Source organism: Anopheles cruzii, chromosome 3 (assembly GCF_943734635.1).
Source record: "Anopheles cruzii chromosome 3, idAnoCruzAS_RS32_06, whole genome shotgun sequence".
Taxonomy (NCBI): domain Eukaryota; kingdom Metazoa; phylum Arthropoda; class Insecta; order Diptera; family Culicidae; genus Anopheles; species Anopheles cruzii.
Genome location: NC_069145.1, coordinates 87018424 through 87160278, shown reverse-complemented (window position 1 = coordinate 87160278; position 141855 = coordinate 87018424). Strand labels below are relative to the sequence as shown.

The 141855-nt window shown below is 46.9% G+C and overlaps 11 protein-coding genes across 13 annotated transcripts in view; 5 read left to right on the top strand and 6 right to left on the bottom strand.

The window, feature by feature from the left end:
• Positions 1-88030: 88030 nt before the first annotated feature.
• Positions 88031-96307, bottom strand: LOC128274378 (ATP-dependent RNA helicase me31b). The gene is made up of 6 exons (XM_053012559.1): positions 96221-96307; positions 93472-94780; positions 93332-93410; positions 92881-93259; positions 92017-92664; positions 88031-91843 (listed from the first exon to the last, which is right to left on the bottom strand). The coding sequence occupies exons 2-6, from the start codon at positions 93516-93518 to the stop codon at positions 91674-91676; spliced, it is 1323 nt and encodes a 440-aa protein (XP_052868519.1). The 5' UTR covers positions 93519-94780; positions 96221-96307; the 3' UTR covers positions 88031-91673.
• Positions 96308-96646: 339 nt separating this feature from the next.
• LOC128274379 (ER membrane protein complex subunit 5) lies at positions 96647-97272 on the top strand. Its single transcript, XM_053012560.1, has 3 exons — positions 96647-96797; positions 96860-96912; positions 96986-97272. Exons 1-3 carry the CDS (start codon positions 96722-96724, stop codon positions 97223-97225), a joined length of 369 nt encoding a protein of 122 aa, XP_052868520.1. The 5' UTR covers positions 96647-96721; the 3' UTR covers positions 97226-97272.
• LOC128274377 (T-cell activation inhibitor, mitochondrial) lies at positions 96876-99314 on the bottom strand. Its single transcript, XM_053012558.1, has 4 exons — positions 99218-99314; positions 98555-99127; positions 98170-98482; positions 96876-98103 (listed from the first exon to the last, which is right to left on the bottom strand). Exons 1-4 carry the CDS (start codon positions 99238-99240, stop codon positions 97492-97494), a joined length of 1521 nt encoding a protein of 506 aa, XP_052868518.1. The 5' UTR covers positions 99241-99314; the 3' UTR covers positions 96876-97491.
• Positions 99315-99555: 241 nt separating this feature from the next.
• LOC128272956 (plasmolipin) lies at positions 99556-101899 on the bottom strand. The gene is made up of 3 exons (XM_053010845.1): positions 101535-101899; positions 100394-100864; positions 99556-100311 (listed from the first exon to the last, which is right to left on the bottom strand). Exons 2-3 carry the CDS (start codon positions 100778-100780, stop codon positions 100168-100170), a joined length of 531 nt encoding a protein of 176 aa, XP_052866805.1. The 5' UTR covers positions 100781-100864; positions 101535-101899; the 3' UTR covers positions 99556-100167.
• Positions 101900-102222: 323 nt separating this feature from the next.
• Positions 102223-105102, bottom strand: LOC128273228 (uncharacterized). Its single transcript, XM_053011162.1, has 3 exons — positions 104972-105102; positions 104748-104905; positions 102223-104353 (listed from the first exon to the last, which is right to left on the bottom strand). Exons 1-3 carry the CDS (start codon positions 105081-105083, stop codon positions 102320-102322), a joined length of 2304 nt encoding a protein of 767 aa, XP_052867122.1. The 5' UTR covers positions 105084-105102; the 3' UTR covers positions 102223-102319.
• Positions 105103-105810: 708 nt separating this feature from the next.
• On the top strand, positions 105811-112802 carry LOC128275171 (protein phosphatase 1 regulatory subunit 14B). 3 transcript variants are annotated; one of them, XM_053013582.1, is made up of 5 exons: positions 105811-105851; positions 110364-110640; positions 110709-110783; positions 110868-110909; positions 110991-112802. In XM_053013582.1, the coding sequence occupies exons 2-5, from the start codon at positions 110428-110430 to the stop codon at positions 111030-111032; spliced, it is 372 nt and encodes a 123-aa protein (XP_052869542.1). In that variant the 5' UTR covers positions 105811-105851; positions 110364-110427; the 3' UTR covers positions 111033-112802. The 3 variants fall into 3 exon arrangements, with proteins under 3 accessions (XP_052869542.1, XP_052869541.1, XP_052869544.1); XM_053013581.1 differs by lacking the exon at positions 105811-105851 and adding an exon at positions 108228-108379; XM_053013584.1 differs by lacking the exon at positions 105811-105851 and adding an exon at positions 108427-108523.
• Positions 112803-113440: 638 nt separating this feature from the next.
• LOC128275170 (ER membrane protein complex subunit 3) lies at positions 113441-114676 on the bottom strand. Its single transcript, XM_053013580.1, has 2 exons — positions 114054-114676; positions 113441-113985 (listed from the first exon to the last, which is right to left on the bottom strand). The coding sequence occupies exons 1-2, from the start codon at positions 114610-114612 to the stop codon at positions 113729-113731; spliced, it is 816 nt and encodes a 271-aa protein (XP_052869540.1). The 5' UTR covers positions 114613-114676; the 3' UTR covers positions 113441-113728.
• A 2583-nt stretch (positions 114677-117259) lies between these two features.
• On the top strand, positions 117260-118523 carry LOC128271244 (oocyte zinc finger protein XlCOF19-like). The gene is made up of 3 exons (XM_053008689.1): positions 117260-117411; positions 117476-117646; positions 117723-118523. The coding sequence occupies exons 2-3, from the start codon at positions 117545-117547 to the stop codon at positions 118521-118523; spliced, it is 903 nt and encodes a 300-aa protein (XP_052864649.1). The 5' UTR covers positions 117260-117411; positions 117476-117544.
• Positions 118524-118728: 205 nt separating this feature from the next.
• LOC128272780 (ribosome maturation protein SBDS) lies at positions 118729-119640 on the top strand. The gene has a single exon (XM_053010653.1). It carries the CDS (start codon positions 118748-118750, stop codon positions 119507-119509), a length of 762 nt encoding a protein of 253 aa, XP_052866613.1. The 5' UTR covers positions 118729-118747; the 3' UTR covers positions 119510-119640.
• A 188-nt stretch (positions 119641-119828) lies between these two features.
• LOC128273389 (inactive hydroxysteroid dehydrogenase-like protein 1) lies at positions 119829-121182 on the bottom strand. The gene is made up of 4 exons (XM_053011336.1): positions 120864-121182; positions 120574-120807; positions 120044-120504; positions 119829-119957 (listed from the first exon to the last, which is right to left on the bottom strand). The coding sequence occupies exons 1-4, from the start codon at positions 121009-121011 to the stop codon at positions 119868-119870; spliced, it is 933 nt and encodes a 310-aa protein (XP_052867296.1). The 5' UTR covers positions 121012-121182; the 3' UTR covers positions 119829-119867.
• Positions 121183-138139: 16957 nt separating this feature from the next.
• Positions 138140-141855, top strand: part of LOC128271243 (zinc finger protein 808-like) — a 10521-nt gene continuing 6805 nt past the window's right edge. The window contains exons 1-2 of the mRNA XM_053008688.1: positions 138140-138147; positions 138249-138579. Of these exons, the coding sequence (XP_052864648.1) occupies positions 138140-138147; positions 138249-138579 (339 nt within the window). The remainder of the gene's footprint in view (positions 138148-138248; positions 138580-141855) is intronic.

Sequence of the window (141855 nt, the reverse complement as noted above, 5' to 3'; positions counted from 1 at the left end):
ACCGTATACTAGGGTGATCATTAAGTTTTGACGTTCGATACCAGAGGGCGCTGCTACGAGTCTAATTTTTTTTTGTCATATTGGTACACTCTTCAAATGAACGTATGTGAAGTTTCATTTTAATCGGACGCTTAGTTTTTTTTTACAAGCCATTTAGTATCGACATGTCACATTACTGTTTTACAGCTGTTATGACGTCATCATTTGATGAAAAACGTTTTCCGGGCACGATTTTTTTTTGGTTTGAAAACAGGTGGATGTCGCTAAGGGCCAAATCTAGTGAATTGGGTGGATACTCCAACAATTCGAATCTTAATTCATGGATTTTTGCCATTTTCGAAATGCTCTTCTGACAGGGTGCGTTGCCCTGATGACAGACGATGTTTTTCTTTTGCAAACCGAGTCTTTTTTCACGAATTTTCGCTTTCAGTTGCTCTAAAATGATACAAAAATAATCAAAATTTATTGTTTTACCAGTTTGCAAGCAATCGGGTAGCAAAATTTAATTCGCATCCTGAAAAACTGATGCGAACACCTTTTTGGGCGATTTCTGGACACGAACTCGTTTCGAAGCTGAAGAACCTGGTTCACAACACTCTTTAGCCACTTGTTTTGATTCAGGATCATAGTGAGAGACCCAAGCCTCATCCACAGTGATGATTCAATGCACAAAATCTACTTTATCCTATCGAAAACGCTTTAAATGTTGTCAAGAAAGATGCATTCGAATGCGTTTGTAGCAAATGCGGCACCCATGTTGCAAACAGCTTTCTGAAACCCAAAACTCCAGTCAAAATATTGGTTATATTGCTCAATAAGATGGCTAGGTCTTGTACTTAATTTCTATCAGTGATTGGACGGTTTTCGAAATCGATATCCTGTATTTTTTTATGATTTCAGGCGTTGTGTCTGTTTTTTGACGTTTTTGACATGGATCGTCTTGAAGGCTACTACGACCATGTTTAAACTCAGAAAACCCCGTTTTAACCACCTAATTAAAGGTAAAGAGTCCTTATACACTTTCAGTATTGGTTCATAATTTTCCTTTGCTTTAAAACCTTTTAAAAATAAAAATGAAATTACTGCACGATACTTGATTTTTTTCATTGTAAAAAATACTGTGACACGTCGATACTAAATGGCTTGTAAAAAAAAAACTAAGTGCCCGATTGAAATGAAACTTCACATACGTTCATTTGAAGAGTGTACCAATATGACAAAAAAAAATTAGACTCGTAGCAGCGCCCTCTGGTATCGAACGTCAAAACTTAATGATCACCCTAGTACGTTACGAAAGGTCTAGATTTAAATCTGTTCACACACCCGGATTGTGCGGACCATATATCTCTGAATCCATCCTCTATCGGTCTTTTGGAGCCGTTAAAAGAGCGAGGGTGCCAAACCAAAAACGGCCAGCCAGGCTGGAGTGAAATTATTATTGAAAAATTGTTTCCGAATCGCTACTTACGCCTGGCGCAAAATAGTTGGGTGTATCGATTTGAAAAATGGAGAACCACATTCCTGCTTTTAGAGTGTGCGCCTCGAGCACAGCTCCAAGCCTTCGGTACTCGGCGTAATAAATAAGATTCCTTCCAACAGTTTGATTTCCTTCCAGCTCGCCAAAGGATGCCATCGGAATTGGAGGACGTGTTTGACCGTACCCGTCTGGACCGTGAGCAGCAAAACACGGAATCGTTTGTAGCGATACAAATTGACCTCTCGGCTCCAACGCTAGCGAAAGCGATTCGTTTGCGAAATTCTTATGAGCGATCCCGCAACCGGCTGCACTGTTCGATGCTCGATTGGAAATGAATTGCATCAGCCGTACGTACGTGCTGGAATGTAGATAAAAATATTTCCCGACGTTCTCTTGGGTGCTTCGCATGTGCCGTGCAAGATAGTAGAACCTTGTACCAGCAGCGAGAGTCCGTTGCTTTGAGCTGATCATATTGGCAGAATTTCTTCATCAACTCGCCCTGCGTCCTGCAGCAACAGTTTCGAGGTGGTTGCGGCGCTGCTAGTCCGCGCTGAATCGTTCAGCTCAGATTGAAAATGAAGAGATAAAAGCTGCAGGCAGAATTAGAAATCACAGCCTTAAGTTCCCTTTACTGAAGCGAGACTGCGGAACGCGAAAGGGTGAACATTTACGATTTGATTACAGCTATCTAGCTTTCTCTTTTTTATCTTTGCCTTATAAGTACTTCAATAGAAACGATCCGGGTGTCAGACAAGTATGTGAAGCCAGATAAAGCACAAAAATATCTATTAAACGAAAATTCAATAAAACATCTTTCTTGCTACAGCACAAGCAATAAACTAGCGCAACCCTTGGTTCCGTGCAAAGCTTCCCGAGGGCAGGATCCAATATCCCTGTTGTCTTAATGGTGACACAGATTGTCGTCGCTTTTATTAGCCTCGTCCTGCGTCTCTTGCCCACCAGACAAAAAATCGACAATACTGCCGCCAGGCACCGCATCAATCAACCAAGGGACGGCGACACAAGAACCGTACCATCCATCAAGAAGCTGAACGATAGCTTAATCCGCGTCTTGCGATCCTAACTTGGACCCGTCAGAGCAACGTCAGCGTTCACCGTGCACCGGAAAGTGTTTCAAAATGTTGCGCGGCTTCAATCGGTCTGCGTCGCTGACGGACCCCCAATGAAACGCTCGACTAGAAGGTTTTCTAGACCACCGCAATAGCTTCTTAAGAAGCCAAAATATCCCGTCTCACTCTCTCTTCCTCTCTCCGTGTGTTTCTTTTTAACTGTGTCACCCACCTGCCTGCGCGAAGGAACTATCCGACGGCAATAAAAGTGAAATATTTGTGTCAATAAAGAACGTCGTCGAGGAATTATTTCGTTTTTATAGCTGTCACACGTCATAAAAATAGATCTCGTGTGGTTTATCTCCGTCTTAACAAGCGACAACACCGTCCGTCGGGCGTCTTCATCGGGCCGTTCCAACCTGCTCCGAGAAACGGATCTTTTCGTCAAGTATTCTCGTCGGTCGGGAGACGGACATTCTCGTCGTGTGATTTCCGTAGGAAAAGCGCTTGATCCTACCGTTAAGCCAGATCGTAAATTGAAAAGTAAATTACCATTAAATCAAGGAGGTCAGCAGTTGGAAGTTGGTTGAAAAATTGTTAATTCGACCTCTATTGGTGGCCACAGATGGACGGATGAGTTAAGTCGGTAAACGTGAAACTGAATGCATCGTGTGCAGGAAAAATACCGAATCAAATCCATTTGAATCGACAGCGTAATGCATCTTTCATACGAGAGGCTCGTGTACATATTTGCGAAACCGGTTCGTACTTTTACTAGAACGACGGAAATCCATTATTTTAATTAAATCCTCTTACGGATGGGCACGCTACTCCTATCAACCACGTTGGTTGAGGAGTTTGCAAAAACCACGTTCTACATTTGTTTCTCAGGCAGTAGCGAAAAACTTATCACTGAAGTGGAAGCCAATGGCCATTGAGCTGACCATGATGATGGTGTGGCGTGCATAGTTTGTGTGTGCCAAACTTTTCAACCCGAGTTGCCATCTCGGCACGGCCATTACTCGATGCTTAACTAATACTTGACCCGCTCGGAGGAGTGCATTAGTTGAGCGCCTAAGTGGCCCAATAAATTTTCTGCCCTTGCAAAATGACGATAGCCCGCAGGACTAAAGTTCGTTTCATCAGCCTCTTCAGCCCGTTACTAGTCGGCCTAAGGGGGCCAGCGGGCCTTGGACGTAACACAAAAGCACTCTCCACACTCGCATCGGAATGTGTGGAATGGTGGAGATAATTTATAAATCCATCCACATCGATCTTACGCCTTCTATGTGCCGACTTCTATCGTTTTCTCTGTATATGCATCTCACACTCTCTCTTACTCTCTCTCTCTCTCTGTCGCTCTTTGTCTTCCATCGTATTGAACTGAACCACCCTGTAATCAGAGGCCACTTGGACTGCCGGTAGATATGCGGCAGAAAAACACGGAATGAGTAAAGACCCAAACGACGCTCTCCCAGATACTGTACCGCCGATAGCTGACCATGATGATCGCTCGGATTTCGATAATCGAATTGCTTATCAGGGTTTCCCTTTCGGTGACTTCTGAGCCCCGAACGATCAGCCGTACCGCCCTCGGCGAACGATAATTAGCTCGATTATAAATCTAGTTTGCAATTACGTCCATCACACGATTCAATTAATTCGCCCGATACCCCGACGGACCACCGGCTTGCTTTCTTTTGCCTCACCACCAAAACGGGCCGTTCCTAAGATGGCCACTTAATAACACGCCTTCTTGGGCTTCTCTGCTTGAACGCGTCGCCCGTGCATCTTCGTTCTGCTTGTCTCGCAGCGGATCGATCTGCAGGTGACAGAATGGACAGTTCGAATTGAATTATTGACCCACTCTTGGTCATAATGATATGAAGTTCGTACATGAAACAGAGTGGCATAAAACTGGAACCGTTTTGGAGAAGGTTAAGAATCAAGAAACGAAACTAAAGTAAACTGTAAAAGGTGTACAAATTAAGCCCTCCCAACGTGGTCACTTGGCCAATAAATAATGTCAAAGCTTGTCCAATGTGTGCAAGAAATGTGAGCTCTTGGGCCAAGACACCTCTTCAACCCGCTAAGGGAACAGAAAAACAAGGAAGAACATTGAGCGCTCCAATGCGAAAGGCCAGTGTGCAAAAGTATTCCGATAAATCATTTAACGACAGCCAGACTTCCACGCCACGCCAATTTGAGAGGCAACGGTTGTGTTCCACTCCGGGGGCCGGCTGGGCATGAATTTTCCATTTTTGGAACATGGCCAACAGCGAGAGGAGCACCCAAACGGTACGGTACTACAAAAGTGTAACATTCTTTTTGCTCCGCATTTGACCATTCCAAACACACCGCATCGCAATCGACCTGGCCAGCCAGCCCGGACCCTCGGTGCAGGGGCAAAAAAAATTAAATCACTTCGACTTTGGAAAACACTCCCATTGCGGGAAAAACGGCACTTGACTTCGGTTCGGGGAATTATTGTTCACGTGCCGTCCCTGGTGGCAAAATCTGATTTTGTTTCCGCGGCTAAGCCGACCACAAAAATCTTATCGTTTCCGTCCCCAAAGACTTCCGGCCGCAGGAAGGAAGCCGGCATCAGATATTTCGGCAAATATCTACCTCCCAGAACCCGAGCCGGGCTGGGGGGCTTAGGTAATATCGGTGGGTGCTTACGGCTTGAAGTCTGAAGATGGCACCCAAGATGATGAAATGCCACGACGCGCGGCGCTGCGGCCGACGCGTATTGTAGCAAACCCCGGATCTAGGACCGGAGCTCTAGTTTCTCGGAACCGAGCGCAGCCATCCGTTTGCTTTTTGTGTATCCTCCCACGCGTTGCCACAGGGATTTCTTGGGTTAAAAAAGGGAGCAGCGGGTCCGGTAAAAAACGGTCGCCATATATTTCCAGCCTAGTAAGTGTCGGGAGCAGATCCGCGAGCAAAAAGCAAACACACTTTCCAAGCTCGGCCGAACATGAAAAATTGCAAACCGTACAGCGAAAGTAAGTGTGAACGGAGAGAAGGAACGAAGTTGAAAATGGACCCCAAAACATGGTTCCCATGTGTTGGAAAAAAGCTGCATATCTTGGGCACCAGCGGAAACGTGGAAACAGCCGGCAAAGATACCGTTTCCCAAGACGTCCGCTTGTCTAGTTCATCCCGGTAGTTTTCGGATCGTCAAGCAAGCAAAATGGAAATTCAATAACACGGAAAAGGAGTGTCGATCGGCGCGAGTTCTGCGAAAAACTAGCGAGCAAAAATGGAATGCTGGAAAACGGACGACGGTTTGGAATCGCTTCTCGGTTGACTATAACTATTTTGATGTAATATTATTAGTTTAAATTAAAATGGCAGACTGGAAACCGTGCTCCTTCCTGCCTGCCGATGGACACACGGGGCAAATCAATCCGCAATCGAAAGGCGTCATCTATCAGTTCCATCCATGTGTTGGTTGGTTTTTCCTCGAAAATGCTTTTAGCACTCCAGCACAAGAGGTGCACTCTATCTTAGAGTGCAGCTTAGGACGCCGTCCGACGGCCGTTAAGCGCCGTGAAGTTTTCGTAAAATTGCTCCCGATTGCACCCGGCGCAGAAAACCCGATCATTAACAACCCGGGCGGTTCGTTATCGCCATATTGCAAGGCTCAATAGCAAACCGCACCAACCGGCCACCCGCCGCCCGCCATCGCTAGGACCGTACGCATCCGACGTGCTAGCCGGGCAGCACTCTGTACTCGAGCGAACCGTGACCACAGGGCGCAGTAATTTCTTCCTTTCAATTTCCCATCCGGCAGCAGCGCAAGGCGCAACATGATCCGCCAGTGGGAGGTCTTCGGGTTGGGCAGTGGCAGCGCGCACATCTTCTGCAACATTTCGCCAATGAAAAACTATTTTAATTAAAATCTTCAACTTAGCTGCAGCCCGGGCGTCACGTCGGCGTTGTTGTGCCAGGCTGGACGCCCCGTCTAGTGAGAGAATTAGGTGCTGCATTGCTTTGCACCGAATAGCCACCGTCCGGTCCGCTCGACGACGACGCTATCGCTTGGCGGTTTCGCCTTAACCTTCCGACACTAATTGGTATCCTAATGCGCCGGGAGCGCCGGGACAAGCGGCTCATAAAAGCGGCAACGACTGTGCATTAATATCATCATTTACTCTCGATTGCCACATTTTCTGAACCATTGCGCGGCGCACACACACACAAACACACTGTGGCCACATAAGTTTTCAGCCGCTTCGCAACCCGGTTCAGTTTTCCCCGCCCGTTCCAGAGGGAACTTTGCGCCGGGAACGAAAACTTTGCCTTTCACGGCCTGCCACGATGATACGGGGGGCCGTCGACAGCGGTACTCTGCGTACATCGGGACGGAATGTAATATTGATTGACTTTCCGTATCCGAAGGATTACCATTAGCACCAGAGAGTGCGCTCCGAAGATTCGATTTTCCAAAGCAGCTTTCCTGGCATTGACTTTTGTTTGTTCAAATAATTGGCTGGCTTTCATTTGAACGTGTTTCTTTCGGTATTATGAAATAATAGTGACGCTATCAATCCGGTACAAGAATCTCTGTATTTTTAGCCTGTTCCCGGCCTGTTGTTGCGATACGCTGTTTCCACCGAGCACTTGAACCGGTGAAACCGCGTGGACTGCACCCGACGATTATTATTATGATTATCAGGTCATCAAAACATGCCCCACACGGCCACCGTCCTAGCTTAATCGTTCCCGAGCGTGGCCATGCTCCGGTGCTGGAAGCACGTTATGACACACACCTTCAGCGAGTTTCTGCAGTGCCAAATCCTGGCGCCCTGGCGCTAGAAAAGGACGACAACGTTTTTTTTTCGATTCCTGCAACACGCAATCTTTCACCACGCTACGGCTTTGGCTTGGCACGGGTCGAACTCTCAGGTGGCCTCGCACTGCAACCGACGGCATTTGTCAGGGCCAAACCACGGACCACGATAATCACCGGAGTGCAGCAGTACGGCCTCACATAGACCCACACACGCATATGCAGCGCGTTTTCAGGATATAATGTTGCGCCTATCACACGCAGCAGCTCCGGCTGCAGCACGTATGCGTTGGGGGCCTGGTGCACTCGGCAGCGTAAATGGAGTTAGGCCACGCGGCACGACACGATGAGGACGCAAACGGCAACGCAAACGATTCGCACAATAATAAAAGCCTGACCTAGATCTTGCATCGCGACATAAGTGAACCATTAATAGTGTCCCGCTGTCCGTCCGTCGCGCCTCAAGAAGCGTGGTGGCATGCTCGGGCTCGGGTCTTCCTTTTTCAAAAATACAGAAGCACGGGCGGCTAATGTGCCGCCGGCAATGGAAAACTTTCCATAATTCAGTTGAACGTACCCCGGAGTACGCACATACCACCCGTGGCGCACACACACAATGGCGTGGAGCAGGGACTCGCGCCGACAAAGTCCTCTCCTTGGCCGTCAACGACAGCGTTGGCATTTCCGTTTGCTTTTGTTGTGTCCCGAGAGAGAGCCCGAGAGGCTTTAGAGGGTCGGATTAGAACAATGCACATTCTAGCGTGTTTGCGCCGCGCCCTGTGCCGTCCCGCAAACGGCCCGGTTTAGAAGGGCAAGGGCGGATCGATTAATTTTGCTTCCACCCGTCAGTGGCAGGTTCGTGCCATTAATTATCTTTGCCGCTAGAGCGATCTCTCTAAATTGTCGCGAATCAATCCTTGCCCTGGTCTCGTCCGTTTGTGGGGCAACCGAATCGCGTTTCGAGTCAACAACGTCGTCAGTTTGACCTCTTGGCTGATTCCATAATGTAGCCGTGTCGTATCGGAAATTCGAGCATAAAACTGCCCCATAATGCATCCATGGACTTTGACCTTTCCGTTCGTTCTATTCTATGGGGTCTTAGCATCAACACTGGGCCTCCTAGAAGGACGCCCAGCAACAAAAATAATCGGGCCCAACGTCTTGTTCCGTTGTCTATCCTGGTGCGATGAAAGGTGAACAAAACTACATAACGGTCGAAGGATGGATCACGGGAATAGTTCTAGGGATTGTTTTGATTTAATTACGGTGTACAGGCGTTAGTCAGGCACGCGCTAGCGGCAGCCGTCAGGCGTTAAAACTATTCACCGTCAGGTTTATGAAGGCAGAGGAAGGATGTACATAGTTTCACTTACCGGGATGGTATCAGGCGTGGTACAGTGATCAATTTCCATTAAAACCACGAAACGAGAAGAAGGCTGACGGTGGGCTGTTTTACATTGATTTGCCATCGGAAATTTCGACCGTAGCACCAAACGCAGCTAGAATTTAATAACCTCCGCTCCGCCGGCCTGAACCGCAAAGTCATTCTCTCCTCGAGTTTTCCCCACCGCGACGAGCATTTAAGCCATTACTGCTGGAGTGACACGGAATTTCACACGCCACTAACCGGTGACCGATGACCAACCGAGCACCACCTCCGGCTACAGTCTGTGCCACGGGAAGCCCGGGTTCCTGACCGGTAGAGGATCAAAATTTGTCCCCACCCGGAATGCGCGTACTATATTGTCCTCGAGTTTGGGAACAAACCATTAAACCACGATAATCTAGGCGTAATTAACTATGAAGTATACATTCATTATCTCTCGCCCCGGATGTCATTTCAAGAAGAAGCCCTGGGCTGCGGAAGCTCCGGAAGCGGAATCTGACCGAACGGTAAGCGCAGCTTATTCGCCGTGGCTTCCGGTGGCGGGCCGTGGCGGAGACCAAAACCCCTCAAACCGCTGTCATCAGCTCACCGGAATCGATCGGTCGAGCGAAGCGGATAGGGTTCCGACTGGCCGCTACCGTTTGGTTTCACCCTGTTCAATTACAATTACTTGGAGCGCTCAACCGAGAGAGCGAGAAGAGCTCTGTATCGCGCTTTGGAAACGAAATATAACCGAAGAACAGTGCCATGCGTAGGATTTAGCGCAATACGAACGACCGCACACGTGACCACCGTGGTTTACCATTCCGATGCAGTGAACAATGGCAATCTGTTAATGTGCTGCTGCAACTGACACTAAGAAGCGGCTCAAAATTATTGAAACCATAAAATCCGGGCACCACGCCACCATGGCGGAATGACCTCTTACGAGCGAAAAAAAATCAACACTCGTCCCCGGATTTCATTTTATGAAAACTCAAGAGCGTGTGAAAATACTATTGTCCTCGGTCGCCTCCGAATGAAACCGAATGCGCCTTCTGATGCGAACAAATTCTGCCCAGAACGCGCCCAGAAAGTCCAGACCCTCGAGTGCGGAAATTCCGGATAATTTATGGCAACCGAGCAACCGGTCACACGCCAACCATTGCAGCCAGCCGAGCCAGCGACACTACCAATGGGTCAACACTGTAAGACTTTCGGAGGTGCAGAAAATGGGTTCGACGAAGCTTCTCAATGGTCCCGGAGTCATTGCACATCGCACTTGATAGGCAAATTTCCCGAAAAGGACGAAAAAACCGCACACACACACACACACACGGGACAATGGTGGCGGTTTCCGGAAGATGGGAAAATATGTTTCATTTCGTGTACCCTTGCTGACGCCAAATGCGATGCCGACCGGACAGTATCCGCTGGGCTGTGCGAAGGAGCAGAGAGTCATCGTCACTGCTAAAAGGAGGCTCAAAGCTGGAACGGCGCTTCTCGTCCTATGGGGCTTTTGCGGTAACGCAATGCGGTTTTTTAAGATGCGCTCTAAGCACCATCATCAGTACCGGATGCAGTTATGGCCTCTGGCATTAGAATGTCACCGACTGCACCGGCACCCCGTTGGGCACCACAAATGGATTCAAGTTAAATACGCCTATTCGTTTCGTAAACCAAATGCATTTCATCGCTATTTTTGTGTCATTTCTAAACTAAACTACTAAATAACGTTGATTCGTGTAAAAAAATCATTGCGAAATTTTGCGAACATGTTAGGAATACTGAGAGCAAACCGCACGCTAACCTACCAGCCTCTCACGATCGAAGGAACATGAACGCTGATGCTACCGTTTCATCCTGCCGTTAACCGCAAAACTGTGAACTGAGGCTACTCAACGGCACCGCAAGCAGTTTCTGGACCTCAACCCAACCTCAGTTCCCAAAGCAGGAGAGCCCGATGTGCAAATGAGTTTGTGTGGTTTGCACCAGTGCTAAGGGGTTAACGGTGGCGCGTAAATTATCGTAATGAAGATGTACGAATCCGTGAAAGATGAGTGTGAAAACTATTAAGATGATTTATAAGAACATTCGCCTGGCGTCGTTGCACTTTCCCAGCTTCCTTTTCACCGCAACTGTAAGGCGCTTTCGATAGTGCTTTCGTTCGTTGCCTGGTGGTAAACGATGGTCTGCGTTTCAACGACGGGAATCAAGTAATGAGTTCTAAGGGCTCCCCAAATGAGTTGCACCATCATTACGATCATTTTGCAACCTGCTACAACAGCTGTAAAGTCTGCAGCAGGTTAAACGTGTTTGCACTTTTGAACGATCATGCTTCTTGGTGAAATATTTCAACCGTTTATAAATCCAACGTCATCGACTGAAGTTAGTTGAAGTAAGCCTTGACGCTTAAAGAGTAGAAGATGGAACCTTGTTGAGCTTGTCAAATATTTGTGTAACGTGCAAACTGCTGCTATTTTTCCATAGAATCGCATTAACAGAAATGTGGTGCAATTTTCAAATCGTGTGTGTCGTAAGTTTAGACAGCGACCTGTAAAATAATTCCTCGTAGTGTCTTTGATCGATTCATTCATAGCCTCCAGGTTCCAGGTTGCTATGTTCGCAAAACGAAAGGAAAACACGGGAAACCGAAAACGGAAATTTTCGCAAGATTAATTATAGCACCTTGGCCTCCCGTTCCTAAAAGTTATCAGTCTGCACACTTTCCTCCGTAATGATACCAAAGATTACACAGATCATAACAATTATTAACTCCAAATGTATTTGCAAAAAAACGGTGCACTAAATTATTATACGACCATCTCCCCCAGGCAGGGTCTACGGAGAACCTGCAGCCCCCTAGAGATGAATTTTCATCTTTTTCGCGGTTATCCTTTGCACGCAAACCCTCGTAACTGCAAGATAAATTGCCACCCCCAGAAAGTGTGTTACTACGGGCTTACTTATTATGGCCACAGCTTTCCATTGAAGATGGTACCAGAAAAGCGGAAACGGCTCAAGCTCAGGAAGGTGACTAGAACTGAAAACCCAGGGGTGCAAAGAAGAAAACAAGCGAGCAGACAGAAAGAGTGGAACGTACGTACTCATAGAGTGGGATGAAGAAAGAATAAAAATCACCGCTTTGCCCCACCAATTATTGCTTAATTTCATTTTAATGTCTTCCAAAATTAGAGAAAATTACACCAGATAAATGCGCAGCAGAGGACTAATGCGCAGAGGTAGCAAAAAACCATCTATACAGAAAACAAAGTAACAAAGACCAAATTTTTCGCTTCTCATCCAACACAATCAGTGCACCGAATTGGTAAATTTCGTCTCAAAAAATCTTCCTTCGATGGTAGCCCCAGCGAAGCATGAGTTGTTTGCACTTGATAAAACTACGATTTACAAAAGGCTCGTTCCACAAAGCACCAAGAGGTTGCCGCCACCGAGTTATCAATCGCCTACGTAAAGGACGTTCACAAAAACAAACACAGCTGAGTAAGAACCAAGCATTAATAAAAAAGCAACGCTTATAGACCCTTCCGAAGGGTTTCGTGTGGAAATTGTTACCACCCTAGCTAAATGGTGCGCCGGCACGTCATTGCATCATTTAGCGCTACATAATTTTCTATTGCACTTCGATGGTTCCATTCCGACACCGGCCGGGGAGGGGTTATGATCACTTTCTGTATTGCCGCACACACACACACACACACACACACCGCACTCCTGTGGGTCTCGAGGGACTGAGCGCAAAGGGTTACGAGCCGGTGGCGTATTGTTAAATGTGGTGCAATTTGCTTGCCCGGCTACCGTTCAATTTCCCGCGACAACTTGAAAGCTGCAACGATGTTGTTCGGTCCCCCAGAGTCCAGTGCAGTGCTGAGGGGTTTGATGGTCCACCGTGTTCAATCGCAGCGTGAGTAATAGGCACACAGTTCGTTTGATGGGACAGGTGTACGTTTCAACCGATATGTGCGTTATTAGAGAAAGCTATAATTTGTATATTTGAAAGAAAAAGGCAAAATTCGCGTAACTTGTTAACCATTTGATTTTGGTTGACGAATTTCATAACGTTCAAAGCTAATGGTAACTAATTCATGTTATTCAGTAAAGTTTGGAGCGTCTTCTCTCTTCAAGAATTATGATTAGCAACGTTTTATACTTCGATTGATGTCTACGTCGTCCCTTTTCGATATCGCCATCAACAAAATATAAACGGGTAATACTTTTTGGTGGAAGCCCGTCATTCATGCGCACAATTGGCGACGGTCTTTCCGAACAACGTTAAAGGAACCCGTAAAGCTTATGATTTTATGCTTTCTCTATCTTATCAATCGCCCATTTTAGTGGGAATCCGCTGAAGCATCTGTAGAGCAGTGGAAACAGAGAGGACGAATATATAGACACAACATTCCGATCGCATTGCAATTATTGACAAGCGCATCCGTGCACATTTTAAAAAGCTCGCACAACGCTTCACATCGCCCGTGCCCAAGCTACGCAACGATCTCCACTCGACTCCGTTGACAGTTCGACCGGGGGCAATCAGTTGCAGGTCCCTGCCGTACCTCGGCACTTGACCCTTGTGACTTCTGTGCGGTACTTTCGGAAATCATGCTAGGTACAAAAACCAGGAGACCAGATGCCCGGATAATTGAATCGAGTAAATCCGATTACGGATGCAAATGTATCCCTCAGCGGCAGCGCCCGTGTTTGAAGTTTGTTGTGTCGTGCGGTGCACGGCGGAGGAATCAGGTGGAAGGTGTGCTTCATCTGCGCTGCCAGCGGTATCAACGATCGATTCCAAACGATATTTACTTTCGACTACAGATACCCGTCCATCCAGCGCTCTAAGAGCATCGACCACCAGTTGCCAGCGGTGTGCAGGACCATCGTGTTCCCACGAACCAGTCCCTCCCAGGGGCTGGTCGATCGGTCAGGCTGTCACTCAACGTAAACGATGGTGAATAATTAGATTATGGATTGGCTTCCATTTGAAGTGCAGCTTGCGCTCGCAAAACGCTAATGATTGATGGGATGAAGAACGGAAAGATCCTACGGTTGGTACGGTCTTTGCGCACGACGTACACACGACGGGTTCTTCCGGGAAAAGAGTTGCATTACGGTGGGCTAACGTTGTACGCTCGAGCGATCTGACCAAATTCCGATCCGTCCAGCAATAGCATCCAAATGCTGGTGCAGCCTGCAAGGAAGGAAGCAGACAGCGAACATTAGTCTTCTCTGGCAGGCCAGCCTCGTTTGATATGCGGCCGTACCAAATGGGTACGGCTTATCCAGCGGAATACTTACCCGTCGCTAATGCAATCGATCCCCTCTGCAACCATCGGTTTCAAGATATCTCCTTAATGGTAATACCTGAAAGCTCAAATCCTTTGAGGGCTCAATTTCCGGAGGCGAATCGATCGAAAACCGGTTCGACCGGCGAGCCTGGTGGCAACGGAAGAAGAGAAAAATTTAAAAAATTGATAACAACAGAAAACGGTCGATGCAAAGGCCCGTCTCTCGCGGAGAAAGCATAACGATTTTTACGATCAAAAATCACAGCGTAACGCAAAAATCCCGTTCCATCACAGCACCATTATAATTTAACATTCCGAAACGGATGACTGTGGGAATTTCGGCTCAAAATGGCCACCGAAAACTAATGAACCCCGGAGCGCCGGCCAACTAACCGGAGCCCATTAAAGGCACGGAATAAAACCAACGCCACCGTGCGCGTGCATAGGCTCAATTTAAAATAGATTTCTCGGTTCCTTGGCTCGGTTAACGAGTTTCGCTCGCCGGCGAGTCGTAAAAACCGCTAAGTATCGCTCATCATCCAGTAGTAGCGCCGCCGTCGTCGCCGTCGCGAAGATGACTAATTGGCCAAATGAAGGGCCGTTCAGCGTCTTTAATTAATTTATGTTCCGAAAAGGCGAAAGCCAAGACACAGCACGCTGCCCAGAACGCTGTGTGGCTTCGCACTTTCGGCTTTAACAGGAATCGAAGCCGGGTTGACGTTGATGAACAGAGAGTGCTCAGCAGTAGTGGCCTTGAGGAGGGCAGCGGTAGGGGTATCAGTTATAGCCTGGAAATGGCTAATGGCCAGAAATGTTACGATAGCGATCCGAGCATCGGTCAAAGCAAAGGCGCCTGCTTTATGTGCTCTAGAGAATACCAGAGAATGCTTTCCTGTCTTCCCTGACTCTGTTGAGTGTAAGGCACGCGAAGGCAGGACAGCCTTTCGGTGAAACATTTTATCTCTAGCCATCGATCGCACCTCTAATTCCGTATTCTTACGTGAAAACAACCTCCCGTTGCGGGGCTTAATAAGATCGCGTGCCTGTGGCATTGGAACATTGTCACCTCAAGACCATGCCACGAGATCCGCCACTTTGCATGGCTCGTAGAAACGAAACGACCTCTCTGGTACTGACGCCAGCGCACTAACGGCAGTGGCATTCGTTCGACGAACTTTTATTTATTTGAGTTCGATTTTATTTTTACTACCAAGGGAAAACTATCAAATGCAATGGCAATGGGTAATCGCACTGGATGAGGTGTTAGGCACGACAAATTAACACGCCTTTTACAGAATAACCTGCCCTGTTTCGAAACATTGCGTCGATTTTCTACCTCTTTACGTTAAATTGTTGTTCATGCTTCTTATATCAATAAAAAGAAAAGAAATCAGTTCCCCGTTATTGCGATGTTAGAGGTTTTCCCATGGAACGGGTAAAGCTACTTCTTCCCACAGTTACAAGTGGTCGTTAAATATTTCATCTCAAAAACACAGCTTACCTATCATCGGCGCACTGACTAGCTTCGGTATTACCAGACCTTGGCTTACCATGGCTTTATCCCTCCGTAGAGGTAACCAATCGGTCCCAAAACAGTTGAAAGAATCTGATTCCCAATGCAAGGGCGCCATACCCGAGCAAGACACGGAAAACCGGAACGGATAGTGAATCTTTAATCATTCAAATAACGAGAAGAAACAATGTTTTGATGTGATGAAAGTGTGCTCCTTTCGTGCTATGACCGAGGGCAAATACCCAAACGACGGAAGAGATCAGAGTCACCACGAGTCACGTTGCCAGGAGCAAACCCGCCTACTCGGAAAATAGCAATATCACTCTGGCAACCCTACATCGAATCGCCCGCCGTTTGAAAGTTGCACCAGGAAAGATATCTTTCCTGGGAATAGAATAATGCATCGGAATTGGGCGCGCAGCGTGTCAGGAATTCCAACGGCTGTTATGCTCTCTGTAGGACACACGACAGGGGAAACATTGGCATTCCGGATTTTCTGCAACAATGTCATTCATAGCACATTATCATACAACGTATGAAATGCAAAATTGGACTGAAGTAACAAATTATCATAATCATTAAATGCCTGTACTCGAAATATTTGAAGATATATTCAACTTTTACTTCGAGTTTGAAAATTAAGAAAAAGAAATTTCACAGAAATAAACAAATCATATCGTAGAAGCGTCAGACTATCGATCATTGTATTAAACATCGGAACAGGAAATGCATTCCGCTTCTTTCGTGACTTCACACCGTGTCGGTTCTCTTCCTAGCTGTACGGTGTTACTGCAATCGCTTAGCATCGGTATTGAATTTTAAGTGATTGTCAATGATTGAACGATGCAAACAAGCTTTCCCCCTGCATTGCATTCTTCGTCGTCGCTGCATAGAAAGGCAGACCCAACGCTGGCGGCAGTACGCCGGAAGTGACAAAAAGAAAAAGAAACCAATTTTCAACGAGACCGGCAGATTGATCGGTGCACAGCAATCGTACATCAACGAGCAATTGTTTGGTCTTGGAAAAGGGACGGAAGTTTCTCTTGTAAAGATAATTTGCCACCAACCATTAAATCTACCGGATGCATCTACCGGGGAGCAAAGCTAAGCAGGAAACGAGTTAATGAAAGCGCAAGCATAAAGCACAGCAGTTGTACCAGCCCGCCTGAGGTCTTGCGGCGATAATTAAATGGTCATCAGATAATCTCGCTCTCCTGACAGATCGAGAAATAATTAACAACCGCTTTTTTACACTTTTATTGTTTTGTGTGAGGATTGCAGGGTGATTTTCTTGCAGCATAGCTCCTATGAAAAGCAACGAGTGGTGGCCGTGAACTAATTATGTTTTCATTCGGACTGTTCGCTGAACGTCCGTTTTTTTTGTTGAGTCAACGAGGTATGATGTATGTGCTTGCTGGTACTTTTTTGTTTATTTTTTTGTATACATTGAATTTGAATTGCGCCTCAGGAGCTTTAAAGTGCGCCTTACAGATGAAAGTGTAGCATAAAGCACGTATCAATGTGAAATTGGTTTGCAACGAAACCAATATCGCTGCACTAAAAACCCAAACCTATAGTGCCCCTCGACTGGCCTCAACGTTGCCGTCGTTGGTTGCCAAAAGCGTGCGCCCAACGGAAACCCATTAATTAAGCGAACAATCAAAAGCTCCCCCACGGATAGAAGCATATGTCACGAAGCATTTTCGACGCAGGGTGCTCCTTTGGTGCAACACATTGATCGTTTATTATTTACAAACCACCACCCACACCGGTCGGGCGATAGCAATGGGTTTCGGCTACGACCTGCGACCCTCGCATCACTCTCCACAATTGCCAAAGTGAAGGGAACAACGAAACAGACCCAGACCGTTGGTCCATCCCTGGATAAATATGATGCTTTTTTGTACTTCACAGCGGATGCAAGAGCTCAATCAACGAAAAATGCTCGTCAGACCGAGGTCTAGCAGCACACGCAAATAAACAGCCCCGTCATTTTTGCCTACCATCATGCGTTGGCACGGAAAGAGAAGAATCTTCAACGCGCACTGTTTGTCATCGAACCAATAGAATGCAAAGTGTTCGCGGTCACAAATCGAAACGAAAGATTGATGAGATCGACGCTGATGACAATGAATCAGACACACGCTACCGAGCATCAATTTTAATCTTTTCCCGAAACCCGTGTTTCTGCTTTAGATTCGCGTTTTACATGCGAAAAATATTAATTATTGCGTTTGCGAGCGACGTTTTTTGTGCTTGTGTTAATTTTCAATTTACGCCACACGGGTACGCTATTGTTTGTTGATTTATCGATCGATGGCACTGATTGGTCCTCGTGCCACACACACACATTGGCTGATAGTTTCGGTATCATTCGTTTGTTTGCTTTGACCGGCACGTGGTAGGCTTAATATTTGGTCTTCTTCATTCCGGAATGATTACATTAGTTCCATCTATTATGTGATCGATCAGATCAATTCATTTTCATGCGCTCCACCACCTGTAGAAAATATGATTTCACAACTATCAATGTAAAAAGGTGAAAAACAAAACACTAAATTGAATGATAAATTGCTGCAGGTGAGCTTTTCAACCCCATCAATCACAATAAAATGCTTCAATTGTTTATATTGGCTCAGCAGCAATCGCTGGCAAATCTTTCCAATGAAAGGTGCTACCTTCAGAAACGACGGTAATCGATTTGTTTCAATTCCGCATCGCCAAACGTCCTTTTTGTGCAGTAACTCTAATAATAGGATGCCTTTCTGACATAACTCCAAGCTCCAAATTACAAGCAACGCATTTGTAAAGTATTCATACCAAAGTTGGCCACGAACCGCAACCAGAAACAAAGTGAAGTGTCAAAATGTAACGATACGTCCACGACACTTGGGTGGAACGACTGTACACCCTGTTTCCAAAATGTCAAAACAAGCATAGCGTAATTTATTTTACTAGCGTCCCCCTGTTTCCGGAGCGGGAACGGGGAAACCTGTAGCTACTGCAAAGGTGAACCCCGGGAGTGCTGAAAGCTGGTACCGTTAATAAAAAACCCAAACCTCCCACATCATCGGCGAAGAATCAAAGCGAAAAACCAACGAACGAAAACGAAAACAACTTTTCTATGCTCGCGATAGGACGAAAGCACAAAGTAAAGAATATGTTCTTTCCCACGGACTTTGAAGAATTTCAAGAAATTCGCATTCAGGAGAGAAAATAGAACCGTGTACCATGCGCTCCTGTGTACAAGGCACAAAAAGGCACAAAAATGTACCGTACAAAAGCTAAACACTGCAAATCGCCAACTCACGGAAGGATAATGATGGTGACACAGAAATAACACGAAAAAACGTAATCCCCAGACCCACACACACACACCACACCGGCAAAAGTATGAATGGCCCACCGTACCGTGGCACGACGGTGAGGGACATTGTTTTCGGAACTTCATTTTGTTGCACCCCTACTACAGGGTGTACTGCTTTCGACTCCTTTTATCACTTCCCCCGGATTTGGAGAGGAAATATTGCATCGTAAATCATAAACTAGTGTCTGTAGAACTTGCCATTTTCGAAATAAACGGCAACCACGGTGGCTGGTTGTTCCGAAGAATTGGATTTCAATACTCATCACTCGAGGGATGCTTTCAGCAACCCACCGGACAGCCTCTAGCTGCGACCCACGAAGAAGTGCCAGAACTAAAGTCTTCACAAAAAGAACAAAAGCATTTAAATTCATGGTAATCTATAAACGAGCTACAAGACCGGGAACACCATGTGCCGGTGGCAACACCGTGTGTGGTGGACAAACGTTGTTGCAAACGCTATTTGTACAAATTTTAACAAATTATAAACTTAAACCCCCCTCACGGTAGCGACACGAACGACAAAAGCTAGGCTACCGTCCGCAGCCCTAAATCTAGGCGCACAAATGGAGATCCGCGATGTGTGGAGGTCGCCGGTCGGTTCCGACAAAGACTACAACTGTCCTTCGGCCACACGTTATGGGAAGGATCTCACGTTTATCGCCTAGGCCATCGTACAACATATTTCTACAACTTCGTTGCACCCTACACTAGCCCCCGCCAAGAGCGAGGGTAAGTTGGGCAAAACATGTTGGCTGACCGACGACAACGTGGGCCCCCGGAACCGGAATGCCAAACGAGGAGACAAACGGAAGCCAACCGACGGAAGGGAAAAAACTTGGACATAACGGGTGAGGATGAGAAGGGAACCAAACAAATGGCAGCGAGGGTCAGAGAACACACTACAAAGGACTTGAGGGCCCCCCGTGAGGTTGATATGAACCAAAGGCTTCCACAGGGAACCGCCGGAGGTCTGGCCCGTTATCTGCGAGAGAAAAATAATTGCACCTCAGGTGTTTGCAATTAACTTTGATACTTGTTTACCATTTGCTCGGGAAGCACGGAACGGCCGGGTGAGCTTTTCACATTAGTCCGTTTCTCACGGACTCACGGACGGTCCATGTCGGTCCGTGCGGACCGTGCCAGACACCGGACTCTGTCCCAACGGAGGTAGCCCAACAAACAGCGCGTTTGCATCCACCGGGTGGTGCGCCCGGTCGCGACCCCCGCGTCCGTGGTAGATGCAACAGAAAATCTGATTGGAATCTGTCGTTCCCTCATCGATGGCCCGGAACACGCGACCGACCGGCGGGGTGTGTAATTTATATCCGTTCCCACGCTCAATCCTTTACTCTTTGGATCCTTGAGATGAGGGCGGCCTTGCGAACCAACCGACAAACAAACCGAACGGACAAGCGCACACACATTAACCTTTCGCCTATCGATTTATTATGCCGTGCGCTGCCGCTGCATTCCGAAGGCTAACGTTGCTCAATTTTTCACCCAACCAGGGGCACTGGCCACAGGAGAAGACGTTTGGAAAAGGCGTCGACAGGGCCGTAGGGGCGGAACGCCTCGGACCGTGGCGCCTGAAGCGTCGACCACCCTTCGAGCGGACGGGGATTGACCCCCCGGAGTTGGTCGGAGCCACAAAAACAACTCGTTTACATACACGGAAAACATGCGCCGGACCGGAATCGGAAAACAACAAAATCAAAGCCCGGCCTCGACTGACACCACGAAGGCCTCACCGAGTTCCTGCCGGTGAGGAATGGGGGGAGGTTTGAGAAAAACCATCACCTGCCACTACAAACGTCACGAAATTACTTTTCCCCTTGCGCCAGGCCCGTGTAAGCCTGGCTCCTACTTGCTGGGCTTGTTTTTCCCGCTCCCGAGTATTGGCCGCCACGCAGGGCACGGTTCCAGTTTGTACCTGTTTGCAGCCGCCTGGTTGACGACTTTGTTTTTGCCATGCGAGACGAATATTCTATTCGACTTTCGATCATTCGACCACTGCGCGCCACCGAGCAGACAGTTAGTCGGAAGGGCCCCCGGTGGTGGTCGATTTGATTTGGTATGAGCACATTTGTCAACCGAAAACAAGTGCAACCCTTGCCGCGAACAGCAGCAATCGCAGCCATATTTTATTAATGACTTCTTTAAACGTAGAATGCTGAAGGTAGTGGAGACAATCTGTCCTCGCGAGGGGCCTGGTGTGTTGCATGTCGTTGAAAATGTATTGTTTAGCTAAATGAACATCGACCGTTTGTTTGCCCATACGTGTCCACCAACAAGGGCCTATGGCTTTAACTCAAAATGCAACAGTATTAGCGAAGCATCATGCCGTTGGGGGCCAGTAATCTCTCTCGGAGGGTAAGGCGCGGGGTTCCAGTATCGCAAAACCCAAATCCGTATCCGCCATCTAACTCCGTCGTCGTTTCTGGGCAAAATTCCTTCCTCTCATGTGTAGTACATATTTTTCATTGTAATAATTTGAAGTAAGCCCCTTGAAATTTTGTCTAAAAATGCCCTAAGCCGGTGGCACAAATGCCACTAAAAACTTTTCGCAACCCTGCCACGCCAGTCTGCCTGGCGACAGACTGCGGCGGTGGCCTTCCGCGTAAATTGGCACGAGAAGTGCATCGAGGCCGCGGTTTTGAGCTCACCGGCAGTTAACCCACCTTTGCGGAAGTTGGATAGTTATGCCGCATCTCCGCTCGGCAAACTCGGCCACGGGTCGAGCAGCTGGAGGAAGTCACCAGAGCCGACGTAACTGGCCAGAGTGCGGAAGCCAAAGTGCCGACCGCATAGTTGGCATTTTTGACTTCCGACCAACCGGCGGTTCCAAGCACCGATTGGTTTTAAGGACTCCCTGCTGCTGACCTGCCGCGGGCATGGTGGGCTTGCTAACAAGCAAGTAACTCGTGCACCACAGAAATGGATTATACTTTAATTCCTGTGACCGTCGCGCGCTCGGCGTTGGAGAGCAGTATATGGTAAGCTAAACGAAAGACGCGAAGCTTGTCTTTACGAAGGATACAATTGCGTTACGAGCCAGGAACCTATCGGCCCAGGAACACGCTAGGTATCTGCCTGGCGCGAAGGCAAACAGTTTGCCCGTAGTTTGCTGCTCGCGAAACGAATCTCGATTCGGAAGGAAAAGCTTCCGTACTTCATGCAAATGCACGCCATTTTCTCTTTGATGGCCCGCTGTGTTCCCCGTTTATCTCGTTGAATGGTTTATCTTTGCTGGTTGGATTGAAGTGAAATGATGTTTTAAAGCGTGTTTGCGCAAACATAAAATTGCAATTCCGATCGTACCAGGCGCCGTCGGAGATTGTGTTCCATTTTCGAACTAAACAAGAAGCGATCGTCGTCCTCGTCCGGTCGCTTCCAGAACCTGAGATAAGGCTACAAAAACGCAGCCCAACACCAACCCACTCAGACCGAGTGCGAGACGGGGGTACGGACGGTCCTTTTTCGGAACAAGCGAAGCCACTATGACGTCTAATGCTGTCAAGGACTCCTTGGATCGGGGCTCGTTTTTCGCGAATCGCCTGTTTGTTCATTTATTTGTTTGTGCGCCGCTCGAACCGTACGTCGCCCCGTTCGGGATTCGATCTCGCTTTCAAATCCTTTGATTGTTTGTTTGTTTGCTTGCTCGTTTGCTTATCTGCTCGCGTCCGATGTGTATTTGTGCAGGCATTTTCTAGCGGCAGTGCCACACCGTTCGTAGATTTCCAGCAAAACACCAAACACATCAAAAGCCTAATAGTGTCCACCACGGGACACCTTGTGCAAGAAACGCGCTAGTCGGCCATGGAAAGGTGAGACGGATTTATGGAAGTAAGAACCACTTAAGAGTGTCAGCTGAAACCGTAAAACACGGGTTATACCTTTCTTTACCATCCATTTAGCCTTCGCGCGTTCGTGCTCGGTGCGTTTTGATTTTATTTGCAGGAAATATTTCTTCAGGCCATAAACATTTATTTCCCGCACAACTAGTTTACGCTTACGCCGAGCAATTGCGCCGGTTTGATGTCGTCTCAGGCGGCACCAAGCTCCCGACCGTTTGTCGCTCCCGGCTCGGAAATTTGTTCCGATCCGAAACCACCACCACAGCTGACGATAAAACGGTACTTTGGGATGGAAATTTATTACGACCAATGAGAAGCAATCGTTCTTGCTGTGGGACATTTTACGACGGATAAGCAGAGCGCACAGTTCCTATCCCGTTGAACTCTATTCATCCCCGAAGAGCATGTCATAGGTGTGCGACCGGCGCATAGGTAACGGTCTGCGTAGAAGCGGGGACAAAAAAGAAAACTAGCGCACGAAGCAACCAGACAAGCAATAGATCTTCATAACTGTCCCTTGACGTACGTGAACGATTATTGCCACCATCATGGCGCGCGCGCGCACATTTCGTCGATGGCTTGTTCTTCGCGTCGTTCGCGGCCTAGGAGCGTTTGGCGCCAACTCCGGTGCACCATCTTGCGCTACGCTCACGGCGAGGTCCCACTGCGAATGTGCCAATTTTGAAGCATCACCAGGCAAATTGTAGTAATTTTTCTTTCCCACATTCCCTCCGTACACTCGCTCCGCCCGGACAGCCACCTCCAGTGTGTGCCGCAACTGAAAATATGTGCTAATGGGATGTAATCCGTAAGCCCCGGTAACGATTTGTCAAAGTTTAAAACCGGGCACACAGAGACGCTGGTAAATCGAATCATAGCGCCTCTTGCGACCCACAAAACATCAGCACCTCGTCGCATCCGCGCAGATCGAGAATCTCAACCGCGCGCCCGGGTTGCAAATTGTCGTGCAAAAACTCTTCCTTCTGCCGCGAAGACTTCCAACGACAGATGACAGCCGGCTCTCGGCAAGCAGCAAGAGCAAATCAGCAAAATGATTGAAGAGGCATTAGCTTTGGAGATGAAAAATGTAAACGACAAGATTCCTTGCAGCCGTCTCTCGCACCGGGCACCGGGCACCGGTAACCTACGGAAGCAGACGACAGGCGAGCGACAGAGAGCATGATGTTGATCCCAGATGCCGTTGTCATCGTGGAACACAGACCATAGGGTCACCAATATGCACGCCATTAAGGACAAAAAAGGAAAATATATAACACATCAAAAGTCTTTGTGCTCCATTTGATTATTTGTCCCTCGCTAGGTAAAATCAGATTAAAACTACGAACATCAATCGTTCACTTATCAATGTATTTTATTAAGTTACACAAAATGCCTTGAACCCGTTGCCCGTTACAAGATCCGTTGAAGATGCGGGCATTGCGAGGAAATTTGCCGATGAGCTTATGAGAACGAAATAAGAAGAATGCTTAAAAAATTCCACTTCCGTCTCTTTATGTAACATGTGCCCGGTGGTCGCTTCTGAACGAAAATTCGGTATGCCATTCGCAATCGCGGTATGCCGGTGGTGACTTTTATGAGAAAACATCAATAAATCAAGTAAAAAATCCCAACTTTTTCTCGTAATCCATTTCCAGAAGCAATACGGAGAAACCAAAACAAATCATCAAGATTATGGCACCAGATTATTGCGGCACGGTGAAGGACGTTAAAGTTAAAGGACTACAGCTGTGTCAGATTGTTCCATGCCTGCGCACAAAGGGCGTCGTTTGACAATCGCCCGCGTATTTGTCCATAACATGTCCTGATGGCAATGCTTTGGACGCGAATTGGGAAATACTTCTCCTTTTTAAAGTCATATGACAGCAAATCACACATCCAAAGGGAGCGAAAGAGAGAAAAGCCTATGGTTTGGGACCAAACTCACGGCCACGGCCGAATTATTTGATGGATTCTGCTTTATTATTGTTATTTTCAATTTTTCTTCTCCGGGGCATCAATATTTGCTCGGTTCTCCTCCGCTCCGCCCGTTTGGGCGCTCGGTTTGTGGTAATAATGTTATTTCAGCCACAGCCACCGGAGGACCGTGTCTCCTTCGTCTCTGCCGGGCTGGGATCCCTGAGTGTTTCTGGGGCTGTGATTTCCCCCTGCGATTGAAAGCCGGAATCCTTGGGATAACAGCGTCGCCCGCTGGTGGATTCTGGGAACCAAAATCGTGCATCGGGCATAAATGGCACTGGAGAGGAATGATCAGTACTCGGGCGGGCCAGCAAGGAAGAGCGGGCCAAAAAAGACGATGGTGTCGATTAAATGTTGACATAACGCGAGCGCGAAACGCACGCAACACAACGCTCACGTACGCGCTCGGTTTCTGCTTGGTTTTTGGAGGAAATGTTTCACCAACCGAAAAAACAGAAACCTTCACACGAGTGCCCCTCGAGACGAAATGCTTACCAGTAGTCGTTCGGAGTTCTCCACATTTTATGACTCTTCTATTTCGACCGGAGAGGGCACAACAAAAAAAGGGGGCGCAGAATACAATCGAAGGAACATGTGCTTCACGTATCCTGGCATAGGGCCCGCACTTGGCCCGCGGTCGCCACACATCGGTGGCATCGAGCCAAACGAGCAACAAACGAACGAACGACACGCCGGCCGGGACCAGCACCGGGCGACAGAGCAAGAGAGCATCATCGACAAACGATCGATGTTCGCTCGAGTACTGAAATGTGATTTATGATTTATTGGAGCGCGATAAAACGAGCTCCGAGCAGGGCACCCGCTGCCAACCTGCGACTCCAAAAAATCACACAGACGGAGGGCTGTGTGCGGGGGGGACTGGAGGGGCGGCAGAAACCACCGTGTGACCCCGCCCTTCGATATGCAGCGGAGTAGCAATTGCCATGGCGCGCGCCATTCGCGCGGGACTTTGGGATCAATTCAACCGAAAACCCGTTCCCGACCGGCTGCGCTTCTGTGGCCACCGCCGAAAATAGATGATGTGTCGTAATAAATTTACATATTTATGAAAATCAACGCTAGCTTTCAAATGTAAATACATAATACCGGCGTGATTAATCCACCCGGCAGCGGGCTGTCAACCAGATTGTTCCGCCACGTCCTGGCGGAAGACCTCGGAACCAGCGGGAGCCGCGCTTTAACGGTCATAATTTGTTGGTTTTTATACATTCTCGCTCGTTGCCTGCCCCCGGTTGACGGTATGTAATTTTTGTTTCCGTCCGCATTGCACACTCCAACGCGTCTGCCGGGCGCTCTCGCTGTCCGGCTTACTGTCCGCAATTTATCCGCAAATTAGTTTGCTTAAGGATGACGTTCCGATCATCAGTTCGCAGCCCGCGCGCGCGTTGATGCATTAAATCGTGGCGGGAAATGGACCGAGGGCCTGGCCTTGGATGACCTGGCCGGAGGCGGGCACCGGTGCCGCCGTCTATCAGCATCAGCGGAATTTGCATTTGCGGTCAATATTGACTCTAAAGTGGTTCTAAATTTAAACTATGGCCCCCGCGAGAGGGGAGGCATGTGCTGGAAAGGTAAGTAGCGGAAAGGAGCTGAACCCGTGGTTACCTAACTAGAAAATCCTGGCAATTGTTTGCCGTCCGAAAGTGTCCGCCGGCAATCGTCAATTTCGTAATAAAGCAACTACGTCACAGGCTGTGCCAAAAACCATCCACCGCCTGAGCTTTGAGGCCGAGGGCAAAGTAAGCAATCAGCAATATCCTAATGAAATTGCCCACCAGTGCAAGAAAAATGCCATCGATGGCGGTCTTCTGTCTTACGCCTGGCCCAGGCGACAGGCGACAGGCGACTGTTTGTAATCAATCAGGAAAAAACGGTCCGGACCGACCGAAAACACACAGCCAACACAACACCGCGGGCCATCGCCCGGGAAAGCGGAAGGTCGGCCCGGGACATCCGGGACAATCAAGCAAAATTGGACGGAACAACAACACCGCACGCGCGCGGCCACGAGCGCGCGCTTGTCCGCGCGCCATAGATCCCGTTCTGGTTGCTTGAACCTTCGGAAGGATGTCCTCGAACGCCAGATCCTAGAGAACCTAGCCCGAACGCATGTGGTGATAAGCTCGGTCCATCCTGTCCATTGTGTCGTATCGGGGGATAAATAAGCCCGTGAATCGGGACGGCGTCATCACACCTGTCCACGTGGGGGCAAAGAAAGCGGTAATTCGATTTCCGGCTCAGCAGCGAATCTGCTAACTAACTGGCGAAGGGACCACCAAATTCGTCCCGAAGCACCTGAACGTCCCCTAGAACAACAGCGACCGCCAGACCGACCCTGCCCCGTCTGTGAGTGAAATATGAGCTGCCAGGTGAAGGACCCGCAGCGCCCCAAGCTCACACAAATCCAAGGACGAAGCCAGCCAACCACCGGCCAGCCAACCCCTTGCCCTGTGCCGGGGTCCTGTCCAGATTTCCATCCGCACGGCGCACCAAATCCCGCACCAGTAATCACACACAGCAAATTCCTAATAAAATATAAATCGCATTATGATTAATCGATGTTTGCTTGTTGTTCAACCTGTCAAACAAACCGAACCGTAAACATAAACTACCGGGGCGGCCCACCAACCCGCGGTTCCTAGGACTCAGGGCGCATCATCATCATCATCATCATAGTTGCGCCAACACCCCGCACACACAACAGCACCAGCATTTCAGCTTCGGCAACATGGTGTGGCGGAATTCGTTCGATGGAATGACGAACCGAAAGCTATTTGCTGAATAGCCCACGGCACCAAACACCAGCCATCGCGGTGGTCGCGGCGCGTAACGAGCGCGAGCATTAACATGTACCGTACGCAGGAGGGTGCAAAAAAGGTGCCAACTTGCGTTGGACTGCGAGCGAAGCCCTGGAAATGTTTTCATTCTGAAGGATCATTCAAATGGTGCAACGTTGGCTCAACAGGCCCGTCACGGAACACGGAACACCTTATTATTGACCTTCGCGTAACTGCTCATCGCTTAATTATGGCGAATACATGCGAACAAGACAGAGAAGGCGAGTTACAGCAATACTTTCCACTCGAAAAGGAATTCTGTTTTCTCTTTTTTCGTGCATAGGCTGTTTCAATCAAATACGCGTCAAATATGTTTGATAGAATTAGTAGACGAAGAACAGAATGCCCTGATACTGTTATAAAAAGGGCAACAGTGTGCCATTTAATCAATTCTAATGTCTAATATCTTTCATTTTTCCGTCGATCGGTCCAGATAGCGCACGAACAGAAGCTGGGATCAGCTTGTCGGTTCAATCAACGAAATGTGGCCTTTCCAATGAATCTAGTAACCTGTGGGTCAGAAAGCACAGAGAGCTTACCCCCTTGAGTAAAGGGCCGTTTACACGTTGCGATATATCGCTGCAATGCCTTGTATGAAACCAATTGCAACGATATATCGCTACGTGTAGACAGCAAAAAAGGAACAAATTGCTTGTATACGACCAGATTGGCAGATCAAAAAAATTGAATGCGCTGAGCATCAATTTCGGTCCAATCTCCATACATGTGTGCGTGTGCTGACGGTGGATAGACATGTGTGCGTGTGTTGATGGCGGTTTGGCATGTTGTTTTGAATGTTTTTTAAGCAAAAGTTTAACGTGAGAATAATTGCCTCGCTTTAAAAGCCATTCCCTCGACCACCGTGACCGATTAGTACTCTTGGTACGTTCTATTTTTTGCTTTGTAACCGAAACGCACAATCCAAAGGCAGACAAGCACAGTGTTTCTTCCATGGCTGTTTCCATGACACCGAGATCTGCGATTGCAAATCGCAACGGTACATCGTGGCGTGTAGACGCTCCACCTTGGCTGCGATATATCGCTGCGATTAATCGATACAAGGCATTGCAGCGATATATCGCAACGTGTAAACGGCCCTTAAGACTTCAAACACAAAAACAAATTTATTTGCTCGTGCGTCTCCTGCCTGGGTTCAATTCAATCTCAACAGATCACAGGACGTTGTTTGTAGCTGGTGTACCTACGGACTCTGACAACATTCCCACTAAACCAGCTAATGACTGGCCACTTCCGTAGTGCCCCTCGCTTTCTTTTCCGGCATCAGCCCGGAACTCCAAGGCAGGTGTGTGATCTGATGCATCTGAAATATTAGTATTGATTATTAATTAATCATTGGTGGTGGCGTTAGCTGGGGTTGCACAAAACATCACACCATTGAAAACCTGAACCACCTTCGATAGAGTAGGCGGAATATTTATGCTATGATACGAAGCTCGTTCGCAGCAGGCGAGCAAACGGTTCTTCATGCCGCGAGAGCTTCCCGTAGCCTCTCGATGGTTCTTTTTTGTATCATCGGCCTGCTACGAATCGCAATTTATAACCTTGCGTGAAAGTGTGACGGATTAGTGTACATCGGCGTCGGAGCACTACACAGCCATTGGCATGCATGGTACACCTCTTCCGAGGTGATTTAGACAGATGTGTGGCCAGTCCGAAGCAAACCGAAGGCTTGTTAATTTATTTGCCCTTGATTAATGTGCTTGAGGCCACATCTATTTGCTACCTTCCCCTCGATGCAATAAAATTTTAACGACCATGCAACGGCGCAGTGCAGTCGGTTGGATTTTTCTGTTACTTTTTGCTCTCTCGCCAGGCGCACGTCGGTTATGTTGGGAGCCCGCTGGTGACCTTTGTTTTTCGGAGCCAGGGGGCGGGCGCGGTCATGTTTATGTTTCAATCATTAATTCAACTCAATCGCCGGAGCGATGCTAAATCATTCAGCGCAAATGGCATTACACTGCCCGGGTCCCATTAGTCGGTAATTTGAAAAAATCGTGAAATGGGGAATCTGGTCGGTCGCTTGGGGTACAGCATATTTTCCATTGTTTGTTGTTTATTTTAACTTGTACGCACCACACACACACATACACACGCCGCACAATTGGTTGTTGATTTTTCTTCCTTCCTGTGCATTTTAAATCAAAGCATTTTTATGTTGGAGAGGCACGTAAAAGATTCATTCCGGACAAACGTCACAATCACGCGCCGGATAATATTCGAAAACCAGAACTGATTCCTCGAAGCAAGGCCTTTCACATTGGTTATCTATATTTCAATGAGCAGGATTAAAGCGCAAATCAACTAATTGATACACTGCAGCTGCAGTAGTCAAACGGTTGGCGTTCGGTCAGTTCGGTTTCGGAGTTGTGGTTTAACCATTTTAAGCATAGGGGCTTTCACCTGTTTAATACACAATGAATGAGAAATGTTTTATTCAAATACACATTCACGAACATTTATAAAGGGCGCCTAAATGATGAAAAGTGGTTGGTAATTAAATTGGTAAAGGTGAGCTGAACAAAAGCAGCAACTCCATTTGGAACGAATTACAGTTCGTTTCTCATAGCAGCTGTTTGATATCACAGTCTTTTATTTACTCACAATCTGAACGTTATGACGTGCCACCTTTAATCTAGCCAACTTTCGAAAGAAGCGGCAACAAAACAACCAATAAATTGTTTTCAAAGGCCCATCAGTGAGAAAAAAGTCTACCGTCTGGCAAAGTTAATGATAATCTCCCTAAAACGAAGAGAAATCACATCAAATTTCAATTTCACTAACTTTTCCGTTGCTGATGATTTTCTAAGAAAACGCACCATCTAGCGCCGTTTCCTATTGGATGACCACAACCCACAGGTTGGCTTCTCTGGGCTTTTCCCACGAAAAAGAATGAAGCAAAAAGGACCACGTCTTCTTACGAATTGCCACGGTTTCAACGGCCCTTGCAAACCCATTCTCGAGCACACTTTTTGCCATGCACCGGGCAGCTCTGAGCGCTGGCAATGGATGGGTAGAGAAGTATCGTCTGTTTAAATGCAGGCGAGCCATGAAACCTGAGTATGGCAGGAACGGGAGCGACTTTCTCAATCCTTGGCCGAATGCATCAGCTCGGCGTTTTTGTGCTGAAGTGGGAGCCACACCCGTCCAACGTCCATTTCATTGTCCAGCCCTAAACGGGTCGTGTAATGTCCGGGAAGTGTTGCGTTAAATTCGCTCATAATCTGCATCGTTTCATTAACGAAAGCTGATTATTTTCTCGAAAAAGCATTCCCCAGTGGAGAAACAAGAAAGTACAAACCCCAGATAGCGATTCGGGCTTTGGGTTTCCATCAACTTTTTAACATTTGTGGCATCCTCGCTGGTGGTGATCATCGTTTCAGTTCAAACGAAACACTAATGGCTTCACAGACTCTTCTCTTATGTTCTTCATTTCGCAAAAGCTTTTATGGGGACACGTTTGCCGTTTGTTGCATTTTCTCGAGCGCATGGAAAAGATCATCCATCGAAGGTCAGGTGGTCTTCATCGTAAGCCGACCGACGTTGCTCTCATTTCGGTTGGGGTGTCTCGCCGGTCTCCTTTGAACAACATGTTTTGGTAAGGCCGGCGGTAAAACAGGCCAAACCATACATCCCTTCACAACCATTTGATATTCAGCAAGTTCTGGGTTCTGTCACTGTTTAGTGTGCTGGGCCATCTCATAAGAAAAGGACACCAGCGCGTGAAGGAGAGTATTATTTTTAAAAAGGAAACCCAAGGTTCACCTCGGGTGCAGACGATCCGAGAGCTGGCTTCCGGTCGGATCCTGGGGTTCTGGCTCGGAGCTCGCTTCGGCTCACGGCCGGAAGCTCTGCTCTCGGGTGGTACCAACAGCCCAGGTCATGTGTGTGTGTATGTGTTCAAAACCAGGACAAGCAGCGTACAAACTTTACCAGCGTGCGGAAGCAAATATTGAACTTTGCTAGCCTAATAAGGAAGTTTACCCTTTCTCGTTTTTGCTTTTCTTACGGTTCCACTTTCTTCGTCGCTCCATTACAACGCCACGGCCAAGCGACCTCTCTGAGCTGACCGATTCTTGCGTAATCCACCGACGGCAAGGGGCGACAAGAGGACCGGCGGAACCGGATTCTTTTATGCGGCACACCACACACTCTTGGTCCGACACCCTTCCGGAGCTACACCGGCTGGCAGCGAAGGATAATCTCGTCGTGTTATCCTTCCTGGTACCCTGGAAGTCGACCAGGACGCGTGCCAGGTTATTTCCCGCAGACGTTGGCCGCGGGCAGTACTTTGATGGTGTTAAGAAGAAGGATACCGCAGGAAACGGGGCAATGGCAACACACGCACCCTGCCCGAGAAAGGGGGAGCATTATTTAGTGGCCTCTATCTTGATTTTTTAATGATGCAGCACTATTTTTTGCCACGCGCGCACCAGGGACGCCAAATTTAGGTCCTGGATAAATATTTGATGCCCTGTGTCGGATGGCGTACGGAACGAGAAAACGGTAGTTCGAAAGCGATGTGCAAAAATTGTTATCTCTCACATCAAGGTAAATATTTACGTTCACAGAACCCTCTTTATTATTGCGCGTTTTCGTCTATGGGTATTTCGTTCAGACCTGGCAAATTATTACGCCAAACCTCTTTGGCCAGCAGCTCTAGCGCAGTAGGATGATGGAACAAGATAAAGCGTGGGGAAAGCGAAACGGAAAGTCATTCATCCAGATTAGATTTCGACAGTTTTCACGGTAACTGAAGCGAATGCTGTTTAAAGTTTTTGAACTAAAGAAACCTGGTAAAGCGTTTCTTAAGACCTTTGCGATCTACTTAGAAGGCTCCAATTTCAACATGTCGTCTGTTGTGCTTTGCGGGCCAAATATTTCCGATTTCTTACAAAATAATCCTCTTTCTGATAACTAACGCTCCACTATCGCAAGAGCGCGATAATGGCCCTAATGCGAAGCAAGAGCGGCGAAGCCTCTAGAGTGTGTCCCGCCGGCTGGGGGCCTGATGATAAATGACAATCTGCAAAGCAGTTAGGGACACAAATGGTACGAAATCCGCCCGTGCACAGCGCCAGCATTGCGAACCACGCAGCGGAGCGCAAAAGAATGTTCATGAGCGCGCCAACGCAGCGCGCGCCACACGGTCCCTCGCAACAGCCAGCCAGATCCTCTGTAAATCAAAGCTTAATTGCCGTCTTAATCGTTTGCACATAATGAAGCAACTCCGGGTTTTCGTCACCCCGAAATGCTAAGCGCCACCATCGCCCCAGCATACGGTTCCGAAGGCGGTGCCGTTTTCTCCGCCTCATCACCCACACCCGGGGCCATTACCGAAGGCCACACGCCACACACTTGTATGTCCTTCCGTCTTCCGTCGCGACCGAGTGCCAAAAAGTAGAGTACAACAATCCTCGTCCTTCGCACGGGGTGACACACACTCGAGAACTTTGTCGACCTCCGCTAATGCTTAATCGTTACGAGCTATTCTTAGCTGCGACGGCGGAGTTGTACGCGATGAAAGATGCGCGATGTGTGGTGCTTGTTTGTTTGTAAATTATCAAGCGCTGTGTCACTGTCGTTGAAGCGACACGCATCGTTGCGCTCATGTGCGCCATTTCTTTTCCTTTAAATACACTTATGGCAACCGATTAACATAACCGTGTGGGGGGCAATACTAATAAAATTCTCGAAACGACTTCATAAACACCGGTTTCTCACCATTAAACCGGATAGTACGCAGTTATGAGGATTGGACCAAGCGGCACCACCAGACCTGAACTCGAATTGCCTTTGCCATTCCAAACGAAATTTCATGCCATTCTGTCTCCGATAGACACGCACACTTCATCTTTTGGCAATTTTGCTCCGTTAATGACAGTTTCGGGTGAACTACGAGTATGTATCCAATGCCTACTTTGCAGGACTAAAAATTGAAAATACCATCGATCATCGAGTAAACGAATGGTGTTTTGAAGAAAAAAATCGGTGAAAGCAAAATCGTTCACGGCGAAACGAATGAGTGCCCCAGAAAACCAGAAACTTCTTCAAACTCCATCCGTAGGCATCCTCGGCTTCAGCTCTAAAGCGTGCGCGCCCTGCGTACGTACAAGATGCCGACAGGAAGACGCAGATAGCAGCGCAAAGGTGAAACACTACGGCCCGACACTGCCTAGAACCGGACCAAAAAAAATGTTCATCCACCCCCAAGAACCAGGGCAAAAAACACAATATCATTACTAGGCGGAATGGGCGATAAGCGGTGGCGAGAGACCAGGTGACGAGCGGCACCCCGCATCCAACCACCCCCCAAACACATACGGTGAACCGGGGGCTCTATATGGGCGGCACATTGTTTGCCGTTGTGCTCATGCGAGAATGATTTATAGGTCCCGAATCGTAAATGTCGCACAACGTGATTAAGCCATAGGGAAAATGAGCATTATTTATGGACACGTTGGACACGTTGCAGGTTGTCGGGAAGTGATCGCCTGGGATGGCACAGCTCAGCCCGGCACCCTGCTGCTGCTGCTGCTGGCCTCTCCAACGTCCAATGCTGGCGCCGCCGAAAGAGGATAACACTAATACACATATGTGAACCCTAAGCCGAAGGTGGGGCGCGCCACGGAAAGCAGATAAGAAAGGAGGCAAAACATAAGACATAAACAGATACTCGCTGACGACGGCCACGTGAGAGGACTGGAAGACCGGAGAAAAATGAAAACTCTCGTGCTCGTGTGCCGGAAGTACGTTAGACCGGGAGTAGAAAAGATGGTATCTAGCACAGCAGCAGCCACAGCACGGTGTTCCCGTCGGTGGGAGGCGAACCGCGAAGAAAAATGCGTACCTTGGGAAGGATGCCTCGCCGCCGTGGGTCGCAGAGACATAAGGCGTCGTCGGCACTGAAAGATGGTGGTAGAAGGAAAAAAAACCGCTCCTCATCGGCCAATGCGCCTTGCGTGGGAAACGAGCAACATTATTGGACGCACAGAAGATGGGCCTGAACGCGCGGGGGTCACATCGACCGATCCGGCCCGACCGCTTGTCACGACGCTGCCGACGAACGACAATGCGGTGCACTAGACAACAGGTAAAATTATGTACGCCATCAATTTGTTCCAATCAACGCATACCGTCGCGTCAAGGGACTTTCTCGTGCGACTCGTGCCACCGAGTGACAACAGGGTGAAAATGGCGTCCCCGGCCCCCAGGTTTCATCGAAAAGTCCCACCAATGTTGTCAAGCCCTTTAAGCACCATTTAATAAGTCCAAAAACTAAATTTAACTGCTCTTCGTTCGTGTTCGCACGGAACCCACGATTACACGCGTGCAAACGTTGTTGTTGCCATAGCGACGATGCCACCGCGAGGAGCGCAGTGGGCGTCCTTTAGGAATAAGCTGAAATTCGAGTTTGGTAATGGGTCACACGGGAACGGAAACTCGGGGGGTAGATTACCTGTCGAGTGCGAGTGGTCACAATTGCGCGTAAGATTAATACCGCCATAACTCTCTTCAGCAAATCATCACCCACCCAACGTTTGGCTCTCCCTTTGACCCCGACCCCACCGCCCTTTGATGGCCATTGTCAAACGGTGTCAACGGAAAGAAGTTACCGAACCGCCGCCGCTCACACAGCAAGCCGGATGTTCCGATTCCGGGGTCCCTCCATCATCGCGCGAGAATAATGGAATAATTAATTGCCGGCTATCATCAGCGACGACGGCGAGGGCGGCGTAGACCATTGTAATTTTGCCACTCATGCGCCATTCGCTGACACATCCTGGCTAATCATCACCGTTCCGGAGCGTCGTTACATCTTGTTTTTTTCTGGTGCCCGCCACCCGAACGAACCGAATGCTCACCAGCCAGCCGAGCACAGACCAAGTAATGCACGAAATTGTATCATAAAGTAATTTATCTCCTTCAGTCACCCGACTGCCGGGAAGAGGACGCACCTCGTTACTGGAAAAGCGAGCGAAACAATCCCTCTGTGCTGATCGACTGCCTCGAAATCCTTGCCAGAGGTCGGTGCTGTAAAATGGCGAACTCTTAATTACAATCCCTTCTCCGACCAGGATCCATTCCCGGGGCTCTCTAGCCATGGGGCTCTGACACCTAGAACATTCTCTCTCTCACACACACACTTTCTCTCTCGCCCTCTAGCTGTCTGACGAAGCAAGATTTCCCTTCAAAATGACGTGAACTGAGACCTCAATGACATGATGGAGCATGACACCTCCGGGATTGCCGATGAGAGATGCGGCTATTGTAAACCCAGTACACGCCATGGTGTATCATTATTTTCGATCGATTCTCGATGTCAAAGGAAAAGCCCCGCTTGCTCCACGTTCCGCAGCCCCGCACCGAACCGAAGTTTAATTAATTATCCACAACATGGCGGAACGATGGCGCGGTTGACTTTGTGGTGCCTTCTCGAAAGTGACGTCCAGCCTCACGAAGGGACGGGGGACGAAAAAGAGAAAATTCATGATTTTTCATCAATCGCTGTCAGATGGCCAAACTTCTTGAAAGCACTTTTGCGTATTTAAATGTCGGGCATTGTACTTGTAGGACAAACATTTCAGCAAGCAGTGGCCCGCTCTTCTTCAACATGACCCCATCATCCCCTGGGGGGCCTTGCCGTGGTAAAGTGGAATTACTTGATTGAACCACTCGACGACCCATTTGCAAAAGCCACTTCACGTTCCACGTTCTTAAGGGCTTGCCTTCAGTGGACGTCCGGCATCCGACGTCAATACGCTTAACGGCGGCCAGCGGCGTGCACCGTCAACGGCAGCCGGCTGCCACTTCGGAACGTGGGACAGCGCACCACCGGCTCACCTTTAATTTGCCACGCTAAGACAGATTTCAACACCGCGATGCGCGATGTTGAAGTTCTGAAATTTAAATTAATCCCATCGAATAGCCCCAAGAGCGCAATGCTGAGCTTGACACATCCGCATCCGGGCGCAAGCTTTGAAGTGTGAGCGGCAGGCCAAGGCGGGGGGACCGCGCCTACCTGTCACCGCCCCGGTGCCGGGGGACGGTATGTTTACCATAATCTTCGCATGGCAGGCGCACCAGCTTTCCGGCGAGCTTAAAATAACTTTCCAGCCGACACACAGGGGGGCGCAGAAGTGGACATGGCGGTCTTCAATTGAAGTGTGTTTGGGTTGGCGGTGGCGTTATCATGTCACGGAGGTGCTTGTTCGCTTCAAAGATTTGGCATAATTGTTTCAGAGATTAGCATAACAACGTGACCGCCCGGTGATCGGTATCGTATCGTGTTGATGTTGACCGCCGCCCGGCGCGGTCGCGCCCTTCCGCCGTGCCCACCAACGCTCCCACCAACCGGAAGCAAGGTTATGTAAGGCGTCTAGTAGAACTGGTTAGCGCCTTACTTACTTCCGGCTTCCCACGCATTCGGCGACCTGTGAGTTACCTAAACCCAGCACGGAGCACGTTTTGAGTTATAATAAACTGAACAGACACATACACGCACGCACGCGGAACGGCAACAAAGCGCAAACAAACGCTAAGGAGTTTTAAGCCACCAAACAAACTCTGGAGGACGACAAATTGTGACACCGGGTGTACACAGCTGTTATTGTGTGTTATCGTTGGCCAATCGAAGGAGAAAAACGCCAACGCGGTTGCAACGCGATCAGGAACAACGGCGCGCGTTCCGGGCCGGAGATTATGGCTGTAACAATGCCAACTAATCCTATTTAGTTGGATTTTTTTCGGTTGGCTGGTCGGTTAGTTGGCCACACTGCACCATCGTGTGGCCCAGCTGTTGGGTGCTTTTGGTTTGTATTTGCTTTCATCATCCCACGAAACAGTGCCACGGAGCTTTTCGCGAGCTCCAGCAAAGGTGTTTTCATTTTGTGCTCTGCCAACGACGTGCCACGGTCTTCGGGGTGAGAACAAAAATACCTGACCTACGCCTGGTGCCTGGTTCCAGCACCGCACAACAGGGAACCGGAAAGTGGAAACACTCCTAATGATGGTCTTACGTTCCCGATGCATCCTTGCATAATGTCATAATAACACTGGCAGCGCACCGGCTAATGGCCGGTCTCCCGCCGGTCGTCGTCCGGTGCAGTGGACACGAGTGCACACAATAACCGGCCACGATACCGGCCAGCTCGCCCACCCCATTAGTGACGGATTATTTTAGAGTACCTGTCTTGCGCAACGTCGGGATATTCTTCGCTTGTCTTCTTCGGAAATAAAAGAAGCGAACCGAGAACGAAAAAATCTCTGCTCTTCGTAAACGCATCTCAAGGACTCGAACCGAATGTAATTTTATTTTACTCCAAATTAAGTTACAGTGCGTCACAGGACACACAGATGCTCAGATTGATTTTTGGCCTCCGCGTAAAATCAACCTTCGGTGGGTACACCATTTTTCCGGTGGCCAAAACCGACGCCATCACGGGCCCATCAAACTATCGTAAAAATACTCCAAAATACCGTTTTCTCAGTCCCCCCCAGCATCGGCCTATTTTCAACGCCGCCCAACTCAGAACGAGCCGCGTTTGACGGGCAGCAGGACATGATAGATGAAAACCGCAAACCGGCCGTCCATCGAACGGCCGTCCGGAACACCGGAGGCTGACACGCTCTCTTCGGACTGGGTCTCGAAAGATAACGAAGAGTGTGCTCCGCTCCGGAACCCCGGTGTAAAAAGTGTAACAATTCCGAGCCGGGGCTGTGTGTTGATGAAATTGAAAAAGAGGACGCTGGTCGGAATATATTTTACACATTTCCGGGTATCCCAGTTTGTGATTATTCCCCCGCCCCGAGGTTATCTGGACCATCGATCTCTTTGGCCCAGGACTTTTTTGACCAGGACCCATTTTCCGCGGTCCCCCCGGTGACGAAATTATTCCAATCACAATCACACCACAAACCGCACCAATCCCGCGACCGGAGAAAGTTCTCGGGAGGGTGGAAAACCAACGGCAACGGCCCCAATGTCCGAAGGCGAAACCGGAAAGCAGAACACGCTTCAAAAACACTGACAGGCGTATATTTTCTTTCGAGTGGCATTTTATTATTTGTTTTCCCTTTTTGTCCCTACCTTTGTCGGGTCCAATGTGTTTGTGTTCGATATGGCATTCTTACCTCAATGCCTTTTTGGCCACATTTTATGGCGACGGGGGTCCCGAGAACCCCATTTCAACACCTTTCGGTCAGCGGGGCACGGAAGGCGTCTCTTCTGTGACAGGGGGCCGGACATTCTGCGGGTTGAGGTGGAAGGGTTGCGAAGTGCCAGTGCTTCGAAATACCCCAAATACGATTTCGACACCGGAAGAGGGGAACCCGTTGATGCAGATCCCATTGACGTTCGTTTTTCTTTCGGTTGACAAGATTCTCGTGATAGGTACCGCCACCAAGTGTTTTCAACAAAATGGCCACGATTCTTCAAACACACCGACTAGACCGCTGGAATTGCGCACCGTTTTGTGGTAAACGGCCAATACACTTCACGTTCTATAAACAACCAACTACACTGCAGCCCTCATTTTCCGAGGCACTCGACAAAACGGCAGCTTCGGCAGCCAACACTTTGAAGGGCTTTATCATTCTGCTCGCATAACTGTTCTATTGCATTACTGTTCTACTCCAAGGACCTCTCCCAAACACAGTGCATCTGACTTCGGTCCGGGGGGAACCAGTTTTTTGTAAAAAAAAAAACAATGGACAGATTTTGTTGCACTTCTTCACACTCCACATCAGAGTGTGCCTCTGCTGTCGGATTCGCAGCGGTCCTTCGAGGGTCATCCGCTAGATGTAGACCTCCCAGTGGCACTGTTTAGTGCCACAATTACAGTGCGCCGCGCTTAGAGAGTACAACCACACGGTGCGAGACGAGAGGATCGTTGACAGAATTTCTGAGTTGCCAAAAAATGAAACGAACGAACTCGGTCAAACTTCCGTCGAAGCGAATCCTCGTGGCCGTGGGTTTTTTTTTGACAGTACTCTCAGTCTTTCTCTCTCTCTCCCTACCCCTTGGTGGACACATTTTACAGTCGCAGTCCCTTTTTATGATGTCACCCCATGTTTCTCGTGTCGCACTTGGCGGACCGCCGCCGGTCTCTCGCTGAAACTGATGTTTATTGTCGTCAGTGATTAAATTTTATTGTCGTCTAGTTAGAGCCAGTTAGAGGGCCACGGTGCAGCAGCACCAGGGCGCACTGGCTAACACTATCATATGGCCACCACTAACCAGCAGCCAGCAGTGTGCGCATTTTCGTCAACAAGAATCCGCGTGAGCACACGATGCACGATTCTCGCTGCACCGTGGCCACCGACGGACTGACCTTTGGGCGGATGGAAATTGGAGCAAATTTTTCATTCATTTGATGTGACTTTTTGTGCCCTCTCCGCCGTACCATTTGTCTGTTTATTTTATGGTTGAACTGGTGCCCACCTAAAGACTCGATCTTTTGGGAGGACCTTTGGCCCCTCTGCTGTGTCGCGGACTCGCGGACTTTTGAGTTGACAAATTGGTAATAAGAGCACCGTAATGCCGTTAAATTTTACGGTAAGCGTTTACAGTCCGGCCTTTTTATTTATGCAACGCTCATTAAGTGACTCTCGCCCAAAAAATAAAAAAAATTGAAGCCACTGTTAGCTGCTAAAATGGCTATGTTTAATTAATTTTCCAATTTTACTTTAGCTCGCAGCTCACGTGGCGACAGTTCTTTGAATGAGGAGAAAAGGAGAGAAACCGAAAACGCCTACTTTGGTATTTGCCTAAATTATCTGTCCATAAAAAACAGGAATGGACCGAACCGACCGAAAGGCATACCAGAGATTCTTCGTTTTTGTGGTCGTTTTTGTCGGACCACTCTTTTTATCGCTACGAAAGGGTACGCGTCCGCCGGGAATGGCGGTATAAAAATATGTTTACCGATAGTAACTTCACGCCGTAATTGGCCGATTCGAAGCGACGTCTACTTCATAAAATTCGGATGCAATGAAACGTAGTTTAAATTCCATTACCACACCATGGCGGATCCATTCCAAGCGAATAAAGTGAACGCTCTTCATGAAGGAAACGCATTAATTCGATATCACGACAGCATCGGCCGACCACCGTTACATTCCATCTCGTTCCGGGAGTGGGCTATATAAAAATATGCAACGGACAATCCCACGTAATCACGTTGCTACGAGCGGCCAGGGGGCATGGCGCCGCTGGAAGGTGTAATTATTTTCTCGCGATAAAAACTGTAAACGCTTCTCATCGAGTGCGACTAGTGCCACCCAGTTTTATTGCCTTTCGTTCGGTAAGTTTAATTTTCCCTATCTTCATTTGCCCGGGATCGGCCCCCGGACCGACGGACCCGGACCGCGGTCGGGGCACAAAAATACGCACTCCTCGCCCGAACCAAAGCCAGTGAAGAAGAAAAAAATAGCCAACACACCAGAGCACGGAAAATGACCCTTATCTTCGCTTATTGATAAATAAATTTTCTCATTTACGCAATTTATAGCTTTATTTAAAACATTATTTCTTTGCCTATCGCGCAAATGGCCCGACCCCGCAAAACGGGGCCATTTTTGTGTGAATCTTAGGCATCGTAGTAGGCGCCCTTCTTTTGTCACATCATTATTATGGTGTCTCTCTCTCCCGCGGCGCGCTTTTTCTTTGCCTCTCTGTCTCTCTCTCCATTACGGCTAAGAAAGGCCTCTGGCGCTTTTCGGCAAGAAAGGACAAATAAAGAATAGTAAGAAGAAAAAGATCGGATGGCCACTCTCAAAAGTCAGCCACCGCAAGCCCGCGCACCGCATTCGTTGTGTCTCATTTTGGTGGAGTGGTTTTCGCGATCTGGCGGCCAACGTCCGCCCGGCCTGCTTCTGCCGTTGGCGGTGACGTACTGCTTCGATGGCTTCTTAAGGGCGTGGTAACACACCGCCTCCAGTTCGGGCCGCGTGATCCCGCGCGCACGCTGAGAGCTTTATTTTTATATCGGATATTACTTATTTGTTGTGCTGTCGTTTATTTTTTGCTGCCAGAAACTCACATCGACGATGTCAGTAATCGCGGCTAACGGTGTCCTTTTTTCCCTGCGGCTCCTTATTGACCGACAGCTCGGCGGTGAAGCCGGAGAGCGGATGGTTATAATTTTATTTCGGTTTTTTCCTCGCCGCTCCAGAAGCGGTCGTATTTAATGTATTTTTATAATTTACGATTATAATGCTTGCGGTAGAATAAATTTAGCGACTCTCCGGTTGGGATATTTTCTACCGCTACGATATGGGCTCATCGATCGTGTTTCGATTTTTCCCTCGGGGGTCTGTAGTGAACATTTTATGCGCTGCTGTTTGCAGCCAAACAACGGATTCGCCTCTCACATTGCCGTTTGTTTACATTGCGCATGCAGGTGTTTTCGTTTGCTAAATTGATCCCAATTTACCGCCATCGGTACTTGTTTTTCTTGCCGGCTAAGGGGTGGTAATGCTTTGGGGGGGAATTTACAGCAAAACTGTTGATTTTGTAAGTCAAAGCTGGATCTGAAAGTTTCGCGTGCCGTAAAAACGAGTATGATTGGATGAATTGTGTATCGCAAGGCACTCTGAATTGCTCAAATTAAATCCAAACATAACGAGTAACACATTGTTAACCAAAACATTTGGCCAAGCAGTCGATTGAACGATCAATAAATAATAATCATCTTTGCGCCTACGATCTCGTTAAACGAGGGCAGTTGTGGCCAGTGGAGAACCAGAGCCACCAAGCCAAAACCCTGGTACTCATTTTCGCTCTCATTGTCGGCCTATTCCGAACAGGCCCGGGGAGCTTACGACACTAACGGCATAATTGCTCCAGGAGATAACCTTATCGGACCAGCAGTTACGAGAACTATAATAACGCTAATCGGAGGCCAGCAATTTGAGAACTTTCAGCTTTCCCAAAGCCACACACAGGTTGGGTCGTTTCGCTCCACACCTTGAATTTTGGATCTCATACGTGTACACTCGGCTTGGCTCTTATCTTAAAGGTGTCTGAGTAGATAACCATAAAACAAACACGCATCCTTCAGGCAGGCGGCAGCGGTTGCGTCACCTTAATGACCCGAACCGAACCAGTAACCGAAACGGTCCTTTAAATATACCTAATCTCGATCGACCAGCACCACACCAGAGATCCCTGGGTGGGACGGCCAGTGTGAGCGTCCGTAGATTGGAGCTGTAATTTTCGGGTAACCCGGTGATTAAACGCAAAACTACAATGTAAAACCGAACAAAAACCGAGCCCCGAGGATACAGGATTGACAAGGGCACGGTGGTAGGTTTTGGGTAAGACTTTGATTTCGTCATTAGGCACCTAATGGTTCGGGGGATGATATTGTCTAATAGGGCGAATATTATCCCAAAGTGCGGTGGTCCTTTAGAAAATCGACGTGTGTGTGCGTGCAAGCAAGGTGTCGTTATGGCAACGCTCCTCTACAGCACCTCACCGCCAGCGGGCCCCAGCGGCATCTTGCGCACCAACGCCAACTTTGTTCAGCGATAAATTGGCTGCAACTTTCGGTTTTACGATAATCATCCACTGCTCTAAACCGCAACTGTGTACACAATTGCATTCAACAATTCACGCCACATTATCCTCCGTGTATGGGGGTGTCAGCCAATGAGTCAGCCAATGTACCGTACCCCGACACACACCCCGACCGACATGCATGCGAAAAACTCCCGAAAGTAATTGAAGTCGTCGGCTGCAACACTTGAAACCTGAAAAGCACTTATGTGCACCAAATGACAATAGCTAATGGTTCTGAGGTAAAAGAGACCCCTGGAAAGCAACAAAAAAGCCGGCAATTCGACCTCTCCCTGTGACGGTGCTTCATTTCTCATTCAGCTCACACACATACACACCTCACGTGGCAGTCCCCCCCCCATTACAGGGAGGTCCACCGAGTGTGCCAAGCTCTTATGAAATTAAGTCTTTTGCCAATGTTCCCTCCCTGTCGCCTTCACGGAGGGCTCCGAAAGTGTCAGCCACCGCAAAAATTCTCCCAATACCACAAAGCCCACCCAACCAACCAACACCGAGACGGCAGAGGAGGTCTCCCAAAGTCTGCAAGCCAGAGAGAAACCGGGGCCCATTTTACATAATCGAACCACCTGTGCTGAGGTTGGCCCCACCGCCCGCCTGCTGAGAGATAAAGCTGTATAATAATTTTACAACTTTACAATAAAATGAACCTCAGAAACAAATGGGAGCAGAGAATAAAACAATTCCCCACGACACCGCACTTCACCGGCAATGGCCCTGCTGCCGGGGTGTGTGCTCTGAATGCGCTGAATGTAACAAAAATTCAATGGCACCCTCAGACACACCGTCGGAAGGTGACAAGGATCGGCGGGGGGTGATGGTGGTGTGGTTCCCAAAAGCTCGTCCACAGCACACTGTGGTTTGCGGTGCCCGGCACGCAAGCCCCACTTGGCGCGCTTCTCGGACAAGTTCGGGCGCGCCCCCCCTTGAGCGTAGCCGGCGCAAAAAAAAGGATTATGAGCGAGCAAAATGGAAATCTTTTTACAACGTGGCACTAAGAAGGAAGGGGGAAGGGCGCAAAAAGCGGAACAAACCGGGCCAGAAATGGAGATGAAAACTGTTCCAACACAAAAACTCGGCGGGCTCTTTGCTGAATGATACGCCATAATCATTGCGCGATGATAGTGATTGCGCTCATTCATACTCACAGCATCGCCCACTGGTCTTTGGTCGACGGTAGCAGTGGAACGGATCACAATTCCCGGTTTTTTGAGGGACCCTCTCCCGGGGGGGACAGAATCCTTTTTCTGTCGGCGTCGGCCAGCCGCGCCTGCACGCGACTATAGTCCGACGCTTTCGGAGGTTGTTATTTTTGTGCTCATTACAAACCTCACCGGTCCAAAGGCTAGTGTCTCTCTAGTGCTTTTTTCGCTCCTTCTTCGCGCGAACCGCGTAATCAAACCCGCATTGTGCCTAACCGAAGCGCTTCCGACACGCAAAGTGCCCTTCTAGTGGTGGCCCCGATTTGGAGAGTTCCTTGTGCACGGTGTGAGTATATTTCACACCGCGCGGGATATGTGCGCCCTAATTTCTTCATCGCATTTCGCACTCACAATGATTATGGGCGCAAATTAAAGCATCTCGCAAGCGCAAATGCTGGGGTGCCCAGTTTTCACTTACAATTTTGTGCTCCATTGAGTTTCGCATCGTGAACCGGTAGGTAAAGCAACAAATGCACCGTAACCGACGCGACCTCTTAATAGAGCTTCCTTCACCGCAGACTCCAGCACGGGCCGGCGGCGGACCGTGCCCCGGCGACGGAAGTGCTTTAGGTGAAGCCACTTCCAGAAACCCACGGAACCGTGGTTTCCCCCTGCCCGATAGCCTGCCATCCGTGTCCACGCGGCGACATGCGCTTCTCGGGCTGGCCGGCCGGCGAGCCTGGAACGCCCTTCGATACGAACGAATTAAAGTAGTTAGCTGCTGCTGCTGCTGCGGAACCCGGCGGCGACTCTTCTCAGTGTCAGTGTTATCATTATTGCTGCTCAGAAACCGTTTAGTGCAACAACACTATTTTGGGGTTTCCGCCGAGGGCCGAGGGCCTAGGACGGTCCCTGTGCTCGTGCACGGCGCGCGCGCACGCAGGTGGCACAGCGATCCCCTTAAAAGCTTTATTTAATTAAAACCTATTAGCCCGACACACACACACACCCAGCAAACGGTAACAGAAGGCCAAGGGACACTCAGGCCGAAGATGCTGCCACGTGCATTAGGATAATAGGATTTCGGTGGCACGGCTACGTAAAAAGAAGTTTCGCCCGGGTGAAAACATTTTTCAAAATGTAACTTACCAGCGTGAGAACGTTAGCATAACGAATAAATAAATTGTTGGGAGAAATCAAAATTAGCGATACGCAAGATTCGCGGGGCATTTCGCGATCAACCGCGCAGATTATTACTTTACCGACGACCGCACAGCACAGCGCGCTGGCCGCGTAGTAAATTCGCAAGTAAACAAACATTTGCGGCCGTGGGTGGCGTGGCCACCGGCGGCGAACGCACCGAAAATATGCGTCCCACGCTTACGCCGCATCGTTTCTATAAATTTCACCTGTTCATTACACTCCATAAGCATCCATTTGCCGTGCCGGTGGCGGCAAGGTGCAAGTGACATTCTAACCATTAGCCTCCGCCACCGCCACCTCTTTTACTCTCACTCTCTCTCCCAATCGGAAAAATAGACCCCAAGCCACGTTTGCGAAGCAGGATCGGTGGCGCCGCCACGTAGCGTCGTGCAGATACCGGGCCCTGACGAGGACAAATATTAAACTCTAGTTTGTTTGCGGATTGCCAGCTGCAGCTGGCACTCACCATTTTGGGGTCGCATCTCTGGCCGGGCCACCCCCCCCCCCCCCCCCGGGGCGGGGGGAAGCGTGGGCCGCCGGGTTGCCAAATGCAAAACAATAAACAGTAACAGTTTACCGCAATGGGTGGTTTTAGAAATTTATGGCCACGCGGAAAGGCGGCAGCCGCGTGCTCTTTGGCAGCGGAGCGGCCGCATGCAATGTAATGAAACTTTTATTTTGAAACCATCGGCGTAATAATTTCGGGCACGACCGCCCGCCCGCCCGCTCGCCCAGCGGGTGCAGCGTAGATAACGATATCATTCCGGGCAAATTGGTTCCGTGAGCGTGACAGCGAAAAGATCGGAACCGGCAATTGAATTAGCATTTCTGTGCGCCCCTACCAAATCAACAAGGAAGCGCGCGCCCGGCCGTAAAGCAATTAAACGGTTTAAAAATTCACAATCTAACGAGGGCTCTCGGTTGTCGTAAAAAGCTCGTTCGAAAGGCCGCGGCCGCCAGCCAGCCAAATGCTAACAAAAACCGAAAACCAATTACAAGCAGTGCACGACGACGATGCGGCGCAATTAAAAACCAGCGGCACAACCATTAACTTGCGGCAGATGCGTGCGGCATCATCAAATATTTGGATCCGGCGCAGTGCCCATTGTCTTCCGCCGCCGCCGCCGTGGCGGCATTCCCGCGCGCGTTGTGCTAAACAAATCAACTCGAGGTGCAAAAATAATGTGTTGTGGGATATAAAAATCCCTTCCTGGCGAGACAATTTGAAGCGTCCCCGCCGAAAGCCGCTAAATACATTGCTGGCCGTGTTTATGAAATAACGAGCAAATATTTCATGGGCGCACCACACAACGCAAAACGATTATCATGCGCGGTACGACGTGTAAACACATCCACCATAATGTGCATATTAATGATGAATGTACCGTGCAGAGAGCGTGGCGGGGCCACCGGATCGGGAGGTTTGGCCGGATTGCGAGGCCTTTGGCCCGCCGACCGCGCTCTGTTGCATATTTATATTGTGTGCTTCATGTGCCTCTCCCCGCACCCCACGGACGATCGGCGTTATCTTTCCGACGGCATCAACGATGCCGAACGATGAACGATGGAGAACGGTCGCCGTAATAAATTCGTAATTAGCTGCGTTAACTGGCCTGGCCATCAAACCAACCATCGCCCCCCCCTCCTCGCCCGGGTCACGAACCCGTCTCGTTCGATTTTCTCACGCCCCAACAGGGTCACAGTGTTAAATCCTTCGGCCAGAATATTTCCATTATCCGGCCGCTTTCACTTACGTGCACGACGCGGCGCAGCATCATCATCATTTACGGCACAGAGCCGCCTACAGTCCGTTTCGAGGTTCCAAAGTTGTTGCGCCTGGCGCACTGGCGCCGGCTCAGTTGCGACCACCAGGCGCCTCCATTTGGCCGAGGCAACGCAAAATAAATTCCCGCGAAAGCGAGTTATAAATAATACGGTACACTACAAACAGCAACGGCGACAGCGGCACCATCAGGCAACTGCTCGTGAAAATGTCCTTTTCGTCCGGACGACCAGCCGCACCCAGGCCGCCGGGCAGCACTCCCCCTTCGGACGGATGTCCTTGGAACACACGCTTGAGCACGAGCTCACCTTGTCGAGGTCAGGACGGCAACATTCTGGCGTTCTGATCCCGGCATCCAAATAAGCGTCTAATTTCTGGATTTAAACGAGTCATCCGCCTCCAGTCACTGGTCAGCAAGAATTCGAGAGCCACTCGACGGCGGGATGCTGCTGGTCGTCCGGGTACGGTCCGGTCGGCCGCGGCTCATTCAGGCCGTGGAACGACTAGACGACGCAATTATCATTATAATAAATAAAATTATAAACCACGCTTCCTAAAACGGACCCTCGGCGGTGGACCCTCGGCGGCGTTTGTCGGGACGAAATCATTAAATCTGCGTGGCGAACAACGCGCGAGAAATAGAGCGCACTTTTATGAAGGCTATTAAACCGCTCACGGTGCGCCATTAGTGACGCAGTGAGCAAAAAAGGCATCCAAGGGCCTTCAAAAATTCACTCCTCGAACTAGCAAAAAAGACCCTTCTGAGAAATAGCCCTGATTGTGGCCGCGAAATACGGCAAATATCATTATTGAAACAAACATTTTACATTATGATTATGGGTGTGAAAGAGACCTTTAGCATGTCGTAAAGAATCTCGATGCGATCCGCCCTTGATGGTGCCGCCATTCCGATCCTCAAAGTCACAATTTCGCAACAACTTTTGCAAATTTAGTAAAACAAAAATCTTCAAGCAAGTGCGCCACGTCGCTGTTCGAATTGGCAGTCACTTTGGTTACGGCCGTGGTGGCAGCAGGAAGTCCGAATCGGATTGGCAAACTATCGTCGGCGCCCATCAGATAACGCAGGCCGGCGACCGGGTCGGCTAGAAAATTAATTAAATGATTAGCCTGGTGTAATTTCCGGCCGCCGATAGTATCTCCGAGGCAGCGGAATTTTCGAGTCCCCTTTTTCGCAGATTGCTCCCGCGGCTCATTGCCAAAAATACGGTACCGAAGAAATGAGGCCAACCATAACAATCCGGCGGCGGATCGTCTTCCGGGTCTCCCCGACCGGTTTTCTTGCCTTGCTGGCCCCCGACGGCCAGAAACTATTCCCACCGCACACGGCAATATCAATTGAACTTCTCGCTATCTTATCGGATCTCAATCCGATCCGTTTTATGGGCATTGAGAGCAAACGGAAGCGAATTTTTCCAAATGGCCACTCGTGAATGGGACACTGCCGGGTTTTTTTTTAAGACGCACTAGACTCCATTAAAATGTGAGAAATCCGATTTTAACTGCAAACTTCCATAAATCTCGCCGTATAGACGTTCGTTCTGCGAACGATTTATTGGATTTGATTTAATTATGTCCTCTTAAGAGGTGACACGCCATTGCAATGATCGCCCGCAACAGCACTGGCCAAATCTGCTACCTAACCGGTAAGGCCATTCCGCTAAATCAGGGAAATTATTATTACTATTTTACCTTTGTCGACAGAAACCCCATTTTGCTGGCAAGCGAGACGATAATACTGGTCACGATAAAAGCCCCCAACCAGGATTCTACAAAACCCCAAACAATGGTTATTTCTATTCGACATGCGATCTATCGTAATGTGATATCATTTCGAAGATACCATTTTATTGTAAGGCTTCGCTCCTCCAACCATCCAACGTCCCGGACGTTGTGCGGTGCACAGAACTCTGGATTCTCGCAATAAAACCCCCGACTGACCAGCGCACGCCATAGCCGAGGGCAACGCTGCACCTTGGTAAGACGAAACCTGGAGGCTGCTGTCCAATTCTTCGAAATCAACAACATTCGGTCTGGATACGAAGAAAAGACTTTGCTTCTTGCTCCGGCAATGCAACTGCCTTCTCTGCGTTGACCAAAAAATACTGGACGACAAACAACCGAAGGCGATGAAAACGATCCACAAGCAAAAAGAGGTTGTTGAAGAAACTTGAAGGCAGTATTCCGTTTGCGTCCGGCACGGTAACGGTAAATGTTACGCTTTCCGCACGATAACAAAAATCTCAACCACCGTATCGACATCCACGTCGTCGCCGTTGTAGTCGTCAACAACACATATCCCAGAATGCAACCGATTCTGTGTCGTCTTCGTCCGTACAGCCATTGTCTGGCTCCGGGGCTCTTCTCGGACCGCCACGTTGCCAACACCACCGCGAATCACATCTGAAATGGCAACGGTAACAACGAATGGACGAACGAGAGCTAAATTGTCCATTTGGTTAATACTAAATGGAGCGGATAGCGCTTGCAGATTGCCAAAGAGAGACAGTAAACGAGGAATGCAGGTAATGCACTTTGCGGATGCATATCTGGCAACGGCCTGACCTGGCCGCCGCTCGGCTGTCAGAAGAAAAGTAGCCCCGTTGGTTACCGTGACCAATGATCAATGATTCGAACGGCTGTGCTTTGGTTCCTCTCTGCCTTTTTCTCTGGCATCCATTTTTCAAGCTCCAATTTTCGTATCTCTGGAATCTCAGGAAGAAGGACGTTCCCGTCGGTGAGTGCACATTATTTATCTTCCTTGGCCCGCACACGTGAATGCGCTGGCCGATTGAGCTCGAAATTGCACGCCATTCTTTAGCGCCACGAATGTAGTTATATGTTCAAGCCCACTCGCTTATGTATAAAACCTAGATAACGCGTATCAATCATTTCGCAAAACCACTCACACATTCATTGCCTTGTCAAGAGGCACTTGGCGAAAAGAACGAGAGTCAGAGAGAGATAGGAAAGAATGTTAATAAATGCAGTGCCACATGACACACCGATTTTCCATTCTCCAGATTAATTACAACTTTACACAAACGTCCTTGTTGGGCGCAAACTTTGGCAATTCGATTTCATATCCAGATGTTCTCTCTCACTTTCTCATGCGCTCTCTGCCAATTGCGCTTTCTCTCTTTCTTTCTTTATTTCTCTCTTTCTCTTTCTCTCTATCAATCTGTCTCTTTAGCACCTTAGCAGCCACATCTAAATGACAAAACTATAACCTCATTAATTACGGACAAAAACGGAAACCGAAGGCTCGCCGGGAAAACTATTCACCTAACTCAATGCCATCATTGCCATCTGCCGTCGAAGAACTTAATATGGACGGGCCGTGGGCTCCGGCCTAGCAAGATGGCCGTCCAACGACGTCCGCTTTCGATGGGTGAAGCAAACTTTTCCCATTAGAAATGGCTTCAAACGGCGCTGCAAGAGCCGGGCTACGTTTGTTTAAACTTTTTGCAGTCAGTTGTGTGGCCGCAAGCTGAATGGCAATTGGACACGATTATTCCTCAACCAGTGCGTTACACGAACGTAACGCAAACGGTGACCGAACAGGTTTTTATAGCGAATGCGATTTTGTGCACAATTCAGCACAATTTTGCGACTTGTTCAATAAAATATAGTCCCATAAATAATAATATTTATAAGAAAATCTATTCGAGACATTACTCGCCTTTCTTAACTTAAATAAAATATGGATTAAATAAGTCTTGGTGTGTTTTGCAAACTTCCTTGGTGTTACACTGCTGGGGCCACTCTCACAAACAAATGGGGCACTTCACAGAATTCGCGTTGTTTCCCTCGTGGCTAAATTTAACGGGCAAAACAAGAATGAACCTAAACAACGCCGAAAAAGAACGACAAATACAGCTTAAAAAAGCGACGTCGAAAACACGCGGCCAAAAATAAAAACAAATGAAGAATCTGGGAAAGGAAAAAACGAGTTTAAAAATTTAATTCGAACTTATTTCACTTCCTACACCACCAGAACCGGCATCAATGCGCCATGGCAGTAACGGAACGGGGAGAAAAGAAGCTGGAAAGTTAACCGTTTTCCCTGCGGCAAAGTTAGCTAGCGACGAATCTTATCAAGCCCGGTGTGCAGCGCGATATAATGCAGTTAACACCGAAACACAGCCCGCCACAGCGCGGCCGGCCAGTTTGCATTCTTGCTGCAGCACTCGTCACAGCTGAGGAAGTGCAGTTTCGACGACAACGACGAAGTTGTTGTACGCCCCATGCGACTGCGGTGCCGATTTGGCCGGGAAACAAAAATTAAAGTACGAAACTTTTGCAACACTTCCGCGAAAAATGAGCAATTTACTCTTCCGACAAGTTCAGAGTTTTCGGCATTCTTGAAAATTGATTAATTTATCTGTTTGAAAAGGATTCCAAAAGGAACCCTTGCGCAACGTTCGTAGACCAAGATGGTGGTTTCAATCTATTTCTAATAAAAGAAATTAACCGATAATAAAATTACATTATACACAAAGTACAAAACGCCCGAAAAAACAATATTAAACTACCATAATACATTTTTTTGGAGAATTTTATTATTTATTTATTTTTCACTTTGAGTGACTTCTGACGAACAGAGGCCTACTGCGTTCTTTGGTACGTTCTACATGTGAAAGGCTTTGACAGACAGTCATGCCGAAGAAACAATGGCATGCAACCCGCAGCACTTCAAAGCGTAGCAAATCGAGGGATGATGGCGTGCATATTAGTGCGACAATATACAATGAATCGAGCAATTGCCATGCGGAGCATCAGTGAACATCTTTATGAAAACCGTTCTTTTTGCCTCACACATCAACTGAATCCTCAAGGGGAACTGGATGACTTCCAATGTTGTACCGCGACTTCTCTCCGCAGACCGATCCCGTTGATTACTTTTAACTTTTCGAGGTTATCAAAGTTTCCCCATTCGCCGGAAAGGAAGGAAGCAACCGAAAAATGAACGCCCGACGCCACAAAGTTGATGATTGCCAACATGTTGTGCGAGTGAGAGCATTTGCGAGGCTTCGAGGCGATGTGCGCGATAAGAAGATCTTGGTACTGCACGAGAAAGGCCCAACTTGTACGACAAAGCATCGAACCACCGCCACCACCACCCCACCACCAAAACTATCTGCACAACCATCAACATGTGTTGCGGATCGGTCGTGTTTTTTTTACGAAAGCATACGCGTCGCGAGATCGCGCACAATAATGTGCAAAAGTGGCGTCGCCCCAAAAGTTATGCTACGCGCACGGAGCGCGCAGGACATAGATTGAAACTTTGCCAACGTCAAAAACCGCCATCGAAAAAGGTGCCACACACGGGGGATGCATTAGCGCACCGAACCTGCGTATTAAGACCCTCGTGCCTCCCGCACATACACACACACGTAAACACAAACGGAAGTAAACCGATACCCGGGACCCACGGCCACGGGAAGGGCAAAGTTTCGTCAGCTGCAGTACGACTTTGCACGGAGCAGCACCAGGTCTAAGGTCTGAGTTGCATCAGCTGCACACAGCCGGGGCAAAAGTTAAGATTATTGTTTTCAAAATATGAAATGCGCCAAACTTTCTTCGTTCCTTAGTGCTTTTTTTGCCTGGCGTCTAGGCGTGGGAAAGCTGGGCCCGTGTGTGTGAGTGGGTGCCGCTCCGAAAGTGGATCGTGGTTTTGTGCAGCTCTGGCAAGTCCCTACTGCAACTTGCCACTTCACCTTAATAACTGCAGCCAGCGCGGCGACCAAAGGGCAGATTAGTTTACCGTGGCCCCGTTCGGCAAGAATACCAGATCAAGAGGACCATAAATACCGAACCCGCTCATTTCGTGATCACCAAAGCATCGACAAAGTTACAGGCACAGGGTGCAAGTTGCAGAATTAGCCTGAAACTTTTCACCACCTCAAATCCAGCAGAAGCTGAGCATTGAGAGGGCCGCACTACGTTGGGTCTCAACGCACCAGCAACGGAAAATTCCAGTCAAGATTGAGATTGTTGCCGCAGTCGTAGTAAAAAATAAGTTCAACAAGTTTAGCATCTAAATCCGATCCGATCCGAAAACGAAACATTGAATCATCAAAATCAATCGCCCCCTTCGGCCAGCCCTCGTGTGCCGAACGTTCGATTCCTCCCTTCGGCTCTGGTGCGAATATCTCAATCAATGCTTCTCCTTTTTTACTTTCAGATTAGTTTCTCCCAAGCAATTTAGAGCGCCGGTGTGTGTGATCCGTCCGATCCGCTTCTTTCTCGGCTCCGTTTGGTTGCTTTCCATTTTTCGTGTATTTTCCGCCCCGATACATCTGATGCCTCATTTCGTTATCTTCCAGCGGCGTGCAGTGCGCGCATCTTTACCTTCCCGTTTTTTTGCTAGTTCGGTCTAACAAGTTCCTACTCTCGCTCGAAATAAATGCGGTTAAGCTTCATCTACAATTTACTCCTCCTGTCTCGGTCGCCTCGGCGAGACGAGATTGAATCCGGGCCGAAATTATGTTAAAACTTCTTATAGAAAAATTCAATTTAACTTTACGAAAATAACATGCTCGTCATCGTCTGCCCTCGGTCGGAGGGCGTGAGTAAACAAACCTGGTGAGCTTCCCCGGCGAACTGGCGGACTGGCCGCCAGTTCACGAAAATATCCTCATCTGAAAGGGCGCCCGCGGCGCTCCGACTCATGACAAAAGTGAACTTTCGGAAGACAACTAGAAGAAAAAAACGAAGTGGGAACTCCGACAATGCGATGCGGCGGCGAAGGTCGCTTGCATAAAAACCGGGGAAAACAGAAATCTTGCTCGCAGTTTGCTCGTCGTTGACAAATTTAGGAACCGACCGAAAAGACGCCATAACAACAACAGCCACTCCGCTCTGCAGAATGATATGTGTTAAGCCAACTCAATCAGTGATAGAAGAGTTTTCGCCAAAACAATAAAGTAAATGTCGTACAATGCCGCCATGCTGCGGCATTCTCTCGCAGCAAACGGAGCAGGTTCCACGACCACGACCCATAATGAGAAGGATGAAACGGTGCACCAATTTGTTCGTATCTTGTTGATTGTTTTTGCGCACAATTTTCCACTCCGCGCCGTCGCGCGCAAGGATATTTGATTGTTTGCCGAAGAATCTGATTCCCGAATGGTTCACTTTTCCTACTCCCAGGGCCTAAACACCATTCCACAATTACAGCAAGAGGGTTGCTAACCGGCTCTGCTCGGAATCAGCTTGTGGCTAAAACAATCGATGTAATTCATGTTTGCTCGAAACATTGGTGAAGCATGCAAATTTAATAGGAATAAATCCATCATCTCGAACACCAGCAACAAAACCAAAACTGGCAGCTCTTCGTCAGAAATCAATCATCGTTCAAGCGGTCTGAAAGCAACGCCAAGAGTTTACACAACCCATCGTGGCCACCAGAGACAGGTAAAGTACGGTTTATCTACAATTTGCCTTGAAGAGTGCGTACTTTTCAAACAAATTTGTTTTCTTCGACCATTACGGGATGGCCAACGACGACGGGTTCTTCTTTCGGGCTTGATATTGTGTGTGCTCGCTCGTCTCGCCCAGCGTTCCGACATCGACTCGAATCATAAGCTTCAATAACCATCTTTTCAAGCATCTCATCGGACATACTCTTCCACTGGGTGAAGCACCATCTTCGCACACAACTCACAGGAGTTGCGCTCTAAACCTGCAATGTACGAATAATAGAAGTAGTAAACATTCAAACATAACTACACACACTTCTGCGCTCCAACGCGGGTTAGTGGCACAGCTCGGAACATGAAATCTATCGCTCGCTCGCTGCCTCGTCTGCTGCCTTTTTCCGTTGGCCAACAACCAAACCGGCACAGAGATAAACATCGCCTCGCCCTGCAACGAGGTGGCGGACATGCGAAACCCCCAGTTCGACCACTTCACATTGCTTTCTGTAACACGATCCGGGTCGATACGGGAATGCACGGGATACGAGGAAAACGAGGCGGCACAGCTCCGGCAAGCTGCTGCTGGCGTAGCGAAGCGAACCAAAACAACTAACCGAGCATGTCCTCCCTCACATCGGTCTTGAAGTTCAATCATGTTTTTAGAAGCAGAAGCTTAACAAAATATAAAAAGGGGTCCCTCGACAGGCGGCAAAAGGCAGCAATTGCAAAGTAATCCTTCGTCTGCACACTGAGCCAGTGGAACCGTGGTGCTGACCCGACCGAGAGGCGTTGAAGTTGGAGCAACACATAACTACCGAGAGCTAGCAGATCGTATCGACTTCCTGTCTCGACCGGCGCCTCGTACGGCACCAGCTCCCCCGGGGGTTTCTGTGTCTTGTAATGTCAAAAGTTTTGATTTCTTTCTTATACTCACACCACCCTGAATCCCCGATCGGCCCTTCGTTTCGTTTCGTGCGCTTTATCGGTGAAATTTCAGACCCCCTCAGCGGGCGGTTCGGAAAAAAGGGTTAAATTCCATTGGTTTTCAATCAAACATATTCGGAATCCGAATATCGTGTCGATTTTCTCAACCGATAAGATATTTCCCTCTTGCCAATCAATACAACCCGTCGGTAGGTTTCTTCGACGCACAGTTCCGACGCACCTGGAACGGCAAACAAGCTAGCATCAAGTTTCGATTTTGGAAACACATCGTCGAACGGCGAATTTAGTCAAAATCCGGGTGCCGCCATCTTGAACCGTAGCATGCTTTCGGGGGGGCGACCGTTTCGGATGTGTTCCATTTCGCTCTCATCGAACCGTTTATGTTATACTTTTCACGGTAACGGCACTGCACATACCGCCACTCAATTGCCATCGTTTGAAGATGAAAAGCGCGACTAATGGCACGGCCGGTTGCATCGACCGATTGGCGGATGCAATACAGCTGCCCTCAGGATCAGTGATTGCTTTTGATGCTGACGAAAAATTGAATTTTCCATCAAGCTCGCGTTTGGAAAGGACACTTTTTTGATGCGTTTCTCTCCGGCTGTGAGTTCAATACCGGTCGCATACATAGTGAAGAATGGCATAAAAAACGAATGCGATTCGTTTTGCCACATTCCACGTCTTGGCATCTGCAAGACACAAGGTTTTCACCTTTTACACCACTCGAAACAATATAAGACATTGAAAGGAAAACCATGCTCGGGCTCGAGCCACGATTTCCCGTCCACACACGCATGATGCGGAGGTGGTGGAATTGAAAATGATTTGAATATTTTATTCAAATATTTATCAGCTAAACGCGAAACAATTTTCTCGATGCTTCCTGTGATTATCAGCTGTCGAGTCGGGCAGCAGCCGTCAAGCGAGTTCGACGACGACTATGATCGTCACCGTGCTAAGCGAAAGGCAACCACTCGACAGCGTGGGAAAAGTGGGAGCGTTCCAACGCCCGACCCGGTAAGGGAAGCTGGTAAGGAGGAAGGAAAACAAATTATGCACAATGCTGATGGCGTGGTGTGTGCATGTTGGAGCAAAAGCCGTGTCAAAGGTGCCTGCCTGCAAGAAGCCAGCGAATCGTGCCATCGTTGGAGGTCAGTATTTGAAAACTTCAGCAAACAGCGCCGCAACGCACGCGCCGTTCTTGGCTAGCGTCTTTCGCAGAAGACATCATGGGAGGCGTACCAGCAGGTGCGCGTTGCCATAGTGAGCTCCCAGAAGCCCCGGAAGATCGGATAATCATATGATGTCGCTCCATGGGATTGTACAGAACTTGTTCGACATAGCACGGCACTCTTGACACTTTGTGGCGCTTGCCCTGCGCGCCATGAAAATCAATCAATCCCACGATGACGATGATGACGAGCTAGCGCATTTGATATGCATGACTGTGGCGTCCCGGCTGAAGAGCTGATTTCGCGGCACGGGCCTGAACCGTGAGAAACTTTCAATATGCCGGGTACACCCGTTCCGGTAGAAAGAAATACCAAATCTTCCACAGGCCACGGCGCACTGCCAAGAAAATCGGAAAACGAATACCCTGTGAGCGGAGACATCCGGTGGCTTAATAATTGCCACTTTCTCCCGGGGAAAAGCCACAGGCGGAATATGGTATGAATCGATTCAATTTTACATATCACCACCATCACCGGCGTGTGCACCACTCTCCACAGCAAGCGAAACCGTTGGCCATAGGGGGTTTCCGATGGGGCGATAAAATGTTTGTCAAACTTCTGACCACCCGGTTTGCCGGAGGAAGGTGGAAGAAGTGTCGTTCCCAAGTTGGTTTTGGGAAATCTTCCCAGAACCGGCATTTCGGAGAACCTTTTTGCCTGTAACCGATTGGACATTCCGCCTTCTCGTAGCGAGTTCTGAAACGAGGGCATTAGTGTTTTAGAATCAGGAGAACAACAAATACGGGAACTCGGACTACGTGGGCTGTCGGTCGGTCGGTCGGTTGCCCGTAATTGTTTCGACGAATTTGTAGCAACTTTCTTTGCATCCTTTCCCATTTTCAACCAGCAGCCCTTTCTGGCCAGCAATGGTAAGACGGCGGATGAAGGACACGCGTCCACTCCCTGTTTGATGTGAACCGAAAGTTTTCCAGAAAAGTTTGTTCTCAGGCCCAACTCAACAGGCCACCACAGTGTCCACTGCCGCCAGGGCCGCCGCCGCCGCCATGTCGTTTGTCTTGCTCCCGTTCACACTCTGGGCTCTGTCCACCAACTGACCATCATCTGCGCCGTGTCCCACGAGTGCAGGCGGCCAGCTTTGATTACAGCATAAAAAGTTTGCTAAATTAAATAGATAAAATCCGCTCCATTCCGCTTCGTTTACTCCTTCGGGAGTTGGGCGGTAGCAAAGTTGCAGGAGGGGTTCCGGACAGACGGACCACTTTTCTGCAAAATAAGGGGGAAAACACGGTCCCGCGGAAGAATGTGTGGATTTTACTTTTTTCCTCAACAAAAGGGATGGATCCCTATGAGATGTTTCCATCCAATTAACTACAAACATGCAGCAGATTGTTTTAAACTGCGCCGCATAACTTCTGCTCTTGTTGACCCTGTTTCTGGGTTGGCAGCATTAATCATAGACTACGGTTACTTTCTAAGGGGTTTGATAGTCCGTGCTTCGAAGTTAAAGAGTTACACCAATATGAATTACGTGTTTTTTGAGGGGCCAAGAGCACAAAGAGACGATACAACGATTCCAATCATCTACCCTCTGGCAGGATATAAAGAAATTATATGAAATCTTTATCCAGCACACACAACACAGCAGTGACACACAGTAAACTCGCAGTAGAGCCGCACCATCGACAGAAAATCACGAGAACCGCCACACAGTTCCCGGCACGTTCTATATAACAGTCTAATCTCTGGCAAACATTCCTCTTGCACTGCGTTCCCCGGATATCGATCATAAACGGGCGATCCTTTCGGCAAACTTATTAGTTCAACAAAAGCAAAACTCGCGCCGACCTCCGGTGTTCCGGAGAGAATTGTGAAAATCAATCCCAGCCCGGAACACTCCACTCGATGGCCACTGTCCACGGGTCCACTGTAATCAGCGATGAAAATTTATGTCAGAACCAGCAGCAGCAAAAGCACGAGCATAATTTTCCGTCGCCCTTGCCACGGCGAGAAAGTCACAGCAGGCAGCGGCGGCACATCATAGTAAGCCTCGAGAGCCAGCCCAGTTGGAGGGTACTCAATCTCTGCTCGGGTGTAATTTCTATTCATGGACTAAATAAATCCCGAGCCCACGCGCGCCTATTGGGCCACCCCCGGCGCATCCGGAATGGGTTTCGCCAAAAAGCGCACGCCAGCACTCGGGGCCTCCCAAAACTAGGCCCACGTTGGTAAGAAGGTCTGAAAACGGCAGGACTGAACCGATCACCGAACCTGGTACCCCGGCATTGTCCGAGGTGCCAGGGTCGGCCAAATCTACCACGGCAAACGGGAAGCGTGTTGAGGCACAGCCTGACCGGCGCGCAGGGTGGTTTGGTTTTCTACTTTTCCCAAAATAGAAAGAACATCCGGAAACGGCTGTCCCTCTCTCTCTCGCTCGCCGGTTCGCTCGGTCCCTTGGCACGGCCTACTAGCGCGAACGGAAAGTGCTCAGCGCCCGTATACGCAAATACGTATAGTACGACGTAGTAGACGGGGGCTTTTCGGAAACCAAACACACCGGATGATGATAGCCCAATGGTGCTCTATTTATGGTCGATAAATTTTCGACCATTGTGCTGGGCAGTGTGCTTAAAATTTAATTAAAATTTAATTTAAACAATAAAACCAATCAACCAATGCACCTCTCCCTTACGCAGATCGGTAACGGCTTCATCTCGTGCACAAGTCCGGCGCTTGCCGCGCGCCGCACGGTAATTGCAATCCTTTGGCCGCTGACGCTTTGGCCGACGACCACCATCACCGGTGCCGAAGCTGCAGATGCACTTGTGCCAATCGTGTGACGATACACGGCCACACGGCTCGATCGTCCCGGCGTAGGACGCGATGCAATGACGTTGGCCCCAATGTAAATCAATACTCTTCTCTCTAGGCATCCACAACATGTCACATGTGTGAGTGCGCGGAAGGTGTCATCATCACACAGCCGGAACTCGTGCCCGGACACGCCAAACGGCAGGCAGGTGCAAGAGTACTCAATCGTGACACAGAACCGGAACGGGACGGAGCTCCTGCTGGGCGGTTGGGAAAATTGCACCCCGCCTTTCATCGCGGTAGTGATGACAATCGCTTCATTTGACGCGGTACGGACCAGCGACCGGTCCTCTTTCTCTCTCCTTTTTCTATTTCTCTCCCTCTCTCACTCTCTCGCTCTCGATCTATCTTTTGTCCGGTCCGCGCGCCATCGATAGGTGGGAAAATTTGCTTTCGTTTGATTTTTGATTGCCCTTTAGTTTGGTGGCTCACAGCCACCCTCTCACCCACCTTCGGATGGCCGGAAGTGCCAGTGGCCGGAAAAGTGGAGGGACTAACTATGGTGCGGCGCACATTATTCGATCAATTGAATTTGCTCAACGGCCCAACACGACGGGGGGGTGAAATAATTTTTGAATTTCCTTCCTGAATCGCCGGAAACCGCCGATGACGCCGGACGGGGCCGGTATAAAAGTGTTTTCGCCCAATCAAAACTCGTTACGGTCATTTGTTTCGCGACCAAAATGCTTATTCGAATCGTTAAAAGTTGGGCGAATTTCATATTTTTCGAAGCACGGAACTAAATACAACCTAATTCGGTGGAAAAATGCATTCCCATCTATCGCCGCAACCGTAGTGCATCGGAAGTGCATATTAATAAAACGGTTTCCCGGACACACCCGGTCCATTGTCGCTTTACATTCACGGCTTCTGTCATCGACACCGCACTCCACTCTACACACACACCTTCCGGAAGCGGAGTTCCCGGGGGCTTCCATTAAGACTACCATCAGCTAGTGGAATTGCCACTCGTTTTTAGTCAGAACCCATCACGTTCAACCAATAATTTGTCTCCTCGTCGCCGGCCGGCGGTCCGGCGTGGTAAACGTGGTGACTGCCGCTGCGGTAGAAATGCATGATTGCATCCAATGCTTAATCATCCGTGAAACCACTAGCAAATCAATTGACAAAACAATAATCGAATGCTTCAAGACCGTCCACCGGCTGCATCCTCCGGCTGTGTGCACACACATGCACGGTTCCATATTTCAACTCTCGGCAACTCCTGTCCCCGGGAAGGGTCACCCGGGAAAGGTGGAGGTTGAGTTTGATTGTTTTTGGCATATTGCCTCTGCTGTTTGCTCGCTGCCCCTACCTACCACTGACTGTGAATGGATTCGGAAAACTGCTGTCCCTGCCAGCAGCACACTCCACATTGTGTCAAACTGTACCATGACCGGGCCGACGGCGCCTGGAACCCCGTAGAGCGCCATTCTTAGTCGGATTACCAATTAGTTGTACGGCGGCCGGTTGCAATGCAATGCAAACGCGCGCAATGCACCGGGCACAAGGAATAAGTGTTTATCAGCCCACACCTGTCCCTGGCCTTGGTCAGCACTTTGGGAGCGTGTTTGCCATCAAGAAAACAGATGCGATGCGGAGGAATGCGGATCATTGCCAGTGCCTTACGGACCGATGTGAGAAATTTTGAGCTTCGTAAAACAAAGACTCTGTGCGCGGTGGCCTCGGGATACCTGTCACCGACAGCTCCTTCGGCGTCGAGGTCACCTGAAGTGACGAAGAAATTGGTTCGCTCGGTAATGACGTGGCCCGTGGCCAAGGGCCAAGGGTACACGTGGCACCAGCAGTTATCGCCAGCGTTCATTTCCTCTCAGCCTAGACAGCTGAGAGGCCACGTTTCAAAAAACGGCCACATGAAGGCATGTAAGGGAAGCGGTTAGGTGTCGACTGTACTTGTGGCACAGCACGGTGGCATTTATTATGCGTCGATGGCCTGTCATCCGATATCGCGATCCAAATCCGATCCCGATTGACAGAGACAATTATAATTGTGAATGATTACCGTCGTTGACAACCCGAGCGGATCCGATTTCGACCAACCCCCGTCGGATAATATCATTTAATCCATTAGAACGTAATAACGCATCACCAAGTCCCTCGGCCTTGTCAATACTCGGAAGTAACGGTCAGTCCATTAGTATCACGAAATACCAAACACGCGGCAGCATTTCTTTCGGGCTGCAAACGGGGAAGGTTGAGCATGTTTTCGAAATTGCGTTCGATCGATCGTTGTCACGTTTGCGGACTGCGCTACGGTCTTGTTGAGACTCGTTATCTCCCGTCGGTAGCTCCTCAGCACACACACCCCCTAATGCGCCTGCCTAATGAATTCATCTCGCCTCCAAACGCCGCGTCCGACGACAGACATCTGGACATAGTCTGGCCGTGATCACCCGATCCGGAACGAACGTCGGTGTCCTCCAACTAGTCCACGGGACGTAGTGATAACAAATGGTGACAGAAATTGCTGCTGAAAAGTGTCCCAAAAAAATCCGGCACACAGAGGCCGCGCCATCGTTTTTCTGCTCCTTCTGGGCAGAGCGTGGGCCGCTTTATCGGGATCTATTGAACCACCGTTGGCCCTTTGCAAAGTGCGTCATCATCAACGTCAACATTCGCTGTTGTTGCGTGGCCACAGAGAGCGGATGGATTCGTCCCGTTTCGTCTTTGGCCAGCAAAAAAACCGAGCCGAGCCGAGCCGATTGCCAAAGGGTTCGCAGCGTCGTCGTTAGGAGTGTGTTAGGAGCTCCACTAGACACCGTCCTTCAGCGAAGATGATAAATTACTTATCTATCGCACTTTCCCGTCTCATTCCGGCTTCTTTTACAACCATTCTGGCGGCTGCGGCTTACCCGGTCGCCCATAGTTTCTCACTCAGTTCTACCGCCGGGATATCGAATAGCATCGCAAATGGAACAACTGCTACACACGGTTCCTACATCATCTCTGTCCGCCCGAAGGTTCCCGCTTCGCGGTCCTTTGTCAGTTCCGGACGCTTGGCGCAATATTTTCTCTCCAAACTATGCATTGGTCATTTCAGCCCACAGGAACACTTGCGCAATAGAGGGGAGGGTAAAATTGGCCCGTGGCTGTATCACGAAAAAGGGCACGATCGAATAACTAGCCCGAGGGACGCATAGGAACGCAATTGCCCTGACGCCTAACCAACCAACCAACCGGACCGGAAAACGTTTCGGCGTCACGCGAAGATGTTGGCACACCGCAGGACCCGCAATACCGCACCAGGACCCCGTGGGGCGTAAGAGGAAGCAAACCAGAAATCAGACAAACACACTGAAAGTCTGAAGCATGAAAAGGAAGTCAAAATAACGAGGCTCGAGGCCCGAAACGCAACACAACCGAATGAAGGCGTATTTACGCAAATATCCTCAAGCAGAACCGAACCGAACCGTTGACCGATGGTTTGCAAGAATGGACCACAAGCGCAGCGGCAGCGTAAGAAAAACGTGTCCTCGTAGGGTGGTACGACCACTGTCTGACTTTGGGCTGAAATTGTTTTCCAAATGCTGATGGACAGACGAGTACGGGGTGGGCAAAAGAGTTACACGCTCGTCGGAAATAGCTGGACGAAGTTCCAATGGCTCCACTGCAAACAGAGGGCTACTCGAGGGTGCCTCCTGGATTGCTTTACGTTTTATTTCGGTTTCGACGATGCCCAAACAAGCCATCTCTGGCCAGTACTTTGGGGTGACCCAAGAGAGTGTTGCGCAAGAGGCAAACTCCACCGACGACAAGTACTTAAGAGACCGACAGTTAAAAGTTGTGCCACTCGAGGGCTCTCTACAAGCAGTGTCCCTGCCTCTGCAGCACGCTCAAGTGCAGCGTCAATTCACTCTCTCCCCCCCAATCAATCAGCTTACGTGCATTAAACATGTGATGATAGCTTGTCATGCCCACACATTCCGTTCGATGCTCCAGGCCCGACGCCAATCAATCGTATGTCTAAACACGACCAGATGCAATCGTCGTAAATTGGATGCCCATTGAAATGCAGAAATGCTACCCTAATGGCTGATAGTTGTCTAAAAACCTAGACTAGAATTGGAAAATAGCAGAGAGTTACATACAGTTCTGAAAAGGCTATGACGAATCGATCCGTCAACCCGAGCATATAAATTATAAGACGTCAGTTAAGACGTTAGATCACCTTCAGTCAGAATAATCTAATAAACCAACTCTCCATCATCAGAACGCTTGGCAGGTAATAACATCCTCCAGGAGACATGAAAGCATACATCAGAATCATTATCATAACACGAAAAGGACATAGCAGACCGTAGGTTCCGTAGGAAAATTTATCGTATATTTTGAAATTCATTCGATTCTCATGACACTCGACGCCTGCTGGTCCTCCGCTCCAAGAACCGTAGTAGTTGCGCCAGAAGACCGTACCACGGAGCCTTAAGGAGAGGAAGATTGAGTGTTCTAGGATGACTTTGCGGAATAATTATGTCGGTTATGGCACTTCTGCTTCTGCTGCATCACCAACACTCATTCTATTTATCATTATTTTCCACGCCAGCCAGCCAGCCAGACATCTCCAAATCCTTCAAAACCCTGTCAAGTAGTTTTTCCTAAGACAAACACCAATTCCTATCCACCAGTGGGAGGCACCGTTATGGCGGTTGAAGGAGAGCGCACAATGACGATCCACATTCCACACATGACGCCTTGGCCTGTGCTTGTAAAATCTGGAAGAAAAAACTCCCGAGCGCCAGCCTCTGGTCCTCACGTGGCAGCGTGGCCCGTTGTTCTATAAACAACGATAGCAATGGAGACGCATGCAATAATAAAAATCTCCGCACCTCGGTGGCCGGTGTCGCACGGCCAATCAAGCTTACATCAGAACTGCTTCAAGCCCCCGAGTACCATCTTACCAGCGTCATCTGCAACATCATCATCATCGTCGCCATCGTCGTGCTCTTATCGGTGACCAAGAAGGGCGCTCAGACAACACGGCTCCTAAGGGACCGGCTCCCTCCGAGAGGGACAGTAAGCCGAAGTAAACACGAGCTGGTACATGATCATGAATTAATTTTCTTTCTCCCCAAGTACCTGCGTATCACCATCGGCTTGTCGGCTCAGGGGACCTCCCGAGGGACCCCCGAGCGCGCCCTCCGCTTTAAAAGCGGCACGATGAATGGGAAAAACTTTTCCTATCATTTCGCCGACCGATGAGCCATCCCGGAACCCCGGTACCCAGGGAGGCTGGCTCTGTTTGCGACTCTTTGTGAGACTATTTTTTGATGAACCCAAAACGCCGCCGATCACACAACTCCGAGGGCAGCTAACCCTTATAATTCGGTCGAGAAATGCACGCTCCCGGTCCCGGCGAGACGGTACTACTTAGAGTTTATTTGCAAACTCCTCGGAACCGGCGCCTGCCTTGGCCTTCGAAGCCTCTTTATCGTACCACTTCATCATGCAACCCGCATCATGCGACCGACGGGCGACGGGAACGGCCCCTCGTGCAATTCATTCCGAATAGCTCCGGGGGGGGAGGAAAAAGTTGGAAATGATTATCATCACTATTCGAAGGCCACGGTTCACGGTGGGACATGATGAGCCGAACGGTCAACTCCTTATAAGACGAGGAAAGGTTTATATTTATCAATAATCTTTACAAAGCACACTTTATGATAATCCGGCCGGCCGGGAATGTTTATTTCAAATTCATTCTACGGGCTTTATCGAAAGGGGCCACCGTTGTGGTTGGCCCTTTTTTCTGTGTCCCGATCGAATCCTTGACGCGCGGAGCTTCAGCATCCCGGAAACGGGACGGAACCCGAAACGTCTTCCACGTTCGGGCAGGTCGAACGCACGCGCGGCGGGCATTAAATGTTTGCTTTCGCAGAATTAATTAAAAGTACATTTGCTTTTCCCAGCGCGGCCCCCAGCTGCTCTGGCCCCCGGGCTCGGGTGTCCCCGCGGAAGGTACGGTTCACCGCGCGTCCGGCTGACCGAAAAAAGCGGCTGCAAAATTTAACTTTCATTACTACAAACCGAGTGGCGGGGCTCTGATGATGCGTTACTGCCGCTGCTCGCACGCCGGAGCCGAGAAATTGCTCTCGCTCAATTTGTATTTTTCACCCGACGCGGTTTTTTAGGCAGAACTTGGTTCATTCTATTGCTGCAGGCTGCAGCATTTGCCGCAACCAAGCCCGTGCCACCCAGCCGAGCAACGATTTTCACGACTAGCACCGTAATTTGATCAAACTTTCACTAAACAATTTCACTTCGGGGTTGAATTACGTGCTGAAACTTATTTCTCATAATTAAAACTTCAAGTGCGCCCGATGGGCGGACGCCGATGCTGGTAGCGGTGGCGATGGCGGTGACGATGCGCCGGTCCCGAGAGCAACAAAAAACCCAACACCGCGCCTCCACCGGAGCCGGTGCCGGTGCCGGTTCTGAAGCAAACACGTAATGAACTGAGAGCTACACGTTCCATGCTCACTTCCATCGGAGCATCCACAGCATCTTCGCGGCGGCGTGCACCGAGTGGCGGTGGTGTTCCAGTTAAATCTTAACATTCATTATCCACCGTCACGAGCATAGCGTGAGGCTCGGGGATACATTCCGAGCCAGTGGCGGGTCGGCTAAAAGTACTTAAACTTGAAGCAGCTGAGTGAGTGAAAAATTGTACTTTAGCTCGAGTGGCCAGGTTCCGATAATTTCAAAACTGTGCGGCACGCAACAACACAATACTGATGCACCACGGAGCAATCCGAGAAGGACCCCTTCTTGTACCGTCTGAGGGGCTGAATAGTCACATTAAAATAAGTGCGATAAGTTTCAGCAGCAAGTGTAGAGTAACTTGGAACAAAAGCAGAAAAACGATCAACGCCATTCTCGCTGATCGTTTGAAAAAAGTCTCTCTTAATCGAATTCCATTCTGCAGAAACTTTTGCAATGTAAATCCATCCATTCCCGCTTATTACACGGCGAAAGGAAATAAAACAGTTCCCGTTTCCCACGATTGAGCCCAATTACCTTCCTCCGGCCTTGGCGGCGTGGCCAACGAAGAGAAGAAATGTTGTGTTCGGAGCAAAATTGAATTTCTATGTTGACAGTTTCCCACGTTTCCACCGTTCCGCACTGACCCCACGTTCCACATTTAATCTAGAGACTTTACCACCTGATGACCGCCGTAATCGTGTGAGCTCTTTGGCCCCCGCCCTTCCCGGGTTACGGACGATGTTATCAATCGGAACGCGGGAGGAAAAAACTCAACACTTGGACTGCCACCAAGACTGGACTAAAAATGGAAGACCGAAAACACCGGAGACAAAATCAGAACATTACTTTCACAGTTCCTCTTACACCGGCCAGCCGGCTGGCTGGCAAGGTTCCATGCCAGCCGCTTCTAAGAACGACCTCACGCTGCTGCACATAGGCCGAGGGATCTCCTCATTTCGGAAGAAGACTCTCGCAACCGGACCGTACCGAAAGACCCATTCTTCTTGCTCCCCAAAGTTGGACCCAAAGTTGGTCCGTTTCCGTTAAACCACCCGACGATGGTCCGGTGCCAGCTACACCCGCTGCGGTAACGATCGGCGATAAGTTGTCCTCGGGAGCTCGTGGCAATGTTCAGCGTCCCTCTCACGGTCACGACATGCGGCCCGGACATTCGGGACAGACCAATGTTTTCTTCCCGGAATGGAAAATCGTCTTTTAAAACTGCTGTTTGATAAAATGTAGATAAATCCCGACACCGACCGGTTGTCGCTGCCCCGCAAGGAGCCGTACACTGGCCCTCGGTGCAGTGATATTATCGTGTCATCAGTCCATACTTAGTTCATCCTCGAAGACACGGAGAAGATTGCACCATTTTCCAACCTTTTCCGAGTTCTTCGGTTTCTTCGGCATGGCTGCTGCTGCATGTCCCCACGAGTCCCATTGCGCTCGCCGGGTCACCGGCCAGACCGGCCCCACTGGACGCACGCCGCTGGAGTGGAAGATCGAGAGCACAATCACTTTATAGCTCATCCAAAATGAACTCGACTAACTTTATGTCCCCGTTTCCCGAAGGGCCATCGTCTTTCGGTCCAGGCGCTCGTCCAGTTCGATTGCTAGTTGCTTGGAGGGTACACACCGTACGTAACCTTTACCTTTGGCAATCGGCCCAACCTATGGTCGGGCATGGTATGGAGCGTCCGAAACCTGGCCACTTCCGAGGTAATTGAGAATTGTTCAAAAAAGTACTTTCCTGCAACATGCACATTCTTCGCGAGTTCATTCTCTCGTCGCAGAACTAAGATGTTACCCCGAACCGCGTGGAATGTCCGCATCCATGTCCTTCACCACTCCCCCGCAGTACTCTTGGTACAAAGTCCACGCATGGACGAAATCGTTTCAATAAAATTCCGGACCATCGTTGTTTCGCTAAAAGCCGAAGAATTCCACGGCATTTAAACATATGTGGCAACCCTGCCAACCACAACATGACCATTCAACAGACCCCTGCACCACGGCTTGAAGTCGCCGCTTCCGAAAACTAATCAAAGTAGTCTCTTTGACGGGGAGTTTAGTACCTTTTGAGATCTAACGCGTCGCCTTCAAAAAGATGGAATATATTTTATAGCGATAGTCCTAACTGAGCTGAAAATAAACGTGCTCATTTGCTAGAACGTAATGAATTGAGAATACATGATCCACGATCGGACAGAGGGAAAAATAGACTGGTATGGGCTAGCCAAGACTACGCACCGTTAGGGTGGTGCCCAATCCAGTTCCCTTTTCGAACGCTGTTGACCAAATGGCCACAAATACCGCAGCCGACTGGCTGTCCGTGTGTTTTCGTGGCTGCTCGTGGCTGTCGTCACCACTGCACTGCAGGACACATCTTGAGCTCCTTTTTTCGAGCGCCCGACGCAACGCCAAAACCAAAGCCAGCGGCAACGGCAAACGGACAAATCTCATTTCAACTTTGTGATCGCTTGTGATGGGAAAACGATGACGGTGGTCAGCTTCCGGTTCTGTGTGGCTTCGCGGCTGCAGCCTTGTTGCCACACCACCCCGGGAGACCCACACCCGGGAGGAGTGCGTTTGTGGTAAGGTATTAAATTGAAATACTGTTTCTCTCGTTCTTCTTCGTTCCGACCGGTTCTGGAGGCGGCTCTCCTCCGAGGATGAGTTCTATGCTGGACTGTTTTTTTTGGCGAATCGTTCGTTGGTTGGTTGCCCATTAGATTACTTTGGGGTTTGGTTCTTTTCACTTGTCCTCGTTTGGTCTGCTATTTGGCTGGCTGAAATTATTAGGAAACGATGCTGTCTAAAACCGGCTCTGGAAGGAAGTGTTCCTATACACAAACTCTCACGGCCAACAGTTGGTTACCGGGCCCGTAAGACCGGTACGCGGTGAGATTGTTTCATTTGTGGCGCCCATCGATTTGGGGCACCAGCTGCGCCACGAATAGATTTGCGAGTTCCGATACGCGCCCAATAGAGCGCGCCAATGGCGGCCCTTTTGGGTTCACACGCTGACCGCAAACGAAGCAATGCAATAGCCGCGGCGCGGCGCGGAGTTCCCGAAACGATCTGGAAGCCACTTTTGAAAAGGGTCCATATTGGGAAAGTTAGCGCCACTGCCCACAACTGGACCAGAATTCTAAATTGCTCCAATAAATTATCGCAAAAGTTTGCTGTTTATTTAGTAGATCCGTTAGCTTGGCCACCAGCTTGGGGTGGTCCACTAGAGTGGTGCTAATGGGGAAACGCATTCGCTACTGCCCCACAGCGAGGAGAAAGGGAGAGAAAGTTCGGTGGAACTCAAACGTGCTGCTGCTGATCCCGATAAATAATGGTGATTTGGTTTTGGGTTATAAACAATTTTCTGCTTGTGTTTAATGAATCGCAACGTCTTTGCCCACTTCGGAGACAGTGACACGCGTCGTCGTCGTCGTCGTCCGTTGCGGTCAAGATAAGCTCCCACTTCACTCCTTTAACCCGCCCTTACCAAACGAGAAGGGTAAGGCCGGCCTCCTCCTCGACGGAAGATGGATCGCCACCCAAGACGGCACCCGGACCTGATCGGAAAGAGAAAGTTAATAACAAAACTTTTGCCTGCTTCGTCATACCAATTTGGACCCATTTTTCGGACAAAGACGTCGACTCGGGTGCCTTCGACCGCAGCCCGCAATCCTTGCCATCCAGAGGAAATCGACGGAAACGCTTTGCTTGTTGTTGAAATCCGATTTCAGCTCCAGGACGCACGTCAGTGACCAGAGCGTGCATCGTATCCCCTTTAACGGAGAAGCGTCCCCGTGGCCTGTTTCACTCAAGTCCGCACCCGGGCCATCTCGGCCCAGCGTTTCCTGGGGCCCGGTAGGTAGATGTGTGTCTAATTTTTCATCAACTGGATTGCTGAAAAATTTATTTATTGCCAGCGTGCGTACCCCAGTTTCGTCCAAAGTGGATAAACCGGATGGAGATTAAGAAGCGCCCGAGAAGTACTGCTGAATTTTTCCTCGCCATGCAGGTTCTCTTGCAACCATCGTCCCATCTCCGGCTCCGGTTTCATCCCCACACGTAGCCACAAGAACAAAGAAGGCCATCGCCACCGCCGGTGGTAGGATCCAGATCAGTCCAGCTCGCACTGGCCTTGGCCGCGCGCTTGGCAAGGTTCTGTTGATACTTTTTCATTAAAATTGAATTATGTTTTCGTGACTGTGCCGGCGGCGGGTTTTCGCCCACGATGATGGCGCACTTTGAATGTGCACTTCTCTAACTTTTTTCGTTTCCTTCTGGTATCCGTCTGGCTTCGTTAGTGTTACTTGAGCTGTCGTGGCGGGACGGCACTTCCCAGTCCCAGGCGGCGGAAGGTTTAGCTTACTCTTTTTCCAATATTTTCGTTCCAACGACAGTCTGTGCGCCAATAATTGTCCCCAGTACTTTAAAGAAACATCCGGAAGCTTAGATGCCACACGGAGGCAACGACCGTTGCTTCAAAAGCAAAATCAATGTGAACAAAAGTCGCCTAATACTCCAATTTTTGACAACCCTCTCCAATTACTGGGAGAAAAATCTGTTGACAGGATTGCAAACATATCGGCCCGCCGTATCGAGGAGTCGAGCATCTGACGGGCACCAAAAACGGGCACTGCCAAGGCCAAGCCAGAGTGTGGTTGTAAAGCCTCAATGTGCGAAATATTGCGGCGCCCGACGAGAAGCGCCCAAACAAAGCTTCGGCGTTCATAAATAATGTTTGAAGTTGTGAAATATTTAACCGACCATCAACAACCGCGCCGGTCGCCGGTGCCATCGTCGTGCACCACCACACATATTCCGCGCACGGTGGTACGGAACCTTTGCCGCATTCGACAGCTTCAGTGCGGCCGCAAAAAAAGAGCCGGGATTTGGCGAGATGTAACTCTGCGCGAAAGGTCTCGGCGGTGGGTCCTGCCGAGAACGGCGCTGGCCCGAATCGCGAGTTACGGGACTGGAAGTGAACCCTGGGAAAGAAGTGGGAAAAAACCCACACGCGGCACACACGGCGGCAATGCTCAGCCAGCGTGAAATATCTAAAATCCGTATATGCGAATCGAATGAATTTAAATTTCACTCGGTTTGCGTCGAAACTCTTGCCGCCCGACGACGTCAAGAAGCACGCAAAAAAAAGCGGGTCCGGGAGAGAAATAAAATCACAGCCCGCCAGAATCCCAGGGTCCCCGGCTTGACAGCCACACGCACCACCACCACCACGTGGTGTGGTCTTCCGTGGTGTAGATTAGATTTAAAATTGAATTTAAATTTCCGCGTGTGCCGTGGAGCGGAACCGAAGAATCGTACTGAAATGATTTTTATCAGCAGCCGGCCGAAGGAACAGGCTTCAAAGCTGGCAACAGCAACCAACACTGGCACTCCGTGTGGTGGCCACGAAACTTGCCACGAGACGCCAATTCCGTCCGTCATGGAATGATGATAACGTTGACGACGACGAGCTGATACCAGAGCGCGGGGCCACCGCACGGGTAATGAGAATTTTCTCCAAATTTTTCCATTAATGGGTCATATATTCCGCTTTTACCCCCCGCCCGAACGGATGGACGGATGGCGCAGAAAATAAGCATATGCATATTTATTCATTCCTTTTTGGCTCGCGTGCCATCAATCGCTCGCGCTGATTATTACGGATGGCCACGCAGCCAGCCGCGGTTCTTGGAATGGCCTTATTCATTCATACGTACCCACCACCTTCCCAAGACGCGCACTTAAATAATTCCAAAATGGCAAAATGCAAGCCTTCTTGAAGCGAACGTTCGCCTAGATTCCTATCAGTCCAGAGGTGTGCCTGGTGGCGCCGGTGCTGGCGCCTTCTGCTTCTGGCAACCCTTTGATCATCGCCCTCCGCCTGCCCGGTGGCAAGTGTTTCCAATGGCTCCGTGTCTCAGCCAGTCGTTAGTGTATTCAAGAAAACATCCCTTCTTGAAACACGGTCCGTTTACTTAACCGGCACGGGCCTGTCAGTTAAACAACTACCCATCCCGGCCCCAATAAAGGGGGCCGGTGCAGAAATCAATCGCCTTCGGTGCCCTGGGGGGCGTTTACTTTTAATTATACGATACCGGATCGGAAACATTGTAACTCGCCAACTCGCCTGCGAGCGCCAGCAGCGAAAGATGAAATATTTTCAGATGCGTATCGATTGACTTCGGCGCTGCTGCACCTCGAGAGACGGGCGGCACCAAAGCGGTGCGGTGCGTTTATCGGCATGTTTCCTGGCAAATACACATCCTTCGCCTGAAGAGCACCTAACATCATCCCGTGGGAAATGAACTGTAACTCGTTAGTGACCGAGCGGCACCGATGCAAAGCGGGGTGCACGTGGCAAACGCTCAATGAAACGTGTTTTATGTGTGGTTCTCCCATCGATGTCAGCCATAAATGGCGTTCCAACACGCTCCTTTGAACCGATAGACCCTTCCTAATGGGGACAGCTTGTGTTCCAGGGCATCGTCTCAAAATGTGCAGAAACGCCTCGAATCCCAAAGACTGCGGCGAACGACGAACTACAATACGGTAAACGCAGAAGGAATCGAGATCGGACAGGGAACTGACAGTCCATCAAGTTAAGATTCATTAGTTCAACACTTTACAACGCTGTTCAATGAGCTTCAATCGTTCTTTATTGACTGCCAATGACTTTCTGGAGTGGCCACCACTTTTCGGTGAACCGAAAGCTGCGAAGTCCCGAGAACAATCCCGGTTTTTGTTTCCTACGATCCGGGGTGTTCGGTCGTTTACTCCCGTCTCGGGCGATGCATTTTATGGCGCAACATTAAAGCGAGCGATTAACCCGAAATGGGACTTTAAACTTTCACCTGTTTAAAAGCCGCGGCCGCGGAGATGCGCAGAAAAAACCCAAAAACCACCCGAAAACCACCCTCGGACTGAAAACAAAAGGCCGCAGCCAGCCATCCAGCAGTCACGAGTCTTTCGGGTTTTTCGCGCCTAGGAAAATGTGGGCTGCTCCAGGAGGCAGTCACGCCTCGGCTCGAGCACGACAAAGGACGGGCGACTTACGGTGTTTGACTAATGACGTCTGGCACATCCTTGGCCACGGAGGTGACGGCGGTGGTGGTGGTGGTCGTTCCCTTGTGCGCTGTTCCAACACCACTGTGTCATCCTTTACCGGGCAAGTTCGAATGGAAATCACGTCTTCACCAGGCGTCCCGGGGGCCAACCCTCCGTGATGAACCAAATCGATCGATTACGGAGAGGAGCCGCATAGGATGAGGAATTTATTTCCAATAAAATAAATGCTAATGCCTGTAAACCCCTTTGCTGGCGCAGCGGCGACCGGAAATCAACCGGGTTCGGGGGGTGGTTCACAGGCATCGGGAGGTGGCACGGGATTTTGATGGAGGTGTTGGCTTTCGAGCGGAAATCAAACCGCTCCGTTTCACTTTTTCGTCCTTTAAACGAACCGCGCCACGAGAACTGGCGGCTGGAGAAGCCTTTGCAGAAATGCGAAACGATCGTCGCTCGGTGGCCGGGCCGGGAATGTTTACACAAAGAGCATGGCTCCAGTAATCCGAATTCGTTTCGCACTCGCTGCTTGCCTTTTTCTCTCTGGAAGCAGGAATTGCGCGAAAAACCACTTCCCAGCCACGACGACCCACGCCCGACGGCGAAGGCAAAGTGTTTTTCTCCGCGACTCGGAAACGCCGGGATCGACGACGGCACGAAACACCCGGCCCCTGTGCGGGAAAATGTATCAGCAAATATTTTCTCTTATCAAAATCAATTACACGTTCCACTTTCGCTTCTTTCCGACGCTGGCAGCATTCGCGTGTTCCAGAAGAAGGTCTCGCCACGCAAAACGCCACACGCAGTTTTCTTACGCGCCACCGGGCGCCTCCATCCAAGACGATGCCGAGAGTGTCCAATTTTGGAATCGAAAGCAGACTAGATAAAAGGGTTGTCGCCCCACCGGAGCAAGCGCGACCGTTCATCACACTGATCCCGAAGATCCCGCGAAGCCCAACAAATCCATATCGGCAACAAATCGGTTTCGGTTTGATAATTCGCATCCACGGGCTTGGTCCTCTTCCAGGCTTGGTGTGCCCAGGAGACGCCCCAACACAGTTACGCAGCTCGGCGGCCTCCGATATGCTCGGGTAGGATTCCGACTAAAAACCCCTTCACGATTCACTGAACGACCTGCGCGGGCGCGCGTGCGTCCACTGAACGCCGTAGTCTTCCCGAGTGGCCACCGTGGCCGTACTTCAAACGCGAATATCAGCATAATGGATTTACCTAATCGATTCATATTTCCCTTCCGCACGGGGCGCCGTACCAATTTGCCTAAACGGCGCAAAACGATTTTCGAGGACCGCCCGCCGTAAGAAGTGGCAAAAAAGGTCATTTCAGCAGATACCACCGCCGGAGCGCATTATTCTTCATCTTCGCCCTAGAATCCCTAGATCCTTGCCGTCCATTCTACCCGTCCACCGAGGTACGGGTTCCTGGGCCATCGTAAGAAATTATCAAGGAAAATAGGCCAGCAGCCGGCCGGCGAGTCAGCGGAAAGAAGAAAAAACACCCCAAAAGTCCTCTTGATGACCTACCGGTCGGCCGAGGCGGAGTATTGAAGAGGCCGCCGATACAATTAATCTTTCCTCGTCCCCAACTCGTTAAAAAGCATCTTCCCTCCGCTCGGATCGGAGAGGCATGAAACGGTCCGGAGTCGGCCCGGGGTTTGGTTGAAACCCTGAGCTGCTTCTTGTTCGATGAAGATTGGTTATAAATTTTACAAACCGTTGATTTACGATTATTTACAGACATACTCGCCGGTAGCAACTTGGAGCTACGTGTTTCATTTAAAGCTAAGCATCGATTTGTGATTTGACCGATCTGGAACCCGTTGTTTTGGTAACAGTCTTTGATTTCGTGAAAAAGAACTGCAAACACACCAAACCATCGCTGGAAAGTTGTGGCCTTTTTTGGAGCTGGATGGTTCTCCCACTTCATCATAACCTCGAAATGGTTACGTTTTGGCGTTTTTAGTTCATCGATTGGGCAGTGGAAGAATGCCATTAATTTGCGCCCGGATTGTTTCAGTTGTAGGTTTCTTAAAGGAGTTCCCTTTCGTGAAATTTGGCCACCTATCCCACTCAATATTACATTTCGTGTCACATTTAACTGAGAGCTTAGGCACAACGGCATTCAGCACAACCCTGTCATCACAACTGATGACAGCTGAACAAAGCAACCTTCGATTAGCAAAAATCTAACCGTGTAACAGCTCCAAGAAGCTCCATGCTCAAAATCTCCAAAATGTTAAAACCAAACAACAATCTTGTAAGACATTTCTCGCCGCGTTTAGTACTGGGGAATTTACATCACCGCCGTATAAAGGGCGCTCTCGATACTTAATCACCGTAAACGAAAATTTCCAAACATATAATTACGCAGCACACATGGGTATCAAATTCTTGGATTGTCAAACAGCATTGGTGCAAACGCTCAAAACAGTAGAAAAGATTTCGGATTGTAAATCAATCGCTGCGCTGCCCGCCAGTCAGGAATGCAGCGCGCAATCCCCTCTGAATTACCTAATTAGCAATAAATAATTGGCCCTAAATCGGAAACCCGAGGGCTGCCACTGCCAGAGAGAGACAGAGCGAGAGCAAAGGCAACGTGATGGGGTTCCCGATCTAGATTTCTATTCATACATGTAAATCACGGTTTATGACAACTGAACCGCGAGTCACTAGATTCCACGAATAATTTACTCCGCCAGGGGGCGCTCCGGTAGCTCTTCGTTTGAAAAACCTCCGCATACAGCCCTCCTCCTGGCGACGGTTCGTGATTCAATCACTGTAATGCCACTTTTCCACACCGAAAGGATGGCCCCGCGGGGATGATACTGTTGCGGTGGTGGTAACATCCGCGAGTTCTGAGGCACGGACAGAGACAAATTACTGCCAACGAGTACCACGGGGGGGGAGCGGGAGCATCGAGTTTCTCCAATAAGGAATTAAATCGATTGCCGCACCATTAAATTACAGCTTTGCTACATTCGCCCACCGTACCGCGATTTCGGGAGACACAATGTCGGGCCACCAGCGCCAGTGGACCGACGACCGAAAAAAAAACCGAAACGAAGCAAGTCGTTATCCATTTAAATCGCCACCTGATAGCTTACCGGCATTCTTGTGGAGTGGAGCGTCGATGGATAGACAATTTTCTCTCCGACAACATCTGCCCCTTCGCGCCGACCAGGTACCGTTGACGCTGGAGAAAGGAGATTGTTTCCCGATAGCGTCACCCGGTTCGTTTATGGTTACATTTCTCACCGACGCCCAATACGTCAAACGCAAAACCGACACCGAGTGATAAGAAAGCACACGGCGCCGAGGAACGCACCGGGTGGTGCCCTGGAGTCGCGCTGGTGGCCTGGAGTCGACAAAGGCCGGGAAATTGAAATGAATATCCACCATCGGCTTAGGGAACGGAATTGGAAATCCTCCCGCCGGGTGCTCGTACCGTGTACTTAGGGATCCTTGAGAGCCTTAAGCGCCCCGGCGCACTAAAGTTGCACGATTGTTGTACGTTGTTTGCAGCCGGGAACAAAAACTCCCGCCCAATCCTTCACGTCGTGTAACTTTGGCGGACTTTCGGCGGTGGTGGTTGTCGTGAAACTTTTCTAATCCAAAACTTCGAACACACTTCCGCTAAGACGGCGTGAATAAAGCTGACCGCACCAACCAACACACGGATGACGACGAGGCCGCACGTGCGAAGGTGATTGATGGCGGCAGCGCCAAAACCGAACGACGATCGGAGGAAGATTTGATGAATAGTTAAGATTCGGATCGTTTTGCAGGAGCCATCCCATCCATTACGGCACCGTTCACCGAAGAGGGGCGCGCGAAGACCCATTTGCCGAAAATGACCTTTTCCTTCGGAGCGGAAGGAAAATTGTTTTGTTCAATCGCTTCCTATCATCCGCAGGCGAGGTTATAATGTAAAACAGAACATCGGACAGGCCCGAAGAGCCCGTCCGTGGTCCGGGGGAGAAGAAAAATGTATGTTTCGATTGCAATTTTTGGCTAGCGCGAAGCGAAAGCTACGCGTGGCTAAGGCCAATGCGAGAAGCAATCCATCTGCTGATTGGCTGTATTGACAGATATCATTCATTTGGGCGCGCCTTTCGATGCCAGCCTTCGCCCTTCTTTCTTGTGGCACGATACAGAACACGGAACTGGATGCAGAAGCCGACTTGCCGCTCGGCTCTGACGTCATGCTTTCTGTGGAGCGAATTTTCTTGCTTCTTTGAGTTCCGGGACAAAGTGCTTAAGTAAAACAACTTTAAAATCAATTAACATAGCACAACTGCGACAATAATGCTGCCAACCGGATACCGGCCCGGTAGTGCCATAATGTGTGTGTGCCTTCAGAGCCCCTGGGCTACAAATCAGTATCGATGGGACTGGAAGGGAAGGCAGTGAACAGTTAAACATCGGATTCCGGGCGAAGCAAAAGCCAAAAACATAAATCTACTATACCTTTTGGCCCCGGATCACACATGTGGACAAAACCCCGTGTGTACGGTCTAAGGAGCAGGGCAGCGCCTCGAGAGAGTCTGGCCTGAACTTCAATAAATATCAACATCTCGCAGGCGGCCGCAATCTGTGCTAGGCATGGCGCCCCATGCTACGTCGGCTATTCCGGCGGTCCGCCGCCACCCGAGCCGGTTTCTATCGGTAATTATTGGTGACATTTGACCGAAAACCTATTCATTTCAATGTTTGTAAAGTGTGAAATTGAAATATGCACCACCAACGCAGTCAAAGAGAGACGGCTTGCGAGCAGGAACATCTTTCTCTCTCCTTCTCTCCGCGTCCTTCTCTCTCCCTCTCGAATCGTCTTTCACCCAAGCTAAACGAACCGAAACCGATGAAGAGTGACCCGACGGTGGGGCAAGGATATGCCACAACTCTGGTGGCCATTCTCGTTGGCGGCGGCAGGAAAGCTCATGGCTTCGATAACGAGCTTCTTCGTCACGGGACGAGGCCCGGGCGACCAGACAGCGTCTACAAACGCCATCGGTGGAAATGTAGTTTTGTGGTACTTGAAGTAGCTTAGAAAATTTACGATAGTGGCTCCGGAAGTTGACGGGTTAACTCAATTTCGTAACACCCGCACTTAAACTTCTGCACGGGTTCTATGGTGGCCGCTGGCCAGCTCTTTCTCTCCCTCGCTCCCTTCAGTTTTCACTCTCATCGTCCCTTTCTCCCTCTTGGGCAGAACCGGTGGCTTCCAGGATGCTCCACAGAAGCTCCCGCCGTCCGCCGAATCCGAAACAATAACGAACTAACTTCCAAAGTGAACCGCCCGGAAAAGATGCTTCTTCGTAGTGCGGGCACATCGTGTACCGGTGCTGCCCTCACTCCGGAGGGTTACATTTCCTTAAAAGTTCCATCCTTCATGCCTGTGCGCCTTACGTTGTTCCGATTGTTATTTCATTTCCAGCGGCGTGTGGCACCGGACCGGAACATTGCGAAAAACCGATGCACCCTGCGCGCCCGCAAGGCAGCACAGCCTCCGGTAACCGGTATGGTGTTCCAGTGTTCCGCTCAGATAACCGAGTGAGACGGAGTGAATTCCGAAGAGAGCCTGAAGACACGGGGGAACTGTTAGTTAAGACCGAACGGTCAGTCGAAGGGAAGGGTGACACCGACCAACACTGGTGTGGCAAAGGGGTTTCGGTTACTTACGATCCCATGGGTAACCCGTGCCAATGCTATCAGCCACAGGAACTTGGGCACTAGTACACTAGTTGTTGCTTGAGGGACTTCGCTTTCGCATGCAGAGAATGCACTTCGCCCAACACTCGGGTGCGCCGGTTGCGACCGGCGAACAGGAGTCCTTACCGTTGAGCACTTGTAACGGCTTGACAGTTGCAGATATACTCGTACGAACCGAATCGAACGGTGGGTATGGGTAGCCCAATCGATTTCCTGGCCCAAAGTTTTCCACCTTTCTCACACATGTGACCCCTCTCTCTGTTGGGTCGACCAAACTTTTGCCTTAATTGACGAAGCCGAAGGAAGCCAAAACTAATCGGTACAATAAAACCATTGATAATTGGTGCAAAAGTAAATACATCGGGGATCGACATCGATACCACACAGACACAAAACTATGGGCCAAGCAAAGAACCACACGGTAAACTGACCCACAGATAAAGAAGGAGAAAGCACCGGTTGAAACCATCGCAACTCACGCATGGGTTTCGATGGCCTCACAAAAACGTAGCACCGTTTTTTGAATTCATGATCAGGCCAGTAAGAAACACCAAAGAGTGTCATCAATGAGCTCCATGCAATCAAAGTAGACATTGTGAAACATGAACAGTGGATATGAAGTTTCGCAGCATCCAAATTGACCTTAAATTTTCTCTACATTTCAACAAAGGCTTCCATTTCGGCGTCGTCGTGGTATTAAGGACATTCTGCATGACACGTACGACCGATACTTACTACACGTGCAAATGCAAGGAGCGAACACTAACCACATGTAGGGATCTGCAATGCATCTTAGACCTTGATCCGGAGCCTTCCTGGACAAGGCGAATGAATTTAAAGTTCTAGTGACGTTCTCGACACAAGTGGGGTGAGTCGAGAAAATCATCAAATCCTCTTTTTGTCGTTAGCTTTAGGATTAAAAATGATTTAAATGGTCGGTAAATGAATCGTTCGGTAAAGGGCCCGTTTGCACCATAAATCTGACGCCTTGAAAACTCTTTCCACCCCTCTGAGAGCCATGTAATCCATCGAGCAAACACTCCCCGCCCGGGACGCCCTGTTCCAAACTCTTTTCCCCTCTGTCTAATTGAAAATAAATGTCCGATTTTAGTAGCACTCGAGAGTGCTGATTATTATACCAGCTTACTGCCGCCCGCACCGAACCGGACTGTCACTCGGCGACAACGATGGATAAGCACAGCCTTGACGGCTATCCGCCAGCAGTTGATTAATAGCCTCACCTGCTGCATGCTGGATAGTGGCGCTTGAACGTGTGATAATTATTACACTAAGCTGCCCAGTGACCGGGATGAAACCATTAGAAAAAAAACACGCAAAACACGGGGAATCCGGGACAAATTTTTCAACAAACCTTTCCCGGGATTTGGGGCATACTAACCGAAAAACATGGTTCCACTAAACCCCTTTTCGCTTCGGAAATCCCCGGAACGGATTAGGCCAGTGTCATAATTTATCTCGCTCACCCGCAGGCAGACACAAGGCACGTTCGGTGCGATCGGTCGCCACGTTAGCCCAACTACTTGCAAACAGGATTATCCCGTAAATAGCCGCAGGATTCCACGGAGTAAGATGGAGCAAACAAACCGGGGATCCTTCGCAGGTTAAAAACGCGGTGAAACGACCCTAAAACCGGTTTTAGTACGGGGTGGCCGGACGGACTTTTCTTAGCATCATTTACATTCGGACAATGATTCTCGTCCCGCCGCCCGGCAGTGAAACTACAATCCGCCCCGGACCCGGAAAAGGTTAAAAAGGAAACGAAAACAAAAACCGGGCGTCTGTGATCCGGGGTGGCCACAAGCCACAAAATTGGGACCCATCTGGGCGCGCCACGAAATGGCATAGAAAATCCATCCCGTTCGTCGGACAGTCGTCCAGTCGTCGTCGGGGCACCTCGGAAGCTTCCGGAAAATTATGATACCGTAAGGGGGAGATGGAGGAAGCCGAAATCGTCGCCAACAAGGACCGTGTGTAAGGTACACACAAAAAGTTGTCGGGTGGACAGAAATCCCAACCAGTGGGGCACACTACTGTTGACAAGACGAGTGGAAGCAGTCACTCCAAGATCGCTGGCGAGCGGGTCGGATTTCTGTTTCATCTATACCTCCGGCCCGTCCCCCGGAAACGGACGCTCGGCAAGACAAGCTCGAGAGCGCAAGAAAGAGAGGGCACGAGATTGACTAATTAGCTGGTGTTAAGAAACCGACAGAAGTGAACAGTGAGAATAAATTAATTATATCCTCCCCATCGGAACACGGATGGGGCGAGTGGCGTTAGGAAACGAAACCAGCCGGATTCTCGGAACTTGTGAGAACGTTCGTCCACTTCCTCACTGCAACCGTGGCCACCAAGCCCGTGGTCATCCGAGACAGGGAAGAAAATTGCTTAACCAACGTTCAAGACCTTCGGTAGCTGCTCCCGTCGACCTGAGCCGGAAATTCGCTTGAAACTTTTTTCCCTTGTTTGGATTTCTTCTTCGTGTCCTTACTTTGTCGACGGCCGGTTTTGGTTTTTCGTTGAATAAATTCGATCCGGCCGGGTAGGGTGTCGCCTCAGTTTCGTTGGCCAGAGAAACATCATTTCGCCCTAGACAGAACACCGGAAGCAGGGTTCCGCCCGGTGGAGACCACTTACGGGGCTCAGGTTAATGTTTCCACTTTAACGTTTAATGTCTGCGAAAAGAATAACTCGCTTTGGAAATGCTTTATACTCTCCGCTGCGGTCTTATGTATCCTAATTATGCGTCGAAAAGAATCATTAAAAAAAAACATACACCAAAAAATGCAACGGTAGCCTGCCAGCTCGGTGCAACTTTTTAATATTATTTATAAAATTGTCCTCTGTCCTGTGAATTTTCCTCTAGAACTTTTTTCAATTACCTTCCCTCGGGATCCCGAAAAAGGGATCCCAAATTATGCGAGGAATTAGGTTCAAAACTGTTTCCAAAGCAAGAAAGTACGTTACGAATTATGGCAAAATTTAACATCTCACAACTGGCTTCAACTGACCATCGCTCGGGCCTCTCAGACGAAAAGGTGAAGCAAAAGTCAGGCTTATCGCTGCCATGTGCCGGAGAGTTACGATATCGACAGCCATCCTCAGAATTGGGGCTCAACTTGTCAAAAATTCATGTTCGCCACAGAGTTACGTTTTGCGGGACTCACACCAAACGGGACGCATGAACCGCATGGCGAGAAAAATCAAATCTCTTCACGTGTTGTACCTTTTTATTTCTTCTAGCCCTTTTTCACTCCGTAGAGCGCACAGTGGCAGCCGGAACTCAACTCACAGCCATCCGGTGTCGGGCCAGCAGCAGACACTGCACTGGAGAGAAAGTGAGCGGGTTTTTAAAACGAGAAAAGCACAAAGTTTGCGTACACGAAGAAACCCACAAACGATGGTGGAACACATTTCAAACTTTGTCTTATTTACGGTTATTTGCTCCAATATGGACCGGAAAAAACCAAAAGGGCGGCCTTGAGCAACACGGCAAAGGCTACTAAAAACAGTACACAGCTGCTGCGGCTCAGCAAGCCAGGGCATTTTCAAGCGCAACACACACCAAAGCAAGCGATGGAAACTAACAGCTGTATTTTAATACAACACTTTTTCTGTGTGGTTTTTCTTTCCGTGTTGCTTCTTCTCTGATGCATCGAGATCAATATTTCTCTCCCCTTTCTCTCTCTCTCTCTCTTTCTCTTACTGGTGCATCCCCTTCACAAAACTGCTATCATGTTAAGAGAAAAACCCGAATTAATTATTTTTACAAACTTGCAGTCTCATAGCCGGTGGCAGAAAATCACCAAGCGGCTGCCATTTCAGGAGCAGATTCTGCCGCACATTAACCATGTTGCTGGAGGCTGTTATGGTCCGCAGCTACTACAACGAGCAATATCCGTTCTCTACGTACGCTTTCACGGTGCCGACGAAAATCTCTTCATGGAGCTATTATGATGCGAAATTCAGTATCCTGTTTCCCACCAACATGGTAAAATTCTACTATATTATCATATCGGAAACCCGATCGACAACATGTCAGCCGACATCGAGAAGTTCGTGCGTCTCGGATTCTACAACGATGTGCAACGATTGGAGAACCGTGTTCAAAAATTTATCGACTTAAAGCATTTCGGTCTAATCGCAGCTTTACATTGCAGTTGATTCGGTGATATAGTCTCTGTCGTTAAATAAAAGTATTAATGATGTGGTCACAAGCTTCGGAGAGGCCACGGATGGCGACTATCCGTAATGCCAAAATTTCCCATTACGTCAAAATGCAATCGTTATCCCTTTAGGCAGCCATTACTCTCTTGCTTGACAGATAATTGAGGTTCCATGCTTGACGCCATGTTTCCCGCGTGATTCAGGCGGCCGCATGTACGGCCCGCGACCGCGACATCATACTTCACCCGCACTCTCCAGCTTTGTGGGTGGTTGAATGAAAATTAACGCCACGAATCAATTTAGTGCGCTTCAAACTTAGCACCGCAACATTCATCATTTAGTGGCGCCACTTTCGTTGCTCCTCGGGATCGGAACAGTCGGAACCGAAATCGGAATCAGGCTCCAGTCGCCAGACGTCCTTATTAGTCTTGCAGCCGCTTCTGCCTTCGCCGATTGTGCACCAGATCTGTGCACATGTATGCAAATGATATTTTACCACTACGAGGTAGGTTGGGCCCTTACAAAGACCCAAAAAAAAGGGAGACAGCGATAGAGAGCCGGATGCGAGCTCATAAATAATGTTAAGTTTATCTCAATTAACGTTGTCATTTTGTGAAATCTGCCACACACGAAACAGGCGGGGGACGGTTACCTCCTGTGGTAATGATGTGTGCCCCCGGAGCATACTTAATTGACCGGCTCTCATTTTTGCCCCTAGCGCTTCATGCAACTGCTGGCTTCTTTTACACCCGCCCGGTTCCGTTCTCGCGCTCCGTTTTTGTAGCCTTTTGACTACCGAACCACGACCCGCCGGTTTCAACCGTGGCATGGTCGAAACTAATCATAGGTTCAGTGGTTTCGTGGTTATTTAAACTTTCGCCACGCTGTAAAAAAACCTAACTAACTCTCTCTTCCAGACATACATTAATTATTGCCATTTTCACCAATGAATCGCCTTTCAGCTACGCCGGCCAAACGGAGAAAAAATCTGCTACTGACAGGTAAACTAAAGTTTGCCTTAAATTCGCACTCCTAACAGCCGTGGTCCGACGGCGCAAAAAACGTTGAACAATACACCACCACCACTAACCGGCAACCGTCCCGGAAGGATACGGGACGGAACTTGTGCATTTCCCGAAACGACGGCCTGCGGAAAACTTTTGAAAATCCAATAAAACAACCGAAAAATAGTGCTCTACAAACTGTGGCACTCGACGACGGAGCACAGCCGGAGACACGAGCCGGAAAGTTGATTATCTCAATCGATCGAAACGGAAAAGGGTCATTTTGCTGCTGGTGGGCTGCCATCCGTTTGCCCATCGAAATGGAGTCTACTTTACGCACACGAGCTATGAACGTGACCAAAGATAATTGCACCAGGCACAGATGCGTGTGCCGCACCCAGGCACAGCACACATACGATTGCACGGTCGGAATGATCAGCTATGACTCTCCGGTGAACCGGAAAAAAGATTTTTATCCTGTCCAGACAAAAACACGGACCAACATCATATTTACTTTATCCGGCCAACGGTGGACCGCAGCACCTAAAAAAACCTAAAAAATAATCAAATTGCTTAAATTTATCCATCGCGCAAGTTTTTAAACACAAGAATAGCGATATCCCACCGAGAACACCTTTCTGCTGCAGCTTCCCATCAGCGATGTTAAGGTTATCGGACACATTTGCAAACCCGATTGATCTAGACAACCGTCGGCTGGGGCTGAATGGCTCTAAAAGAAACTGTATATCGGACGTATTGATGTTATGATTTCCTTTTCAAATGCTGACGTTCCCCAGTTCCCGCGGCAAAATTCGTCCCCGGATCGACCCAAGCGTCACCTGCGTCACGGGCATGCTGGAGGGACCTCGGGAAATCTTTTCTACCTTCATCAGTTCTCTCATTGAGGTTGCCCAAGCCCAAGTCGATACGGTTTGCGAGTCATAAAGCAGTGTTGGCTAGCGCTGCGCTGCGGTCGGTTTGGAGCTCCCTTTTCGTGGAATGAAAGACCACTCATACGCACAGCCTGGCGCAACATCCGTATCGAACTGTGTCCGTTAGCTACCCCCATGCGCGCCATTGTGGTACGCCTGTCGCCGATCGATCGCTTTCAATCTCGATCAATGAATAATTCAGTAGAAAGTATGGAGGAAAATACATTTCCTTTCTTCGCAACCGGGTGAACGGTAAAGGGTGTGAAGGTAAAGAACTTATTACGAAAACTCATGTTCCAGGGACGTTTCGGAAAGACAAGCAAAAGCCAGTATACAAGAGGAACCCACATCTTCGCGGATTTGTTGTTGACTTAACGCGCCTAAAAAAGAAAGAGTTCCGAAGTGGAATGATTAACAAAATTCGTACAATCGTATAGGCATTATAACAAAAGGAAACTAAAGTTACGGCAAATTTTGCTCCAAACATCCAGCAAGTAGATACAACCATGTTCATATTTTAAAAATTAAATGGTCCGTTAAATGGTAATGGTCATTACAACAAAAACAATGGAATAATCTAAGACCAGGAACTCAAATGCAAGTTTGGCGGTACTATAAAATCCAAGAAGCACAAAATGTCCTTCTTCCTGTGAAAGCTCCCTTTGCCATAAAAATCGGCCTCAACGGGGCCCACAGTTCCACATTAAAGTAACCGCCGGCGAAAATCGAGAAAATGGGTGATAAAATCATTCAAAGTTCATTTAAAAAACTAATTATTTTTGATGTTATTTCGATAGCAGTTTTATTCTTTTGTTTTCCGATGAGATTTTTTTTCGTGCAACTTTGCTGGACATTGATGGCGTTGTTTGTTGATATTGGTCAATGGTTTCATGGCCGCCGTGATCTTTTGCGGGCCAAACTTTCCATTTTCTTCGCCTCTGCACCTTCCCCTCAACACATCACCTTCGTGAGCTAAAAACCTTTCCTAAGCCTATTCCTACGTACGTGTTACAAATGTTCAGGTACCGTTCGGATTCTCACGTTTTTGTCGTTCTATAGTTCCATTTCTCGGGGTGATTGGCGGATATAAATCGTTTCCAATGGTTTGCATTGCTTCATCTGTGGCACGGCGCAGTTTGCAAGTAACGCGTGCCCGATTGGCATTGGACTGTTGTTTTACTGATTGTTTGATCTGTTTGCAACTTTGCGGCGCTATTTGGCATAGAGCTCAATCTTTTAGCGCCCGCGCACTTACTCCCTGCTATAAAGTTGCGTATCACTCACTCATTCGATATTGTTGTTGTAGATTGTTGTTTTTGATGCTGGACGACACTTATTCGCCTTCATTTTCTATGGTATTGTTATTCAACCTAATCTGATACACCACAGGAGAGTGTTCGTTTGATGGAACGTTCTAAAACTTGGTTTGTGGTGGTTGTTCTTTAATTTTGTACGACAATCATCGAAAGAATCTGTAAAGCGTCTCCACGTTTGCTCACGAGGAGTAGATTAAGATAAGGAAGAGTTTCCGTTGCTCCGATATTGCCCTTTCTCCTTTATAGAAAGCTTTATATCCCTCTGGCTGTGGCACATTCAGCACATTGATGTATAATAAGTGGTATAAAATACTCTTCTTGAACTCCGATGTGTGACGGATAGCACCATAAGATGGAATTTTATGATGAGATCTGAATGTTGCCTAACTATTCCCATTGGGCTTGAGCCCACACAAGATCGGATCGTACGAGCGACACAAATCAAAGCTAATAAAAACTGCTATCTTTCAGTGAGCAAACTTCTCCTCCGTTTGTAGGTTTTTTCGCGTCCCTCTGTGGGAGTGCCAAGTTGATGATCATAAAGTGAATATTGGTGCACTCTCTCGGGCGCATTCATTCAATTGCATCGTGGACTTACTTTGTAGTACTGAAAAATTGGGTTCAATTACAAAGCGACGGCTTGGCCTTTTTTTGAAGTTTAAAATGATTACTCCCGAACTAGAAGAGTCCTTGAAGTGGAGAGGATGAGAGAAAACCTGCAAGTGCAAGTTCGCCAAAAACATTAGTACCCGACGCACGGAGGATTGTTTGTCACCAGTTTGATGGTAAGACGAAAAACTTAGCTTTGATTTGTGAGGAATCTTCAGTTTTTGTTTTGTTAATGCACTTTTTGCATTATCTTCTTCCCCTTTCACGAACGGACACATTGCCGTATGTATATAAAATGTTTGTTCAACTATCATCAGTGACAAACTTTTCACTCAGCCCTGTCATCTAGTAGGGACCGGCAGGATATACCATGATGATGATGTTGTAAGGTTTTCGTTGCGACGATCGCCAATCTAAGAAAATGTCAAACCAATCTTTGATCATACTAAAAGGGAAGCGTTCTCGATAAATCTCGCAGATAAAAAATCCATCAAAAGGTGGTACTTGGTACCTTCCTGAATTTACTAGGCATACCAAAAATGCGGTTTAATTTGATGAATTGAAAAAAAGAATATAACATTGCCATTTTCGAGCTTATAGGGCGCGTGTGAAGAAGAACCAAAAACAACGTATATAGGGCTAAATATCCTAGGATGAGCAAAAAAATGGGTTGTTCCTGCCTGGCCCGAACGGGATGACGATCAAAAGTAATCCAAACTCTTTCCCCAATCTCTCGCTTCTACGTGTTTTCAAACAAGAATTATAGTTCTTAGTCTGTTTGCCATCACTTTATAATTGTCTTCGTGTAAATTGCAGGTACGTTTGAAGTAATTGTTAATTTCCTATTTTTATGATATCCCCCCGCCTTTCTTTCAACCTTGGGATTTTGGTTGCGCGTGTAGTGCAGTTGTCGTTTGCCACGATTGGCCCAAGGTGTTTCTGTTTTTTTTTTTTTCTATGTTACTAGTCTGGTGGTGGCCGATTAATACCCAGGAGGTTTCATCAACTATGTACTGCTGAGAATGACTGTCAAGCAGTGATCAAATTCACTGACCAATTGACTTTTTCGATCTGAAGGGGACGCATAAGTCTCACAGTTTGTTACTCGTAGCGGTAGTTGATTTGGTAGACGGTAAATTTCTCCAACTGAAGATTCCATTTTTGGTTTACCTTTGCAACTGAAAGTGGCAATTAGTGAGAGCAACTCAGCTTACTAGATGTTGTTGGAAGCGAATCGTTGGTTGGAATATCGCACGAATCTCATCGGAAATGCTCATTGCCTACTTGTGGTTGGTGGATTGTTGCTAAGATGGTAAGGATATTTTTGAGAATTTTACCATCCCGACCAATACCGTAAAAATATGCCCTCCAATTAGTTTCTCCGCAAATTTTGCGTTCCTCCCTCTAAGTGGTGGAAGCTTCAAGGTTATCAGCAGCGTGGAGTGGAAGAAAAAGGAGAATCGTTTCTAACAGAAGAGAGCCGAACCTACTGCGATCAAGTATCATCTGCGAATTCGTGATGCACAAGAATGACACCGGCGCATCTCGATAGGAATGCATTCCACGCTGCCGCTTTCGATGGTACAATTCCACCGCCGCCCACATGATGCGGGTGCGGGCATTTCACCTCTAAACGCTGAACCATGTTTTCGCGCCATGTGCTTTTCATCAATTTCACTAACTTTCTTTTAAAAATACACTTTCACTTCCAATCATTCGTCGTATCCACATGCGTACAAACGTGACCGCCCATTCATACAAGCCCCGTGCAGTCATCATTCTCGTTCATAACTGATTACATCATTCGCACAAGGTTTTCATTCCCGGGGTCCATCGACTCTTTTCAGACACTCATCCGCGATCATCATTTTCCTAAACTAATTTGCCGAAAGTGCGCCTGTGAAGTTCATTTCCTAACGGAAAACTTTGCACGCAGCCGTGTACAATTCGTTTGTTTTTCTATACATTTCCGTCGTGTTACATCTCACGATGCGCTGAGGCGCACACTCTGCACGTTTGAATGTATAGAATCCAGTGCAAACTGCTCTTGAACATCTTTTCATTCACCGAAGGGTGATACCTTCTTGATGCGTCGCGCTTTCCATCGTGGTCTGTTCAGTGGCTCCGGGTGGCTTGTTGGATTTACTATTATTCATTTGGCGAAATATTGTCGACGAACCTGAAACTCTAATGCTCGATTCGACACGGCAATAGTAAAAGGTTTTTTTTCAAACTCATGCAATGCAGATGAGCGCAATTTCCCGTCTACATTACGCGGTCGTCTATTTTCATTTGCCAACCTCTCTGCTGTGCCACTTCTACAAGCCATCACAGAGCCCACTAGATCAGGGATTCGCACCAAATGGTCGTCTGTTCGAAATGTCATTTCCAAGAACTGTCAAAAGGGCCTTGCGAATTCGCATTTACTCGATTTTTTCCCTTAACCTTCTTCCGTGTTTACACACAAAGCACTTTGTTGATTCACAAGTCGATCAGAGCCCAGGTGTTTGAATATGACTTGTATTGTTCCAGCTTGGCTGTATACGAAAAGGGAAAGTATGTAGTATGTGCGGCTGCCCCCCTCGTTTGTGTCCGTGTGCTGACGACCATCGGCTTGCTGTTGACGCCAGTTTTCATCGCATGTTTCGCACAATTGCTATTTGCTGTCGCTTTCTCCAAAGAATGTACATTGTTTCATGTGGGTTTAGAACTTCTTCTCCGGGGTCTGCATAATCGCTATATAATCGCTACTGTACATAATATGTACAGTCATTCTGAAGAACCGTGCATAGGTTCCATCCGCTTGTGGTACGGTACGCGAACCGTTCTTGTTTTTTTTAAGTTTCAATGCGTGTCCCTTCTTATAATCTCCCCGCGGTCTTTTTTTACTGTACAAGGAGAAAAATAGTAAAACTACATCAACTACACAATCATACGTCCCCCGGCGTTCACAGACGCACTCCCTTTACACATGCACACAAGAGAGACGCGGATAGTTTCCGGTATTGTTTAGTCACTATTGGCCCTCACAATCAAACATTCTCACTATTTTACAATTTGTGTCGCTGGGGGTACTACGCGGTAGGACCTCAGCCGCGCTCGTGCGTTCCTCGGGGGATTGGAAGGAAAGCTACACCTTAGCGTACATATTATGTTCAATTAGACAACCGATTTTCGATGAAGAAAATGCGGCACAAAAATCAAAACTACTAACTGTTGATAAAAACCAAAACTTCCAGAAATATGAAGGAGATACTGCTGTGTTCTCCCAACCTGTTCCCCTTCATCCAGTTAATCAACAAATTTCAGACTTCTTATCCATTGTATTGTTGGTTTGTTTTGCCGTTTGTGGATATCTCTGTGTTCCAACATGTGGTCTGTTGTCTTTTGCTACTCTCTTCAATCTTCAATATAACTTTCTCTTTGTCCCATGTCCCTCACTTCCATTTGTTCTGATCCGCGCCCGCTTCATTTATCCTTATTTTGATGCCTCAGTTCGGCTCGCCGTTCGCTTTCGTAAGACATTATCGTTGATGCTTTTGTCTGCGGTGTATTGTTCGTGTTCAATCTAATTGTGCCACCCGACAGATCTGTTGATAGTACGACATGCGTAATGTTGCTCAGGTGTGTGAGTTGTTTTAGTGGTTTAAAAAAAAGAATCAATTTCCGGTAAATCCAATGAAACTGATCCAAAACACCCTCTCTTAACCTAACACGAACACTGTTTGGACTCTCATATCAAATCATGTTTCGACAGACAGTGGAAAAATGGCGCAAAAGGCGCCCTAAGGCGCTTTCGCTTGGTGACCCAATAGTGTGTACAAGTCACGAGTCAACGTCCCGTGTGCACGTCAATAGGGGTGAAAATTATGGTTGCAAACCTTTCTCCAAACCTTTCTAGCCATTTTATCACTACTCTCTCCCTGTTGAATAATGCTGCACCGGGACCCGGATATTTGTTGTAGGGGGTCGTCGAATGTCTGAAATAATGTTTCAATTGTGAAATTTTGGAATTCGTGAGTAATCGGGTTCAACCATTTCTTTGCAACATAAGCGCGGCAATGATTTGCATTTTGCACGCTGTACTCACACACTCGTCAAGCAAAACACTTCCAAGATAAGAATCATTGAGCAGTCCTGCGCCGTTAGGGATGTGCGCACCAAAGGTTCCCCCCTATTTTGTGCTACACAACTCGGTTCCATTCAGTTTGGTTCCTCCAGAGTCCATACATGTGTCTCAAAAACCATTATTTCCAGTTGACAGGCGATATTGCTTTGTTTAGTCTTCGTGTCGGTCTTCGTTTACCCTTTAAATCCATCGTTTAGCGGTTATGTTCGTTTGACTTGGAATTTGCTATATGATTTGAATGAAACGATTTTCGCTTTAGAGAAATTCGTAATGTTTTCGTGTTTCGCATCTCAACAGATCTTCCCCATTGTCCACACACTGTCTCTTTTCCATTTCCCAGCCTCCATTCATTTTCTACTCTCCACAATCTATGCCTTGAATATCACACTCTCTTCTCATCAATACCGGCAATTCTAGTCCCCTCAAAACCTCCGGACTTATTTGCTAACATTCTGCTCCTCCTGCGCACTGTTTGGATCGTCCGGCCGCGGTACGTACAGTGCCGGATCGATCACTTTCGGAATGGGCTTAATCTCCGTGCCCAGCTCCTTCTCGATGCGGTGAAGATCGAAACGATCCTCGTAGGTGATTAGGTTAATGGCGATACCTAAAGAACGGGGAATGGCCAGAAGAAGACATTTACGTATCACACAAAAGTGGCAACAGAATGCATGAAAATATCAAATGCAAATGTTTGAGATAGTGTCGGTCCACACATTAACTATTGTTTGTCATTCAATGTAGATGATGATGCAGGCTTTGAAATCATGTAGTACTCACCCAAGTGACCAAACCGTCCGGATCGACCGATTCTGTGCAAGTAGGTTTCCGCCATCTTCGGGAAATCGAAGTTAATAACAACGTTCACAGCCTGTACGTCGATACCGCGAGTGAAGAGATCGGAGCAGACCAAATTGCGGCACAGACCCGATCGGAAGTCGTGGAACACCCGATTCCGGTGGGCCTGCTGCATCCGGGCGTGTATATAGTAGCAGCAGTATCCCAGCTCTGTAATCTTTTTGGCCAGCAGTTCGACGCGCTGGGTCGAATTGCAGAAGATGATCGATTGGTTGATCTGCAGCTTCGAGAAGAGCGTATTGAGGCAGTGCACCTTCTGGCGTTCCTGCACGAAAGCGTAGTACTGCGTGACGCCCTTTAACGTTAGCTCCTCCATCAGATTGATCTCGTACGGATCGCGCAGATGCTTCTCCATGAAGTTTTTCACACTTAATGGGAATGTCGCCGAAAAGAGCAGGATTTGACGTTCCTTTGGCAATCTCATAATGACATGATCCAGCATGCCTTTAAAATCCTGCGACAGCAGTTTGTCTGCCTCGTCTAATACTAGCATTCGACACTGGGACATGTTAGCCACCTCTTTGTCCATGAGATCGAGTATACGGCCCGGAGTGGCGATAATCACTTGCACTAGTTAGCGAGCGTTAGAAAAAGGGGGAAAAACAGATGGAAAGAAGACATTACTACAGGTAGATACTTAAAACGCAATGCGAAATGGAGCAGCACAGAAGAGATCTTCATCAGGAGTTAGAAAATAGTTTGCATCACACACAGTGGTCAATGGCTGAGGGAATATTTCATCATATGAAGCTTTCGATCGGCGTGAAAGAATGGGAGCCAACTAACCTTTTTGATATATTCTCATGATGTCATCCTTGAGATTAGTTCCGCCGGTAGTGACCATGACGCGAATATTCATGTGCTTCGCCAGCTCGATGCAAATCTGTGACGTTTGTAGGGCCAACTCTCGGGTCGGCACGATAATAAGGGCCTGAATATAGTCCTTGGTCGGATCGACCTGCTCTAGTACAGGGATGCTGTACGCCCCGGTCTTACCGGTACCGTTCTTTGCTCGTGCCAGTACATCTTTACCGACCAGCGCTATCGGGATAGCCGCCTCCTGGATCGGGGACGGTTTCTCCCAGCCCTTCTCAAAAATGCCCATCAGCAGTGGCCGCTTTAGGCAAAACTCTTCAAACTCGTTTCCGCGGGTATCAGTAACATCCTGTTGTCCAGAAATTTGTTTCAATACATTGTTTTGATTTTTGAATGAAACACGTCACCACGTCATACTCACGCTAGTTTTAATCCTAGTATCTTTGGGCGGTATTTTAAGTTTGGCCTTCCATCCCATGTCGCCAACTTTGTTGTTCTCGCTGTAAACAAAAAGAACGTTAGTTAAACTCTACTTTCGGTACGATCCAAGCATTCGCTTACCCTTTTTGGCTGAGATGATTATTCGAATTCAACGTTTCAGTCATCATGACTACTTCTGGTGCTCTCCTTGCTACTCCGGATTCAGTGGTAGTGTTTGTGCACTTTTTTTTTCTTCTGCTTTCTTCTTCTCTGGACTACTGTCTGTGTGTACTACTCAATTTGCTTTGCAGGCCACGACGAGAGTTAAAAATAAAAATAATATAATTCAGCACAAACTCTTGTTTTTCGCCCCAAGTCGCGTTTTGTTTTCGAACACAAAACGTAGTGCTGCGCGTGGGGTTATTGCTTCTCCACCACGTTACGTTGTGTTCCAGTCGTCGCTACCTCGTTTTTTCCACTATAAATTATTCACCTTAAACACAATATATCGCTACAAGACTATTTTCCACACCAATCACTGTTTGCCGCGGTTACTTTCTCGGCCACATCGACTTTTGACTTGTTGTGTACAGAAGATTTGCATCTGGTATGTGTATTATTTTTCTCTCTTTTTCTCTCACTCTCTCTCTCTTTTCTTTCTTTCTTTCTTTTTCCCCTCTCTTTCTTTCTTTTCGTTGAAGACTTGCGCTATCTCAGCTTAAGTGTCATTTGGGCTTCTCTTTCTTTGGGTTGCTATAATTGTTCCATGGAGTAACTCGTATGCACTTTTCACTTTTGGTGAAGCCAACCGGTTCGCCAGATTCTGGTAAAACAGTTAAAAAGCCCGCTGCACTTTACTTTCTCTCACTGCGTTCAGTAATCAATCAAGTCTTTTATTCTCATGCCGTTCTATTAATGTTCATTTGAAACGGCATCCGCGCTTGCTTGTCTCACTTTTTCGCCCTTCTCTTCATGCACACTTTAAGATGAATTTCTCCCACTGGAGTAAATGATGCGCCGTTGTGAGGCAGTTCTCTGCGTCAAGCACACATACACCGGGTGGTAGTGAAGTAGTTTTGTTTCCGCTTTTTTTGCTCAATTTTATCTTTTCGTTGAAGTATAATTTCGAGGCGTATAACCAACCAAAATATGCAAAAATGCACAATCACTCTGCTACCATTCGGCTTTCACAAGCTCCACACGATCAACACCACAAAGTCGCGCGCTCAAGGCCGACCGGCAAATACCCGGGGGTAACCTATATTATTTCAACCGTGTCACGTGTCACGCTCTTTCACGGTTTGTAAGGATCTTCGCGCAATTTTTCGCACATACACACGCACGCTCGCTATCAGCGGTCGTGTGGTACACTAGCTCTGATGTTGATATCCTGACTGCGTCGTGTGAGTTTTCTTGTTTAGAATGGGCTAAATTGGTTTTGAATTATTCGCTGAAACAAAATGGAAAACCGTTGTAAGTATTAAACATCGTATGTTTTCTTAAACAACATTATAAAAACGAATGTGAAAGAATGATAACTAGCGAAGAAATAAAAGAAATCCTTCGGACCGGTTTTCTGTGATTGCCAAACCTAGACAGACACATAATTCTACCCAAAATCACATAAATCTTCATCAAGCATCGTTTTCGGCCATGTGGCATGTTCGATCGATCGCTCATTAAAAAACGTGCTTTCACTTTTGTGCTCAAATTTTCAAAATAGTTTGACAAACGTTGGAAAATGAGAATTTAAAACTTTTTTCAGCATACTTGAGCAGGCGTCGAACTTTTCCCACTTTTCAACGGGAAAATTTCACCGAACCACAATGCGAATTGCTAGCACCCATACTCACACAATCGCCAATGTGTACAAGTGGCTGTGTGTGTTAGTGAGCGTTTCATCACCTCACTTTTTAGCAAAGGAGCAAAGAAATGGTTGTCTGTTTCCAACCGTGAAATTAAAATAAGTTTCTTGCTTCTTTTGCCTTGTGTTCAAAACATTATCGGCATATAACAACCAACAATTGTAGCAAGCAGAGAATTCTAGTTTTAACACTGCACTTCAGCATGGACTATGTGAGGTTATGGTACCAAACCTGCCAGTCAAAATGGATGCTGAAGCCATCGCTGGGTTGTGCTTCCCCAAAACTTTTGTCCTTGTTCCCGAAATGGTGGTACTCGGTTTTGTGACACCCAATACATCTTTAAAAACTATGCCATTGAAAATAACTAAAGCAAACGGCTTCGCGAAGGAGCTTTTTGCTTATCAGTGACCGATTCTTTCAACACTGGCCTTATATTAGCCACGCATCCTATCTCGCTCTCTCGTTAGCTGTTCTTACAGCTGACAAGCTACTCACTCCTACAGTCCCCGTCGAATCTATGGCACGATGATTACATGACACGCATAAACGGTGACACGGCGTAAGAAACAAAAGCTTCGAAAATAATTCAATATTAAGTCTAAATATGTGAACAAGCTTAGAAGGGCGCAGGTGAAACAAACGTAGCGGAAGAGCCATGATGCTTCGCCAGCTTCGTCCACCATTGTGGCTATCTCTCCAGGGTAGTGGAACTTTCTCGCGGGTACAAAAGTACATTTCCTAATCTGATGGCAAATATTTTTGATGCGCCTCGGTTTAAATAGGTATTCTGACTAGCTTTAGGTTCAAAAATTGCCTTTTAAGGCGGCGAAACAAAGCTTCCGATTCTAAGAAAGCACATCAAGTGAGCGTTGACGACTGCCATTACAAAAGTCGTCCATTTGGACAAAACGTGTTCCCAATTTTGCATGCGCCGTTTTCACCTCAAGCGTATCACTTTAACGCAAAGCACGATATTTCCCCCTTTCTATGGATTATTCACGTACTGGGTAAGATATTGAACATACCTTGATGATTCTGCTAATTCACTTTCGGTTAGTTTTCGCTGAAAATTATACTTGCAACTCCTCTTCGTTTGCTTCTCGATTCGATGCCAACAATCGTATGATAAATGAAAAGTGAACGACATCGTTGCTACCGTTGCCACTTCACGTCGACACACCGAGTAGCGCATACGGTTGTCTCGCTTTTCCACAGTCTTGTCTGTCGACATTGTCGACATTGTCGACATTGGCACTATTGCAGAACATCGCTTGGAAATAGTTTGATTAAAATCCACAGGCATTAAATGAAAACCACGATTGGTTACATTTCTAATATTAGCTCCGCAATTAAATGTGTTCGAATGTGTTATTTAACGACGGTGAATTCCTAGCATTGTCATGAGTCGACATTCAGAAAACCTTGCAAACGCGCTGTCAAAACCCGATGTCAAATTTCTATCGCACGAGTAAACATTAAGAACCAATTTTCATTCAACCACTGTTTTACACTCGCTCACTTTTATCATGGCTCTTTTCAATAAGCTCCAGATTGTTCTCGGATTTTTATCACTGCTACACGCAGCATACTCTGCGGCTCAACGTTAGTAAAAGTACGTTGCAGCAGTTGGTTCAGATTTTCACATATATTTTTCATCTTCACAGATCGCTCCTACCTTCGAATTACTGAACAAGAATTTTCCCAGCTTCCGATTGATGTAGGTGATGTACGACAGCACATTGCTTTCCTACTAATTTGACATGCATTTATCTATTTTTAATGCCTGATAGATAATCGCCCAAGCCATCGTTAGCTTGCTGTACATAATCTACAACATTCTGCAGGTGGTCGGCGATTTTAAGGAGATCCGTGCTGCTGTCGATTTGCAGGCAAAGTCGTGGGAAACCCTCTCCAATATACCGTCTTTCTACACGTTCAATCATCGAGGTAAAGCTCTGTCCCCGCTGTACGAACCACCTAATCCGGAAGCATACGATCGGGTGTATGCATCGGACCAACTGCTAGAGTAATTGAGCATCTAAACCAAATGTTGATTAAAAATATTCCTCGAGTGTAATCGGTCGAACATGTGTTTTCATTTGTCCATTTGGTTACCCTATTTTATTGTCCTGCTTAACACGTTACGACATTTCTACAGGCCTATAAGACTCTTCCATGTACCGGTATCTTTAAAGCAAAACATGAATCAAATCTCAACAGTTATAACAATGGCACAGACGGTCCCAAATAATTGACCAACATTACGAAAGCCCCCCCTCCGAGGTTTGTTAAAGAACTAGTGCTTCCAATCCCACGGTATACAAACCGTGCCGTCTGCCAGAACGGAGTAGTACGTCGTGATGTTAAGATTCAATTCGGTCAGCTCCAGCTCGGCGACCGTTCCCTTCGCCAATAGCTTTTCGAGACATTCGATCATGCGATCCGGGGTAACAGAGTCATCTTTAGCCAGCGACAGCAACCGAAACTGCGCCAAGCAGCGTGCGTGCAGATCTCGCTCGATGTGCTTATGCCGGTCGTACGAGCTTTGTTTTTCCAGTGCTTCTGCCAAATGGGTGGATAGGAAATCCACCAATAACGAGCCTGGACAGGTGGCAGGAACGATCAATTGCCCAGTCGGGCTTACCATTAATGGGCCCGCTTCTGACTCGACCACCAGCTCGTACTGAGACAACGTTTCGGGCCACACCTTGGGGAACTTTGATTTGCTCAAGTAATCGAGCAACGTCGTCGTAATCCTGCGCAAGTGGGACGCGTACGCCATAGCTTGCGCTTTCGGCATAAACTTCCGCCGACCGATACGGATGTTGCGCAAAACCTGGGACAGCGCGTACTCGTAAGCTGGAAGTTTACGCAGGTAGCTATCGTGTTTGTCGATGTTTTTGATCAACTACAAACGGAAAAGCAGACATGCGTTAGGATGTTTTTTGTACTAGGTTTTCGCGGCGAAACATACTTCTAACCAATTCCATTGTACGTCTCCTGTAAATAGCATCACATGGCCCTCAAGACTGACGCCAGTGAAGGCTGCAAACACAAGGGTGCGATCTTTCAACCCATCCATCGCTCCTGGGTGCAGCTCTGCTAGCTTTTCAAGACTTTTCAAGCAACCCCGAAAGTGCTCCACGTTCCATCCACAGTCGTAGATTATCTCGCGCAGCTGAAGTTTTTTGGTAACGCCCTCCTTCAACTTCTCTACCTCTTCCCGCAGCTCCTGAACAGCTTTCGTACGAACTGCCGCCGTGACAACGTTCGTTCGAAGCCACTTTCTGTGTGAAGGATGCATACGCGGAGTTCATTGCCGTCCAGAAGAGACTATGACACGGTAAATGGAAACTCACTTGAGCGTTTCGTTTTCCCGTACTTTTTTTATCCTAAACTGAAACATATCGAACTCCTCGTCGTCGGTTGCACGCTCCTTGCCGAAGTTATACTCGGACCGTTTTTTGTAGTAGAAAGATTGCTGTGGCCGTTGTTGGAATTCATCGAATGTAGCCCTGGTCTGTGTCGAAGACCCCGCATCGGTGGTCTGCATTTTGTCAACGAAATCCGTGGATAAATTGCATGATTCCAGTATTCGACGGAGCACCAATTTCGTGTCGATGGTGCGCTCCAGTGGCACTTTGATCAGATGGAATGTGCCTCGATCCTGCGGTTCATTCGATGCGCGGATGTAAAACGGGAGCGTTCGTGGGGTTGAGGGAAGCACACGCCGTTGGCTTAGCAGTGATTCCAGGTGGGCACTAAGTTGTTTAAGTGAGTCCTCGTTAACCTGTCGCTCTTGGGGATAGCGCCCGAAAAGGTCCGGGTGAACGGCAAAGTAGAACGGCCGTAGTGCCGTGGCCACTTCCGAAGAACTGATCATTCGATGCAATAGCAACGCACCACCAGGCCGCACTACACAGAGGCTTGTACTGCAGGGATGTTATTTGCGAAAAGAGCACAGAGAAAAAGGGCGCAATGAAACATTTGACCAAATGCCGCTCGACCGCATCGGAGTGTACCATTTTTGGAGCAAAATGTACATTTTTGAGCCTCTTATTGCACCCGCGCGATTTTCGCTGCGACGTAAGTAAAGTTACGGAAGATTCATGGTCAAAGGCCAAATCAAAACATTTCAAGTTTGTGACAGCTGATCGAGATCAAAGCAAAGCAACCAAGGCCAGCGTAGCAAGAATATACTGTAGGATTGAGTTCGCCAGTGGTAGAAACATCAACAAGTTACTTGCAGAAAATCACCAGAAACTAGAAGCATTCCGGCACCAACTGTGAAGAAGGCATCTAATTGGTGCACTGATTTTGTAATTTAGCATTTAGATTGAACCGAAACGAAGCATTTAGATTGTACCATTCGTTATTTATTGAATAAATAAAGTTATTCTAAAAGAATCCCCTTTTCTTGTTGTTGTTGTTTGTTGTATTATAGAGATTTTGAGCTGCAATAGCTTTACATTCATCTCTAATCCCCTTTTCTTGCTGTGATAGTTCCATGGGTTGCGTGTATATGATTTATTTCTGAAAAAAGGCGCAACGCAGTATTGCGTTACAGAGAAATCCGGCATGCACAAGTGCACATCTAAAACTAATGTTTCCTACGTGACTATCATTCTATTCTTTCTCGCATTGTAGTGAGTTTCGTAAACTTTTCAATGTTCCACAAAGTGTGGGATTGTAGATTCGCTAACAGATTATCAGGTCAGTGGACATGTGTCGAATAGTATAAGATTCTCTATGATTACGTTTAAGGCTTCTGTGCTTTCTCACAAGTGTGGTGGTTTTCGGTTCGTTGTTGTCGGGCGAACGTGCTTAGAACATAGCAAAAATCAAACGAAACATATTACCGCACAAACGTTAAATTTAACAAATATCTTGTTCGGCTATGGCGCAGATACTGTGAAAGAAAACTGGTCACATCATTAGTTTATGCGTCCACGGGAATATGGGCTCCAACTTTTCACGCAGTAAGCGTTGAAACTGTTTGCTGTTGCTGCTGCACCTGGACGGTTCGAGATCCTTGGGCAATCTCACCGGCGCGGACACTTTTAAACTTGAGGAAAGCATCAAACCCATACCCAATCATGGCACAATAGCCGAAGAACTAGAGCACGAGAAAGAAACAAGAACAATTTTTAATTGAATTTCACTGCACCAGCCAGGCCCTAGCCAGACCCCACACTTACCGCAGCGGCCTGAAACGCCTCAATGCTGGTGGCGGCAGCGATTGAGGAGGCCAGCATGTACAGCGCCGCCCAGGCCGCACAAAAGTACAGCTCTATTTTTAGCCACGGGATTTTGTGAAACTTTTCACAAACATGAAACAGATAAAACACGAACATGATTCCGCTAAACCAAAAGCCGAGCATGGCCACCGTGTTGAAGAAGGAGCCTTGTGGACGGAAGCTGAAGTACGAGAACTCGATGCAGATGAAACCGATGAGATTCAGCACGATGCACACGATCTTCACGATGCCCGGTATCGTGCGAATATACTCCGGATCGTAGCGGATGTAGGGCTGAACGACGGTTTGCTGCTGCGTGACCGTTGCGGTTTGCGTGAATTCGGACATTTTGGTTCGTTCGATGGCCGTTCGATGTATGAATACTTTAAGGCTATTGTTGGGGATGAATGTGGTCCGTTATTGTTTTCCAGGCTAGGGCGAAACGAAAAGCAGAAAACCATCAACGGTAGAAATAATGTTTGCCACGCGATTTCGATTAGTATTGACGGTAAATTCAATCTCCACCCTTCCCTTGCTCGGTAAAATCGATAAGCACTGGAAAGGAAAGTGAAACTAGAAAGGGGTGTGTGATGAACCATCATACTGGCCCTTGCACGAACGAAGAAAAGGCATTGCCAAGGAAAACAGAGTATTTTTTCCTTTGCTTTTCGTTACTGACGAGCATGTGATAGGGCCCGCCGAAATTTAACCTTGAAGGAGTGCCGATGGCCGATTGCCTCTGTTTAGCAACCAGTTGATAATACATTTATAAGTGTGTGACAAGAACGCACGGAGCCGTGCGACAAGCTTCTTCCAAAATGACCTTAATTTAATAGTAGAGGCCGCATAAAGCAAACGGCCACGCTTCCACCCACTGCGGTCACATTTTCAATTCAAACACTGTGTGGCAGAGTTTACAGTTTTCTCCTTCAGCCATTAGCTGCGATCACATTCGAAAATTAAAGCAGGCGCTGCATCTTGCTGCACAAACAGAAATAAATGATGACTCAAAACGCAAGGCCAACTCCTTTAACTGCTGTACTTGGGGAGGTGATGTCACGAAAAGGCCACATTCTGCTGCAAAAAAAACACCGTGGCTCACCTGTGGAACGACTAGAGACACTGGGCCAGACACTGAGGCGCGGTTTCACGGCGCTAGCTGTACGGAACACGACCGCGAGTGTGATGAGACGTTCGCCTTAATTCTTGATATTTCGACACTTTCACTCGTCGGCGATGTTCGTACGCATGCACGCACGAAAGCGTGGTTTAGCGCGAATAAAAACCCGAACGGCGCCGAGACAGCAGGTTGTTGTTTTCCTGGGAGTGAGTGGGTGGCACTATGGAATCAAAGGATCTTCCACACACGCGTCGAACGCACGGTTTTTCCACTGGGGCCGGACCGATTTGAACCTTTTTGGAGGCGTATACGCGGCAGGCAAAACTAATAATCACATCTTCGCACTGGCCGTATCATGTTCGTGGTGGCCGAACGCGAAACGCAACGAGACGCAAGTGTGTTGGTAAGCTTTTCATCGATTGTTTGTATCCCACTTTCTATCGTTCATCGACTCACGCGCGCTCAGCTGTCAAAGATCTCGACCAAAGGGAAAGGTTTTTTGAATCGAACGTTTCGTTTCATGCAGATTGTAAAAAAACATATTTAGGTCTAAAAGCAAAGGCCAAAGCAACTCGCGAAGAAGCAATTAAATCACGATTTGGGTAGTACTTTTTGTTACATGTTTTATTGTTCACATTCTTGTGTTTTATGGCCAGTTTTTTCGCCTTCTTAACGGATGAAATGTTGTTAATCAGATATGATGTGGAACTAATTTGGTTAATGAAAAACAATAAATATCACGGGCAACCCCTCGTTCATGAGCTAAATTATAGATACATTCCGTTGACAAGAAAATCAGCATCGTGCGCGTAAGAAGATTTACCGGGCCGGCGTGCTCTGCGGCGGGCCACGTTTACGCGCATCCGGCAGCTCAGCAAAATGCCCATGGCCGCAGTCAGCAGCACACCGAGGGTTAGCGATAGCATAGCCCCTCCTGGCCGATCTGCGTACCCGTCGTGGTCGGCAAATTCTATTTCCAAATCTTGGTGTAATGCTTTGAAATGTTCGTGTACGACCGGAGAGGCCGCTCCCGCGGATTCCGATTCTACGGCCAAAACTTTATCCTTTTTAATAGTTTTAAGTTTTTTCTTCTTTTTCCCTCCTCCCGTTCCGTGTGGCCCCGATGCCTCGTTGGTGCCATCGGAACTTTGAGATCCCGTTTGCTGGTGATCGTGTTTGTGGTGCTTGTGGACCTTCTTCTTCGGTGGGTCTGTTTGTGTCGGTGTTTCGTCTGCCTCCAGCCCAGCACCGTTCGTTGTTTCAGGATACGTTTCCTCGAAACCATCCTCGTCGTACTCCACACCAGCGTCACTGTTAGCACCGACAGTCGCTTTCCCGGCGAATGATTTTTGCTGCTTTGAGCTGTCGCCACCCATCGGTTGGTTTAGCTTTTCCGGCCCATCAACATTGCTCGACGTCAGATGCCGATCTGTTGCTGAATTCACACCGGAAACAGCGCTAGGAAATGTCGGAACTGGTGGGGTTACACCTTGCTGCGAGGCCATCGCCCACTCTCCTTTAGGTGGCGGTTGGTGTTGCGGTGGTGGTTGATTTAAAGTGGGCGCCTCTTGGTGCTGTACAGGAACGGGAGCGGGACGCTGCTGTAGCGGAGGTTGGATGTACTGCTCTTGCGGCAGTTGTGGCGACACTGGTTGCGCTTGTTGGGCCCAATCAGGCCGTAAGCCGTTGGCGCCCATCCACTGAGCCTGCGACGAAACTGATTGCTGCTGCAATGCTTGTTTCTGTGCCAGATCTGGATATGAGTCGCCTCGCACTGGCAGATACAATTGGTTTCCATTGACCGAACCGGCACCACCTAGGTCGATCGGTGACGCAGGAAGATAGCTGGATTCTGGGGCCGTCTCTTGGTACTGTTGGGCGGATGGCATCGCGGACAGATGAAGCCCTCCTTTGTGGCTGAAGATGTGACTGTTGGGAGTATCTAAAGAAGAAAACAGAAAACAGTCCCGCCTGTCTACAGTGGACACACGCCTTTCGTACGTACCTGCATACAAGAACTCGTTAAAGCCAGGACGGGGCCACGGTTTCGGGGCAGTCATAGGATCTTCGCGGTTGCGGTGCACTGACGCCTTCGGTAGCGCTTGCTGCTGATCGGACTCGATCACGAAACGGTTCGGTTGCGGCGGTGGAAAATCCATCTGCTGGTACATTCGCGATCGGTCTGAATCAATCGAAAGTAGCGGCTTTGAGCCACCGACCGCTCGAATGGGGGTTGCACCCCCTATTTGCATACTAGGCTGACTGAGGTAGCCACCGCCGGAAGATGCAGAGGATACGGATGAAACGATGGACGCCGAATTTTTCTGCGGACAGTCCGCTCCTTCGTCGCTCCCGTCTTCGCACTGCGGAATGCCATCGCAAACGTTGTACACCGCTATACATTCTCCCGAGTGGCAGGAGAATTCAAAGTGACCACACTGCGTCTTTCTCTGTTGCGGTGCTGTCGGGGTGGCAGTCGGAACGAGGTCTCCAAGACGCACTCCCAGCGGTGGTAGCGGTGTCGGTGTGGTGGTGGTTTGACCGGAATTTAGCCTGCGTTTACTGTTAGTTCCTATTGCGCCCTGCTTCAAACTGACCAGTTCCATTTCGTGCTGAGATAGAAGCTTGCTGGGGTCGGGTTGCGCTAATGATTGTATTTGGGCGGCCAGCGGTGGAGGACGTTGCTCAATTGGGGGCGTGGGGATTGATAGGACAGCGCTGGTATAGTTGGAATGGCGTGTAAACTTACAGCGGAAGTTCTCCGGGGGACCACATTGGAAGAGGAAACACGTTCCGGGGCTCTGTGGGAAAATTATAAAAAAGCAACAATGAGCAACAACAATGAAGCCAACGGTTGTGGGGCTTTCTCTGCTCGCCTTTAACGGTAACACTCCATTGCTAAGAAAGGTGTTAACGCTTGTTTTTTTGGTTTTCTGCGCTTCAACATATTTACACATAATAGCAGAACGCATAAATTAACTAGATTAACTAGATTAAATGAAGGATGTCGGAGACTACATCGCATAGATGGGGAGCGTCTCTGGGCCCAAGATTCTACCAAGAACTTGCGTACGAAGCTTCAACGAGAAATAATTAACCTCGGCCGAAACTCTTCGGTAACCCCCGTTACTTGAAAACATTACAAACTGAATATTTTACAAATCGCCGACGAAATTTAAGAACATATTTTCTCACCTTTTCTTCAAACACGAACACATCACAATTTTCAGTTTCGCAGCACAGCCGCAAACATTGCTCGCGAGAATTTAGATCGGCATCGTCAACAAACCGAGCCCCCATTGAGCGTGATTCCTCTGTGCGGATAATAGTGTTAAGGTGCTCGTCAAACCGCACTGTATGGGCAAGCAAAAAACCAGTTATATTACGAACATTACACAAACTGTGCATAAACTACTTACCCAAACATGTTTCAATGTTCATTCGCTTCGCGATCGGGAACGTTCCTTCCGGCAAAGCCACCGAGCTATGACACGGAAGTGTGGCGGCAGCCAAAAGCAGGATTAAGACCATCCAAGCAGCGGTTCTGGCCATTCTCACCATTTTCCACATTTTCTTCATTCACAATGTTTCTAATGCGTATTTACAATAGCGAAAAACCGGAACAAATTTCTTGTGTCGGTTCTGGACAAATGACTCCAAGCCGTTTATTTGCGGAGTGGAAGCGTTGAGTTCTTTTCCGTATTAGTTACGACAGACATATGGAAATTTTTTCCTCGCTATGCACCGCTTGCCGATAAGTATTCTAAGTTATAATTCCTTAGGGCAATGTCAACCTCGGCGACACACTGTTTTTTGGATCACTTTCGAAGGTTATTATCGATTTGTTCTAAATGCCAAAGCGAATAATACTTGCAATGTCCTAGCTTCTGCACCTGAATGCGACGGACCCCGTTATGGGAACAAAAATCAATAACACAGGCTTATTGAGTGGCTCTTCTCGTTGCCTCTAGCTCTGCGGCACACGATGTATGAGTCAAGTCTGCTCAAATCGTTTGTTAAAACCCTTTCCTATTCCCAAAGAAACTTATGCAAAAACCTCACAAATCGTTCGCTCGTTCTCAAGTGCGGGCTTGGCCAAAGTAATCCGATCCACTGTTTCTGACTGTCTCTTATTGGGATAGCGAAAAGTTTGCATTTGAGCATTTGCTTGTTCCTTCTGGAAGGCGCATGCGTATCCCTCTGCATATCAGGTAGAACTCCGTGTAGACATAATAGTTCAGTAACCAATACAATGTTGAAGAAAACGGCCGGCTGAAGACGGAATAGAAACAGAACGAGGTATTCTTTCATTCTTCTTGCAATGAGTTTGTCCTAGAAGCTTCACTTGTTTGAATGGTGGCCACATTGGCAAAAAACAGCTTGCAGAGGCGGAGACCTTGACCAATTCGATAGACTAATTTTAAACCTCGTTATTGGTGGTGACATTATCAAAGCCCTAATCAGACAAGAACCGAGTTTAGTCATATTCGCTACAACCGATAACCGATAGCGCACATGACTCTTACGCTAGGGTCAGACGAAAATGTAATGGCATAATAATCCTATCGTTTTGTGATATTTCCAGCGATTGAGTGCGATAATGAATGAAAATATATTGAAGTGAACACTGTTGCAAGGGAATAATCAGAAGCAACTCGGTTAGACGCTGTGTCATCAATGCCACAGTGACTCAAACGGGAATGATAAGGCATTCTTCTGCATAATGATCCGCGCCACTTCGCTTCTCGCATGTGTACCTTTGGAACGGTTTCTTAAAAAGAAATCTTTCCTCTTTACCCCTTTGCGCAATTGGCGCTATGTCCTCGCGTTCTGATTGCCCGATGCAAACAAAAGAAGGTCGCCAGGTATTGAAAGTGGTGTTGAGGCGATTGAAATCTTACTAATGGGCGCTTTCGAACAGTTGTCTATTGGCGCCATCGGATGTGCAACACAACCGAGCGTTTCGCGTCTCCATTCCATCTTCACGCTGCGTTCAAGGATTTTTGAAGCTCCAGCTGTGTCTGTAACAATGTGCAATACGCTGCCGGGGGGTTCGGGCACTCTTTAAGTGGCCGTATATCTTTTATTTCTGCTTCTTGCTGAGCTAGTGTGTTGTTGATCGACGGGGCGGGTTGCATCACCATTGCGTCGTGCTTCTTGCACGCACGCTTTCAGATTTAGCCGCTTTCGGCCTTTCGTCATTTCTGTGGATTCGGTTGAGCCGCCTCACGTACCTCGTTCGCCCAGCCGTTGTTGTGACGGCGAACAAGACATGCGACACCTCTAATAACGGATGTAATAATTTTTCCCAAATTGCAACGTTTGATTATCGGCCTTTGTTGTAATGTTCCCCGAGTTAAATCGACTCAATTCGATTCGTCCAAAGAAACTGAATAGAATCAAATTAGAACTTTGCATTAAGCGTGTTCACCTGAGTACTGTTTTGTTAGCAGCGCGACTATTGTATACAGCTTTGTGGACATTGCAGCATTGCGTAATAGGAGTGCTTAGCACGCGTTTGCTTCGCGTAACCCATGCGGACTCCTCGCGATCATGGAAGCATGGAAGACGGTCATGCCTATTTTGCTACCGCTGACACAATATCCTTTCATTTTGATCTTTGTCAGTGTAGATATTTTTTCACACAACATTTCTGCGGCGAAACAAACGTTGCGTTTTTCTGCCAAACGCAAGAAAGCGAGTGCCGCGCTGCACTTTGTGTTGAATTGTTGCACCGCCTGCCGTATTTATTTGCAGTTGTACCTCTTCCCATTTCCTACATAAAAAGCACATATCGTTCGGAACGATAAGAACAAGCAGGCAAGTTCTTGCTTTATCAGCCTTTCTCGGGTGGTGTTGGTGTCCAAACCACCGGCAATACGCGCTGAGAGAAGACGCGCAACGTGTAGAAGGAAGCATTGAATTGGAACGTCGAATGTCGTCACCATGGTGAGGGCATAGCCCCGCATACACATACACAGCCTGTGTGCATACAGCGTTTGCACACTAGTGTGTTGGTGTCTTATCAGTAAGATAATTGCTAGACGCAACCGCGTAATTGTTGCTAGAATGTGGGGTCCTTTTCGTGGCCATTTTGCCCCTTATACACCGTTTCATTTAGCATTCGAATTATGTTTGCGTGAACTTTGCCATAGCTTGCTTTGCTAACTTTTACTTGTTTTTCCTAACCTGTCTCGTTTTGTTTTCTCTCTCACCTCTGCGCTATTTCTTCGTGGAACTTTTTTCTGCTTGTTCCGATGCTGGCGATGCTCCAATTTGGCTTCGGCCACCCTCTTCCAACTTTCTCTCTCCGTTGTTCGCACACACTCTCTCTCTCTCGGGTCTCTCTTTGTTTCTTTCCCTTTTAATATCACATTTGCTAGCTAAGTCTTGTGTGCTAAAGCACACCACATTTGCTGGGGGTTAGGTTCTCATAAGTATATTAAAGTACTCTTTAAATGTCTCACATTGATGTGCTTTTTCTTGCAAGCGTTCGTCTGAAGCGCCATGAATGCGTATCCCCCTTTTCTTATGGATGTCTCTCCCATTTCTGCTTCTCTCGCTTTCTTTTATGTTCTATCGTGGCTCGGGGAGTCTCTCCGGCGTACCGTGCTTTGGCTCCCCAATACGCTTCGCAGTGCCGGTTGTTTCAGTTACTTTGTGGCGCTCGCGAGATTGGGTAGTTGGCCGTGCGCACGTAACACGTTGTGGATCAGATTTGCCTCGTTCCGACCCCATTCTGCAGTCTGTGGTGCTGTGCCGTCTCTTTCACTCTCCCATACCATTCGAGGTGTATCGCCATCAAACACCGACTGAGCGTCTTTAAGGTACTGCTTAGTAGCCGAAATGTGAATTTAAGCGTCTCCCCACGCACAACACCACCCTACACAGAGAAAGAAAGTACCTTAAGCTGGACGCACCCAGTACGGCGTTGTCTGCTGCTCGTGTATGTGATTAGTGTTTTGTTTGGTGTGAGTTTTCTATTATTTGTGAGAGAATCTGCCTTCGCAACCAGTTTGTGGGCGACCGTAGTCATAAAACTGAGAATTCCTTTCTTTGCCTTCGGCTCGGCTTCTGGAGGATGGTACATGGAATTATCGTCTTTTCCACTCATTTATGTTTGCGAAAACTTACATTCCCTTTGTGCGAGTCATTGTTCATCCGTGCCTTGCAATAAACTAGCCCAAGAAACAACGTATTATTACCCAAGACAAACAATGTTGAATGGAAACGTAGGCAAGATGCCATGGGAACCTTTCTAAAAGTTATGCGTCTCAATGCAAAAGAAAGGAAGACGAAAACGGATGGCACAAAGTCACAAGGCACACCGTAAACGGTGGCTCAGCGACACGGTGGCTGGTTGCTGTGAATCGGTTCAGAACCGATTGGAAAACAGTGGTTCTCGCAGCCCCCGGGTGTAGTGTGTTTTAAATCGGTACAATGCAAAATGCTGCACTTTATTTTACAAGAAAGAAATAAGTAAATCGCACACGACGAACCACGCCCATTTGTGCGGTCAACATGTTTTTCTGTGCTCGGGAACTGTTTCGTGGCCAAATTATGGTTGACTGTAATAGTGAAATTTGAACAAATTCAATGAAAATATGTGTTCCAACATAAAATACCAACATAAAATACCAACATTTATCGAAAAATAATCCGTATTCATGTGCTTCAGGATAAATAGTGTGCACAAAGCCATGAATTATAAAAACACACATTTTTATACTAGCTTAGCAGGTACAGAACGAATCCTTCAATGCCTTTTCAGGATAATTTGTTGTGTTGCGGATGCTGCACTAGAAGGACTGTGAACATTGAAGCACGGTGAAAGTAGAGAAAGGTGGGGTCTGGTGTTTGGTTTGGAACAAGTTAATCAAAGAACTTACACAACGCCTTGCATTATTTAAGCTGTTCTGTTCGTGTGTATAACTCGATCGATTGAAAAAGGAAGAGAAAGTTACAAAAACCGACAGCTCAGTATTTTAAGCCGTGGATTTTTGCTCTGCTGGCTGGTTAGTGGTATTGTGAAGTTTTCTGTTCGACGCGTTGCAAGTTCAATATGCTCTATGACACTGTATGAGTGACGCCGTGATCGCGGAATGCGCGTTAAATATAGCGATCTTGCGATCTTTGTGCTCGCGTCAGAGGATCTCCATTGTGCAGCTTAAAAAGCTTGTTTCATGTTTCAGTTTATTTGAGTTCAATTATTTTACAGTTGTGGCTTGCATCTGTGACTGAATCGATTTTCAATAACTTAACAATTAGTTCGTAATTTAACGAATAGTTTATATGCCAGCTAACTATACACACGATCGAGAGGGCACAGGTGGCCAGTTGTTCCTTTGGACATCACAGTAATTGAATTGCTGCAGAATGTGAGAAAATATCTTCAGAATCGTGTCATCACTTTCTGCAATGCGTTGTTATTACCTATACAACCCACAAAAACTAGGAGAATCATCTAGTGTTCGTATAAATAGATTGCAGGAGGCTGGGTAAACAAGTTATTTTCAATGTTGATTTCATTCACTGATATAGCTATTCTTACGCCTCTAGGCGTACTGGTTGCTCGTGTCGATGGTATTTTTTCAATTGTAATAAACATAACTCAAAAGAAAAATTCAAAACCCATTTTAACATCTTCAGCACTTTTTAGCACATAAGAATGGCACTGAAGGAAAGAGTAGTTTCGTTTCGAGGCAGTCAATACTTGTACCAATAATAATACTTCAAATTGATTGAATATTAACCCCCTTTTAGTATTCGTCGATCACTAACTAGATGTTTTTCTCTCACATTCTCTTGTAGTAACAGCACGAGCAATTGGAAACATAACAGCATACAACTTCCTACGCTTACTTGGGAGAGGATCATGCAGTGTGGAGTTGAAACGATGAATGAATGCGAACGATCACCGGGCCGCACGGGACTGCGAGTGAATTTTACTGAAAAAGGAGAGGTTAAGGAGCGTCGCGAAAAGTTCTTGACCGCCAAGTACGGTTCGCACCAGATGAGTCTTATACGGAAACGTTTGGCGGTAGAAATGTGGCTATACGATGAGCTGCAGAAATTGTTCGATCCTCCAGTAAGTCAGTCACTGGATGCCCAAAGTACACACGAGTGCTCAATTAATATTTTCTCGTTTTCGATTAGACGGAAGCCATTGACGTGGATATCGATGAAATTCTAGACATGGACACGGATGACATAAGACGATCGCATCTTTTTGTAAGAATTTTGTTTGGTTGAGAAATGCGGAACATAGTAGACATGACTCAAGTTTAATGTTTTCTCTTTTCGCTGAACTTGCAGAGCCTGTTGTCTACATGCAAACGACCACCTCAAGATATATCGGTATGTCGGTTTGACATGTCATGTTGTTCTCTCTCAATACCGTAGGCAACAGCTTGTAAAATTCTTTCATTTTTTTTTCAGAAATTTATTAGTGATCTGTTGGACCGAGCCAAAACACTTTGAGCTGGACTGGTCATTTCTGTTTAAAAGTGATGTTGATTTAGTTTAAGTATTACCATTATTCGACACGATACTACCAGTACCACCCAGAGGCAGCAGCAACTGCAGCAAGCAATAGTGGACATCGTCGGGTTATCGTTTCTTTGACTAAAACCGTTTTTGAGCCTCGAAATCTACCAACATCAACAAACTCTTTATCCTTGCCTACGTTGTAAAATCGAATACTCCTTCCAAGCATTTAAAATTATGTTTTAAATGAAAAGAAAATACACACAACTATAGTTTCTGCGAATCTCTAAGGTGGTAGGGTGTAGTCCGATTAGGCATTAAAACCTATAAGTATATCTCACAGTAGCGTACCTCAGTGTAGAGAGACAGACTGAGTGAAGGTAAACGGACAAGAAACAGTGGCGAAGGCAGAGGGAAGATTAACATTTTCTCCAAAGAATACCTTAATCGACTCACGAACAAAAAGCTGATCTTGCACCAGGCACTGGCATCTAGTACAATGCTGGGTTCTGCGTGATAGATCATAACAAAGTTTGTACATGGAAGTGAATAGCGTGCGTATGTAAGCGATAATATGAGAGATGAAAACGAGAACTTTATTTGGAGACGATGTAGTGATAAAACCATGTCTGTAGGTTATGAAAAACGATACAAATTAAGAAATAAGTTAATATTATCGTCCTAATATCACTTTTCGAAGTAAGTTTGTTTTCACAAAGCAATAATTTTATTTGTCGTTGACCTTTTCCATATGGGTTTTTAACTTTTACAATATCCACTGGCCACAAAACTTCTGATTGTACACTGCCAGCAACATAAAATGTTTATGAAGATTCAGACAAATGGTGAACAAACGACCGAACACTTTATTTCTACTCATTGTTTGCTAGTACGCGTTCCACACCGAATAGAAGGTCTTCATGATTATCATACATGGAAATTGCTCAATAAAATGCCGAAAGCATGAAGTATTACTGAGTCGACTTAAAAAAAAACGCTGGAAAGGTTCTATTTTTGAATTCGTTTGACGGATAGTTTTCACGATTTATGGTCTATGATCATAAATCATTCAACGTTACATACGCCAAGACGGAATGTAGAATAGCAAACAAATGTTCTGTACAATTTGATAAAGGATGTAGTGAAAAAAGGATTGGCACTATGCTGGAGGTGAAATTTCACATTTACTAAACGGAAAATGCAGTAGTATGGCATATGCCACAGAATAAAATACAGCGTAGTAAAGAGTTTTACTTTGATGATATGTATCTTGTAACCGCAAAGTGTACGACGTTGCTTAAACATTCTGAACCAGCTAAGATGGTTTTCGTTTTAACAGATTATAAGAAATCAATTGTCCAAAATTGTGATTGGGCAACACAATCGATCCTTCTTTTGATATCATAAAGGGCACGTGTTCCCATCACATCAGTTATCGTTGGACGTAAACAATCTATTTGGTCATTTTCATGTCTAGAACTAAGCACTGTTTCTCGCTTGCAAATATTGGTATGATCATTGTGGCTGCAGTAATCGTTGAAAATTGAAAAACGGACTATTATTTCATTCCAGGATACTTCTTGCTCCTTTCTGTTTAGAAACCGTATATGGTGCTATTATATACTTTTCACCCTACACTTTACTCCCAGTTTCTAGTTGCTACGCAAGCTATATCAAAGAATAATATCTTTTATCGAGCAATAAGTTAGTTAAAGTGGGAAACGTGAACCTTTAACAAATTCTGAAGACGGACTGCTCTGAGTATTGTGCTGTTCGAGCATAAAAAGTGACTAACTTCTATGTAAAGATAAAAAAACCACTAACAAAAATATCATTGCCCTGCACATGCAATCAAATAGCAATTGGCAGTGTGACCTAAATGGTTGTGTAAACGCGCCAAACTCATGTCTTACAATTTAGAGAGCACAAAAAGATGATGAAGTATATGCTGCTGCAGAGAACAGTACGATTTTTTGTGTGAATTGCTGATCGAGCCATACGCATATGCTATCGATGAAATGAAAAGTGCGATAATAAATTGACTATTACTCAAACCTTTTGCCTGCCGCAGTGTTGGCGAATGCCGAACGGTCAGCAACGCAGATGGCGACAAATATCACGGTTCTAGAAACGAAGATCACTGTGAAAAATCTACTGAGGCGAAGAGGATAAGGTTCTGGCTACATGCAGAATGTCTTTATACACAAGCTAGTAGGACGTAATGAATGCGACAGCGATGTGCGATCAAAAATATAATATAATTTGACCATCTTTGCGTACCAATATTTACAATATATCCGAAACAAGATATGTGCTCTTCTCTACGCCGGAGGAAGTTCATTGCTCATTTTTAACCTGGGGGAAATAATTAAACGACGAGCTGCTTTATGGAATTGTTTTATTTGATCTAGCGTGAGAAGTGAAGTGAACACAAAAACTACAGTTGATCGTACCACGGCTGTCCCGTTCTAATGGGTGACATAAATAAGAAGTTATGTTTACCGTTTTCATCCTGACATCATTTATTTACTTTTCGTTAGTTCGGAGTCCACAGACTGCTACGATGAACGCAAGGTCAGTTAGGCAGACCATCTTTCTTCGACGAGATCGGTAGAAGTTCTGCTTTTTTGTTTTATCTAAAACGCACAACAAACATACCATTCAATTCTCTAAAAACCCTTGAATTACACCTAATTTCTAAGCGGCAGTCCATCCTCCGCGCGGTTTGTGTGGCTGAACAAGGAATTTTGGCCCGCTGAATGTTGATCTCCCATTAGCGGTATGCCAGTGCCCGAGAGCAACTCTGTTTCGACGTTTGCTAGGGCATTCTGATATTCCGTGATTTGCAGTGCTTCCCATTCCGCCTTGAAAGCAGCTTTCGGATCTTGCGGCATCGCTACGGCAGCACCAGACATTTGATCTTGCATGGACTGAGTTTGGTCGGCAGCTAAAAAGTATTACAAAATAATTATCATTCAAAGTAACGTAAAGGCGCGCATCGAACCAGCACTGTACCATTGTTTTCGCCCAGAACGAGAGTGTAAATGCTTCGCAACCCAAACACATTCAGGAAGTACCAGGAAGCGGACGATACCCAGGCAGCATCCAAAGAGGCTAACTCGATGCCCCTTTGCAACATCGGTTTGAAGCGCAGCGTCAGGGGAAATGGCACCTTCGTGGTCACGAATCCGGAGAACATCCAATTGATCCAACCACCAATAACAATCATCGGGAGCACGTTGATAAAGTTTCCTTTCACCAAATCGGACAGCATGGCCGTAGAATTTGGACTCGGTGGAGCACGCTTTTGAGTTTTAAAGTATCCCGTTTCTTCGTTATTGAAGTAGTGCCGACGCATGGCGAACGATTGTTGGGTAAGGTATTTTCCATTTTCCCGCAACAATCGCGCACGAATCATGGCCTGACTGTCCTGAATCTGTGTCACTTCCACCTTTTTCTGCGACGATATCAGTATGGAGAAATAGTGTCTAATGATTCCCACGAGGAACGTAATGACTACGATGGGCAGGAAAACCCATCCCCGAATGTTTGGATCGATTAACAGTTCGGCCATTGTAGCAAAACAAGTGAAACGGGCGGATTTTTGGCGAAAACTCGGCACAGAGTAAAAATTAATATTCTTCCACTGCCGTGACTGACAGTTTAGTTTGACATTCCATTTTTTGACGGTTCCCTTTTAGGCCGCTTTCGTCGTTTAACGTAGCTTCGTCGATTTTCCATTGTGCTCGCTTTGACACTCATTTGCTCAACATAAATAAATAACTAAGTTACCCCCCGTCCACACTTACAGCAAATGGGGAAAAATGTATGTAGGCCCAGCCAAATTCACTCATTTTTGTTGGACATCCGTGAGCTACTTTGAGTTGCCGTTGAGTTCCTCTTGCTTATCGGTTATTTGTACCGATTCGGGTTGAGAGGCCATATTTTTCAATTTGACAGTTGGTACGGGCAACTTTTGTCGCTGTCCAAATTTTTGGACAGCATTTCGAGAGCGGATCAGATTATGACAAAGATGGCAATAGAAAGAGAAGGAAAACATCATTTGTTATTATTTATAAACGTAGTTTGGTGTCAGCTGTTGTTTACGTTGGTTGCAAGTTTGTGAATTTGATAAATAAGTGCAAATTGTCCTCGGGAAAGATATGTGCGAAATGCGGAAAATAATTTGAAGAACAATTTGGTGAACAAGAAAAAGTCGTTGATCTTGTTATCCGCAGAAAAGAATGGCGAACCATAACGGAATTGTTGAGGAACCACTGCCCAGCTATAGCTACCAATGGAAGCGGTGCGCCAAAAATCTGTTGCGGTCATTCGGGTGAAATTCCGGAACCCTATTCCATCGTTCAGCTGGTCGATTAAATGTAATCCGTGGTGTGAAGCCTCCGCGAAGAGCTCTCGCGTCTAACAACGTCGTGATACACGCTCAGCATCCAAATACTGAGCGTATGCAACAAGCACAGACGCACCAACTAAATATAGTTTTCGCGATTTAGATTTGTTTTTATTATTTTTAAAAGACATTTTATTATTCGAAGAAGCCTATTCGCTGCAAAACTACAATTGGCAAAAGAATGAAATGGTGAACTGCCAAATTAAAAACATAAACAAACGAACTGTCATTTCACTCACTGGAGCTCACAGATTTGACGTCTAGAAATTGCTAGTGTGACAGCAAAAAGTTGGCCCAACTTGCTGCAAGTGTGGACGTAGCGTTAAGTAGTCAAATGAATAATTGGCTTTATTACTGCGTATCATCCGTGTTCCCGCCATTACAGTCATCGACACGGTTTCTATTCTTCAGTAGAAAGTTTGCCAAGTATTGTAGCGGTTCGGGTGGGCGCTCTTTGGCCAACAATTTTAGCCCTTGCAGCAAAATGGGATTCACCGTTTGATCCAGGTATTGGCGAGTAGGTAGGGACTGCAGGGATGATGCTTTCCTTCCGCTCTCTGGGGCCGCAAGTTTGTTTTCCTTTTCCATTTTCGTTGGACGGACAGCTTTAGCCGATGTAATATTGCCGAAATTTCACCAAACTGTGATTCGATAGGTATTATCGAATCAAAAATGAGCTGACCTGTAGCCCGAGCTGGGCTGACCTGTGTTTGCGTGCACAAACAAATAGTGACAGCCAGCCATTGTGATTGTTATTCAATTTCATCGACGAATAGGAAGGAATAGATGACAGGATGAAAAGGATGGATGTAAACAAAAAAGTGCAATCTGTTGTGTTTCACGTTAATTTATAGTTTTGTTTGAAATGCAAGAAATAGATCATACGTGCCTGGAAAAGGCGCAAACATTTGTGGAGGTAATGCCAAAAAACATATTTAGAGGGTAAAACCATTCAATTAAATCCGTTCTATTTGATAGGCAGTCAAGCTGGAATCGAACAAGGCGCTCGCCACATGCAAGTTCTGTGGCAAAACATTTAAATTTCACGCAATGCTCCGCCAGCACGAAAAGATCCATTACGGTGTGAAACAGTTCGAATGCGAGATCTGTCGTCGCCGCTTTCTTCATAAAGGCACCCTAAAATGCCACCTGCGAATGCATACGGGCGAAACGCCATATAAATGTCCGCACTGTCCGAAGGCTTTTCGGGGACAGACAGCCCTAAATTGTCATGTTTTCCGGCACACCAAGATGGGAGTAAAGTGTTGCGAGTGTTCAAAGATTTTTGCGACAAACTCCATTGTTAAACAACACATCCAACAGGTACACAGCGCGACACGATCGCACGTTTGCAATATCTGTGGAATTACTTACAAGTACTTGAAAAGCTTAAAGCTGCATCTGCAGAATCACGAGAAACGCGTTTGTCCCGAGTGCGACACTGTGTTTTCCAGTGTTTACGCAATGCTGAGACACCGCAAAGGTCATGTAAAAGAAAGTACCTCGTTTCAATGTGCATTCTGCAATCGGAGCTTTAGGCAGAAAGCCGATCTTAAGTCGCATGATAGATTGCGCGGACGAGCCTTTCAATGCGATATTTGTTGCCACAGTTTCAACAAACAGGCGTTTTTAACAAACCACAAACGCCGCGTCCACTGGCAACAACTTGGCTTGGAACAATTGAAAATAGCACAGCCAAAGCAAGGATGGAATCGTAAAGGTGTTCCGAAGCCAAAGCGCCGTGAGACGACGAGTTACGCCGAAGGTGGTGGAATCAAAAACAGCTCGATCGAGGGATCTATGGGCCACTCGACAGTTCTCGATTCTGACCACATTGGGACCAATTTTTACGATGACGAGCTATCATTGTCCAGGAAGCTGAATATTAGAAACCTTACAGATGCGTCTGTAGCAACTGAAGAAGCCGCAGAAACGGTGGTCAATGATAAGAATGCTGCTGTGGTAAGCAAATATTATAACAGGCGTCCCGGTTCAACAACGTTTACATTTTCATATCGTATTTCAGAAGCATTTTGAAAGAGCATTCGCAACGGACGGGACATTAAATAGACATGATAACGATATATCGGAAAAGATGTTCGAAAGCTCATCTTCAACATTCTGCACCAGCTCAGAAAGTGACGGTCTAACCAATCTTCGGGATAAGACACGTCGTAAACCGAAAACTGAACAAGAGGTAATCAAGTTGATAGACATTGTACTAAGAATGAACACCGCATTGACTGCTTAACTTTTTGTACATTTATTTGAAGCCTTTAATTTGTGAGATGTGTGGAAAACGGTACGCTTCTGCCACTACGCTCGCTGTCCATCGTGCAAACCGGCACCATTCACAACGCTTCCCTTGCGACAAGTGTGAAAGATCCTTCGGATACCGCTGTTATCTGGAGCAGCATATCCGAACGCAACATCGAAACGAGCTGATAGTTTGCAAACTGTGCCCGAAAAGATTCAAATATGTGCAAGATTTTAAAGTGCACATGAAACACCACGATGACGACAAACCCTTCAAATGTGATCAATGTACTTCTACGTTTCGATTTCCGAGTGCTCTGCGGAGTCACCGCCTGCTTCACGGTGACGAGTGGCCGTTCCAGTGTGACTGTGGCAAGCGGTTTCGCTTTGAGAATAGTTTACGCGTACACAAACGGTTGCATGGGGGAGAAAAACTGTTTGCATGTACCATTTGTGACCGTAAATTTGCTACTAAGGCACCAATGTTGCGGCACATGAATGTGCATAAAAATGGCAAACAAATGAGCTGTGCGGTATGCAGCGCTGTGTTCTATAAAAAGGTTGATCTAGCAGTTCACCAAAGCAAGGAGCATCCCAATCACGTTTTAGTCGGCAAAGTGTCACGGATTTACAGCTGCGAACATTGTGGTAAAGAGTTTATCAAGAAAAGTAACTTGAAAACACATTCCTACATCCACGAGGATATTTATCGGTATAGCTGCAAAGTGTGCGTTGAACATTTTAAACAATATGCCGGCCTGCGCAATCATATGATAAGCACACATCAACAAACAAATGTTACGGAGAAGCCCGACTAGAAAATAAATTGATTTCCGATTCACGTGCCGAAATATGATGTGTTTATGATGTAAAATTAAAAAAATGAAGCTATTTAACGGACAGTTTAAGTTGCCGTACTCAGCCACATAAAAAACGCAGCCAAAAAGTCCTCTACTGTTGAGCTGTCAATTTACCGTTTGTCGTTTGTTTGTAGCAAATGTAAACAAAGGTGCTTCACGAGGAATTCTGCAAAGCATCAGTCATGCCGAAAATATTCACCCCTACGAACCAAATCCGCCTCACGAATGTGGCGGTCGTGCGTATGAAAAAGAGTGGCAAGCGATTCGAAGTGGCTTGCTACAAAAATAAAGTTCTTTCGTGGCGCAACGGCACCGAAAAGGATCTCGATGAAGTGCTGCAGACAGTCGCGGTCTTCAACAACGTTTCCAAAGGAGAGGTGGCGAAGAAGGAAGAGCTGCAGAAGGCATTCGGGACGGACAATGTGACCGAAATTTGTAAAGAAATATTGACCAAAGGCGAGTTACAGGTATCGGAAAAGGAGCGCCAGGACCAGTTGGAGTCGATGTTTAAGGAGATCGCTACAAATGTTGCCGACAAGTGTGTCAATCCAGAAACGAAACGTCCCTATCCGGTTTCAATAATTGAAAAGTCTATGAAAGACATCCACTACTCCATAAAACCACACCGCAATGCCAAACAACAAGCGCTTGATGTGATTCGTCTGCTCAAAGAGTCGATTCCGCTGGAACGGGCAAAAATGCGTTTGAAGCTGACGCTACCAGCGAAGGATGCCAAACGGTTTAAGGAACGCATATCAAGAGTTAGTTCAACGGTCACGGAGAGCGAAAAATGGGAAGGCGAACGACTGGTGCTAACATGCCTTATTGATCCGGGGAGCTATCGTGAGATGGACGACATTATGCGGATCGAATTGAAAGGAGCCGGAGCGCTGGAAGTGTTGAACTTGAAGGAAATCAAAGAAGGCGAAGAAGTCCTGGAATAATCTACTGCACACGGCGTATGAAAGCTTCGCGAAAACTAATTTGAATGAATTTGTTAAATAAATGTTGATTTGTTGACGAAAATTATCATGCCATATCACTGAACGCTAGATAAGCAGGGGGAAAGTTAAGAAAAAAGCTCCAAATGCTGAATGAAAACAATTCTACATAAATTTAGAATTTAACCCAAAAAAGTTTGGCTATTAATGAATTAACTATAGGCCCAAGAAAACAATATTATGGGTTTGTTCCGAGCTTGAGATCCGATTCCGAACTGTTGCATGCATTTAAGGTTACGAATTGTTTATTTTTAATGTGTTTTGCCGTTGTAATACCACATACTTTGCTACTATTATTGAGTTAATTGGAAAACTTGTGCAGTAAATGAGTATACAGTCTTGTGTACACACGTAGTTTCAACCAATCTGGAAGTATTTTTAAAAGAGCAGTCTAAAGCAGGAAATAAAAAGAAAATGTTAGTATTCGTAGCAAAAGTATCAGGCGCTACACCGCACTACGATCAAGTGAAAATGTACCTGTATTCCGTGTGTCCAGTGACCGCAAGTAGTGTCAACTTTCCCGATCGTGTACCCTGCGTAATGCAAAAAATCTTTCACTTTCACCAATTGCTGGGTAAAATGCTTTTCCGGCGCATTCGGCTGAGTGAGATACTCCGTCATATTAGTTTCCACGTAACCCGGCGAAACCGTTTGACATTCGACCTCGTACGAAAGTAACTCTTGGCGCAACGCTTGTGAAAAGCTGGTCATGTAAGCCTTCGTCGCAGCGTAAACCGCGAGATAAGGCGTGGGGGCTAATGCCGATAGTGACGAAATGTTTACGATAAGCCCTCGCCTTTTACGTTTCATGGCGGGTATTAGTATGTTGCATAGCAACGTTGCAGCCCCAACGTTAATGTTGATTAGATCCCAAAGCAGCTTTTGGTCCATTGCTTCTAAGCGAATCGGTTTTTCGTTTATCACTCCAACGTTGTTGACTGCAAAAGTGAAATGCATTTCAATATTTCATCATCCGATGCTGTCTCAAGACGGGGAGATCATCTAACCCAGAATGCCGATATCAAGTGAACTGAGCTCCGTTTCCAATCCGTGATAAACTTGCTCGCCCTTCGAAAAATCGGTAACTAAAATCTTTGTTTCTACTCCATACTTTTCGGTGATCTCTTGCGATACTTTCTTCAGTTTGGCCTCGTTGCGTGCTATGAGCAAAACTTTCATGCCCTGCCGGGCTAAGTAGTTCGCATACCCTTTGCCGATTCCATCAGATCCACCTGTAATGACTGTAACACACGCATTAGACAATCTAGCAAAATTTATTGTCATGTATTGTACTTACCAGCCCATGGCCCATACTTTTCAGGAAAGCTATTGCTGCTCACTTGGGTCAACCCTCGAAACAGCAACAGCACTGGTGTGCGGAAGTTTTCATACACCCAACTGGCGAAACTGCAGATCCCTATGAATGTCAAGAACGTGACCAGCATCGTGTGATGCGCGGATTCCGATGTGTGCTCTGAAATGTGTCGACCGTCTCACGCGCTGACCAAAGCCACTCTACTGACCAAAGCTGTGCTGCCCAGCCAGCAACCTATCAACACACCCAGTCTGCTATCGCGGAATTGAAATTATATAAATCACGGTGATTGGCAACTCCAAGATTGTATAAAACACGGTACATAACACAACACTTGATGACGTTGCACATGCGTACTGTACATTTAAAGAAGGTTCGAGTGAATTCCGGTTTATCGAACTCGACCACTTCCTTTAGGAGTAAGTAGCAAAGCAAAATTACGCATATAACCCGTTCGCACGCGATAAATAGCACAGGCTTTGGCTTGATGCTTTAAAAAAAAACCATGTCAAATAAAGCAGGTCACAAACGTCAAAATATGTAAACAAAACAAAGCTCTGCTGATGTTTTTTACACATTCATTGAAGATTCACTCATTCGTGGAATCTTGTGACTTGTGTAAAACAATGTGACTTGTAACAATAAAATATATTTTTTTAGAGGACTCATGATGATGATGATGGTGATAGAAGAAAATGTTTGTGTCTCGAACGACTTCACATTATGTTTGCTGGACATTTTACACAGCAGCTATAGTAGATCGTGTAATGATTATTTTGGAAATAATATAATTAATACAAACTAACAATAGGATTTTTTATAAGACTATATATTGAGCGACTTTGGACAAATAGTGAATATGTAAGGGAAGATATGTAAAAATAATCTAAATATTCTAATCACTTGCTACTGTAAATGGTATTTAATATTTCAAACAAGTAAATGAAAACACCAAATAAATATGACAATTTAACCTTTTGGAACGAGAACTTCGTCTCCCCTAGTGCATTAACAGAAAACTGGTTAAACCAGCTGGTCAGTTCCGTAGGCATGAAACACTCTGCGGTCACCCGGCGCTAGATTAGCGTATGAAACATATCCTTTTTGACCTTAGCAATATTTTATTGTCCAGCGTTTGGCGAAGGCGAATGAGAAGAATTGCTGTTAAAGACTGAAGAGGAACAGACATTTATGGGATAAACAAGGCATGTGGCCCTCTAGGTAAAAGTATTTGTCCAAATGATATTTTTAATTACAAAAATACAAAAAAAAATTGTAACTATTTTGAAAGTAACCTTAGTATATTTTTTATGTAACATACCGATTAGTATTACTCTTTTGTTTTTTTTACTGGGCTTCTGTCTTAACTCATTACGACTCTGATACATGTGATCATTGCCGGTTAAAGTGGTTTAACATTAATTGAATTAGAAAGGGTTCTGCCAGGCAGCTTCCTTCCACGGTTGGTGGTCAGCTTGGAACCCTCCATTTTTCGCGACGTATCTTTTTTACTAAAGCACCGTGGAAGCTCCCGCTTTAAAGAATGGTCCGCAATCGCAACCGGATTCTCAACTGCCCGAAAAAATGGTGTGACCGTTATCATGTTATGACCGACTGAGGAAAAAACCGATCTCGATTCACATTCGTGTTGTTTGTATGCGAAAAAATAAAGGTACAAATAAAGGTACTCGAGGGACAACAACCACGACCACGGGAATCTATCTTCGCAAGGGGAGGATAAAAGACTTTATTAGAAAGAGTGTAAAAATATCCATGCTTTAGCGGGTTCCCCAGCCATACTTGTTGGTTTTACCCGATTCGCACCATATTGTTGCGGTTTTTCTGTGGAAGTTGTCGTTTCGTTCGCAAACGAAGGAAAGATAGACCACCCAAACCGCAACCAAATCAGCGCTACTCCTACCATTATCCAGAGTTCCCTGACGAAACGCTAAGAGAGATTTTTCCACCGTTCAGCAGTGTTCCTCGCGAAAATGGTTAAAGTATCTGGATCCTTTGGTGATATTTAGAATATTTAATGCTGCAATTGGGAAGAGCAAACTTAAAACGGCCGTAGCCTTTTCCGGACTACAACGGCAATTGCTTTCTCAAAAATTATGTGAAGTCAGTGTAAGCTGTGTGCGTTAGATCTCTCAGAGGGTTTATCGGTCGGAGGGTATTAGAGTTGTGGTATATTTGGCAGTGCGTAATAAAGAATAATATGACAAGGTCAAGAATGAGAAACTATTGACCACATACCATGAAAGAATCAAACTAAACCGAGAGATCCAAGACCAAACATTAAGAAATAACACCATGTCATAACTGACTGTTCCATGACAGTAATCTTAAATAAGTTAAACTTTTATTTGGATTAAGAATTAGTAATTGGGTAAAAATAGATTTAGTTTTATAGAAAAAGAATAAGAAGTTTTCTTTCTGGAAAATCTTCCCATTGTGCCTGGACACGTTCAAAGCCCCTTAAAAAATGGGCAAATGTTTCTTATATAATGATGAGAAGCTTAAATTTAGTATAAAAACATGTTAAAACCAAAGACAATGTACTACTACTACTATTATTTTTATACTTTTATACTATATACTACTACTAATTTTCGATGAAAAAGAAAAACATTATAGAAAAGGCAAGCCTTGTCAAAAAAAAAGAGGAGACGCTAGCGATAGTGCGCAAGGTCTCCAGATCCGCTTGGCAACTCCAGCATCTTCAATATCTGGCAAAAAAATCTCCTAAAGCGCAAGACTCTTTCTGTCGAATCGCAATGACTAGTTGGAGAATGTCGAGCAAAAAATCGTTATCCGAACAGGAAACGTAGGCGCGGTCTAGCTCCTACGAGTGCCGCGGCGAAATTTCGTTTCGCGTTTCTTACTGACAAAAAAAAGCGGAACTAGAGCGAGAGGCACATAGATATACAGGAGCAAAACGCGGATCGTTTTCCACGCCAAATAGGACGAGGAAAATGCTCTGGCTCCAATTTTCGTCGCTGCTATGCGGCTCACAAGCGAGATCTTGGTCGTTTTAGCTGAGGCTGAGAGTTCTGAGTGAGTATTATTTAAATTTCGTTTTCGCCAAACGCTAAAAAGATGGGAGAAAAGCGTCGACATTATTTTTCATTTCCGTTTTCAAGCGTGCTATCTATCTCTTTTTTCTATATCACCCTCTCATTCACTACTAGTCCCTCTCTGTCTGACTCCCAGTCTCTCTGTCTCTCTCTGGCCCTTTTTATATTTTCCTCTTATGTATTTTTTCTCAGTTCGTTCCTTACTTCCTCGGCTCTGGGCTATCTTGGAGAACGTTCTTTCTTCTCTCATTTTCTCACAAGGCTGTTATCCTGCCATCACTATGGTAACGGATGATGGGGTTGTATACTCGTTGCTAGTGTGTGGGCATTTTCCTCATCTTTTCGATCATTTTCTCACCTGTCTGCCAATTTTTATCACGCGTCGAATTGGGTGTTGTACTCTACGATAATGGCTCTATTCGGGACTTTAGATCTTTAGCAACGGAGAAAAACTATTGTTCTCGGCACGCCAATCTAAGATTTATCAACCATGATATCCATTCCATTGCTGCCAAAACGTACCATTCTTTCCTGTTCTTGAACTTAAATCCATAAATACCGCCGTGATGGCACGCACTATAATTGGATCAAATGCTTACAAATATTGGGAACAGTGTGGGCTAGTTGAGCATGCCAGAGCAGCGTTCGCAGATCTAGATATTTATATAATTTGAGAACTTGGAAAGGTACGCTACATACTTGGGCTAAATTTTCCTCGTAGCATCGGCGTTTTTAATAGGTAATCGGATTATCCCGATGCGGTCTAGATATCTATTACTGCTTTCTTTTTAGTGGTTAAAGAGTTTATACAGTAATTGATCATCTTACATTCCTGCTTCAAGAATGTTTTCTTATTGCTACGAAGCTATGCTGGGTATTGATTTTCTTCAGAAGATTGTATTCGCCCAGACCAACTCCTCAAATTGATTCTTTTCTGCGATGATTTGAAAGTAAAGCAAAGGCGCACTTCCACTCCTCTAACCAAAGAACAATATTTGATTTGATTAAATTCTTGCCAAAGACCCTTTCTCTGCAGAAACAACGAAAATATCAAATGGTAAATTATTCGAAACCAACCCGCAGCTGCACAGAACAAATGGCGGAATTAATTAAACCTTAAGTGCAGGGAAAAAGCCTTCACGCAGATGATGGAATACTGTCGACATTTTGGAAAAAATGATTCGTACTTCAATTGGAAGGAAAATTTATGTGTGCGTTTCGATGCGGATATGTATATTCAAGATGGTAAGGAACCTGTGTGGTAAATAAAAAAGAGGAACAGAGAGCGAACAATAGCGAACTCTCGAAGCAAAGCTTAAGTAGCACCAGTACCAAAAGGGTTTAGAATGAGCGTTTTCCACGACGTTTTGCTATTTCATTCCCTAGTGGCATCTTTGAGCTTTGGTCTCCTCGCGCTACATAGAATCGCGCCCTCACTTCTTAATCTTCGTTTTCCCAATAGTAGTAGTAGTGTGGTTTCAATTCACAGCAGCACCACGCAATCATTTTAAAAGAGTACAAAAAAACCATTTGTTCTAAAAGGACTAGAGCATCTTTTCCCAAAATTTCTCCGGTGGTCTGGTTCACGTAAATGACGTTGATTTGATAATTTGAAGCTCATATAGTACCTGTGATACTACGGAAAATTGTGAAATCGGTAAACAAGCACGTGATGTCTTCATAAAGTAATAAATCACGCGAAGCTTTTAAACGCCAATATTTCTGTACTATTAAACTGACGGTTGCTGTACTATTAAAAAGTCAATAAAGAGCTTCCAGTACCGTTACTTTGCTAGTGCTAATTGTGAATGTTAGTTTACAGTGCAAACGAAAAACGTTCAACATTCTAAAGTGTAAAGTAATTTCGTTGGTAGGTAACAAAAAAGGTGCCGGTTTTAAAATCTTTCGATGCCTTCGAGTTTTCTTCCTTCTGCGCCCACATTTTCTGCAAGTGAATTTCGCAAGATGGCGTTTCCAAAGAATATTATGCTCGGCATGGCTTGTATAGCCTAACGCCGCGCTGGTTCAACTTTTACTGCTTACCCCAGAGAAAATGTCGGAACGATGCCCTGGCCCCTTGCTTTCGTGAGGTTGTGTGATAAGGAGTCGCATAATATACACTCGTAAGTGCCACGCAAGATTTTGACGCCCTGCTGTTGGTGGTAGTATAAGGGTTTTACAATACACGAAATTAGAGCGAGTGCCCCCTCGTATTCCGCTGGTGTACGGTTTCTGCAGGCAGGTTCTAAACTTTTAGAAACTCATTACGAATTTAATAGATATTGACGGAATGGTGGCAGCGGGATGCTCTTGGAGTCAGGGTTTTATGCGTATTATCAAATGTTGTTACTTTGGACGGAAGAGGGCCACTATTTATAGCACCGGAAAGCGGTGAAAGTAACGGAAGTGATTAATATTCGATTGAGGTTTCACCAGCATTCTATGCTTGATGATCCATTGAACCGATTAGTAAAACGTTGACTTACCCAAAAGGGTGCCAAATACAAATACCTTTGAAAACATGAACGTAATTTTATTTTATTCTATAAACACTGCGCATATTACTTCAATTTTTATGTACATCTCTTTCCTGTTCCCATACAGAACAATGATCCCTGGTTTAAGTATCTGGTTCCAAAATTGGTCTTTGGTGACTAGAGTATTACTTCCCGTGAGGTGCTGGCAACAAACCCCCGTTTTAAAGGGCGTCAGTAACTTTACATTCTATTTTATATTATTTTGATGTGATACCCTATGGAGGCCTTCTAGACTCCCTGCAAACTTCTCGTGCAAACTATTCTCGAAAAAGGTGCCGTAAGTTATAGCTTTGCGAATATTTTCAACGATTTTTTGCCTGCAAGCAACTTTCTTTCACAGTTTACACCGTTTTCCTCCGGAAATATAACGGATATACCAGCAGGGTACAATGCAACTCTTTCTGCGCGCACTGTTCTGTGCCTGGGCGCAATTAACTGTATCAGTAATTGGCGTAAGACATGTTTAAAAAATGACCTGGCCATCGTTTACCCATACGGCACAAGCATGGGCAATTCGTGAGAAAAGTGCGTTCGCGTGACGCTGCTAGATGCTCATCGGTCAAGACATTTGGGTCCACCACGGCAGATGGGTAGCTAAAAACCCTAACGGTTTGAAAAATAGCGCCCGAGAAAGGAACTCGATTACGTTCGAAATCGTCCCCTCTAGGAATGGAAACCTGTATTTCCCGTTTTTCTCGTACGCTTGGGAAGCCTAAAAATTATAAATTGATGAAAATGCTCCCAAACCGTTGAAACCAAAACCCTTCTTCATAAAAAGGACACGCTGACCGGTACGTTGCGCATGCAAATGTACCTTACCTGGGGTGGCGCGGACAACGCACGTCTCAAGCCGGTTTCGGCCTCCCGGCAGGCTTACCAAACCGGACAACGGTCAGTTGACGGACCTCATCGTCCCTTTGTGGAATTGTTCTGAGTCCCCTAATCAAACAAATCGTAAGACGCGACGACTCGTCACACACGTATGGTCACTCATCGCATCGTGTTTTGAGGCATTTTTCTCACGTTATGCGTGTGATAAAAAAATACATCTTTTTTACTAACCTTAAACGATTCAAACCCGATAAGATATTGTTATTAAAACCTGATTCTGATAAGCCAGAGGTAAATCACGGTGTATGAATTGTTTCAATTTGAATTCTGAATTGTTTCAATTTGAATCAGGGTCAAGCAAATTTCGACTGATAAAAAATAGAATTGCGAAGGTATGCGACAAGTGTTTTCGAAGAACCGTTTGTTGGTAAAACGTATAGAGAAAAGCGCTAGAAACAGAAGACTTGTTAAATACTTTTATGAGATAGATAATTTGCTCTTAAACGAAAACTTAGTCAGTGCGAACCGAAACATAACGCGAGAAATTTTGAAAATGGAGTGTACTATTATGAGTGTCAAATATGATGTAACGATAGAATAAAATCAACGTATACTTGTAGTTGGAAAATACATGGGACTTGTACTTAATAAGTTCAATTCACCCGGCTAAAAGGTATATAATTTCTTTCATTATCTTTAAATACGTCTGCCAAAAATGTGTAAGTGGCCAAAAGAAGTGTAATGATAAATTGTATCAAAACGAAGGGTGACACAAATTACTTTGATTTCCAACCTTAGACCTATGCCATTGTCGATCCTCGTGCTTAAATTACCTCCAGTATCGCAAAATGGTGGCGTACTAGGTAAGATTAGATTTCTTATGCAAACGCAATCGTTGCGTTCGTTATAAATCACATTTTCCCCTAGTAGAAGGAAAGGACAACTCGCTAGAGCTAAACGAGGGTGAAACATACGGCCATTTTCCCTTTCTATGTGCACATAAACTGTACGCCTACAAAATTGGCTGGGCAGGAGAAATTGTGCCAACATGCCTAGTGCTCAGAAAAGCCTAAAGAACAAAGGCAAATCCATTACCATGGAGCATTCAGTCGGATCTGTTCGAAAGATTCTATGAATTTTGCACCCTTGGAACAGCCACTAACTGAAAGTGCAATTTGATTACGTAGCCTTGCAATTGCTTTTAATAAACTAACGTTTATTTTTAAGAATTATCGTCTACTATTGATAGTGTCCTCTGTCGCAACGAATCGAGGCCCAGTTGGGATCACACACAAGAGAGTTACTGCTAATCCTTATAAGAATTTTGTGTGTTTGGAATGATATAAAATGGTTTTTAAATGGACGTCTCTCGGTTAGCAGCTGTAGCACCTGGAACTAGAAACAGCTCTTTAAAATTAGTAAGAGTCACCCGGGAAGTTATTCAGATCGATGCTGTTAATGAAAAAGTTAAAAAGGATGTTTATTCATTAGGGTAACATTGACCAGTCTGCCATAGAGGCCATAGAGGAACGAACTCGCTCAGGGGCAAAAATCCAAAATTACGCATAATTTGGGCATTCCTTTAAATGAATCAATTGATGAACCACGCCATTGTCAAAATTTCATATAAGGCTCGGGACCGAAAGCCAACAACTTAAACTCTGGTGCATGCTGATATCGGGTGCCCCTTTAAACAGGGTTGCGGAACCGGTATCATGTCCTACCTCAATTGCCACAACCAAATCGTCTGTGCCACTGTCCACCACCGAATAACCGGCTAGCCAGCACCCAATAACCCGAGCCAGCCACATGAGCGGCAGGGCAAATCAGCCTCAATCCTCATGTTTCCTCGCCAATTTGGGAGACGACCGCTGTTGACTCTAGTGGATCGTTGCCGAGCCGTGGGAAGGGAAGTTATCGATCTCATACAGCCAGGGATGCGTTCGTCGTCGTCAGTGATGCGTTCGTACCGGTCGGCTCGCTTTAATTCACGCCGAGATTCTAAAGTAAGAAGCCTATACATCCCAATTTGTACAACCTCTACTAACCTTTGAAGACGAGCAAAGCCCTTCAGCAAGACGATGCAGCCCCGTACAGACTGGAAGCGCACATGTGTTTAAGGATACCACCCAAACAGTGCTCTGGTTGTGAGTTGTGGAAGACGTAACGGAGAAATTCCCTGCCAATATCGGCTGAGGTGGGAACTTGTTTGTTCCGTTCCGTTCATTGGTCCATGCCTTGCGAACTATCTAACCCATGCTCTAAGTGTTAGACGTACCGACAGTGTTGCACTCTAGGTAACCTAACCAGAAGGTTACTTTTTCAATACTCCCATTGACCGGTTCTGGCTCGCTGGTGGATTGAACCCGGTTGCTTCAAGGTTGCAGCCAAATGACGATAAAATGCCGGAAGTCGTTCATTTCTCGGCCGCATAAACACACAAGCGTTCCTCAAACCCTAGCTCCCGGTCTGGGTCTGGATGTAGAGAAACGGTGGAGCTTCATGTGTCGTGAGCTTTGCCAAATTCGTCCGGCTCAACGTTCCTCGTTCCTCCTGCAGCTGACATCGATAGTCAACTTTCACTTCGTGTGAATGTGAAGAACATTGCTTCGACATCATCCGAGTCCCAGAAGTAGGTTAGCAGTGTTGTACCAGCTAGGGCCAAGGTCCACCCGTAGGGGCAGCATATTGTACATACGAGCATTGATATTTGCTGTCGTAAACATGCCGTAAGGTTGCGATAATTTTATGGGCTCGGTCACACACGGCTCAGTATTTTAATCTTATCTTGGTGTAAACATTTTAGCGTATCGACATCAAATGAAAATTCGATGTCTTAATGTTCAAATTGTGTCCCAAAACAAGATTTGGAAATTTGTTACTGTAACACCTTCCCTTTTTCAACACCTGTAGTTGTCTATTTTCTGGTTAGTCAACAGAGAAAATTCGGCTTGATTGAAAATTAAAATAATTGACTAGATCCTATTGATGATGGATTAACGTGCGACCGATACACTAACCAACGAGATGTTGGGAAACTCTTGATGTGGTCAAGCTGTGTGGGTCAGCCCGCTGCGACCGTCCGATCTGTGCCACACACCGTCCTAAAGCCTTGTACAAATCGCTGTATTAAAGCTCAATTTGCATATTTTCTCGCCGGTGGGCCGTTCGATGCCCTGATTGACCGGCGATGCCGGTTTGCGGTCGTTCACTTGTCTTCATCCGTCTCGGCTACGGGAAGAAAGGCCAGACAAAACTAGTAAGTCGAAAAAGTCTACCAGTCTACCGGAAAAATGTGTGAATGTTCCAATAACATGTGATATTCTCGTGTTTAGCGACGCAGTTGGAACGCCATTGCTACAGAAAATCAAACGCATCAAGGCCGAGGGTTGCAGGATTGTTAGACCGTCCCTACAGGGGATTTAGGAGCAAATCGCGGGTTGCTATCCGCGGGCCGGGTGGGTCGTAGGCACGTATGCAATGAATGAATGAATGTTGTAGATCGGACCACTGGGCGGAAACGAAAGCATATTCCCTAACCCTCCAGTTTTTACACCAAGGGCTACGTAGTTTAGATCCAATGCTCCGGTTACCGTACGTTCACCGATCAAAGTAAACGCAATGAGTGTCATACAATAGCGCCATCTATGTTACTATCGTCCCATAGAAGCAGAAGGTTTCAACACATTTTAAAACCATAAAAAACACTGCCAAGGTAATTTTAATAAAAACGCTCTCCACTAATTCTTTTTACTATAGATTTTTAACGTGTCAGGCAATTTTACGTAACTAACGAGCGGGCCAGGGGAGAGAAAGCAGACTTTTCATGGAAACAGGAGGACGACAAACGATCGCTGTTCTCACTTGGTCCGTTCTTTCCCCTCAACTTTCTGCTTTCTTGTTCCCTTGCTTTGCGAGAAAATAGAAAAATAAGCCACGCCTTCACAGAATCTGGAAGTATGCTATCATTCAATTTATTACCCATTTTTACCGTCCCCTTCTTATGCGATCGCGAAACTTTTCTCATTTTCGTTAGCATGGCGACTTTAGTCCTTTCCTCCCTCGGGGTGCTTTGTTTTCCGCCCGAGCACAACCCGGCGCCGCTGCTAGCGCCCGCGATGTTGCCACAAAAGGACCAAAGATGGTAAATGGCGCTTTCTTTGTTCATCATTTTGGCCCGACGAAACTCTACCGTGGAAGGATACTAGTTTTATGTAAAACTGTGAAAACCATTTCTCCGTTCTGTGAGCGTTCAACTATTATATTTGCATCTTTCGTACATAGAACGACTGTTTTTTCTGTCGCGACGCAAGAACCCCATTAAGGGAGCTTTTTTACGTCGACCATAAAACCATTTTTTGTTATTGTTTAGCCGACCGAGGGTGAGCGCCATATGGCTGCGTTAAAAGCATTTTTCCAAACACCTATTTCCTAAGTGAGGGCCATGTAAGAAGTTATGGTTTAGTACGCAAACAACCAACGGAACACCTTTTATGTATGAATTCTACTTTTGCTGTAGCTGATAGATTATAGACTATTTTGTGTGTAGCACACCGCTCACAACTAGTACAGGACGAATTATTAACTCTCAACAAGTGCAGATCCCAATCGAAAGCGGTAGGGGACACATTTTTTTCTACTCATCTACTGAGGCCAAAAAGGATTAAATGAAGCAGTCCCGTCAGTGCGCGAAACCTTCTCGAAACACCAGGCTCCTTAGTGCGTTAAAAAGCATTCAAAGCCAAAAACCACCTAAACCGCGGTCAAGCGAAAAATGGGGCCTGCCGACGAAGACGGCGCTACGACGACGCGCAGCCAGAACCGTCGCAAGCCAAACCCCGCACCGTGTTCCACCACATCCGTGCGAAGGACTTCTGCTAACCCAATACATACGCGCCGAGGGCCGACCAGTGGAAAAGACGCATTTACTGCGCTTTCGTGTATATTTGTCTTTTTTCCTCCAGCGATAGTTGTAGCCCAAGCCCGTGCGCCTTGGTCCTTATCTACATCTTGGCCTTGCGAGGAGAGATTTTTTATGGAGTTCGAGCACACTTTTCCGCATCTTGGCGAGCACGCGCGCCGCGGCTTGCTTAGATGTTGTCCTCTTGCGAACGGGCACAACTGCGCGTGTGACTGTGTGTGTAGCACAAAAAAGAACCCATTCTTTTGTGATTTTCTTTTTTTATTCGCGACTTCTGGCGCGAGAAAGAGTGGAAAACCCTGCGAAAGAGAGCGATGGCCGAGAGACAGAGATGACGAACGTTAAGAGATGAGATGGAGACGAAGAGAGAGTGCGGTAGATTGAGAAAACGCGGAGTACTTAGAAAGGACCCGTGAGCGTATTCGCTTTCGACCGGAATCCGTTTTCTCAGTCCACGAAGGATATGCGCGTTGGTATCGGTAAAACATTTTCTTTCTGAGTTCGTGCAGAAGACCCCTTCACAAACCCTTTCGGATCCTTCTCGCTCTCTCTCACTCTCTTTTCTTTAAGTGGTCGGCTCATTCTTATGTTCTCTCACCGGCTTTTCGGCTCACTCGGATTGCTTGTGTGCGTTCGATGGCAGGCCTCTGGGAGAATGGGCCAAGCCAAAGGATATCATCGTACAGTAATGTCGTATAGTAATGATGATGGTGACCTTTGGCAAGGATAAGGCAAGGAGGTTTTCAAGAGAGCGAACCGACTCTCGGCGAGAGAAGTCTTTGTTTTTATTGTACATAGTGTGGCAGTGTAAGTGGCGTTCGGGAATGTGTAAAGACTTATATATTTAGAACGGAGTGCAGAGCGGCGCCAGCTTCGACCGTTTCCTTTCTGTTATCATCATCGTCCTGCCACCGCCGCACGGGCCGCCTTTCGAATATGTATGTAAAAATTCTGTAGATGCTGGCATTTTCTTGTGGTTTTTGCTGTTTGCTTTTTACAGCTTTACCGTCTCTTTCTCTTTCTAACTTTCTCGCTCTCTCACTCTCTCTCCCTCTCTCGCTCGCTCTGTACATCCTTCTCTTTCTCGCTCTACCCCTTTAAGGTTCAGACGCACACACAGCTACAGATTATTTGTTTGCTCCTTTTTTTGCTATGAGTTCGTATAAGTTATTTCATAATTTTAGGGAGAGTACTTTGTGCAGCCCCAAAGAACCGTTTGAAATGTTCACATTAAAAATGAGATAATGCTAGTTATGACTTTAGTTCAGTGGCTCGAGTTATGATTTTCTTCGAGCGTAGTGTGGCATCATTGGAAGTTAACTTCGAGATAAAACAATGAAAATGCCCAAAAAGCTTTATCGTTCAATATGTTTTTACTAAAAATCGCATATTTAAATTTTATACAATGCCGTCCACGATAAGGCCAAAAAACGTTGGCACTTTTCTTCACGCTTCCGTTGGCCGTTCGGGGTGCCTGTCTCCTACAAATATTCACCACCACTGTACCATCCGACGGAAGCTGGTCCTTTCTGCCCCCGCTGCGAAGGAAAGTGCCTTTCGAAAGGATTAAAAGACGATGATCGGAGAAACGCGCTCGGTGACTGGAGCGGTCGCTCTTCCTTTCACTCTCCTGCGGGGGAGGTTCAGACGCCTTTTTTCACCCTTTTCCATTTCCCCGCCGCTGTTTTTTTCTCTTGCACACAATACCATCTCAGCGCCATCAGCACCAATACCAGCGGAACGTTCGCCAGCACACTGGCACATCGTTTTTTCGGGTTTCCACTCGGAAGCGGTTCGTTCCGTTCGTATTTTTTGCCCACCGACGAAAGATAACCATTCCTCTGTCCGATATCCTTGCGACGACGAAGATGAGGTGCACGCCTTCTTGAGGTGGATGATGAAAGACGGCTTAATGCCGTCCAAGGTGCGCGCGTTTCGTGTTACTTTTTGTGAGGGTGGGTGGGTCGGTCGATATTTTTTGTTTTACAAACTCTTTTCCTTTTGCTCATTATTGCTTCGCATTTCGAAGGAGGACCCGCCGGTTACTAGGAAAGCACATTCTCGATCATAACGTCGTGGCCGTCGGATCGAATCTTCTAGTCGCAACGAACCGGTGCTCAACTGACACGGTTCCTATTTTTCAACCGCCGTTAGTGTAGTGGAGTGATCGATTCTTCAACCCTTTTCTTAATGCTGTTCTTGTAAAAATGTGAATAGTCAGACTCTCGGCACTGCTCGTCAGGTTACAGTATCGATAAAAAATTAAAAATGTATTCAATAGCTGAGTGAAATTGTGACACGTCTTGACAGTGCTTGAATAACTAACGGAACACTTTTGTAAGACCAACGACCCTGCCGAGCATCATTATAGTTCCAGCAAAGTGGCACGATATAATTCCAACCGATCCTTTTGCCGGATCAAATAACTTTGAAATTAAGGTAAGCTGTTACTGGTTTTATCGGCGCTTTGTATCATCATGAAAATAGTCGAAATTATGTTCAGTCATTATTAAAACTTGGTTGAAGTTGAACAGAATTCTGTGAAGTATTCAAGAAACAAACGTTCAAAATAAAATGGAACGCTTTACTTTTTTAAAGACAGTTTTACTTGATTTTGTTGTTCGTTTCTATACAAACCATCTACCTCGCAACAGTACTTTGAGTTAAATGCAGAATGAGGTGGATGATAGCACGACTGTGTTGAATCTGACTGAAATGACAAAATTCCTTTACGCGCCGAAATGCAGGAGCAATGCAGAAAAGGAAGGACCATTTAATTAGTTATGCGTTTTAGCTTAGTGCATGTAATAAGTATACTGATACTACTGATGTTGAACTTTCCACTGATGGAACAGCATTCTTTGGTAGGAAAGTACTCCTTAGAATACAAAGTATAGAGGAAAGTGCTCTATCAAAGTCTACATGTACCGAATAGTAGGAAAGTACTCTATCTAGCCATAGCTTCCCCAAATTTTAAAGCTAACTTACAATTCTGGTGATTATGAGAGAGATAGTATTTACTATTGTCACTAGTTGTGCTGGTGAACTTCTTCCATACACTGATATCCGTTTTATGAATTGTGTGCACTTTTATGATCTATAATTTGTAGAATCGCCGCGAAAGCAGCGTGTGGTGTTGAGTCAGTTTTAACACTTTGTAGCCAGAAGATTACAAAATGGAAAATATGAAACTAGTTCTCTAATTACGAAGAAAGTTGGACATCTGCCGTGCGAGGAAACTATCGCGGAACGGCATTTTTCATGTCCCATTGAGGGTACGATGGTTTTAGTTCTATGTATAAGCCTTGCTTTGATTACTGCTCCAAGTACATAGTGGTATGTATGTAATACGACAGAGTCAACTATCTAATAAGTGATAGAGATGGCAGATGTGGAGTGATGCGAGAGATACCAAAAAGAGAACTGCAGAGAGCGTCTATTGTGCAAGGGGAGAAATAGAAATATAGGGAGTAAGGAACAGGGCGCAAAAGACGAGGGGAGAGACTGCTGCGTGATTGAGATTTCAAAAAAGAGAGAGACAGAGAGCGTTTGAGCAAAAATGGCCCAAAAAAACCAACGCACGCACGCAGTTCTCTCAATATACTTATAACAGCATTGCGTAGATGAGTAGATGCACCGATGCAATAAATTTCCAAGATGTGAATGCACATTCGATGCTCCCGTATAGCAACGGCACGCATACTTTGATGCATCTTGAAAGAAGCGTACGGACTGACTGGCGGCTAAATAATACCGCCGGGGTCGGAGCACCCGGTCCGTGCCTATACCTGCTATACCTATCACCACAAGTAAAACCCGGTGGTGGTCGCGACTTGTCTGATGATCTGCCTGCCATAGTATCGTCAGTGTACACTTACCATCGACAAGAAGTACACCGTGCAGCAAGGATGCGGAACTGGGTAGCTCGCATTCGTGTCTGTTGCAGCGTGGTGGGGAATGCAATTCCGCATCCAGCAAGATTGCCGACGGTTCTCCACAGAGCAAATCGGAATCAGACCAAAATTGATGTACTGCAACACGAGAAGGTTTTGAAAGTATCCCAAACGACTGTTTGAATTTCCGTTTTTCAAAACAGTCCCCGTTATAGTTGGAGTGTCAAGTACATCAGGAATCAAGTTACTAGTCATTTGCTGCAGTATGAAATAGTGTGCAAAAAGATGAATTCTACGAAAGAACCTTGGTAAGATACCTCTTTAGCCTCTCATTGGTTCATTTGGCATAGTCTGATAGTGTTTTAAGTGTCAACTATTTATGAGTTCAGAAAAGACTAGTGAAGTTACGAAACTGCACTAGTAAACTACGTGACCTTGTTGGATACCCCTGTTTAGCGTATTGTTTTTACTTCTTCTTTCCAGCAAAGGCACGTAACGGCTATATAAGGAAACTGGCAACGATAAGAGAAGGACATCTAGAGACAGCGCACTTGATTACATCTTTAAGAATCTGTGCACCTCATAGGAACGCATTGAGTATTGGCTCTGATGGGCATATCTATGGGAAACTCTCGCTAATCGGACACACAGCTCCACGTCAGCTGCTATTCCTGTAGTTTTACCATTTTAAAACTATGGCCCTATTATCAAACAACATGGAGACCTATTAGAGGGCCGTAACGCAGGAACGTTATGTACTTCCCCTTCGCTCGCAGCAGCATCGCATCACAAGGCGCTATTCTCTGCTTCCGCCATCAAAGATCGCTCCCTGCGTTCGTGTTCACGAGAAAGACGCAACTCGCAGGCGAGGAAATCTTTCGAACATTACTAAGGAAGCCGGAAGAACAAGTTCTCACAACTACTATGATCCCAACAAGTGTCGCAAGGATGGGACACGAGTGAAGAGAAAATTGAGCCACTCGCTCCAGCAAATTCTTGTCCGCCACGACACGCCACGCCAAAGCGACACGGAAACGTTAATGCAAAATGGAAACGTTAATACAAAATGTTGCCCGATAAGTTGTTCCTATAACCCGGCAACGGAAGACGAAGCGGAGCAGTGTCGATAGTGTTAATACAAAATTTGTGCGCCACGGTAACGGTCAGTGTAAATTATGCGAAGGTGCTGTGAAATTGGTTTTAGTCGAGTGATGACGGTTTTTTTTTGTTTTTGACATCACGGACTTATTCGCTCTTCGAATAGGTTGCAAATCGGTTCAAGAAAAGCTTCAAGAAAATGAAATGTGATAGTTCCCAATGCGGTCAACAGTGTACCACTTTTCAGTACAGCGCATTGCTTTCAAAATGATAGTGATTGAAGCTCGTTTATGAACTTTGCAAATGAAAAGTGTTTGGAACGATGACCCTGCAACAGACACCTGCAATATGTGTACAATGTTAAGTTCACACAATACGCCATGATTTGTTTTATACGACGTAACTGTTGAAGAAAAGTGCAATAGAATCAAATTTCTTGTCATTTGCTGTACAGCTAGTGAAGAAATACGACGGAAGAAACTTTGACCGACGAGGCAACAATGCAAACGAAGCAAACGGGCCTGAACTGAGAGCTAGTGCGTGGGGCTCTACTGTTACTAAAGAAAAGTTTCCTATTTTCTGGCGCAGAATGTGAATCTTACAATGAGAAGGTTCCTGGATTTGGACACCACCATAGAGTAGAGTAAATGCATCAATAGCAATGTGAGAAAAGCAACTCAAGCGTGAAGCGCTGTTGAAAGTATTATTTTCATCAACCACAAAGAAGACGACAGCTGAAGTCTGGATTAGCATGTTATCTTCAGCAAAACAACGCATTTGAACGCAACGCGATGGCTGGATCAAGAAGGGATTGCTCCAACGGAACACCGGATCGTAAAATTGGAAAATAGTTTCCACTTGTGACTGTTTGGTGAATGTGTAGCATAAGATTGACATCACCATGAAGGAGTAAGTGAAATTTTGTCCTCTGCGCTCGTAGCTTACGGATGCCAACGTTTTTTCTAACATCATTTTCGTGTCTTTCTACTTTTCCACCCTTCTGCCGACAGAGTCCCGGTGGTAGATGTGTTCGACGGGACGGATTTTAATCCCGAACTAATTCTGTCCAGCGTGTTTCTGGATGCGAATTTCGATTTTGTTCCCTGCATCGACGAGCTCGATGATAATGTGGCTGCCGCGGATCTAATGCAACAAATAGGAAGTTCGGCGTTTTACGACGAATCATCTACCAACAATGCGGGAAGCATTAGCAGGGCCGCCGAAGAACATCAGCAAACTATACACTCCCATATACAACAGCAGCAGCAGCAGCCACAACAACATCTACAATCACAACAGGCAACAACTACGACTTCATCCCGACAACGGACATTAGTTGAGGTAAGTTCTGTGGCCTTTTTCGTCTTCCATCAAAATGTTTGCCAAATGTTTCGAGGTGCATTATCTGAAAATGTAGCTGAATTGGCAGAAATCGCCCAAACACAGAACTGCTTCATTTGGGTTCGATTTTACGTAAAATATTTCCCCTTGTGTATGTGTTGGGGAGCCATTTCAAATCGCCACACAACATGATTAGGTACATAACGCGCGTATCCGATGCATCATCTCGTCGCCGCCGCACACTAGATGATGCAAGCCGAGTCCGTCAGCCGCCCCACATGGGGGCTGTTGTGCGTGCAAACATGTCGTTCATTCCGAACCCAGTGCGTTTTTCTCTCGCGTATTACAGGCTCGCTCTCGGAGCTTTGGCGCGGAGCAGAATCTCGCACGGAACCCGCACGGGGTATGATTATTGTTTAATGTGTGCATGCTATGACCTCTGAAGGACGAAGCATGTGTGGAAATGAATAAGACATCATAAGCCAACACTGCCACCACTCGGGGAGTTTTGAGTTAGTGGCGATTGCGGTGACGGGAAAAAGTCTACTCCCTGGCAACTTTTACGGCTCCCTACGAAGCGTAACAACGGGCTGATGAACAGGCGATTGAATGCTGTCCGGGTTTTTTTTTGCCAACGGACCACCCTCATATACTGCGACTGGGAGTGTCCAGTGCGGAGTAATGGCACATAATTATTGAATTGCGTTCGAAAAACATACTTAAAATCGGCAGGCGCTCGCTTTGGCACCACTACACACGTTTGGACGTAGGTTTTGTTTTGGGGCTGCATCTTGCATGTCCGTCTTTTGGGGGCGCAACACAATAATTTACTGAAGATGTGTCCCATTTCATCCATTATGTGTTTAAATGGGAGTAATGTAATTTATTATTTATGGGGCTCTTTTTGAAAGTAAGTTGATTGATGCCAGTTCTCTCCGACCATGAGGGTCTGCATGTGAGCCATCGGAACACAGGGCGTTTGGTGTGCCAAGACTTTAAAGTCTACTAAAGTTTCGAGTTTTGAAAATGGACGGAAAAGCAGACGAACCACCACTATTTTGCATCCACAATGGTGATTAAAAATGGGCCTGTTTGGACGCACACAAGCACACGGTGCATACACTGTCTGTATATACGCAATTATCACTAGCCGTGCGTCAAGTGTAGGGGAAAATTGCATATTTTCCCGAGAGCTAAACTCTCCACATGCTATTTACTAAGAGGAAATTAGAAGGGTTCCCCCGTCTAATGTAGGGCCACCCGTGCACCGGAAAGCTGGCCCGAGTGTTGATAGAAGTAAATTCGATGAGCAGGAGGAAAATTTCCATCTTCCCTCGCTTCTGTCGCTCTGTTTCCTGTGTAAAACCGGTCCTTCTGTGCTTAATTCTTTGTACCAGCACCATTTGTTACCTCTTATCGTTGAGATGTACGTATTTTTCGGCATTTTCGGCGTGTTTCGATCAATCGATTACTACGTGAAATTTTAGTGGCGTTTTTAGTGTTGAACACACAGAAGTTGCAACGATTAAACCGATAGTTTTTATTGGTGTATTGGTGTGTGAAGTATCAATTTTAGAAGTTCGCTCGCAGAAACGAGCTCCGGAAGCGGCTGCGATTTTCATTTCAATTTCAATAAAAGTCGAAGGATTTTTCTAAACGTTGAAACGTTGCTTCTGCTGCTGGCAAAATAGACGGACTGGCGCTTCATAGTCTCGCGATATGGGATTAAAATAAATTTGGATGAATAAAGTATTGAACCATACTCGGGGGGGAAGGACGAAATAAAACCCTCCCGAAGTGGGAAATGGATGAGCAGAAAATTTTAACAAGGAACAGCCGTCGCCGTATGGTTGCAAATGGCCGTGTGTTTACGAAACAAATAATACATAAAAGCGTGTATTTTTCTCATTGCCATGGTCTTTCTTTATGGTAGACCGACGACCATGTGCTTCATAATCGGATAAAAATTGGGATCCATGCGAGGCACTCGGCCAAGGAAATGGTTATCCAGCAACACGTACTAGAGCAGAAAATAAAATTTTAAATATATTTCCCACCCATAAAAAAAACAAGAAAAAATAACGGTCCGTATCAGGGAAACGGATGAAACCCGCCTTAATAAAATTACACTTTTTCATTTCGCCAAATGCGGAACGTACGGACAGGATTTGCGCCGTATAAATGGTCTTAGGCAGCATGATGGGGCAGATGATTGTTTCTTCTATATATCCTTGCTGCCCACACGACCGACCGCGATGTGTGGCCCCGACGAGTATACGAAATTCCGATGAGAAAAAAGCGCTTTTCTCAAACTCAAACCAAGCCCACCATCGTCGCCATCATTCTCAAATATTTCCTGTTTCAGTTTTTTTTCGTTTTGCCTCTGGCATTGGCCGCCAGCTCGTCCGATCCGAGACGGGATTAAATGGGGACGGGTGAGCAGGGGGGGGGGAGGGAAATATTTTTTATTACAATTAAAGGTTCTCCGGCGAAGAAGTGGGTTGTGGTGTCTATATTTTTCGGACACACCCGGGGTCCGCGGCCGAAGGAAAAGTATTTTCTCAACCATAAACCGGTAAATGAATGAATTTACCACTTCTACCGGGGGTTCTGGTAGTTCAGTTTTTGCCCGAGCCCGGTGCGAAAGTACAGCATCCGTCCGTCGTCGTCGTCGTCGTTGATCACTTGGGGGACGACGACGGCGCAGGGCACCTTTGTTCTACAGGCTGTGTTATTTCACATAATTTTCATTCAATTTTTGTTTCTATGAGTTTCTTTATTTAGGAACATTAATTGAATTTCGGCACGCCAGCCACGAATACTTAAGACTCTAGTAAAAACAGGAGCATATTAAGTGGTATTGGTGTACTTCGCTACGGTCGTTGGCGGTCGACCGTACTTAATGATGATTTTTTAACAAGGCTCGCAGGGTCGTGCTGAACCGTGCTTGGACCGTAGGATCTTTCGTACACCGACCGATGGCGCCGCCGGGAAGAGCAGATGATGGAATGGTGTAAATTTATTATCTTGGTTGGTGGCTTTTCTGCAATAGCAACATTATTGGCAACATATTGTTTTCTATTCCTTCCATTATATTGCTTTATTCTTCGTAGCTCAACCCGTAACCCTATGAAGGACACGACAGAGCATTGAATATTGTAGCGCAAAAAATGTTGAATAATTGCAGCCATTTAAACTGGTTGCATCTTGGTCCGGTCACAAATTATTTCGTACAACGGTACAATAGCTTCCTTGACCCAATTTCGCCTTGAACCG

Coding starts and splice junctions, on each gene's coding strand:
- LOC128273389 (XM_053011336.1), bottom strand. CDS start 121,011: ATGCTGGTCACGTTCTTGACATTCATAGGGATCTGCAGTTTCGCCAGT. Junction 120,808..120,863: donor AAAGTATGGGCCATGGGCTG/GTAAGTACAATA, acceptor CGTGTGTTACAG/TCATTACAGGTGGATCTGAT. Junction 120,505..120,573: donor ACTTGATATCGGCATTCTGG/GTTAGATGATCT, acceptor TCACTTTTGCAG/TCAACAACGTTGGAGTGATA.
- LOC128274379 (XM_053012560.1), top strand. CDS start 96,722: ATGGCTCTTTTCAATAAGCTCCAGATTGTTCTCGGATTTTTATCACTG. Junction 96,798..96,859: donor AGCATACTCTGCGGCTCAAC/GTTAGTAAAAGT, acceptor TCATCTTCACAG/ATCGCTCCTACCTTCGAATT. Junction 96,913..96,985: donor TTTCCCAGCTTCCGATTGAT/GTAGGTGATGTA, acceptor AATGCCTGATAG/ATAATCGCCCAAGCCATCGT.
- LOC128275170 (XM_053013580.1), bottom strand. CDS start 114,612: ATGGCCGAACTGTTAATCGATCCAAACATTCGGGGATGGGTTTTCCTG. Junction 113,986..114,053: donor CGTTCTGGGCGAAAACAATG/GTACAGTGCTGG, acceptor AATACTTTTTAG/CTGCCGACCAAACTCAGTCC.
- LOC128274378 (XM_053012559.1), bottom strand. CDS start 93,518: ATGATGACTGAAACGTTGAATTCGAATAATCATCTCAGCCAAAAAGG. Junction 93,411..93,471: donor AATCATCTCAGCCAAAAAGG/GTAAGCGAATGC, acceptor TTTTGTTTACAG/CGAGAACAACAAAGTTGGCG. Junction 91,844..92,016: donor CGGACGGTTTGGTCACTTGG/GTGAGTACTACA, acceptor CCCGTTCTTTAG/GTATCGCCATTAACCTAATC.
- LOC128272956 (XM_053010845.1), bottom strand. CDS start 100,780: ATGTCCGAATTCACGCAAACCGCAACGGTCACGCAGCAGCAAACCGTC. Junction 100,312..100,393: donor AGGCGTTTCAGGCCGCTGCG/GTAAGTGTGGGG, acceptor CTCGTGCTCTAG/TTCTTCGGCTATTGTGCCAT.
- LOC128273228 (XM_053011162.1), bottom strand. CDS start 105,083: ATGGTCTTAATCCTGCTTTTGGCTGCCGCCACACTTCCGTGTCATAGC. Junction 104,906..104,971: donor GAACATTGAAACATGTTTGG/GTAAGTAGTTTA, acceptor TTGCCCATACAG/TGCGGTTTGACGAGCACCTT. Junction 104,354..104,747: donor TGTTCGTGTTTGAAGAAAAG/GTGAGAAAATAT, acceptor ATTTTCCCACAG/AGCCCCGGAACGTGTTTCCT.
- LOC128274377 (XM_053012558.1), bottom strand. CDS start 99,240: ATGTACATTTTGCTCCAAAAATG. Junction 98,483..98,554: donor CGGGAAAACGAAACGCTCAA/GTGAGTTTCCAT, acceptor TCCTTCACACAG/AAAGTGGCTTCGAACGAACG. Junction 98,104..98,169: donor TACAATGGAATTGGTTAGAA/GTATGTTTCGCC, acceptor TTCCGTTTGTAG/TTGATCAAAAACATCGACAA.
- LOC128275171 (XM_053013582.1), top strand. CDS start 110,428: ATGCAGTGTGGAGTTGAAACGATGAATGAATGCGAACGATCACCGGGC. Junction 110,784..110,867: donor TAAGACGATCGCATCTTTTT/GTAAGAATTTTG, acceptor CTGAACTTGCAG/AGCCTGTTGTCTACATGCAA. Junction 110,910..110,990: donor GACCACCTCAAGATATATCG/GTATGTCGGTTT, acceptor TTTTTTTTTCAG/AAATTTATTAGTGATCTGTT.
- LOC128271244 (XM_053008689.1), top strand. CDS start 117,545: ATGTTCGAAAGCTCATCTTCAACATTCTGCACCAGCTCAGAAAGTGAC. Junction 117,647..117,722: donor AACCGAAAACTGAACAAGAG/GTAATCAAGTTG, acceptor ATTTATTTGAAG/CCTTTAATTTGTGAGATGTG.
- LOC128272780 (XM_053010653.1), top strand. CDS start 118,748: ATGCCGAAAATATTCACCCCTACGAACCAAATCCGCCTCACGAATGTG.